This window comes from Pelecanus crispus, chromosome 18 (assembly GCF_030463565.1).
Source record: "Pelecanus crispus isolate bPelCri1 chromosome 18, bPelCri1.pri, whole genome shotgun sequence".
Taxonomy (NCBI): domain Eukaryota; kingdom Metazoa; phylum Chordata; class Aves; order Pelecaniformes; family Pelecanidae; genus Pelecanus; species Pelecanus crispus.
The window spans coordinates 1,771,331-1,909,781 of NC_134660.1; the positions used below are offsets into that span (position 1 = coordinate 1,771,331).

At 61.6% G+C, this 138,451-nt stretch overlaps 2 protein-coding genes across 2 annotated transcripts in view; one reads left to right on the forward strand and one right to left on the reverse strand.

The window, feature by feature from the left end:
- The window catches only part of ARHGAP23 (Rho GTPase activating protein 23), a 20,368-nt gene extending 3,146 nt beyond the window's left edge, over positions 1 to 17,222 (forward strand). The window contains exons 2-25 of the mRNA XM_075722738.1: positions 1 to 70; positions 543 to 545; positions 3,250 to 3,274; positions 4,177 to 4,272; positions 4,689 to 4,767; positions 4,952 to 5,006; positions 5,976 to 7,434; positions 8,218 to 8,373; positions 8,512 to 8,623; positions 8,714 to 8,771; positions 8,934 to 9,071; positions 9,173 to 9,472; positions 10,696 to 10,757; positions 11,102 to 11,229; positions 11,845 to 11,963; positions 12,045 to 12,200; positions 13,052 to 13,130; positions 13,553 to 13,626; positions 13,747 to 13,836; positions 14,036 to 14,161; positions 14,298 to 14,339; positions 14,455 to 14,548; positions 16,049 to 16,080; positions 16,194 to 17,222. The exon at positions 1 to 70 is cut by the window's left edge and continues 110 nt beyond it. Of these exons, the coding sequence (XP_075578853.1) occupies positions 1 to 70; positions 543 to 545; positions 3,250 to 3,274; positions 4,177 to 4,272; positions 4,689 to 4,767; positions 4,952 to 5,006; positions 5,976 to 7,434; positions 8,218 to 8,373; positions 8,512 to 8,623; positions 8,714 to 8,771; positions 8,934 to 9,071; positions 9,173 to 9,472; positions 10,696 to 10,757; positions 11,102 to 11,229; positions 11,845 to 11,963; positions 12,045 to 12,200; positions 13,052 to 13,130; positions 13,553 to 13,626; positions 13,747 to 13,836; positions 14,036 to 14,161; positions 14,298 to 14,339; positions 14,455 to 14,548; positions 16,049 to 16,080; positions 16,194 to 17,222 (4,582 nt within the window). The remainder of the gene's footprint in view (positions 71 to 542; positions 546 to 3,249; positions 3,275 to 4,176; positions 4,273 to 4,688; positions 4,768 to 4,951; positions 5,007 to 5,975; positions 7,435 to 8,217; positions 8,374 to 8,511; positions 8,624 to 8,713; positions 8,772 to 8,933; positions 9,072 to 9,172; positions 9,473 to 10,695; positions 10,758 to 11,101; positions 11,230 to 11,844; positions 11,964 to 12,044; positions 12,201 to 13,051; positions 13,131 to 13,552; positions 13,627 to 13,746; positions 13,837 to 14,035; positions 14,162 to 14,297; positions 14,340 to 14,454; positions 14,549 to 16,048; positions 16,081 to 16,193) is intronic.
- Positions 17,223 to 22,159: 4,937 nt separating this feature from the next.
- Positions 22,160 to 75,212, reverse strand: SRCIN1 (SRC kinase signaling inhibitor 1). The gene is given in 22 exon segments (XM_075722837.1): positions 22,160 to 22,285; positions 24,822 to 24,959; positions 26,939 to 28,213; positions 30,121 to 30,249; positions 30,992 to 31,057; positions 31,059 to 31,145; positions 31,262 to 31,416; positions 31,638 to 31,887; positions 32,250 to 32,562; positions 33,411 to 33,558; positions 34,545 to 34,675; positions 34,914 to 35,089; positions 35,890 to 36,068; positions 36,387 to 36,430; positions 36,630 to 36,722; positions 37,096 to 37,925; positions 38,297 to 38,390; positions 38,575 to 38,773; positions 39,154 to 39,346; positions 55,729 to 55,752; positions 71,342 to 71,625; positions 75,002 to 75,212. Coding segments are annotated over 22 exon segments (5,145 nt in total).
- Between the last annotated feature and the right edge of the window lie 63,239 nt (positions 75,213 to 138,451).

Here is a 138,451-nt window from a genome sequence, read left to right on the forward strand (position 1 = left end):
GGGGTTCGGCTTCACCCTCCGCCACTTCATTGTCTACCCCCCGGAGTCGGCGGTGCATTCCACTGCCAAGGTAGGGCTGGGACCGGGGGGCTGGGCTGGGGGGGGGCACGGGGACCCCCAGAGCGGGACTCTGAGGTGCCGTGGATGCAGGATGCTTGTGTATGGGCTGGGGGTGGGCAGGGGGAGTCTGGGGAACCATGGAGTGGACCATCTGTCGCCTGCCTTGTTGGGGGGCATGGGGCTGCCCCCACCCATGGGTGGCCCTGGGCTGGAGGAGCCTGTGGAGCTGCTGGGAGACGTGCTCTGAGCAAGCAGCGAGTCGGCAGCGTCTCCGGAGACGTCCCAGAGCCTTTCTGGTGGGGGTCACGGCTGTCTGTGGCGACGCGGAGAATCCCTCAGCTCCGACCGACGGCTCCGGCGTCCCCGGGAAGAGCAGAAAAAGCATTTCAGAGCCCCCGAGGCCAGGGAGAGGCTCGGCGCAGCGGGACGTGGCTTGAGCCAAAGTAAATCACACACGGCCACCGTGAAGCCACGCCTGGGAGCAGGTGCTTTGGAGGATGCTGTTTGAGCCCTTCGTCACATCCCTCCTCCTCCTCCTCCCTCGAGCACCGGGAAGTGCCAGCGGGTCCTCGCCCAGCGAGCGGCACGTGCCCAGCCCCGCCGGTGCTCGCCGCCTCTAGTGCAGCAGATTTTTAGCTCCCAATTTCCTGGCTGTCAGCGGGAGGCTTCAGGCTGGATCTGCCCTGGGACCCGGCGGCTGCCATCGTGTCTTGGCTCGGCTGCAGCCCGGACCCTTCCCAGGTGCTGCCTTTTGGGGGGAACCAGACCCTGGGGTGGCCATCGCCTCTTGCGCCCTCTGAGCCATTGAGAAGCCCCAATCCGGGCAGCACCTTTCCCCTCCGGGATGGAGGGAGCCTGTGAAACCACCCAGCAGCTTCCAGCATGGACCGTGGGTGATGAGCCAGCTCTCCTGCCACGCCAGCGCCAAGCCCCTGGGGTTTGAAATCCCCCTCTTGCGCCATTTTCTGCAGCGGCAGCTTCATGCAGGTGAAGGAAGAAGCGTCTGGGAGCTGCGTGGTCCGTCACAGCCCTTTTCCCACTCCGGCGTGGGCAGACCTGGATGCTCCCATCACCCTCAGAGCTTCGCAGCTGCCTGTAGCCCCACGGCTCCGGCAGCCCCACGGCTCTGGCAGCCCCACGGCTCCGGCAGCCCCATGGCCCTGTGCTCGCCGCCTCCTCCCCGCAGGCAGGGAACTGCAGTGGGAAGTGAGTCACAGGGTGGGGAGAAGCAACTCGCCGGAGTCCCCGCTCAGCGTCCTCCGTCACCGCGCTTTTCCCAGGCTTCTTATTCTGCTTCCCCAAATCCTTCCTGCCTGGGAACGCAGACCTGTCCCGTCTCCAGCAGCATGACTCTGCAAAGGAGCTTTCGTCATGGGGATGGCCCAAACCTGCTCCGAACCGACCTTCTCATTCCACCTCTCCGCCATCCTCCTAAGGCATCCTCCAAGAGCGAGGGACTGATCCTGCCCCGTGGCGCTGGGCACCAGGGCTGAGCCCCACCAGGGCAGGAGCACACAGGGCCGCGTGGGAAGGAGCCAGATCAGCGCCGGGAGGTGGAAATGCTCTCGGAAAGGGGCTGCGAATAGCTCCCGGCACCTGTCTGAGCCGAAGCCGGCGCTCCCGGGCCGGCGGGGCAGGGTGTGGCGCAGCTGGCTCAGCACCCGCGGGTGCCGGCGGGCGGCCAGGTCCGGGGGCTGAGTTTCGGTGGGGTTGACTCAGCGGGGAGAGTGACGGCAGAGCTGCATTCACCGCGCCGTGCTTCGGCACCGCCGCGCCCAGCCTCGGCCCCAGCCCTGGGAGCGGGGGCTGCTGGGCTGCCCCGGGGGCCGGGCAGGGCTCCGGGGTGCCGCAGGGTGAGGAGGGGTGGGGAGAGGGCTGAGTCTGTGCCTCCAAGGGCCCTCGGTGTCCCCACGCTCCTGCCGTGGCACCGCGGCAGCCGCTCGGTGCACGGACAATGGTGCCGGCTGTGTGCCGAGGCCGCGGGACGTGGCTTTTCCTTCCCGCCATGCAATGGACACCATGGGGAGATGCCTCCAGCCCCCTCCTCCTCCTCACCAGAATGTCCCCCTGCCACACTGGGGTGGAGACCGGTCCCTCCCCAGCGCCCCGGAGGGACCTGCCCTCCCGGGGGACATCGGGGCTGTGTCCCCACTGCCTGCACTGGCTGGGGGCCGGGGAGGGAGCTGTGGCTGGTGACAGCTCTTGGCTGGAGCCGAACTCTTGCATTCCCTGGAGATGGCAGGATCCGGCACTGGCGGAGTGAGAAATCCCCTTCCAGGTGCCTGGGTCCCTCCATGGGACCCGCGCACGGGGCTGAGCAGCCTGGGGTGTAGCTGTCTCCGTGGCAGGGCTGGGGGCTTAGTGGCGTGGGTGCCGAGCCACGCGGGTGCCAGCTTGGGTGTCCCACGGGCAGCGTGGCTCTGCAGTGGGATCCCCACGGGAGGACGTGAGAGGCGAGCAGGAGCCCACGGACACGGTTCCCACCCCGAGGGACAGAGCCCCGCGGCTCCCGCGGCTGTCCCCTGCCCGTGGCTGGGGAGGGGGTGCCGGGAGCCCTCCGCCATCCCCTCTGCAGCATCCGCCGCAGCCCCGGCAGCCCGCTCCGCGCAGCGGGAATCTGCAGACGTGGTCCCTGCCTCGCAGGGACGCGCTCCCCCTGCCAAATAATTGCGGGGCTAAATATAGCCCCGCTGGCGGCTGGTGCCCCTCCGAGGACGCCTGCGCAAAGCCGCCCCCTTCCCGGGGGTCCCTGTCGCTGGGACCCGCTGCCCGGGCGCTGTGGTGGCCTGTGTGCCAGTGGGCACCCTGTCCCTTCCCCGGGACCCCGCTGCGGGGGCTCGGGCTCTCCCCGGCCAGGCTCAGTGGCCCAAGAGAAGGGCGAGATGCCACTGCCTGGGCTCGCTGGGCCCCTTCCCGCTCCCCTGCCCCAAAACCGGCCCCTTCCCCAGCAGCTGGGTACTGGGGGCTGCGGCGGGTCCCGCTCCCTGCCCACCAGCAAGGCTGCGCGGGTGGCCCGGCCGGATCCAGTGTCAGGAGGTAATTTTAGCCAGGGGCAGCGGAGGGCAGAGGGACACGCAGGTCCTGCAAGGGGCTTCGTGGGGCTGACACCCCTCCAGTCCCCTCCCGGTCCCCCTGCCGCGGCTGCCCTTGTCCGGCCACCAAATAAGTGTTTTTCTCTTCTTTTGGCAGGAGGAGGAGAACGGGAACCGAGCAGGTGAGCACCGGCGCTGCGCCGCCACGGGGACCCCCCGTGCAGGGGGATGTCACCGCCCGCATCGGTGGGCGCAGGGGTCCGGGTGCTGTCACGGGTCGCAGCGGGTGTTGCGGCCAGGGGACACAGCCCGCCATCTCTGCTGGCCGGCACCGCGGCCCTAAATATAGGCTGGTGGTGAAGCGGTGCGGTGCTTCGGCGGCAGCTCGGTGGCACTTGGCACAGGCGCGGTGTCCCCAAAGCCCTTGGGAGGTTCGCTGGCCCTCGCGCCCAAGGGGGTCCGTCCTGAAGCCGGAGGGGATGCGGCACGGCCAGCGCCGGTCCCCGCGGCGGGCGGCTCGGCCGAGCGCGGGGCGTTTGGGGACAGGGACGCGACCCCACTGTCCTCCCAGAGGCTGACGGTGACGTGAGCGAATGTGAAGGCGTCAGAACAGATCGGCACGCCGGCGGCGTGACGAGGCACCGGGGCTGCGGTCCCCGGGGGCCGGGCTGGGTGCCGGCGGCAGCAGCCAGACCTGGCACCCGGTGCCCGCCGGGGCTGGGGGGACACCGGCCTCGCTCCAGGCGGTCCCCAGGGGATTCGGCATCCCTTGTCGGCACCATCCCTCTGCCATCCTTCCGCCGGCCCACCTGCCCTCCGGCTTCTTGCAGCACCCGATGGCTTTTTGCTCTTGCAAAGGCCGGGGATCAGCCACGGCTGGGGGAGACGGGTGCCGGGGGGCTGCGCCGAGAAGGGGGCTTTGCCCAGGGCTGGACCCGTGGTCCGCAGGTCCCAGGCGCAGGGAGGGCTGCCATGCGTGGGCTTGGCAGGATGGGGAGGGTACCGCGAGGGGCCAAGAGTGCTTCTTGTCGTTGGGACGGGCCCAGCCGCGCTGGCGGCTCCCTGACACTGTGTCCCCGGGGAGCAGGTCCCCCCCGGAGCCGCCTGGAGCCCATGGACACCATCTTCGTCAAGAACGTGCGGGAGGACGGGCCGGCGCACCAGGCCGGGCTGCGCACCGGTGAGCGGGGCACGGGGGGTGGCCGGGCCGGCAGGGTCTCGGAGCCGGAGACGGCTCCAGGCTGCTCGCGGGATGCGTGTGGTGCTCTCCCTCCTCTGCCAGGGACTTTCTTGCTTCTTTTGCTCTTTTTCTTGCATTCCTTCTTTTCTCCCCCGGCTTCGCTCTGCTCTCTGGTGCTGTGGGGCTCTGCTCTCTCATCCCCGGGCTGGGATGCCCAGAGCATCATCAGGGTCCCCATGGGTTAGGCTGGCTGTGGGGGGCTCCCACGGCTCCCCTTGTCACACGGGACCTGGCTCTGCCCCTGGCAAAAGCCCTGTCCCTGTTCAAACCCTGCTGTGAGCAAGCGTGGGGACCGCCACGCGCCACCACCTCCCCACTGACTTGCGGTGACACCGTCTTCTCGCCCCGCTCCGCAGGGGACCGGCTGGTCAAGGTGAACGGGGAGAGCATCATCGGGAAAACCTACTCGCAGGTCATCGCGCTGATCCAGAACAGGTGGGTCCCCTTCCCCCTCGCTGCAGGGCACCAGGGACAGGCAGCGGCGTGCTGTGACCATCATGTGGGGATGGGGACGTTTGTCCCTCTGGGGGGGATCCAGCCGAGCATGAGATTGGCCTCCGTGGGGGCAGGCGGGGACTGATCCCGGCCGCCCTGACCCCTCGGTCCCCTCTCCCCACAGTGACGATGTGCTGGAGCTCTCCATCATGCCCAAGGACGAGGACATCCTCCAGCTGGTGAGTTTGCCGGGCGGGTGCCAGGGACCGGGCTGGTTCCAGGGCTCAGGCTCCCCGGCGTGGCTTTCCCGGGCTGTGCCGGCGTTCCTGCCCCACCAAACCTGAGGGGCTGGTCTGTCCCTGCCCACGCTCCTCCCGCGCCTTGGGTGGCCAAGTGCCCCTAAATGCTGGGGACACTTGGGGACAGGGCCCCACCAGCATCCCTGGAGCAGCAGTGGGCACAGGCGCTCCAGGGCAGGAAGGATGGGGGACGTGGCCCCTGTTTTTTTTGGGGGGGCATCCTCGGGCGAAGCTGGAGGGTGAGTTGCTCTAGGTCTCAAGGTCTGGCTTATCCTTGGAGCACCCCGAGCAGCTCTGCTGTCGGTGAGCTAGGGTCCGGGCGCAGCGCTGGCCCCAGCTGGGGTGGCCCGAGCCGATGGGTGTGCGTGGGGCTTCGCCTGGTGCTCCTCGGGTCCTGGCTGCTTCCCGGGGCTCTCCCGGCAGTGCTGCCACCAACGCTGCCAGCACCCACCCCAGGCTTGGCTATTAGGTGGCCCTGGGGGACCAGCTCCCATTGGGCTCTGGGGGTCTCGCAGCCCTGGCAAGGGGGGGTCTCACGTCTGTGCCCACCCCAGGCTCTGAGGAGCCCCCGGGCGTGAAGTCGGAGGCGCCTGTGAAAAGTGAGAAGGGAGAGCCGTGCCCGGCCTGCCGTGCCGGGGTATTTTAGGAAGGAGGGGAGGGGAAGGGAGGGCGGCCAGGCAGCGGAGAGAGCGGAAGGGCTGGTGGTGGTGGTTGCTCAGTGCCGGGGGGACCCCGTCAGAAAGCAGGACTGGGGGGCTGCAGCCAGCCCTGCCCAGCTTGCCCCAGCGGGGTGGTTCGCTCGCAGGTTGGGGAGGAGCGGAGAGCATCCCCGTGGCACCCTGCCAGCGGTGGGAGCGGGGTGTTGCGGCCCCGGACCCCCCCCACCCTGACCCCCCCATCCCCCCGCAGGCGTATTCGCAGGATGCCTACCTGAAGGGCAACGAGCCGTATTCTGGCGGGGCGCAGAGCATCCCCGAGCCCCCTCCCATCTGCTACCCACGGAAGACGTACCCCTTCCAGGCGCGGGGCACCGAGCCCCCGCCGGGCCAGCCGCCGGACACCCGCGCCCACCGCCCCGCCGCCGTGGGCCCCTCGTCCCCGCTCGGCACGGCCACGCTCGCCGGCGCCCGCAGCGAGGTGGCTGGCAGCCCTGCGCACCGCCCCGACGAGCCGCAGCCCGGGGGTCCCCCCCCGCGCCCCACTGCACCCCACGGGCACCCCGGCTCCTTCTCCCACGCCGGCTGCCCCAGCAACGTCGCATCCTCTCTGCCCGACCGCTACGGGATCTCCCCCGCCGCCCCGTCCTGCTACGGGGTCCCCAAGCACCTCCCGGAGCACCGGACTCACTGCAGCTTCAAGGAGGGCGTCGGGGGGCTGGTGGGCGCTGGGCGGCCCCCCCGGGAGGCAGCGGGCAGCCAGCGGGCGCCCGGCCGTCAGGAATGCCAGCAGGCTCTGTCCCGCTGGTTTTGCAGCCAGGAGACGCGGCGGAGCGCCTCGGAGGAGCGGCGGCAGGCCATGCCGCCCCGCTACCGCAGCGTGTCCCAGGACAGGTTGGGGGGCTCGGCGGCGGCCCCCCGGGGCTGGCCCCACAGCGCCTCGCACGACACCCTGCTGCAGGCCTCCCGCGAGGGCTGGGCGCCCCGCGCCCGCTCCGACCACTACCTGGGCAGGTACGGGCGCTCCATGGAGGCACTGGAGCCCGGCGCCCTGCTCTCCCCTCACCTCGATCGCTCCGCCTGGCCACCTGAGAGGGTCTGCCGGGCCACCGTCGCCGCCGTCGGGCAGCCCATCCCGCACAGCTCCTTCGCACCTTCCTCCTCCTCCTCCTCCTCGCGGGAGCCGGCGCCCGTGCAGAAGCACCCGTCGCAGCCCAACCTGCAGAGCGCAGATGATTCAGGCTACATCGGCTACCGGAGCTACAGCCCGTCCTTCCAGCGCCGCACCGGGCTGCTGCACGCCCTCTCCTTCCGTGACCCGGCTTTCGGTGGCCTGCCCACCTTCAGCATCTCGCAGCGGCCGGCCGCCCCGCTCCCGGAGAGGGTGGTTCCCACCGTCCCACCGCCCGCCGGTCCCTCGCCGGTCCCTACCGCACCCAGGGAGCAACGACCGGAGAGCAGCCGGGTGCCCGAGCAGCCGGAGGAGCGGAGGGAAGAGGTGGTTTTGCGGCAGAAGCCGCCCACGGGCCGCAAGATGCCACCCCCGCTGCGGCAGATGAACTTTGTCTTTCCCGAGGGGGTGAAGGAAACGGACATTTGCAACGCCCCGCCGGCCGGCAGCAAAGGGGAGAGGCCGGCAGCCGAGTGGCAAGGCCGGCGTGTGGCTCCCTTGGCGGCCCCCGAGGACTCACTGGCATCCATCCCCTTCATCGGTGAGTTGGGGCGGCTCGTCGGCGGAGGGGCGGCTGCCTCCAGGAGCAGGGCGTTAGCCAGTCCCGTGCCAGGGAGGGCATGTTTAGGGGACAGGCTGCGTTGCACAATTTCAGAGCATCCATCCACGGCTGGCGTGGAGATGGAAAGGGTCCGCGCCAGCAGCACGCGTGGTGCCCAGCACCCTGCTGCGCCCCGTATCCCGCAGCCCTCTGGGCATCCTGTCCCCGAGCAGGGCTGCGAGGGGGTGCCAGGATTTGGGCTTGGGCAGCCTCATCCCTCTCTGTTGTCTTGCACCCCCTGCCCAGCCCCTGGTACCTCTTACTGGGCACGGCTGGGTGTGAACTGGAGCCCTGCACGCTCCTGCCCTGCTCTGAAGTGGGGACAGGGACGTGCCCGGGAGGACCCGCTCCCTGTCTCGCTTGGCACCTCCCTGCCCGTCCCCCTCTGCCCCTGGGGACCCAAATGGGGGTGGGGGGAGCCTCCAGCTCGGCCCCCTCCTGCACTGCAGCCTGCCCCGTGCCTGCTCCCAGGGAGGGACCCGGGGCCGGGCGGGGAGGGAGGGGATGGGGTGGGGATGGGGGGGCCACAGGGTTGCTCTGTGCGAGGGTCCGAGTGCACCGGCGGCTCCTGGCTTTGCTGGGGGTGGGAGCGTGTCCCCCAGCCCAGCCCGGGCACCTGCAAACCCACCACCTGCCAGAAGAGCCGGGGGGGGGCCCGGCAGGGACTTCCCCTGCCCCGTCCTGCCCCAGCCCCTCCTGCAACACTGCCCACCCCTCTCACAGACGAACCCACCAGCCCCAGCATCGACCTGAAGGCCAAACACGTCCCCGCCTCCTCGGTGGTCTCCAGCGCCATGAACTCGGCGCCCGCCGTCGCCACCAGCCCCTCCTCGCCCACCTTCGCCTTTGCCCTGAGCCGGCACTACTCCCAGGACTGCAGTAAGTGCTGGGGGGAGCGGAATCGTCCCGGGGGCTACGGTGGGGGGCAGGACGGGGAGGAGCAGCCCCCTGCCCTGGAGCTCTGCCCCGTGCCTGCTGGGCTGAGCAGCGTGTGCTTTGCCCTTCTCCCCCTCGCAGGCAGCATCAAGGCCGGCCGCCGCTCGTCCTACCTCCTGGCCATCACCACCGAGCGCTCCAAGTCCTGCGACGATGGTCTGAACGCATTTCGGGATGAGGGGAAGATCCTAAGGTAGGGCTGGACACCCCCTCCCAGTCCCGCCGCCGCATGGCTCCTGTCCCCTCCCCACCGTCCCGCTCACGGGGGCTGCTCTCCCCCCAGGAGGATGCCCAGCCGGGTCCCCAGCCTCCGCATGCTGAGGAGCTTCTTCACCGATGGGGTGAGTGTTGTGCGACGGTGAGGGTTGGGGGTCCCGGGGGTGCCCCCCGCCAGGGTGCCTCTATAGGAGGGTAGCCCGGGGTTGCTCCGCCTGGCTGGGGCACCGGTGGAGCAGGGGGTGCCGATGGCATCGTCCCAACGGTGCCCTCCGGTCCCCCCGCAGTCTCTGGACAGCCTCGGCACGTCCGAAGATGCCCGCTCCAAAAGACACTCAACCTCCGACCTCTCGGACGTCCCGTTCAGCGCCGTGAGGAAGGAGGGCTGGCTCCACTGCAAGCAGATCCTCACCAAAAAGGGGAAGGTAGGCGGGTGCGCCCCTGAGCCCGGCCGGCCACGCAGGGAGGGGGATGCTCCCCGCCGCGAGCATCCCTGAGGTCCGTGCCCCATCCCTTCTCCCCGCAGAAGGTCGGTGGAGGCATCCGGCAGTGGAAGCGCGTCTTCGCCGTGCTGCGCACCCACTCGCTGTACCTGTGCAAAGACAGGCGGGAGGCGGTGACCTGCGCCCCGGCCCCAGGTGAGGAGGAGCCGCCGATCAGCATCCGAGCGTGCCTGGTGGACATCTCCTACAGCGAGACCAAGAGGAAGCACGTCTTCCGGCTGACGACCGCTGACTTCTGTGAATATCTCTTTCAGGCAGAGGATCGGGAAGACATGCTGGCCTGGATCAAAGTCATCAGGGAGAACAGCAAGGCCGAGGGCGAGGTGAGAGCCACATGGGGCTCCCGGCTGCCTCTGGCTCTCCCGGCACTAACTGCCTCGGCTCTCTCCGGCTCTTTGCCTTGTGCTGCTTCCCCAGGCCACGGCCGGCCCCGGCGCGGTCGGCCGGTGTGGGGCTCGCCCATCCCGTGCCGTGCTCCCAGGGGTGCACGGGGGCTCGCGGGCGCCGCGGCGTCCAAGAAAAGCGCGGCTCCGCCGGCCTCGGCCAGGGCAGGGTGCGCCGGGGCGCTCGGCGGCGGCGGCGTGGCTCTCCGCGCGCTGCAGCGGCGCTTCCAGGCAGGGTCGGCGCCGGATGCGCCGGTGGCGTTTGGTCGTGCGGTAGTAGAGGAGCGTGCATGGCTCTGCCGTGGTGCGTTGTGTCTCCTTCGGTGGAGAGAGATCTGGCAGGGAGCTCCCTGCCTGCGCTGGGCATGGTGCCTGCATGGTGCTGCCGGCTGCCGGGGCTGGCGCCGGGTCGGGGCTGAGCCCTCGATGGGCAGCCGTGGTCTGTGCAATGGGTCGCTCGGGTGTGAGATGGGGAGAGCTGCTCCCCGGGGCCGTGGGCTCCAGTGGAGAATCCGCAGGGCTTGGATGTGCCAGCGCCGGGCTGGCCGCACGCCGTCTCCCCGTGGTGCCGGGATGGCCTCGTTTGGTTGCAGCGTTCGTGCCGGGGTGATGGCAGGCTCCGGCCCTGGAAGGGTGCGTTGAGCTTGGAGCGGTCTCTGGTTTTCTGCGGCACAGCCCCGCTCCAGAGGGCACAGGGGGCTCAGCGGGGCTGGCAGCGCCGGCACAGGGAAGGTGCTGCTGGATCGGAGCACGTGGAGCCATCTGGGCACCCGCTGGGGCTGTGTTGCCCGCCGGGTGGGCAGCATCCCGCAGGGATGGGCACGTGTCTTTGGAAGCTGTGGGATGCAGCGGGTGCGCCTGGTGCGGGCAGACGGAGGTGCGTGTGCTGCCGAGGAACGCGCCTGTCCCCGCGCCTCTGCGCCCGGCTTGGAGCGCGCGTGCCGCCCCGCACCGCGGCAAGGAGCGCCGCAGAACGCAGCGGGGCGGCGAGCGCTGGCGGGCGCCGGCTGTTTCGGCTATTTCGGGGCAGCGGGGACCGGGTCCTGCCCTCGCCTGGTCCTGCCTGGCCCCGCACGGTGCCCGGCAGAGCATGGACTTGCCCGGGGCCTCCGGCGGACGCGCTGCTCAAGCTCTCCCTTCCCCTCTTCTCTCTGCCTCCCCAGGACCCCGGTTTTGCCAGCCAAGCGCTTATCAACAAGAAGTTAAACGACTACCGGAAAGTGAGGTATGGACCCAGGGGCGGTGGGCACCGAGACCCCCGAGCGCTTTATTCACCTCAATTTTAAAGTGATGGAGCAAAGCCAGTGCATCCCTTGATGGGGCAGCGCCGAAGGTGCCGGCTGCACCCGTCTTCGCTCGGGGTGCCAGCGGGGTCCGGTTCAGCCAAACTGGCACCAAGCAAAGGGTTAAAGCGGCTCAGTGCTCCCCGTTACCTGGTGTGGGGTGCAGCCCCGTGGGCACGGGTAGGATGCCGGGCAGGCCAGGAGAGATGCCGGCGTTTGCCGGGAGGTTTCGCGTTGGGCCGGTGCCCCCGGCCGTGCCCCGCCTGAGCCCCCGCTCTCCCCACAGCCCTGCGGGCGCCAAGCCTGACTCCTCGCCCAAGGGCTCTCGTGGGCTGGGGATCCGAGCCGAGTTCCTGAAGCAGACGGGAACCAGCGCGCCCCGGTCCCCCAGGCAGGATGCGGCCATCACGAAAGGTAGGTCCCACCCCTGCGGCGCGGGGCACCCCGGCACGGCAAACCCAGGGGCTTTGCAAGGAGGGGGGCCTCGCCCCAGGGCTGCCATCGTGCTCATCCCTGTAGGGCAGCAGGGATGCTCTTCCCATTTGTCCCAGCTCATTAGAATCATGGAATCATGGAATCATTTGGGTTGGAAATGACCTTGAAGATCATCCAGTCCAACCAGTAACCTAACACTACCAAGTCCACCACTAAACCAATTAAGGGGAGAGTCATAATTTCATGTTTCCTGGCTTGGTGGCTGGATTATTTTGTAATGAAAGTAAAAACTGGGAATCATTAAGGTTGTAAAGGACCTCTAAGATCATCAGTCCAACATCAACCCAACACCCCCATGCCCACTAAACCATGTCCCCAAGTGCCACCTCTGCCCGTTTTTGAACCCCTCCAGGGCTGGGGACCCCACCACCTCTCTGGGCAGCCTGTTCCAACGCTTGACCGCTCTTTCCGTGAAGAAATTTTTCTTAATATCCAATCTAAACCTCCCCTGACGCAGTTTGAGGCCATTTCCTCTTGTCCTATTGCTTGTTACTTGGGAGAAGAGACCAACACCCTGTGGGTTTTTCCCCCCAGATGAGAGCAGCTCCCAGAAAGCCCCATGGGGCATCAACATCATGAAGAAGAACAAGAAATCTGCCCCCCGGACCTTCGGTGTGAGGCTGGAGGACTGCCAGCCTGCCCCGGACAACAAGGTACGGCCGCGCAGGTGGTGCCAGCCCTCGGGGACCCCGCACGGCCCCAGCACCTCCGTCACCCCCTCCCTGTCCCTGCAGAATGTCCCCCTGATCGTTGAAGCCTGCTGCAAGGTGGTGGAGGACCGAGGGCTGGAGTACATGGGCATCTACCGCGTGCCCGGGAACAACGCGGTGGTGTCCAGCCTGCAGGAGCAGCTCAACAAGGGAGCCACCGAGATCAACCTGCAGGACGAGGTGAGGGCAGGGTGGGCTGCGTGTCCCTGTCCCCATCCCTGTCCCCATCCCTGTCCCCATCCCTGTCCCCATGCCTCTGGGATGCTTTTGGGGCTGTTGTCCTGGTCCATGACTGTCGCCATCCCTGTCCCCATGCCTCTGGGATGCTCTTGGGGCTGTTGTCCTGGTCCATGACTGTCGCCATCCCTGTCCCCATGCCTCTGGGATGCTCTTGGGGCTGTTGTCCTGGTCCATGACTGTCGCCATCCCTGTCCCCATGCCTCTGGGATGCTTTTGGGGCTGTTGTCCTGGTCCATGACTGTCGCCATCCCTGTCCCCATGCCTCTGGGATGCTCTTGGGGCTGTTGTCCTGGTCCATGACTGTCGCCATCCCTGTCCCCATGCCTCTGGGATGCTCTTGGGGCTGTTGTCCTGGTCCATGACTGTCGCCATCCCTGTCCCCATGCCTCTGGGATGCTCTTGGGGCTGTTGTCCTGGTCCATGACTCTGTCGCTATCCCTGTCTCTATCGTCATCCCTGTCTCCAACACGATCCTCATCCCCGTCTCCGTCACCGTGACCTTCCCTGGAGTGGCAGGGCCGCCTAGCGGCCGGTGACCGCAGCGTAGGTGGCAGCTTGGGGACACATTTGTCCCCTTGCATCTCGCCACATTGCTGCAGCAGCACGGAGCTTTCCCTGCCAGATGCAGGGTGGGGACAGCCGTCCTGCCCTCCTCACAGCCGCGGTGGTGCTGGCTGCTGTCCCCCTCGGTGTCGGTGGCCTCGGACTCCCCTGGCTTGGGGACTTTCTCCCGCTGGCGCCGGGGTTGGCCCGGTGTGGTCCCTCTGAGCAGCTGCTTCTCTCCCCCGCAGCGATGGCAGGATCTGAACGTCATTAGCAGCCTGTTGAAATCCTTCTTCCGAAAGCTGCCCGAGCCCCTCTTCACTGACGGTGAGTTGCTGCGCCCCGGCCGTGCGCTTCCCCCGGGGCCGTCGGGGCCCCCGAAGTGGCCACAGATGACCCTGTGCTGATGGCCGCGTGTCGATGGCTGATACCGGGCTGAGTGGCAGCCCCGGAGCCCATCCCCGCCGTCCCCGTGTTGGGGACAGGTCCCCAGACCCTGTGACAGAATGAGCCAGCGCCCATGCAAGGCGAGGGGCTCTGTAGACCCCCTCCTTACTGTCCCCTGGGCCAACCCTTGTCCTTGTCCCTGTCCCTCCCTGTCCTTCTGTGCCCTGTCCCAGTGGGACCCGAGCAGCACCCCCAGCCCCCTCCCCAGCATCTCTGGCCGGTGCATCTGGGGGTCCCTGGCCCTGGGGGGGTGCCCTCTCCCCTCCACCCAGCTCTGACCACCCCCCATGTCTCTCTTTCAGATAAATACAACGACTTCATCGAGGCCAACCGGATCGAGGACGCCAGCGAGAGGATGAGGACACTGCGGAAGCTGGTAGGGAGAGGGGGCAGGGGCTGGGGCGGGGGGCACAGCCCTGGAGCCCCACCTGGGTGCTGCTGTGGGTGCGAAAGGCAGCGGGGGTGAGCAGAGAGGTGACCCCCTGCCTCCCCGCAGATCCGGGACCTGCCAGGTCACTACTACGAGACACTCAAGTTCCTGGTGGGCCACCTGAAGACCATCGCTGACCACTCGGAAAAGAACAAGGTACTGTCCACCCGCCCCAGGCATCCAGCCCCATGCGCTGTCCTGGTGCCGGGGAGGCTTTCCCGGACCCCTGCCCCACCTCGAGCCCCCCCAGCTTGGGCTGAGCTCCTGGCGGGGTGGGAAGGGAGACGGTGCCTGATGGAGCGGCGAGCGCTGAGGGGTGGCCACGGGCAGGCACTAACCCCAGCTCCGGTTGCAGATGGAGCCACGAAACCTGGCCCTGGTGTTCGGCCCCACGCTGGTGCGGACATCCGAGGACAACATGACCGACATGGTGACACACATGCCCGACCGCTACAAAATTGTGGAGACCCTCATCCAGCACGTAAGTGGCACCGGCGGGCATCGGCGTGGCGGGGGGACGGGGCTGATCTGCACCACGGGGGATGGTGCTCCCCGGCCACGCCGAGCTCCCATCGCTCCTTGCCGGTCCCTAACCCCTCTCCCGTCTCCCCCCACAGTCAGACTGGTTCTTCAGCGACAAGGAGGACAAGGGCGAGAAGGTGAGTCCCACCCCCCCGGGGGGTCTCGCTATGGGGCAGAGGGGGTGCAGAGCCCCAGTTGGGAGCTGGGGGGCCGTTGGCAGCCGCCTGACCGCCGCGTGCCCTCCCCTTGCAGACCCCCGTGGATGAGAAGGAGGTTCAGTCCGTGCCCAACATCGAGTACCTGCTCCCCAACATCGGCAGGACCGCGGCGCCTGGCGATGCCGCAGGTGAGGAGCGGTGCCCGCGGCACCGGCCCCTCCGGTCCTGGCACCGGGGCACCCCAGGGCGCCTCTGCAGCCGTTCCATCTCCCCCCGCTCACACCGCTGCGGACAGCCAGCCCCGCTTGCCGTGGCCGTGGCACACCCGCGCGTGCCAGAGCGGGACATCCTGGCACCTTCCTCACTGGAAAGCGGGGACGGCCCCCCCGGGGGTGCCAGCAGAGCCCCCTCCCCGCCCTCTCCCGTCACCCTCCTCTCCGGTGGCTGCTCCTCGTCCCTCTGCAAACCCGGCTGGCCGCGGCACCCCGGCAGCCCGCGGGACCCCTGCCCGCGCCCGCTCGCCCCTGGCCCACGCTGCCAACCCGGAGACCGGGAGACTTTGATGTTCGACTGATTTCTTACGTTCTTTCCTTGAACTTCTCTGTGCTGTCCTCTTCCTCCTCCTCCTCCTCTTCCTCCTCCAGCGGACCTCCTCGAGAGCTAGAGCGGGTACAGTGTTGATGCTGGGTGCATTGCTCACGCACTAACTCCTCCGGGTGACCACGAGAGAGCGGGAGCAGGGGGATGCAGCGGGAGGGGAGGGGGCCCTGTCCTGCCCGGCCACTGTCCCCAGGGTCCCCAGCATCAGGAGGGGCGGCTGAGCCCCTGGGGAGCCCCAAATCCTTTAACCCTGCTTCTCCCACATTGCTGGCCGGTGCCTGCGGTGGCACTGGGGCTGCTGTTGGCATCCCCTGGCAGGGATGGGTGCCGTGTCCTGGGACCGGCGTACCCAAACACTGGGGTATGGGGGTCCTGATGCCCCGGGGAGGGTCAGCACCCCCTTTCTGCCTCCCCCTCTCTCGTCGTCAGCAGCTGCTAACCCCATTGTGGGGCGTGCGGGGTGGGAGAGGGTGTCTGTCATCTTGTCCTTGTCCTTCACGGCAGCAGGGCTAGGGCTGCCAGTCCCCCCCATGTCCCCACTTGTCCCCTAACCCCCCCGCGGAGCCGGGGCAGCCCCACGGCCTGTCCCAGCCCCCTCCGGCACAGCCCGTCCCAGATCCCGCTCCGGGGCTGGATGTGGTGGTGGCTGTCCCCATGCCCCGTCCCGGTGATGTGGTGGTGGCAGCACCGTGCCCAGCCCTGGTCCCCGCTGTGCCCCGTGGCCATGGGAGGGTTGGGGACCTGCCGCCGGGGTCCTGGCTGTGTTTCCCGGCTGTGTGTGCCTGCGTGTCCCCCCCCCTTATCCCCACTCCTCACCTTGCGGCTCTGCAGTGGGCGAGCGGTGCCGGGGACCCCCGTGCACCACCAGACCCCCCCCAGCTTTCCGGCATCTCCATCTGCTGGCACACAAACCCACGCGGCGCTGGCATCCCTGCCAGGGGCCAGCCGATCCAACGGCCCTGGCATGTCCCCATCCCGGTTTGGGGGAACGGAGCAGCATCCCCCAGCTCTACCCACCGCACCCCGCTCCCCAGGACGTGGCCACCTCTGGGGCCTGGCTAACCCCCCCTCTCCGCTCTGCTTTACAGGCTCAACCCGCAGCGGCTCCGCCAAACCGAAGGTAAGAGGGTCCTGGGCCGGGGGCTGGCAGGGAGGGACGCGATAGCTGGGGCATGGAGCCCATCCCTAACCCCGGCACCGCCATCCCTAACCGCGGCGTGACCGTCTTCCCAGGGCACGTGGCCATCGCGGAAGGCGCCGCCGCACCGGGAGCTCCTCGCCATCCCCTTCGTCTCGGCCGCCGCCCGCAAGAGGAAGAAGAGGAGAGAGGCTGAGGGCATCGGGAGCAGCACCGAAGATGACGCGGAGCACAGGGACGCCCCGGGCCGGGAGCAGGAGGTTGAGGGGGCTGCGACCACCCCTCCAGGACCCGGCAAAGCCCCCCGCGGCACCAGCGCCGAGCCGGCAGCCCCCAGCCCAGCTGGGATGGAGCAGGAGAGCTCCCTGGAGCCCGGGGGTGCCGGGGCTGAGCCAGCGCCGGACGCCCGCTCCATCGTGTCGGGCTACTCCACCCTGTCCACCATGGACCGCAGCCTGTGCTCCGAGGTGCAGTCGGTGGCCGGGAGCCGCGGGGAGGAGGCGGACGACGAGCGCAGCGAGCTCAGCCACATGGAGACGGACACGGAGAGCCGGGAGGGCGCCCGGCCCCGGCCGGGGCAGGTGGACGGGGGGACCAGGGACGAGGACAAGGGGTCCCCCGGCCGCCCCTCCTTCAACTCCCACCGCCTGATCCAGTGCGACACGCTGGCCCGCAGGAAGCTGGGGCGGCCCCGGCCGGCCGGCGAGACCCCGGCACCCACCGGGGAGGACCAGAGCTGGGTCCCCCCTGGGCGGCCCTCGCTGCGGGAGCAGCTCCGGCAGCGCCTGCGAGCCTCTGCCGACGACATGGGGGTCCGCCTGCGCCGAGCCCACTCCCCCGAAACCCGCCGCAGGAAGAGCAGCTGGCGCCGGCACACCGTGGTGGTGCCCGGCGGCCTCAAGGACCTCAACTTCAACGAGTGGAAGGAGCCGCGGGGGCTGGAGATGGCCCCGGGACCCTGCCATGACAAGGACTCGGGGCTCAGCAGCCTGGAGTCCACCAAAGCCCGGCCACCGGCACCCGCCCCGGCACAGCCGGGCGCTGCCAGCGAGGGGCCGGGCACCAAGACCCCCCCGGGCAGCCCCGGCCCCTTGGCCCCCCTGCGCTTCCCCCAGTGTCTCTGACCTCCCGAGGTGCCCCCCGCCGCGACTCCCCACCCCAGCCGGTGTTTAATTTAAGGACTCACCTTCGTTCTTGTATTTAATTGTGCTCTGGACAAGCTGCTGTTATTTAACGAGGCTCCGGGGCCCCCGCGCCGCGGGTGGGACAAAGCCACCTCGTCCCCCCCTTGCTTTGGGGAGCAGCAGGGTCCCTTGGTGGTCCCACGCTGCAGCCTGGCCTCGTCCCACGGTGCCCCCGCCCCATGCCATGGTGCCCCGGCCCCCCGGGCAGTGCCAGGAGGGTTGCAGGGTGGGGGGGGCTCATGGGGACGGTCCCCACCCCGGGCGGTGGCGGCCCTGCTGTCCCTGGCCATGGCGGCGCGAAGTGCGGGCGCTTCTCTGGGTGCTGCCGCCCAGGCTGCCCTTGCTGGGGACCCTCCCCACGCCCGAGGACCCTGGGGACCGCGGTGCCATCACCCTGACCCGGGCGCGCTCCGTGCCGCGGGGGTCTGGGGTCCGCGCCGGGGCGCGGCTGAGCTGGGGGGTGTCCCTTGGTGCGACGGACGGGGACCCCTTGGGCTGGGTGTTTGCGTGGGAGCGGGTGTGACGGGAGGGGCACCCTGCGGCGGGGGGGGGGCCGCTGCCGTCCCCTGCAACGCCACGAGCCGCAGCCACGAGCCGGCAGCAGCTGGGGGCTTGGCACGGCACGGCACGGCCCCCTCCCCAGCCCCGCTCCCCTTCCTGCCCCCCCCAGGCCAGAAGCACTTTAGGAAGGGGAGCGCCCGGGGGGGTCACGGCTGGCGGGGGCGCGGGGACCCCCAGCCTCGCCGCGGTGGCACGCACGTGCCGTGGGCTCGGGCGGCCACTGCCGGGCCCGTGTGTCGGGGGTGTCAAGTCACGTCACTGTTTCTCCGTGTCATTCTCATACGTTATGCAAATATTTGCTGTAAAGTTGTTTTTTTCTTTTTTTTTTTCTTTTTTTTTTTTTTGTAAATATTGTCTTTGACTGTGTAACATATTACAAAGGATTTATAAGGATTTTTTAAGAAGTTTTGCTCAGCTGAAAGGCCAACCCCGACCAGGGGAGGTGCTGGACCAGTGTTGACTTTTTAAACCCTCCTGCATGTGCCCCCCTCCCCGGTGTGTGTACGAGTCGGCCGCCGAGCCGCTATATGCAAAACTGCAAAAAAAAAAAGAAAAAAAAAAAAACAAAACCCAACCAGACCGAAACAAAACCACCCCGCTTCGGACGCTGCCCCCCGCTCCCAGTCTATATATTGGAAATAAACTGGTTATTCGAGGAGGTGGTTTCCTGCCGTTATTGCTTCCCCTGCTCGGGGGGGCTCGCACATGGCCCCCATTTTCCCGAGCTGCACAGCCCGGTCCTGGAGCACCGGCAGCATCCAGGGAAGGATTGATCCCGGCTTTTCTATGAGGCTGGGGGGGAAGGAGCCGGACCCCCACCCCATGCCCCGAGCGTCCCCGGGGGATGTGGGACCGGGGTGGGCTTGAGGCCAGGGATGTCCCACCCCAGCCCAGCCCAGCGACACAACAAGAGACCAGACCTGGGGGGAAAAAAGTGCCATAGAGGAGAGGAAAAAAAAAAAAGTAATTTTATTAAAGCCAGACACTCTGATAGAAAAGAAAAAAAAAAAAAAAAAAAAAAAAAGGGCAAGGAAAAATAAAAAGCAACCCTTTGTCATCGGAGTTTGCAAGTTACAATGGTCACGTTGCGCACAGAACTACCCATGGCATCCACAGCGACACAGGGACAGCGATGGGCACAGGGCAGGGGTGGCGGGGGGCCAGCCCCCCCCCGGCCCCCGCCTCCGCCCTGTGCAAGGCCTTTTTTTTTTTTTTTTAAAACTCTATTTTTTTTCTTTTAAAACGATTCACAAGAAAAGTCATGCTAAGAGACACACAACGTTGTAGAAACCCCAAAACAGCCTCTAAAGAGTATTAGGAATCTTTTTTTTTTCTTTTTTTTTTTTTTTTTTTGTCCTTTTAAAAGTCGTAGCCTTTTTTAAACAACATCCAGACAAGTAAAGCAGGGTGCGCATGCAGCGGGCGCCTCCGACACATGCATGATGCAAGCAGCATTTTTTTTTTTTTTTAAATTATTTTTGCAACATTTTCCTTTTTTTTTTTTTTTTGGTCCTTTTTTGTCGTCCCCCCCCCCCCCCCGGTTTAAACCAGAATCAAGTGGTTTTCTTTTTTTTTCTTTTTTTTTTTCCTTTTTTTTTTTTTTCTTTTTTGTCCTTTTGCTTCAGCAAAGGCACCGGGGTTGGTGCTCACGGACGGATTGCATGATGCCATGAAAGGACGGACGCACACGCACGCAGAGACACACGCTCACGGAGAAACCAGCCTGATGGGCAGCGGGGTGGGGGGGGTGGTGGGGAGAAATAGGTGCAAGCCAGCGCCGTGCACCCCTCACCCAGCGCCGTGCACCCCTCACCCAGCGCCGCCCTCCTGGTCCGGAGGCGGGGGTCCCACAGCGCGGGTGATGCCTGCGAGGGGGCTCCCGGGACAAAGCCGGGGTGCAGCAAAGGGGATGGGACCCCCCCCCAAACAGCCGGAGCTTGCTCCCAGCGGGATGGGTGTCCCAGCACACCCGTGGGTGCCACCGGGATGGGGCTGCACCAACTACAGCCCCCCCCTGCCGACCCCTTTGCCCCCGCCTGTCCGTGTCCCGGGGGGCTGGGGGTCCTTGTCCCCTCACACCCCCCGGACAGCGAGGTGGCGGGGGGTGGGGGGTGGCTGCAGGGCCCCTCCGTGGGTGCTGGCAGGACGGAGGGTGCCACGTCCAGCCCCGCGGGAGCACCGGGACGGGCGTGGGTCGGGGGCTGTGGAGGGGGGGGGGACGGGACTGGGGGAGAGTGGGGGGAACCCCCCCATCCTGGCCATAAGAAGCTGCGGCTTTGCTACAGTGTTTCACTTTGGTACCAAGAAAAATAATTAAAAATTAAATAAAACGCATCAAGTGACTGCTATTGCTGCCGGGAGGGAAGTGGGTGCTGTCCCGGCCCCGGGGCTGTCACCCATGGGTGTCAGCATCCCCAGGGCACCCGGCCCCTTCCACCCCCTGCTCCGGCGCAGGACGGGGACGGGACAAGGAAGGTGCTGGACGGGGGATGCGAGCTCAGCACGAGGGCTGAGAAGCCGCTAAGAACCAACCCTCTCAAAATCACAAGGAGCTGTAGGCTAACCAGGGAAGAAAATCCACCCCCTAATATACCAGACGTGAAGAGATTTATTTCTTTTCTTTTCTTTTTAAATATTTATATATATATATTTATATTACGTATATTATATATATATAATATGTAAATATATTTTTTAAAACAATATAAAATGTTAAGACACTTCACTTAAATGTAAAGAGTTGCTTTTTGCAATCCAAAGAAATTGCATCATGATTTTTTTTGTTTGTTTTTTTTGTTTTTTTTCTCTTTCTTATTCAAAAAAGGCTCGTTCTTCTGTACAAAAATGATTGATATACAAAAAAAGAGAGGGGAGAAAAGAAGAAAAATAATAATTAAAAAAAAAAAAAAAAAACCAACCCAAGGACGAACTAGCCAACGAAAGGAGTGATTGGATCGTGTGTTGCACTGCGGCTGGGCTGCGCTGGCGGCAGCGCTGGGTACCGGCGCACGCAGCGCACACGCACACGCACACGCACGCCCGGCTCGGCTGTGCCGACGGGTGCTGGACACGGGCGGGCATCGCCCGGCCACGCACCCTGGGGACCCCCCGGCTCCCCCAGGTTTGGCAGGGCTGGGGCTGCTCCCCGGGGAAGGACGGCGGGGTCACCGGCTGCGGCGTGGGGTCCCCGCCCGGCCCCTCTGCCGGAGCAGGGGGCTCCGGGGACCTGTCCTGCCTGCCTGTCCCCAAGGGCGTTCGGCGCTCGGGAAGGGGACAGGGGTCCGGCGGGGTGGCCCGGTGCGGTCAGAGCCCCCCCCCCAGCATCACAGCATCCCTGTGCCTTGGCCACCGCGCCCACCCAGGCCACCATTTAAAGTGCTACGTTCCGACCCGAGGGTGACGGGCAGCCCGACTCGGCCCGTTTCTGCCCCCTCCCCATTTTACATCCTCAGCCTTCGGCCCCTCCGGCACGCCCGGGCGCCCTGCGGCACCTCTCCCGCCTCCCTCCTCCCCAGCCCTCGCACCGCGCCCCGTCCCCGGGGGGAGCCGGGGCTGGCGCCTGGGGGGCAGCCGGCGGCAGCGCCATCCCCTCGGGACGGCACCGAGCCCTCGGCCGGCGAAGGACGCGGCCCGGCCGCGGTGCCGCCTGCCACCCACCGCCGAGACCTGGCTGCGGCGCCGAGCATCGTCTCCTCCGGGCGGGGCGGTGTCGCGGGTGCCGGGATGCTCGGCAGCGGCGGGGGGGCGAGCGGTCGGGTCGGGGGGCGGCGGGGGCGTCTTCGGCAGCCGCTGTTTCCCACCTTTCCGCGGTGGGACGGGCGCTGCCCGCGCGGGCAGCGGGGTCGGGCGCTGCCCGGCGTCCTCCTTGCTTGAAGCTGGTGAAACTGGTGGAGTGAAGCTCTGAGAGCTCTTAAATAAACAGAAAACGGCAGGGTGGGAGAGGGAGGGAGGGAGAAAAAAACCAAACCAACAGCAACCCAAATGAACCGAAATGAAAAGGAAAAAGAAAAGCAAAAGGGAGGAGAAAGAGAGAGAGAAACAGAAAGTGGCTGGTTGGCCATTGCGGAGCGAGATGGGAGACAGAAGTCGGGCCGTGGCGGAGCAGAGGCGAGACACAAGTCGGGCCGTGGCGGAGCAGAGGCGGGACACGAGGTCGGCCACATTGGAGCAAGACATTGAAAAAACAGAAAGAGAGGGACGGGTGGCGATCCCTCCAGATGCCTCAAGAAGACAAGTCCCAGGGAGGAGGAGCCCAAGGAAGAGAGAAGCCCGGCCCCAGGAGCAGGAGAGCGGTTGGGTGGAGCTGGCAAGGATGCTCAGAATGAGATGGAGGAGTTCCTTGCCCCAAAGGAAGTCAATACGGGGATGGATGTTCTGCCAGATGCGGGTTTTTCTGAGACCGCGGGGGAAGTCTCACTAGCCTCTTTAGATGGTCTAGCGGCCTAGAAAGAAAAGCAAGATTCAAGGAGGAGGAGGAGGAGGAGAAAGGGGAGGAAAGTCAAACAGTTTCTTAAAAAAAAGGCAAAAGAAAGGAAAAAAGAAAAAAAAAAAGGAAAGGAAAGGAAAAAAAAAAAAACAAAAAAAACCACCAAGAACCAAACAGGAGTTTGTTCAGAAGCAGCATTGAGTTAGGCCTGAGGTCAAGCAGCTGGAAAAGGTCCACCACAAACAGAGCACGAGATGAGCCGGTCCCACGCGTTACTGGATGGGAAGGGGATGTCCCCGAGAGGAGGGGGAGAGAGACAGGAGAGAGAGACAGACGGACATGTGGACAGACAGGCACACACAGAGGCGGGTGGGCAGAGGGGAGAGGGCAGAAAGGCGGGGAGGGGGGACAAGAAGGGCAGCGTTAGACCGGGCGCGCACGCCGCGCGGCACAGCGCCCAGCTCAGCCGGTGCCGGGGCTGCCGCGGAGGCGCCGTTCAGCCGAGCAGGGCAGAGCCTCGGCAGCCCCACACGCCAACCCCGGCTCCTCCGAGAGGTGACGGTGCCCACCCCGGCCCCCTGCGCCCACCGCGCTGGTGGGACCACCGCCAGCGGTGACGCGGCCCAACCCTACTCGTACAAAAGCTGGTCCAAAGGCAGCCGGGGCGCCGGGGAGGAGGGATGCTCACAAACCCTCCCGGAACGCGGAGAGGGCTCGTCCAGCCCCGCCTCGCCCCCGCCGCAGAGGGGTGGGCTGCTGGGCAGGGTGACGGCCAAATCCTGCCCAGGGAGAGCAGCGAGGACAAAAGAGCCGTGGAAAACGTCCGCGCCGGCCACCGCAGCGAGGGCACCGGTGGGTGCCAGGGGCCGGGTGACCCATGCTGCCACGGCACGCCCTGAGGTGGGGGCAAGGGGGACTACGGTGACGCTGGACAGCGGGGGGCCGTGCTGGTGTGTGGCCTCCGGGGAAGGGGACTTGGTGGCCTCCCTGGGGTGCCTGGGGCCAGGAGATGCTTCCCAGCCCCTCGGGGCTCCCGGCACAGCCCTTTCGGCTGGCGTTTCTCTGCTCCCCAGCCCGCAGGGCAGCCCTGGAGCGGGGGGCAGAGGGAAACCCCCCCGGCTCTCCCTGATGCTGCAGGGATGTGAAAACCCACGTGCACCCGCGTATGCGGGGAGCCTGGCAGGGAGACCCCGACCTCGAGGACCGCCCCTGCCCGGGGACGTGCCGCCACCAACCCGGGACCATCTTGGCTGTGGTCACGCCAAACAGCACCTGCGTGGCTCCGACCCGGCACCGGAGCCGCTGGGGGGGGACAGGGAGGCTGAGCCCTCTTGCTGGAGCACGGGGAGCGAGGTGCCCATTTTGCTCATGCGACATTTGCCCAGATTGCATGAAATCACCCCCCAACCCAGCTACAGCTCCAGGGAACTGGGAAAAACCTCCGCTTTGTCCGACAGGGTTTATGGATGCAACAGAATGAGCAAAATCGGGTTTATTGGGTGGTTTGCTAACGCCAGGCCCAGGGAAGGGGATCGAGACACAGAGCGGGGAGGACAGGATGGGGTGAGCCCGCCCGAGGTGCTGCTGCCCACCGCGGGGGCAGGAGGTTGGAGGGGAGGGCTGGGGGGAGAGGAGAGGCGAGGGCGGGCGGAGGGCAGCGAACTGGCTGGGGTTACCTTGCCGGTGGCCTGAGCCAGCTGCAGAGCCACCGCCAGCACTGGGGTGTCAGCAAGAACAGAGGGGAGTGAGCCCCGCAGCCCGCCGCAGGAGCGGTCCCCGGGGGCGGGAGAGGGGTGGGTGCTGGGCTGGCAGGGGATGCACCATCCCATCCCAAAGCGCTCCTCTTCCAGCTGCTGTGCCCGCCCCGCCATGCTGCCAGGTACCCTGGTACCGTCACCCTGCCCACGACACCCCCCCACCCGGGACGAGCTGCTTCTGCCAACACGGCGTCGCGGTGCATGGAGGGTCCTGGGCTCCCCAAAACCTCCCGGGACGGGTTGGGCAGCCCCAGCCCCGGGTAAGTGAAGCCCCTTGGAGCCGCTGTGCCAAGCACAGGGCTCTGCAACGCTCATTACCGTGGCCAAAATGTTCTGCAAGGAGGTCGCAGGGTCCCTCAGGGTGAGGGGACCAAAGCTGGGGCTCAGTCCTGTCCATCAGGGCAGTGGTGGCACACAGGGCTGGGGGACAAGTGACTCCGGCTTCAGCCTCACAGCACGCTTGTAACGAGTTTGCCACTCTCAGCACAAAGTCGTGTCCCCATCCCCAGCAGCCAGCTATGGACACCACCATGCCAGGCCAGGACGGGGGGCGAGAGCCCCTCCTGCACCCGACAGCCGGGTCCCTGCGTCCCCAGCACCACCAGGCTCAGCCAAGAAGAAGGGAGATGCCGAGAGAGACCCGTCCCCCAAAGCAGCACCCGCAGGGTCTCCCCTGCCCACCACCCACACCCTCGCCCCGTACAAGACAGCGAGGGAGATGCCGGGGCCGTGGGCAGCCTGCGGCTCGCCCTGCTGCCGGGAGAGCCGGCCGGGTCAGCGCTAGAGATAGTCTACCTGCTGCTGGCCCTGGATCCGCATGTACTCCATCCGCTGCTTTATGTGCTTGCCTTTGTCGGGGCTGCCCTGCTGGCTGGGCTTCAGCCGGGATGCTGGGTTCACCACCTTCATGGCCGGGATGGAAACGCCACCGCTCTGTCGGGACAGAGAATTTGGGGAGGGAGATTAAAACCGGCAGGCGAAAGCCCACACCAGTACCGCTGGCAGCTGGGCACTGCCAGCGCTGGGCTTCGGATGCCTGGAGCTGTGCCGAGCCCCTGCGGCACCACCGTGCCGTCCCTGCCCGGACAGCCCACGGTGGCAAACCCAGGCAAGGGCGAAGTCACCGGCTCCGCATGCCACCGGAGCCCTCACCGGGCAGCGCTCTGGCGAGCTCAGAAACCAGCCAGGACTTACCAACAGCCACCGCTGCAACGCAAAGAGGGAGTTAGGGGCAGACACGGCAAACACCGGGAGACCCAGGGCAGGAGGAGAGCATTCCTGCTGGGGCAGGAGCGCACGGCCAAGAGAAAGGAAAAGAGGCGACGGCAGGCAAAAGCAGATTCCAGGTGGAAACGGCGGCAGTGGGAATACAGAAGTTTTTATTAACTAGCTGTGCACAGATGGCGATACAAAGACTTGCAAGAGCAGCAGCGAGGGAAGCGGTGCCTGTACGCATGTGCCCTGGCACTGCATGTCCCTAAAGCGGTGCCCGCACGGGAGCCTGGGCGATGCCACACGCCGCAGGCTCCCCACGCGTCCCCCCGCTGCCCTGGGCACCCCAGACCCTCTCCCTGCCATCCCTGCTGCCTCCTGCCTGCCCCGTGCCGCGCCTGGACCAGCTGCCGCAGGCAGCAAAACTGGCAGTGCCGATGCTGTCCCAGAGATGTGTGGTTGCTGCCCAGATCACACCTCTGATGGGAGAGGGCCCACAGGTTATCGTGGCGGGACCAGGTTAATAAATCAGTGCAGGCGCGGCTCTCCGCGCTGCCTGTCCTGCCTGCCCTGCTCTGTGACCCTCAGTGGTCCCGTGGATGGGACACGGGGACCCCCGTACCCCACAGCACAAGGAAATCCAGCTCCTGCCTGCACCGCGCCTTCCCCAGTGCCCCAGCATCCTGGGCACAAGCAGGCACCAGATCTCGGCGTTCACAACCAACTCGCAGCATCCTTGGAAAGGCGGTGCGAGACCTGCCCTCTCCCGCTCTGCTTTCGAGACCGACTAAGCCGGCCCCGGCTGCGCAGCCTCTCCTGCCGAACCCTGAGCTGAGCTTTGCTTTCTGCGTACCCACGCACGTGCCAGCCACAGCCATAAATCCATCCCGCAGCTCCGCTTCTAGTTTGCCGGGCTCCGGCGGTGCAGCGGGAGCTGACAACAGGAGGAATTGCAGCTACACCCACTCGATGGCCCATTCACCCAGCGAGAGCACCGCAACGGGGCCGCGGCGGCGCTGAGAACTGGGGCTGAGATAATTGCCGCAAATGAAAAAGGAGATTTATTCCCCAGTGCTGACTGTTAATAAAGGAGCAGGCTGATGTCGGAGCGGCTGAGGGTGTTTTCCCCCTCTTTTCTCAGCTATTCAGCCAGCCGCGGATTCCAGCAGAAACCAATTTGGATGGCTTCAGGGAGCCCGTGCTGTGATTTAATTAGGAGAAACAGCTGCCACGCTCAAACTGCAGTTCATTAGAAAAGCGCTTATGCAAAATGGCAAAACGAGGGACGCTGCTTTGTCACCCAGTGCACCCAGCCCTCGCTGGCCCCGTGGGATGCTCATCGGCAGCCCCGTGCTCACCACCAGCAGCGTTCTCAGCCCCAAAACCTGCCGGGGCAGACGATACCAGATAGCCGGGGTCTAATGCGGTGTACGCACAGCAAGAGACGGGCACACGGTGGCACCGGCAGCACTGCCTGGCACCACCTGCCTTCACGCTGCTGACTGCTGCCTGCGGTCTCGCTCCTGCTTGCCTGCACTTCCCAAAGCTGTTCAAGTGACAGGGAGAAAAGGAGATTTGTTTTCCACCTTGGCTCTGCCTGGAGGTAGAGTCACAGAGAGGGAGCAGGTAGAGGTGGAGGAAGAGAGACATCAGAGTGAGTCCGGGGCAGAGCACAGCAAGAGGGATAACAGAAAATAAACCTGCGGCGTGCCGAGAGGGAGCTGCGGCTTGGGTAGCAGAGGTGGCTTGGTCTTGCTTGGAGAGGGACTCTCGGGAGCATCGTCTTCAGCCTGACTGAGGTCCAGGGCAGTCGTACCGTCACAGCTACTGCGTTTGAGATCCCCCAGACCTTCCTTGGTCTCCTCGCCGGCATCCTTGGATCCTGTTTGTCCTAGCAGTTCTTTAGGGAATACAAATTCAACCAAGGGGTGGCTGCTGATCTCGCTGATGGTTATTTCCAGCTCACGGATAGTTTCTTCCAGGCTATCCAGTCTCTGGTACGTGCCTTCACAAATCTTGCTGCACGGAGTCATGGAGCAGCGAGGGGACGACTGCTCTTTGCAGACCCCCTTCGCCGCCTTCCCCCCTGCCCCGGTGTCCTCCGTGCCACCTTCTCCCCCGGCAGCCGGAGCCGCGCCGCCCCGGCCCGGCGACGCTGTGCAATGGCTGGGCCTTGAGAAATCGGTGACCTGCTCCCGGGGATGCTCAGCCCGGGACTGTCCGCTTCCCCGCGGGGCTGGATCCCTGCCCGAGAAAGCTCCTGGATTTGGCACTGGGCAGGCCGGGGCTGGCAAGCCATCCTCCCTCTGCGTTGGTTTGCACGCCCCAGCAGAGTCTCCAGGAGGGAGCGGTGCCTCCCGCACACTCTGCCTGGCTCCTCCTTGGGGGTCCCCATCACCGGGAAGCCGGGGGACGGTGCCGGGCCCTCGGCTGCCTGCACCGGTGGAAGGGAGCGCTGCCTCTCCAGCTCTGGGACCTGCGGCTTCTCCCCGGGGACGAGGAGGCTGTGCAGCCAAGGGACCTTGGTGAGAAGTCTTGCTGCTGCCTTCTTGCCTGCCGGCAGCGTTCAGAGCAGCGTCCCCTCCTTCTCCCGCCGTGGGACAGCTCGTTTTATGCTTCGAGAGAGACGGGACCTTGCTGGCTGCTGGAGGGAACCTCCAAGGCTCTGCTGCTGCATGGCCACGGCCCCGGGCTGGGCTGCTCGGGGGCTGCGGGGCTGAGACTGGGGGGTACCCAGGTGCGGATGGAGACTTTTCAGAGATGCCAGGAGACACACGGCATTTCCTTCCCCCCTCGGGTGCAAGCTCCCCTCCTGCTCCTCCGCTGCCGGCCGGGTCCCCGTGCTCCGAGCAGCCCTTTTCCACCCACACCTCCGGTTCGGCTTCGGGGGACGGCGGTTCAGACACCCACTCGGTGAGCACAATCTGTGGGAGGGAGAAAGCCCTGCTCCCCGGGGCTGCCAGGGCCAACGGCTCCTAGGTAGAGAATTCAGACAGATTAAGAGCCGGGGCACAGTGGTGGGAGGAAGCGGGGAGCTGCCGGGGAGCACTACGTCTCCGCACGCGCTACCTGGGTCCCCCATTGCTGGTGCCTGCAGGCATGGCAGTGCCGCAGGGAGGTGGGCAGCCAGGGAGGGAGATGCTCGGCTCCTCCTGCCCAGCCCTGACGTCCCGTCGGTACCCGCTGGCACGGACAGGGACTGGCTTTCTACTGTGCTTAAGGCAACCTGGGTCTGTGAGATTTGGGCAATAACTTGCCTGGAGTTTTTAGCAAAAACGAGTCGGTGTTGCTGCACCTCTCGGACACCTTTGGAAACCCGACTGCCACAGTCTGGCTCAGATTTCTCCCATGCTGGTATAAACTGGCACGACACTGGTGCAAGAGCAGAGCCCAGCCCTCGCGGGCGGCTCGGCCCCGCAGGACACCGCTGCTCCCAGCGGAGCTGAAGGCAGGGAACAAGCCAGCACCAAGGAGCTGCCAAGGGGCACCAGACCTTTAAAACCCTGAGCAGCAAGAAGCCAGTGCCTTCCTCCCACCACCTCTCCGCTCCTGTCCCAAGGGAGATGCAAGTTCCTGTCCCAAGGGAGATGCAACGAGCCGTGCAATGCCCGGGGGAGCAGAGCCGGCCGGGCCCCCCGCGGAGGCGAGCTGGAGGGATGCTCTGGCAGAAGAGGTGCCCCCCTGCAGCCGCTGGGCCTCTGCCCCGCGCCCCAGCCCTGCCCTGGCCGGGGGGCTGCCGCCTCCGCAGGGGCTCCACACGCTGCCAGCACCGGCACCGCAGCCTCATGGCAGAGCTGGGCAATCCGGCGGTTACGCCACGCTGCCAGGCGGCACAGGATGCGTAGCAGGGACACGTTGCACTGGTGTGGCGTGTCTTGCTCGTGTCCCAGCCCTGGGGGTCCGAGCAGCACCCGGGGCAGAGAGGGAAGGAGATGCGAGTGCTGGGATGGCTACGGAGCTCTGGGGCTGGAGCTGGACCCATCCGAGCTCTGGGGAGAGGGGTCCTTGCCCGCAGGGACAGGAGGTGCTGCTCTGGGACAGGAGATGCTGCTCTGGGGCAGCCGTGTTCGCTTCAGCCCTGGTGCTGGGTGTCCCAGGGGAGGGGAGGGACCCAGCGGGACCCCTGCAACGCAGCCAGCCCCCAGCAGCTGAGCTGCCCTGGGTGAGGCAGTGCTCCCCTCACTAGCTGCTTTCCGGCCAGGGGCTCAGTGGCACCCCCTGCCCTGCTCTCTGCCCCTTTGCTCCCTCACCCCAGGCATCCCCTGCTCCGTCTCATCCCCTCTCCAGGCGCCCTCCTTCCCTCCTGCTCTCTCCACCCCGGAGCCCAGGGCAGGAGGGCCAGCAGGGAGCCGGGCTGCGCTTGCCCCGGCAGCCCAGCAGCCAGGAGGGGTGATGGGGCCAAGCCCAAGCAGGTCCCAGCAGCCACCGGCCTCCGGCCCAGCCCTTCCCCTTCTGCTTGCACCATGCACGTGGAGCGGGGTCTCCCTGCCCGGGGCACGACATGCATCGCCCGCCACGGCCCCCTTCCAGCGACACCCTCCCCGGGCACCCAGCGTGGCGTGAGAGTGGCGAGCCCTCCCCGCGCCCTGCCCGGTGCGGTGCTGGCGTGGCCCTTTCCTTCCTCCCATCGGCGTGGCTGCAGGATCTGGCCCTCACGGGAGGCTGCAGCAGCCCCATGCTGCTGTCGCATGTGTTAGTGCTTGGTCCTGTGCCATGTCAGTGCCGTACACGCAGTGGTGGTGAGCGAGGGAGTGGAGAGAAGCCATTAGTTTGTTAAATCAGAGAAAGAAGCAGAAGTGAGTTAAAAAGAGGCGGGAGAGGAGGTGGTTAAAGTGCAGCCCGGCAGCAGGAGAAGGGATCGTCGCTCGGAGTGAGCTGTTACCTTCCATCCTTCGGCTGCAACGGAGGCTCCGTTGGGCCACAACTCTGCGTGCCCAGGGGAGACGGCAGCCGCGAGCACCTCGTAACGGAGCTTGGGAAGAAAAGGGGAGGCAGAGCTTCTCTGAAACACCTGGGGAGTCAAACACGGGGGGTTGGAGGAGGGAGGCTTGGGGGGTAACGACGACGCAGCCCATGCCTGCGGGGATGCTTGCCAAGGTCAGCCAGGAGCGGGGCTCAGCAGCTGTTGGCCGCGAGCGAGACAGCGGCTGTTCTCATCAGCTGCGGAGGCATCCCCGTCCCTCTGCTGCCTGCAGCATCGCCAGTCCCCTTGCCTCCTGGGGGAAAACCAGGGGGAAAAACCATCCACGACCCACTTGGGCACCTTGACCGCAGCAAATCGGGGGGGGGACACGGGGCACAGCCAGCTTGGTGGGGTTCAGAGCCTCAGGACGGTGTCTCGGGAGGGATCTCTGCAGGGTGCCCTCTGCACAAAACCCAGCGAGCCTCCAGCTGAAGCTGCGTAGCATTAAAATACAAATGAGTTTGGCTTAAAGCCCAAGACCGGGTGGAAGTGCTGAAGAGAGACGGTGAACCAGGCACGCAGCACCTGGACCCGGTGAGGGGTCCGGCAGGGTGCAACTGCTCCGTGCTGCCCATCCCCGCGGCACCGTGCTCCTGCTGGGAGACAGGCGAGGAGGGGGAAGCCCGCTGCTGTGCCGATGCTTGGGATGTCGTTCCCTGGACCCGATCCCAAGGTGTTCCCCGTAGGTGCCGGGAGCCGGGCGCAGCCACACGTGAGCGGACAGGGCAGGGTGGGCATCGCCTCCTGTGCGGGTAAGCTGGGGCATCCTGCAGCCCCCTCCCAGGCTCACCTCCAGCTCCGCAATGATGCGATCCTCGTCGTCGTCGTCTTTGATGGCAGAGGCGATGATGGGAGGGGGTGGACGCCGGCCTGACCACCTCCGACACCGTCCGTCTCAGCTTCACCTGGGGCTTCTGGGTCTCTAGCTCCTCTGACTCGGCCTTCTGCAAGGGGGGAGCAGGGCGGTGAGGGGTGGGGGGCACTGGGAGCCGGGGCTGGTCTTGCCGATGGCGACCCACTCAGTCCAGCCCAGCAGTCATCCCATGGCCCCGCTCCCTACCTTCATAAAACCGGGCTCCTTCTTGCTGGTGACGATGACTTCGCCACTGCGGGTTGTGGTCAGCCCGTGGGACGAGGGGAAGCTCCGGCGCGGAGGAGGAGGTGGCGGCGATTTGGAGGGTTTCTCGGTCCGGTACCGCGGCACTGTCAGTTCGTCTGGGCACAAACGATGCTGTGAGGGCACGAGACCTTTCCCTGCCCCTCTAATACAACACCCGAGGCTCTCCCGCTGCCTCCCCGGGCATAAACCTCCTGTCAGGGCAGCACTGCTCAGCCCAGGCAAACCCACCGGCGACGGCATGGCCAGGGCACGCGCAGGATCGGGCACTCCCAGCCCCGGGATCCGGAGGTGGACCCCTGCCCTCCCCACGCCGTACCTGAGCCCCTGCGGCCATTGGGGTCCCCCTTGCCCCCCGACTTCGGTGCGTGCTGCGGCTTGGAGGGCTTGTGCTCGGGTGTGGAGGCGGCGCTGCCGCTGCCCGTGCCTTGCTTGTGCTTGGCAGCGAACTCCAGGTCGGGGATGGCCTTCATCAGCTCGGCTTGCGTCTCTTCCAGGAGGCGGTTGATGTCCTTGGCACTGTACTGGGTCAGCGCTGCCCGCTTCTCCTCCCAGTCGCGCTCGGCAGCCTGCGGATGGCAGGCAGAGCCCGCTGCAGCCCCCATCCACGCAGCAGCTTCTCCTGCCCTTGCAGGCAGGAGGGCACCCGCGGTCCTGCTGCTCCCCCCAACCTGCTGCCAAGCCTGGGAGGAGTCGGGGGGCTGGCGCTGCCCGCTCCCCCAAGCTGCACACCCCGCAATGTGCAATTGGGGGTGCTCCCAAGGCTGCCGGCATCACCTGGGGCTCCCCACCCTCCAGACATCGGCTACGAACCCAGCAAGGAGGAGGATGGACCCAACTCCCCTCCCCAGTTTCAGCCGGCAGACACAGGGATAGACCCCCTAGAACAGCCCCCCCGCCCCCAGCTGAGGAACCCATCCCAGGCTCTCACCTCCACGGATACGGCTTTGTCCGCACTCTTCTTGCTGGGGGTCTCTGGGCCCGTCTGGGTCTTGGCAGGTACCATCTCCGGAGCTCGGGAAGGGTTATTGCTCTTGGAGGGGTGGGTCTGGGTTTGGGGGGGGCTGTGCCCAAAGCTGGGCATGCCCAGGGTCTCGGTGACAGCCGTCAGGTGGTGGAGGCTCACTGGGGGGCTGGTGGGCATCTCCAGATCCAGCCCTTTGTTGAACTCTGTGTCAGGGGCCACCTTCTTGGGGGACTGGCTGAGGTTGCCAGGGGAGCTCCACACACCCTCGTCCACTTGCCTGCCAGGGACAGAGCGAAAAGTGCTGCGTGGCTGCACGGCACCGGGGGTTACTGCATCCTCTCCAAGCCACGCCACAAAAAACTTGCTCTCCTGCAACCGTGCATTATATGGCTGAGGGTTTAGGTTCTCTGATGTCTAGGAAGGGGTTGGAGTTGATGCTACAGCCTCTCTTGGGGGAGCACACGAACGAGCTCCCCTACCTGGCTGTCCATTTTCATGAACCTTGTAGGAAATTGGATCTATCCAAATCCTGCCCCTCTGTCAGATCTGGCTGAAATTACCCTTTGGATTCAGGAGTTATTGGGGCCGGGGAATGACATGCTAGGCAGATTCAGACACTGCGTGATCATACAAGATCATTTCCATAGAAAACCAGGCTAGCAATGAGCCCGAGGCGAGCCCGGAGCCGGAGCTGTAAGCCATCCTGCAAGGTCTCGTAATGGGAAGAGGCAGGTGGGCTCAGCCACGGTGCACAGCCCAGCCTGCCGCTACTGTTAGAACTGGAAGATGATTTTTCTCCAGCAGAACGTTTTTCTGCTCCTCAGGAAAGAGATTTCTGATCATGTCAAGGGTCACCTTTCTATCTGGATGTACGACCATGCTTTTTCAAGGTGATAAGGAAAAGTCAGTTTAGAAAAAACGGTTCCCACGTACACACTGGAGGGGACCGAGGGCATTTTTTAGCTCCTTAGCAGAAAAATGAGCCTTTTTTTCAACAGCCCTTGGGATTTGCATCCATAACGCAGAGAGGACACCGGCACACACGTGGGGGCACAGGGACAACTGAAGGGACCGGCTGTGTCCTCCAAGGTGCTCAAGGGGCCGGGGTCAGGGCTTGGTGCTCACCTACGGATCTGGGCGAGGGTGTCCGTCACCGTCTTGCAGCGCTTGAGCAGACCATCAAGGCGGTTTGGCTCTTCCTTGAGGAACTTGACGGCTTCCACCTCCACCCGCAGCACCACCCGCATCTTGCTCTGCAGGCTGGGGAACTGGGCTGGGGTGGGAGAGCAGGGGGGTCACCAGGGCCCCGCTGTGCCAGGGAGCCCCTCCCGGTGCCCAGAACCACCATGGCCATCATACCCATGGCAAGGGCACCCTGCCAGACAGGGCGGGATGAATCCTGGGGAATTTGGGCTGGTGTCTCTCCTGCTCCCCATGCCCATCATCCCTCCTCCATCCACCGGCAGGCACCAGTCTTAGCCCCTGATGGTGCCCGCTCCACAGCCATGGGCACCAAACGCTGCCCTGGAGCTGGGGGCTTGGCAGCCAGGACCCTGGGGACTCGGTGGCAGGGGATGACATGGAGCAGGTTGCTCCCGGCTCCCTGCCCCGTGCTCTGCTCATCCTTGCTGCTCAGCATCAGCCCGACTTTACGTAAAGGCTGCAGGAAAGCGGAGATGCTCCTACCTCTTCCCTGTGCCCCCCAGCCCTCCCCCCGGTCCCCCTTCTTGCAATCTCAGCGACTGCTGCCAAATCATCGTTTACTGTCTGCCTTGGCTGTGGCAGGGAGGAGCTCTGCCACTTTGAATCGAGGTGCAAGGCGTCTGTTTGTGAAAGGCAGGACGGGGACAGCCTGGGGACAGGAGGCTGCAGGAGCAGCAAAATGAAGGGCAGCGTGCAAGTGCAAGGTCCGGCAGGACAGGGGCAGGCAGCAGCTTTGAGCAACCGTGAGCTGGCGGGGGGACTCGGGCAGAGTCCGCAGGACTGACTGGGACAGCTAGCAGAGCAACCAGGGCCAGGCAGCAGGAGCGTGGGGTGCAGCCCTCACCCCTGCAGCAGCCCAAAGCCTGCAGGACACGCACAAAGCCGATGGGCACCGGGGGAACCTGCCCTGGGGATGCAGGCGAACACACCGGCAGCTGCAAACACGCAAACCCAGAGGCAACGGGCAACCTGGAGCATCCCGCGCGCCAGGATGGAGCAGGGAGATGCAGGCAGGCTCCATTTGCCACCCAGCCCCGGACACGGCCGCCTCCTCACCCTTGAGGTCTGTCAGTGTCTCCCCCAGCTGCTTGAGCACCACCGCCTTCTCCTCCAGCTCCTGCACAGGGATGAGCCGGTGGTTGTGGGCCAAATCCTTCTGGATCTTCTCCACCGACTTCTCCAGGTCACTGTGAGCACAGATGCAGGGCAGGGGTATCACTGGAGAGCCCCAGGGGCGGCCAGCCCGGCAGGTCCCCATGCAGCAGAGGGGAGAGGACAGCTGGGCTGGGGACCCCTCCCCATGCCGGACACGCGGTCAAGGACATGACCTGGTGCCGTGCAGAGCTGCTGATCTACACCCATGAAGGGTCCGGCCCACGGAGGTCAGCATGCAAAGACCCCCTCCCCATGCCGACGCCGGCTCACTTGAGCTGCTGGGTGATCAGCTCCTCCTCGTTGAGGTAGCGGAGCCGCTCCTCTTCCACCAAGCTGCGCTGGCGCTGCAGGGGGTCCTCGTGCTTGCGCATGGTGTCCGTCACCCGCACGCTGATCTCCGTCTCCGTCCGCCGCAGCATCGTCTTCACCGTCTCCTGGTTCTGCAGCTGCGGGGATGAGGAGGGGGGGGATTCAGGCTGGGCAAGACCCCCCCACGTTGGGGACTGGTGTGGGTGCAGGGCTGGCCACTTGTAGGGACAGCTCTGAGCCCGGCGTGGAGAGGGATCCCCTCGCTCTCCCACTCCCATGCAAAGTCACCAGGAAAGGGGGATTTTCCTGCTCCGGGGCTGGTGCCACCCCAGTGTCCTGGTTTTGGCTGGGATAGAGTTAATTTTCTTCCCTGGCACAGTGCTGTGGTTTGGATTTAGCATGAGAATAATGCTGATAACATGCTAATGTTTGAGTTGTTGCTGGGTAGTGCTTATGCCAGTCAAGGACTTTGCAGCTTCCCATGCTCTGCCAGGGGCACAAGAAACTGGGAGGGGGCACAGCCGGAATAGTTGATCCAAACTGCCCAAAGGGCCATTCCATACCATACGGCGTCATGGGCAGTATAGAAACTGGGGGGGTTGGCCGGAGGGGCAGCGATCGCTGCTGGGAACTGGCTGGGCATCGGTCGGCGGGTGGTGAGCAATTGCATTGTGCATCACTTGCTTTGGATATTATTATTGCTATTATTATTTTGTTATTATTACTACTACTATTTTAATTTATTTTATTTCCATTATTAAACTGTTCTTATCCCAATCCAGAAGTTTTCTCACTCTTACTCCTCCGATTCTCTCCCTGATCCCACCGGGGCAGGGGCAGCAAGCGAGCGGCTGCGTGGTGCTGAGCTGCTGGCTGGGGCTGAACCACGACACCCAGTAAGAGCTGGGCCGGGTTGGGGTCCCCCCCTGGTACCCACCTGCAGTTTCTTGAGCTGCTGCAGCTGGTTGCGGAGGTCGCTGGCGTTCTGCTGCAGGTCGTGGAGGTGCAGCTGCATGTGCAAGCGGGTGATGGCAGTGGGCTGCCCCGCCGGTGTGCTGGTGGCGGAGGGAGGCGGGGGCGCGGGCACCGGTGTCCCCATGCCGCTGCGGCTGGTCGCTGCAGGGAGGGCAAGCAGAGGCTGCTGAGGGAAGATACCCCACCCCGGGGGAAGCTGCGGACTCCGCTTCGCTGCTTTCCTGGGAAAAAACCTCTCTTTTCCCACCCCGTGCTTCGGTCCAGCAGTTCTGGGTGGGCTACCCAGCACTCCCACGCTGGCTGCAGGGAGAGGCCACCCCGGAGACGGGACAGGGGGGTCCCCACTGGTTGCCAGCGTGTGGTGGGGGCTGCAGAGCCCCCGCTCCTGCGCCCACCCTGGGACCCCCGGCAGACGGAGCGGGTGCTGGAGGGTGAGGGGCTGGCTCTCCAGTCACTTACATGCCGACGGGGGGGTCCCGCCGTTGGTGGCTTCTGTCTTCTCGCTGCAATAAAAGAGAGGAGGGGAGCGAGCGTGGACCAGGCACCTCCATCCTCGCCAGCTCAGGGGGCCGCAGGGGCATGGCGGGGGCTGGCATCCCCCGGGAGCGGGGCAGGAGCCCCCAGCCTCGGCAGCAAACAGCCCAGGCATCCCCCTCCCTGCAGCAGACCCCGGGGTCCCGCGCCTGCGCTCCCACTCCTTACCTGGGGGTCTCGGCCTCGGAGCCGCGGAGCAGCGCGCTCTGCACCAGTCCCGTCAGGCTGGCGATCTGCTTCTCCATCGCCTCCATCCGCTCCCTGCCATGGGGGAAGGGAGAGGGTGAGGAGCTGGCTCTGGCACCACGGGCACCCTCCGGCTTGTCCTGGCCTCGCCTGCACCCACCCGCTGGGTCCCTGCACGTCCCAGGAGGGACATCGGGGAGGTGGCAGCGCTGCTGTCCCCAGTACATCCACCCGCTTCATTCCCTCTCTCTTCTCGCCTCCAGCTACCCCTAACCGCTCCCCTCAGCCCCGCACAACTCGGTGCTTCATTACCCACCCTGGCGCCTCTGCTGCGGTGGTGACGGGGCAAAGCCTTCCTCCGCTCTTCCTCCACCTTCCCAGCTGCACCCACGGACGACCACCCGAGCAGCAAAGCTCACGTCCGCGGCAGGGGCGTTTCCTTTCTCACCTTGTTTCTGTGTCCTTGGCTGGTCCAGGGGAGCCGAACCCCGACAGCGGGCGATCGCCAGGGCCGGGAAACAGCTCGGGCGGGCCGGAGGAGCTGGGGTTGCGTGGCTTGTTGACGGGGCTCTCCATGAAGACGGAGGAGCAGGAGTCCTTGCGGAAGGACTGACGGACGGGCGAGGAGCGGCTGGGGGGTCCCGAGTAGGGGCTGTGCGGGCTCTGCCCTGGCTGCACGTCCACCAGCCGGCCATCGGCCATCTTCTGCGGGGACGAGGGGGGCATGCGGAAACCTAAGCCAGGTCCGTACGTGTCGCTGTAAATGGGCGCATTGGGCTTGTACAGGCTGTCCTCCAGCTCCGTCTGCAAGGCGGCCGCTGAGTAGGTGCTGAGGGAGCGAACGGAGCCCCGCTTGTACAGCCCCCCCGAGTAGCCGAAAGGGTCTCCCATGCCAGCCAGGGACTGGGTGGAGGTGATGCTGAGCCGGCCCTCGTGCACCATGCCGTAGGGATCGGCATACAGCCCCTCGTTCTTCACCAGCACCACGTTCTTCCCGGCCAGGTCCTCATCCGGCTTCACGTCCCGGCGCTCCAGGATGGCGCTGGGGCTGGGCGAGACGCCCTGGGCAGGCGGCAGGTTGGAGAGACGCTCGCTGTGATGGACGGGGCTGCCGGCGTAGGAGGGCGGGCGGCCCCCGCTGTAGGACATGCGGGAGCGGGATGGGGAGGAGGACTGGAGCACTGGCGGAGGGGAGCCGGAGGCGAGGTGGGAAGCTGGGGACATGTTGTTCAGCCGGCGGGTGGGAGACGACTCCCTGGAGGTGTACACCATCTCCCTCTGCGGAAAGGGGCGGCGGGGGTCAGCACCGCGTCCCTGCGGGCCGGCCCCCTGCCCGTGCCCTGCCTGGCTGGGACCCTGCCTCGCCGCACCCCTCCAAGGACCAAGATCCCGTCCAGGAGCGGGATGATTTATTCTGATGAATCCCCTAATTATCATGTTTATTACCCTGCTGTCAGGCCCCAAACATCCATTCTCTTAAAGTAACACTTAACACTGGAACCGGGCAAGACGAATCGCGGTCGTTGCTCCTTCCTCAAACACACGCAATTACCAGCCCCCGTCGCCATCGCTTTCTCCCTTTAGTGGTCCCAGCCCGCTGGGTGCCCCGAAACCGCGGGCTCTCCCCGTCGCACCCCGGCCCCTCTTACCCTCAGGTCGCCATTGGTGATGTGCGAGGCTGGGAACGAGGCGTAGAGCGGCTCTTTCCGGTAGATTTTAATGATGCTTCTGTCCTGGATATCGCTGAAAGGAGAGGCAGAGCCGTGAGCATCCCGGACAGGCAGCCGCCGAGCCCCCAGCGAGTCCCAGCCACAGGACTGCACCCACAGCCACCCTTCTGCTTTCATCCCGCTAATTCCCTTGCTTGTGATGCCCTTAAAGAAAGGCAAATCAATCTGCGGCGGATTTCTGAGCCCCCCACCCTCACCGGACATCCTCCAGCTCGTAGAAGACGTTGCGCGACTCGTCCTTGATGAGGATGGCAGTGTTGGGAGACTTCAGCATCCCCATGGTGAGCTTCTGGGGGAACATGTGGACAATGAGGGCGTGCAGGGTGTCCATGCTGCTGATCTCGTGGGTGATGTGGACGCGCCTCGTCTCGTCCCCAAACTGCAGGAAAAGGACCCCTGGAAGCAGAGGGAGCAGAAAGCGGTGAGGTGTGCCTGCACCCCTTCTGCACGCAACGCCGAAGAGGTGCCGAGGCCAGCGATGCGGGTTTGCCCACCTGCTTGCAGGTCTCTGCGCACGCCCGACTGAAGGCTCGGGCACCTCGGTGCCACCCAACCTCACCCTGGAGCAGCGAGGCTTAAGGCAGCTCATCCCCCTCAGCCCCCCGACACAGCGTGTGATGCCCCCCCCGCTCCTCCTGGGGTTATTTGGGCAGCTACAAACCCATCCCACACGCGGCACACGCCGGCATCTGCCGGCAGAGGCGGGCAGAGATGGTTGGTGGTGGCCGGGCAGGTACGCGCTGCCCGTCCCGGGGGATGCCGAGCCCCCAGGGTACCTGGCGATCGCAGCTTCGTCTGGCTGGTGGACCGGGACAAGGGCAAGCTCTGCCGGAACCGGTTCATCCTGTTGAACCCCAGGGGCAGCTCCGCTTCCGACATGGTTTCCAGGGATTCAGCCGAGGCGAAGGAGAGTTTGGCTTGATCGGCCAAGCCGGGCTGGGAGCCCTGGGAGTGCCGGGAGCTCCTCGTCTGGAAGGGAAGAGGGGAGAGGTCAGAGGAGAGCTGCGCTGGGTTCCCCAGCCCCGGTCTGCTCCCCTGGACACAGCAGCGTGCTGCTCCCACATTTCCTCCGGAGCCCGGCGCCGGGATGGAGAGGCTTAGGTGAGGCTGAGCCGCATCCAGGGATGCTCAGTCCTGGATCCCCGGCTGAGTCAGCACGCCGACGTGGTCCGGATGCGGTGCCAGCTCGAGGCCTCCTCCATCTCCTGCTCTAAGCATGTACAACCATTTACCGTCCCCTTGTCTCCCGCAATCGTCGCTCACGTTTTCTGCTTCAGGCTGGCAGCGCTCTGCATTTCAAAGCCTCCCGGTGCCGTTCCAGGCGCCTTTGAGTTCCCCCACCGGCAACCCACTCGAAATAAAACCAGCGCTAGCTAGCTGGTGACAGAGCCAGGGCTCGCATGCAAGCACTGGAATAACCTTAGCAATTACAGGAGGTTACACATCCATTACGCCAATGAACCAGCTCCCGGGAAACATAAATGCCTGGCTTATTCTGGAAGCAAAGCAGCGGCAAGGTTTATGGCTGCCTGAGCTGGGGGAAAGTAATGGGTTTGGGTTCATAGCGGTAAAAATTTAATATGCCGGGAGTCCAATTTCACACGGCCAAGCGTATATCCACTGCATAAAAGTTTAGGCTTACGGACATGGGCTTTCTGCACAAACATCTCCAAACACGCAGCCGGGTCCCCGTGCCACAGGTACCCGCCCGGCAGCGGAGCGAACGCCGCCTGTCAATACCCTAAAATACAAGGCTTGATTTTCCAGACACATGTTTAACGTTGGCAAATCGAACGGAGAGAACAAACAGCTCCTGGGGTGTGGAAAAGGCGGCATGGAAGGGACAACAGCTCTATTTTAAGACCAAAAAGAAAAATCAATATGAAATGATAACAGCCATCATCATCATTTAAATTAGACATTAATTGGAAGATTTAATTAATCCTGCGGGGCGGAGTTTTCTAGGACTTGAAATGTTCTCGCTGTAGCTAATTGCTGGAAAATTGACTGCTTAGTTTTGTTGTTGTTGTTTTAGCACAAAGCATGCTGGCAGCGCAGATGCTTAAAGTCTTACATCAAGAAACGCAAGCGGGGCTGGACTGAGCCTGGGCCAGCGCATCCCCCAGCACCATCCCCGGGGGGCTTCGCGGCGGGCAAGGAAGCTGCAGTGAGCTCTCCTCTCCCCCGTGTTCACGGCGTGCGGGTTTTTGGGGTGTAGCAGCTGGGTTTTGGGGCTCCCCGCCCTTGTACAGCCCCGGGAAACCTTGAGGGCTCTGGTCTCCCATCTTTGCCTTGCTCCGGGTCGGCGGTGCCGTCCCCCAGCTCCCGACCCAGGATGGATCCTTGGCCGCAGGGACAGGGCAGGCAGCACCCGGCCAGGATGCGACCCACGCTGCCAGGGCTGCACCCCAGCCTGGCGTTGCCCTCCTGGCTTTGCCCTCCTGGCAGCCCCTTCCTCTCCGCTCCTTGTGCTGCTCCGTGCCAGCAGGGCTCGCCCTGCCCCATCTCCCCCCACCCAAACACCCCCCAAGCAGAGCCCACGTCCAGACTGGGCTTTAAAAGCTGTCGAGCTTTCACAGGAGATGACAGAAGGCCGTTGGCTCACGCCCCCCCTCCCCAGGATGTGTTTCGCCTGGAGAAAATAATCATAAGAAAAAATTGATTTTGCCCAGGGGGGGATTGCTGCCTCCCCCTCCCCGTGGCACGACGGGACGGCTGAGACCGCGTTGCCATGTAGCATCCTTGTTGCTAAGGGCTGTCGCGGTGTGCGTGCCTTGGCACATCACCCCAGCGCACCGCGGTCCCTACAGCCCCTATAGCTCAGCACCCCAGCGCACCACGGTCCCTACAGCCCCTATAGCACAGCACCCCAGCGCACCGCGGTCCCTACGGCCCCTATGGCACAGCACCCCAACGCACCGCGGTCCTTACAGCCCCCATAGCACAGCACCCCAACGCACCGCGGTCCCTACGGCCCCCATAGCACAGCACCCCAATGCACCTCGGTCCCTACGGCCCCTAGAGCACAGCACCCCAACGCACCATGGTCCCTACAGCCCCTATAGCACAGCACCCCAACGCACCGCGGTCCCTACGGCCCCCAGAGCACAGCACCCCAATGCACCGCGGTCCCTACGGCCCCTATGGCACAGCACCCCAACGCACCGCGGTCCCTACAGCCCCTATAGCACAGCACCCCAACGCACCGCGGTCCCTACAGCCCCTATAGCTCAGCACCCCAACGCACCGCAGTCCCTGTAGCCCCTATAGCACAGCACCCCAACGCACCGCGGTCCCTACGGCCCCCAGAGCACAGCACCCCAACGCACTGTGGTCCCTATAGCACAGCACCCCAACGCACCGCGGTCCCTACGGCCCCCAGAGCACAGCACCCCAACGCACTGTGGTCCCTATAGCACAGCACCCCAACGCACCGCGGTCCCTACAGCACAGCACCCCAACGCACCGCAGTCCCTACAGCCCCTATAGCACAGCACCCCAACGCACCGCAGTCCCTACAGCCCCTATAGCTCAGCACCCCAACGCACCGCAGTCCCTGTAGCCCCTATAGCACAGCACCCCAACGCACCGCGGTCCCTACTGCCCCCATAGCACAGCACCCCAACGCACCGCGGTCCCTACGGCCCCCATAGCACAGCACCCCAACGCACCGCGGTCCCTATGGCCCCCATAGCACAGCACCCCAACACACCATGGTCCCTACAGCCCCTATAGCACAGCACCCCAACGCACCGCAGTCCCTACGGCCCCTATAGCACAGCACCCCAACACACCACAGTCCCTATGGCCCCTATAGCACAGCACCCCAACGCACTGTGGTCCCTATAGCACAGCACCCCAACGCACCGCGGTCCCTACGGCCCCCAGAGCACAGCACCCCAACGCACCGCGGTCCCTATGGCCCCCATAGCACAGCACCCCAACACACCATGGTCCCTACAGCCCCTATAGCACAGCACCCCAACGCACCGCAGTCCCTACGGCCCCTATAGCACAGCACCCCAACACACCACAGTCCCTATGGCCCCTATAGCACAGCACCCCAACGCACTGTGGTCCCTATAGCACAGCACCCCAACGCACCGCGGTCCCTACGGCCCCCAGAGCACAGCACCCCAACGCACCGCGGTCCCTATGGCCCCCATAGCACAGCACCCCAACACACCATGGTCCCTACAGCCCCTATAGCACAGCACCCCAACGCACCGCAGTCCCTACGGCCCCTATAGCACAGCACCCCAACACACCACAGTCCCTATGGCCCCTATAGCACAGCACCCCAACGCACTGTGGTCCCTATAGCACAGCACCCCAACGCACCGCGGTCCCTACGGCCCCCAGAGCACAGCACCCCAACGCACCGCGGTCCCTGTAGCCCCTAGAGCACAGCACCCCAATGCACCGCGGTCCCTACGGCCCCCATAGCACAGCACCCCAACACACCACAGTCCCTACGGCCCCTATAGCACAGCACCCCAACGCACTGTGGTCCCTATAGCACAGCACCCCAACACACCGTGGTCCCTATGGCCCCCATAGCACAGCACCCCAACACACCATGGTCCCTACAGCCCCTATAGCACAGCACCCCAATGCACCGCGGTCCCTATAGCACAGCACCCCAACGCACCGCAGTCCCTACGGCCCCTATAGCACAGCACCCCAACACACCACAGTCCCTACGGCCCCTATAGCACAGCACCCCAACACACCACAGTCCCTACGGCCCCTATAGCACAGCACCCCAACGCACTGTGGTCCCTATAGCACAGCACCCCAACGCACCGCGGTCCCTATGGCCCCCATAGCACAGCACCCCAACGCACCGCGGTCCCTACGGCCCCTATAGCACAGCACCCCAACACACTACAGTCCCTACGGCCCCTATAGCACAGCACCCCAACGCACCGCGGTCCCTATAGCACAGCACCCCAACGCACCGCGGTCCCTGTTGCCTGCGGGGCGGCTGCGGGAGCAGGGCGGCGGGCAGAGCTGCCTTGCTCCAGGTGAGCCTGGACCTCTCCTGCCTTCTGCCTCTGCCCCAGGGTCGCAGCTGACCTCAAGTAATTAAGCTCATCTGATGAAGCTAATTATGGCATCAGTCAAAGAAAAAAAAAAAAAAAAAAAGGAAAAAAAGGGCAAGATGGAAATTAATGGATTTTTAGCCTGGAAGGGACCGTTCTGGCCTGATGCTCGGCACAGCGTGCTCAGGGAACGGCTCTCCCGGCGCGAGCAGGGACCCAGCGGCCCCGCACAGCCCTCGCTGGCACCAAGGCAAGAGCTGCACCCCCCTCCCCGGCCCCCCTCGCTGCAGGGCACCTCCGCGGGCACGGGACCCTCCGCTGCTGGCAACACGAGCCCCGGGCCCACGCAGGATGCCGGCGAGCTGGAAAGGACAGAGGCTGCGGCGTGAGGGGGGGTCTCCAAGTGCTGTTGGGGGGAGGGGGTCTCTGCCATTTCTTGCCTGCGGCCATTTCGGCCACACCGACTTTGCCGGGGGCACGGCCGCGGGACCCCGGTGCCCGCGGAGCCTTGCAGCAGCGGCGGGGAGCCGAGGTGCCCGGCGAGGGGGGAGCACAGCGGCCGCTCCGTCCTTGGCCTCCAGCAGACCATTAACGAGGCAACTCCGAGGGAATTGGGTTTTATTGCTCTGCCTTGCTAATGACTTATGCTGCTATAAGATAATACGTAACTGACAACTCAGCCCCCGCACATCCTGCCTCCCGCCCCTGCCACCGGCCGCTGCCGACGTGGCACGGCAGCCCCCGGCAGCCCCCGGGGCGGCTCCGCTTCCCCCCCAGCCCCATCCACCGCGCTCGCAGCCCTCCCGGAGTAGGTGGCACCTGAGCACAGTCACCGAGGCCGTGGCGCACCCCGAGCACGTCGCGACCTGACACTTTCAAGCAGCTTCATCCATCACCGTGGAGTCTAAAATGGGTGCCCAGGTCCCTGCTTGGCTGGAGATGCTTTGGGAGGGGCCCAATCCTGCCTTGCTGGTGCCACCCTGGGATGAACAGTGCCTGGACATGTCCATGCCAGTGTCTGCACCCGCAGGATGGATGTCCCCTGCTGTCACGGGGGAACGTGTCACCCCGCCGAGCGCTGCCCCGCTGTCCGTCCGGAGGAGCGGGAGATGCGGGGCTGCGGGTGCTGCTCCGGTCCTGGGGGCACGCAAGGCTCCGGCTCCCCGGGTGCCTGCCGGGGCCTGTGCTTGGTGTGCGTGGGCTGAGCCTTCAATCCGATGCAGGATGAAAATAAACATCAACCCCTTGCCACCGTCTCCGGAAGGGAAAGGGTATTCTCTGCCTGGCCCGGACCGTATCACGCACCCCAGCCAAGGGGGAGGTAGCAAAGGCTGCAACAGTCCAGTACCGAGCACGCAGTAACGATCCTAATATCCCGCTTCGGGAGCACCTTCCATCCCAAAGGCCTCGCCTTCCCGCCTGCCTGCTGCCTACGGAATCCCCACGGCCAGACCACGGCGAGGATCGGTGCTGGCACCCACCCAGGGCACTGCTCCGCACGTTGCCGGCTGCGGCCACGCAGGATCCCACCCCACGCAGCTCCCAGCCGGCGAAGGCTCTAGGGGTGCAGGATAAATCCCAGCTGCTGCAGCAGCGCTTTGCAGGGAGGTGACCAAAACCCAGCCTGGACCCCCAGCCTGGGAGCAAAGGCGTTTTCGCCCCCTGCTTCTCAGTTATGCCCCCCCAAGGGGTTGTGCCTGAGCCCAGACCCCCCCACGAAGGACTCGGTCTCCCGCGGCTTCAGAAGAGCCTGAGGTCCCCCGTGGGCACCGAGATCTTTCCCCGCGGTGTCTGAAACCCACCCGCGGTGGCAGCGAGGGGCTGGAGGCGAGAGGACGCAGCTCTCCCGCTCGCTGTCCCTGCGCCGCGGCGATGCCACGCTGGGAGATGACCCATTTCTTGCTGAACCAGCGTCGCAGCGCAGGGTTAATCCGGGGCTGGGCTGATTTCTGTCCAGGCAGCTCGTGCTGGGAGCTGGTGGGGCTGGGCTGGCTCAGCCCCCAGCTCAGGGGCAGCAGCAGCAGCATCTCCCCCGATCCCAGGATCCCGGCGCCTGCCCCGCACCACGGCTCGGAGCGTGGGAAGCAGCGGGTTCACGGCCAGGGAGCGAAGGGAAAGGCGAAGGAGCGCAGCTGCCCAAAAGCAAAACAAAAGCCGCCCAAGGCCGTGGGGCAGCGGTGCGGGAGCTCCGGCTCCAGCTGGCACGGCGGGTGGGAATGGTGGCAGCTCGCTTTTGGGAGGGCAGAGTGCCGGTGGCCACCAAGGTCAGGGCGACGGCAGCCCCTCCTGGGGAAGAAACCTGCCCTTTGCCAGGCAGCGGTTTAAAGCCCCTGGGAGCCTCCTGCGTGCCAGAGCAGAGGAAATCGTGCTGGTGCGGAAGCGTCAGCAAAGCTTTGCACCCTGGGAGCGCTCCATGGGTGCTATTTTGGTGGTTCTCCCAGCAAAAACCCACTCGCAAAGCACCTGCCCACCCCCTCCAGGCCCCTCCTGCGAAAGGCAGCGGGAGGACCCCCCCCACGCCGGCGGGGACAGGAGCATCCCCGGCCCCTCCACGCCTCCCTGGGAGTCTTATATAAAAGAGGTGGGATGGGGAACGGGGGGAGACTTGGGGGCTTTTGTCTTTTATCTCCCCAGAGCTAAAAAAAGATACAATTAAGCGATTCTTTTAGCTCCTAAAACTCCCAACAATCCCTTTACTGTCAGCACAGAAGCAGCTTCATTATATCTGCCTGGCTAGATAAGGATGATCCTCTCCTTCTCCCCCCTCCCTTCTTCTTGTCCCCATCCCTCCCTCCCTTCTTCCACACCCCTCTCCAATATTTCCTTCCCCAGCTTTGCGGGCTGAGTGCTCAGGGCTGGAGGGAGCGGGGGAAGGAGCCGAGGTGCCAGCGGTGTTTGGGGGACCTGGGCGAGGAGCGGGGCTGTCCCTCTGGACCCGGTGGGGATGGGCACCGCGGTTATCCCGCTGGAGCAGGGGCAAGCAGCGGAGCTGCTGGGTCTCGGATGGAGAGCAGAGATGGCTGCAGGGAAGGGGGGGAGAGTTTAGGAGAGGAGCAGGGGGACCAGGGGCACAGAGGAAGGTGGCAGGAGTTTGGAGGGAGCAGAGCTAGGGCAGAGGAGCAGCTCTGGACCTCCTGCAGGGCACTTAAAAGAAGATAGGAGGGGGAGGGGGGGGGAAATTAAAAAAAAAAAAGCGTGGGGATAGGATCCTGCCCTGGGACTGAGCCGGGCACTGCGCAGCTGTTCCTGTGCAAAAGTCAAAGCCACCGGAGCTGGTCGCGCTCATTAATATTTCCACTCACTTCCTCAGGCAGGCAGCAAGCCTGACCTGCAAAGGGACCCTCGGGGACGGAGCAGAGGGTTTGTCTCGGGGACGGAGCAGAGGGTTTGTCTCGGGGACGGAGCAGAGGGTTTGTCACAGCCCAGGCAGCCGAGCCCCCGCCAGCGCCTTGCTCCGACCCACGCCGGGCTGCGAGGGCGGTGTCGGACCCCACCTGAGAAGAAAGCAGCCATTTCAGGCCCGTTTCTGCCTGACCCCGCTGTACCCCACACGCACGCCGGCACGCAGCGACCTGCAGTGCTCAGGGGTGTTTCAGCCATGGTAAGAATATTATTTGCAACACGGAGGCCGGGCAGTAGAAGGGGGGTCCCCGAGCACCCTGCTGAGACATGCGCAGGGCTCCTCTCCCCTCGACCTAGCACCCAGCCCAGCTCAGCCGTGCTCTGCAGTCTGGCATAGAGGCCAGCCCCTCTCTCCCCAAAAAAAACCAGCCGGGACAGCCAGAACGCAGCCCGCAAGCACCAATACAGACCTGTACTCACAGCTGGGATGGATAAGCCCTCGCTGTGCCAATGTCACAGGCAGCGCCGGACCCCGAGCTCAGCGTCTCTCCAGGACCCCATCGTCACCAGGCGAAGCAGCCCGGGCTGCGCTGGGCGGCTGCTGCGGGGCTGGGTCCGGCGGCAGCCCCCAGACCCCCCCAGCTCATGCTCCATCCTGCCCCGTTGGCACGGACGATGCGCTGGAGCGCGGTGGGGCCGGCCGGGCATCGCCCTTGCACGGGCAGACAGAGCCCTGCAAAGGTCCCGGGCAGCCGCGCTGCTCAGCCACGCTGCCACCTTCCCAGCTCCCCACTGTTTGCAGCTCCTCTGCCGTGCCACATGATGGGATAAAGGCAAGGGCTCCCTAAAATCCGCTCGGGCCAGCTTGGGAAACAGCTGGCATGGAGCTGGCAAGCCCAGCCCTGGGCAAAGCAACGCAACCGGTTATTTACCGCGTACATAAACCGTACATAAACCCCCGGCTCCAGCCCCCGGTTGGACACTGATCTAGATTAATTCCTCATAATCCCGCTCTCATTTAATCCAGCATCTGACTACAGGTCCCATCTGGTGGTGTGCTGAGCGACCGGGATGGGCGCTGGAGCTCGGCACGCCGATGGTCCGGGCTGTGCTGGGGATGAGGAGACCCCACCAGCCTCCAGCTGCAATGCTGGGAGCGGGGAAGGATGTTCTGGCATCGCTGCTGCGCGATGCTCGAGCCATCGCTGAGCTGTGCCGGGAGTCACCCTGGGCTCTCGCTGCGGGACCAGGGTGAGCCGCTGCACCTTTCCGTGCCATCTCCTGGCACAGCATCCCTCGGAGCCGGCACTGGGAAGAGCCATGGGAGAGGGTAACAGGACCCCTCAGCGGGGTCCCGCCTGATGCTTCTTGGACCTTTGCTCTCCATCACTCTTCTCCATCCCTGCCTATCTCCGTATATATAAAAAAATAATAAAAATAGCTATAAAAAAAAAAAATCTATTTCTCTCAGGCATTACCTGCATCCCTACCCCTGCCTGCGTGCGCATCCTCTCGCGCCGGTGCTCACGGCCTCCTGCCCTGAATTCCCAGACTTTGGCTCACTGGAGCTAGAGGGGACCATCCTTCCCGGCAGTGCGGGGCCCGTGACGCCGCAGCGCACCCTGCGCAGCGCAGAGCCAGCGTGCCAGCAGCTGGACGGGACGGTCCATATTTGCAAGCTAGAGCCGAAGGGGAGCATCTCTGAAAGCCTGGCCCAGAGCACTGCTCCCAGCCCGCGCCGTTCCCTGGGGAAATGGATCTCAGAAACAAAGGGATGGGGAAAAAACAACAGACACAGTCCCTTCGCCTTCCCCACACCTGGAAAAGCCTTTCCATGGGCATCGCAGGTGTAACCCCCATCCCCAAACACACGGGCTCAGTGCTGCTTCACCGGGCTGCTCCAGAACAGAGCCGAGCCTCCTCCATCCCATCCTTTAGAAAAATGTGTCTGTGCTAGGGCACCGGGAAAGCCTCTCCCTGCGGAGCGGGGAGATGCTCTCAATGCCCAGAGGAGGGGGCTGGGGACCCTGGCCCCGCTGGGAGCCCACCTGGGCGAGCAGACCCTTAGGGTGGGCTGGGAAGCGGAGCCGGAGCCTTGGCTGCTCTGCGCTGCCAGCGAAGGTCAGCAGCGAATCAAGCTGTTAGCAAAGCTGGGAGAAAAACAACATCTGTCCCTCCCGCAGCTCTGCTTCTGTCAACATTTCCAAGGAAAATTTTAAATGCAATTTGAAACTTTTTTTTGTGAAGCAGCTCTGAGAGCTGTTAAAGAAACAGAGGCAGGGGAGGGAGGGAGGGATTTCCAGGAACCTGTCCTGCAACGTTCCCCCCGCCCCGGCACTTCTCTGCCTGCCTGACGCCATCACATCACGGGGGGTTTCAGCCAGGCCAGCCTGGTCCCACTGGTTTGCTCAGGGACAATTCAGCCCAGGTCTCAGCAAAGCGGTACCTGCCCTTCCCTCCCTCCAAGATGCTGGGATGAGAGCCCGGCACCTCGGTCCCCTCCTGAGCCCCAGTAATGGCTGGAGGGGGGCTGGGGGGGCTGTGCCGTGAGTGCCCCGGGGTGTGGGACAGCGGCGCTTTGCAAAAACGAACTCCAGCTGCTGTCTGGAGAACTCCCTTGAGGTTCCCCAGCCTGCCCACCTCTCACCATCAGGAGCCTGGCCACCACCCAACGCGGCGCTGACCCCTCTGCAAACAAACCGACGCCAGCGCATCACAAACCGCTCCATTCACTCCTTCCTTCATTCATTCCTAACGAACTCTGCTCATCCTTAATTATTGATGCTCCCAGAGAGTGAGTCAGCAAAGAGCCGCCGGCTATTTTGTAAGAGGAGCAGAGCCCAGGTAACGGGACACTTCCCCAGCAACCACCTCACCTCCAGCCTGGCTGCAAATCCCTCCTGGGGAGCATTCCCGACCAGCACGCAGCATCCCCAGCTGGGATGCAGCATCCCTGGCACCTGCGCATCACCTTGCCGCTGCCTCCCCAGCCCAGGCATCAGCTTCCCAGTTTCAAACCAGTCTCAGCCAGGGCAGCCCAGCTGCCCCAGTACAGCCTGCCCGGGGCCGTGGTGCCACCCTCCTCCCGCACGTCCCAGCTCCGGCGCTTGATCCCAGCGAGCTGGGTGCAACTGAACCCCTCGGCATCCCTGTGCAGCGTTCCACACCAGCTCCACCAGCCAGGAGCGCTGAACTTCCGCAAAGCCTCCGTGCAGGGAGGGAATTCCAGCAGCCCAGCTCCTGCCTCCCGAGACGGAGGAGCCAGGAGATGCCCAGCTGGGAAGAAAAGGAGGAAAAACTGGAGGTAACTGGGGCTGCAGCAGCAAAGGTGGAAGAAATGAGAGGCCCAGGGTGCTCTGAGCATCGTACAAGGGATATACTGGGAGCCTCCCCCATCCAAGGGGCTTCTCTGTCCCCCTCCCCTCTCGCCCCGCCAGGGTCTCGCCACCAAATTAAAAGCGTACCGCTCACATCAGCAATAATTCATCCAACGTCTAATGCTCAACATTTTGTCAGGATTATCCCGATTAACCCAGAATTAATCCTGATCTCAACGTTAACAGGATTAGCGTTAAAATCGGATTAGTTTTTTAAACCGGACCCCTTGACTGAAGAAAGGGGCCTTCCCCACCAGATGTGCACAGCCTGCTACCAGCAGCCAGATGTGAGCGGGAGCCGGGCAGGAGCTTGCTGCCCTGCGATGGGCCCCACACAGGGGTGAAACGGGGTACCCCTACAGCAAGCAGCTCCGCGGCACCGGCATCTGTCGCCCCTGCCCTGCAAAACACGGGAGCTGCCCGGCCCTCCGAGGGCGAGGAGCAGGAGCCCGACACTCGGATGTCGTGTTTCCAAGCAGAAAACACCCTTTTGCCCTCGGACACGGGCCGGCCGGCTCCACGGGGGACACGGGTGGCTGCTCTGCATTTTTTCCCCTTCTGGCTGCCACCAAGAGCCTCCCACCTTCGCCTGCCCGATGAATATTTAAAAGCCTGGATCCTCTGCAGCCTCATGAATATTGACGGCTGCTGCTTGCCCGCCACGGCGGCAGGCGCTCTCGGTCCCTCTCCGGGCACGGGCACGGGCACGGCGGCGGCTCAGCATCAGCGGGGCTGCCGGCACCACCTGCCCGGCAGGAGGGATCGGGATGTCTGCACAGGAGACGGCAGCTCCAAGGGCCATCCCTGCCGCACCGCACCGTGCATCCAGCCACGCTGAGGACTCAGGCCCCCAAACTCTGGTTTTCTTCCCAAAAGCGCAGCGGGGGAGCAGTCTTGCCGCTAGCAGTGGGGCAGCAGAAGGTCCTGGCACCCAGGGCAGGGCTGGAGCTGGGACCACCCGTGGGCGAGGGGACGCGCCGTGCCCACTCATCCTCATCTCCCGGCGCTGGGTGCAACCTTGGCTCCCGCGGGGAGGGTAATCATTAACCTCCCAGCAAAGGCAGCCGTGCTTTTGTTCCCGGAGCTGTTTTTCCCGTGCCTCAAACAGGCATGTCCCGCCTGGCATCCGTGGGGAGCGGAGCATCCCTGCCTGAGACCCTGGGCAGATGGGCAGGGGGGTCCAGAAATAGGCCTGATCCAGCACCTCCCCTGAGGCTGAGGCGGTCCCAGGAGACGGATTATGGAGGGGTATGCGGGAGGAGATGCTTGTGGGGGTGAGGGTGCCAGTCCTGCCTCCATCCCTGCTACCCCGGCCCCGCGTGGCCGTTCACCCCAGCCATCCCCTTCCTCGCACGCGGCCGCATTCAATCCCCACTCTCTGGCAACGCTGCCTTGTGTGACAGCATCTTCCAAAAATAAGCAAATTACTGCATCCTTCAGGGACACTGGTGGATGGGAAGCAAAGCCAAGTGTGAGAAAGCAGCAGAAAGGGGATGGGGAGGGGGAGAAGGGACAAGCCCTTGCTGGGGATCGCAGGGCTGCAGCCAGCGAGGGAGGGCAGCCGGTGCAGGCTGTAAAGCAGCGGGGACGCTTGGGTTAGCAGCGCTAGCGACAGGGACGTCACGGTGACAGGTGACAAGGCTCAGCGCTTTGGCATCTGAGGCATGATTTGCTTTAACAGCTGTATACAGGGAGGCCAGGCTCTGGTTAACATGTGCGGGTGCCTCTCGGGAAACAGGCTCAGAGGAGCTGGTTTGAAGTGAAAAAAAGGAACCAACGCAACAAAAAAAAAAAAAAACAAAAAACAACTTCAGCAGCAACAGCTGTAGGTAAAGAGAGCCCCAGATCTGGGACGCCGGCCCAGACGCCGCTGCAGGTCGTGCCGCTGCAGCTCCCCCGGGTACTCTCAGGCAAGTCACCCAGTCCCGCCGCACCTCAGTTTCCCCATTCCTACGCTAAAGGCGCTACGCTCATCCCTGCCGCGATAATAAATAGTGACAACGTCCAGGATCACCAGATAACCGAGCGCTTGGAGAGCAGCTCCCGGGGACGGGTCAGCAAAGCAGCGAGTGCCCCAAAAGCTGAGAGCAAGGAGGAGGTGGGAGCAGGCGCTCAGCAGCTGCGGAGTACACCCCAATGCCCTCCTCCTGCGAGAAAGAAAATATTACGCAGTAAACACGGGTCCCCGCGGAGCACGGCGGGCGCCAAGGCCACTGGGAGGGCGCGGGGAGGAGGTGCAGGAGCGGCAGGATTACAGGAGCTAAGCCTGCCTGGTATTTGTTCGTCTCCTGCAAGTAAATACCACTGCCTGCCTATAATACCGGCTCAGCAAACGCCTCGAGCCCCCGGCCTGCCGGGGAGATGGAAATGGCTTCCTGCTAACCAGGCGAGGCGATCCTGGGAAGCCCGGTGCCCTGGCCGTGCCGGAGGAAGCGGAGCCGCAGCCCAGAGCACCGAGCAAGCCACCGACCGCTGCGGGAGCAGCAACCGTGCCGTCACAGCACGAAGCGGGCGACGCAGCCCTGGACGCTTATTTTTAAGACAAAAGTGTCCCGTCCCCCCGCCTTTCTCCCTTCCACATCCTAGCCATTTTTTTCCTACAAGCTTTTGCTTTAGTCCCTTTGATGTTCTTTTAAAGTCCTGGCACCAAAGGAGCCCTTCCGAGGCTCTGCCTTCGGTTCTTCCCGTTCCTCCGCCAGCCCACAAGTGACAGCAAGGAGCCAGCCCACCCCCTGCGCTAGCGCAGCGGGAGCCCCCAGCCCCCCCCGTACTGCCTCGCCGCTCTCCGTGGCAGAGCCCCCTCCCCACTGCGTCTCCGCAGAGGGATTTGCCCCCCGGCCAGGTCCAGCAACGGGTCCCTGGAGCCCCCGAGCCCTGCAAACCATGGGGCTGAGACGCTCCTGCCCCGGAGAGGCTGACACCCAGATCATGGGTTTGAGTCACCCCAAAATGGCAGGGACGGTGGCTGTGAGCGGGGATGCGGTTTAGGTGATGGGAAGGCGGGCGGGTACCAGGCTGCCCGGGCCGAGGGGCTCCGAGCATCTGCCTGGGGACTTGGGGACCGGCAGCAGCGTGACAGTGGCCAAAGAGCGGCTGGGTCAAGGGCTCCGTGTGAGCACACAGCCCGACCCAGCCGGCAGGAAGGGGCATTCGTGAGCCGAGCGGGGCTGGCTCGACTTAGAAGCGAGCGCAGAAACCCCAGGGACGCGCTGGGGCACGGGGCAGGAGGAGGGAGCAGGGCAGAGGGCAGCGGCAGGACCTGCAGACGCGACGGGATGCAGAGGAGGAATCGGCTGGGGACGGCGGAATCTCCTGGGCCCCTCTCCGCAATGATGGCACCGCCACCGACATACCAGAGCATCTGCTCATCTCCAGCACCGAGACTGACAAACGCAGCAACGCAGGGCCCCCCTTCTCCCCAAGCCCACGCGGGGACAGCCCCAAATTTCAGCCAGCACCTGCCATTGCCCGTCCCCAGGCGGATGGGGGATGCCAGCGCAGGACGAGAGCAGGCAGCAGCAGCAGCAAACCACATCCCTGGGTATCCCTGGGAATTTGGCGCAGCCCTTCCCACCATCCGATCCCCTCTGTCCCCCATCAGTTGGGGCTCTGGCCGCAGCCCCCCCTCTTTGGCCGAGGGATGGAGAAGCGCTGGCTCTGCTGGGTCACGAACGCTTTAATTTGGGGCGAGAGCGGGGAGGGGGGAGGCAGCTCTCCCAGCTGAAGGCCAAGCCTGCAGCTACGGAAGACCCCAGGGGCTGCAGGTGGCTGCGGTGGCCTCGAGGAAGCCCCCAGCACCTGCTTGCCGGGATCAGGCTCCCCGCAGGGCTCTCCCCGCAGCGAGCCGTCCCCAGCTGGTAGTGGGGTCAGGCAGCCGGAGGCCTCCCTCAGCCGGGACGCAGAGGGCGATTTAACCCGTAACGCATTTCCACGGCAGATAACAGCCGGGAAGGATGCTCCGCTTGCAATTGCAAAGTACTTCCAGGCTCAGGTGGAAAAATATGTGGTTAGAGGAAACGCACCCTCTATGGCTGCAAACCCCCAGCTGCGGCCCAGGAGGAACCTTCTGGGGTGGGTGGACCCCTAAAGTTTGTCCCTGTTTTATTTCTTACTCACAAAAAATGGAAAAAAAAAAAATTGAGGCTTTTGCGCCTTCCCCCCCCCAGTCCCAGGAATGTCCCCAAGAGCACGTGCTGAAAGCAGCCGGTGAGAACCTGGACAGCTGAATATTCGGGGAGCCGCTGCTCACACGTGTTTTCCGCTGCAAGTACTTCAAGAATGAAAACTCGGAACAAGTGCACATATTATGCATTTTATGACTCCTCTGCTCTCCGCTGCCAGCCGAGCAAAGTGCCTGTTTTTTCCACAGGAAGAGCAAACCCACTGGGGACAACACGCCAAGGTCATCCAGCAACACGCCTGACCTTGAAGTGTTGCCACCGCATCCCTGGGCGAGGAGGAGGAGGGAGGAAGGGGAGTTGCGATGACATGCGTACTTCACCCTGCCAGACAATAGGGCAACTGTTTGCAAGGTGCTGGCAGAAATCGCCGGGCAGGGCCAGACCCTCGGCGCTGCCAGGAGGCTCCCGTCAGGGTCCCCTTTGTGCAGCCTGGAAGCGGTGGGTTTAGGCACAAAGCTCCCGGTGCAATAAAGCAAACACTGACGCTTTCTCCGTTCTGCCGCTTCTGCGGCAGCCTCCTGACGAGCCGCCTGGCACCGTAACGCCCAAGCGAACAGAGCAGAGGACGGAGACAGAGGTGCGATGGCCAACGCGGGACGGAGCTGCCCCTCGCCCTCCCGCAGGGCTCAACACAACCAGCCGAACAAATAGAATCACAGAATCGTTTCGGTTGGAAAAAAATAACTTGGCTGTCTGGTCTAGAGGTCCCTCGACACGCCAAACACGAGCCGGTCTCTGGGAGCCGGCATGCATTTGTGTTGGAAAGCCCGTTCCTCTCCGCCAACCTCCTGCAAGGTGCAGGCACAGCCCAGCTCTAGGGAGCAGCACGCCGGCACCCCCCGTCCCGAGACCCCCGAGTCCCCTGCCCTCGCACACCCGGGATCAGCCTGGGCTCTCCGGGGAATTGGGAGAGGGAGATGAGGAGCCCGGAGCGGGAGGCGGTGCTGGCCGAGCGCAGGTAAGCGACCGACGCTCCGTGCGATGGCAGAGCAGAGCAGCCCTTGTATCCCTGCCTGGGAGCAGGCACCTGGATGGAGTGGTGGCTTTCCGAGCCCATCTGGAACAGACTCTTTTCTGTCCTTTTCCCAGAATTAAGGTCTCTGCCGCAATGAAATAACTCTAAAGCAGCAGGATTTGACTATGGGGTGATAGTGAACTAAACGAGGGCAGGACACAGATTCATCCCTCTCCAAGAACAGGTTTATATCCGCACAACAACTCAACCCCAAAGCGTAAGATCCTTCTCACGAGCTTAAACTGCTGCTGAGCCGAGAACAAACTACTTTGGCACAGGAATCCTCAACAAAAAACCCGAGCTCCCCCCACCCACACAGACACAGAGATGAGGCAAGGGTGGAAAAGTGCATGCATTTCAAACAGAAGCATGAAAAATCAGAAATACTGACCTTAAAGCTCCAGTAGTTGGGTTGCTAACAAAAAATAAAACAACAAAACAAAAGAAAACAAAAAAAATACCATTAAGATTCTGGTTTGACTTTTGTTTTCCTTTTGAAAATTGTTCACTTTAAGCTGTGACATTAAACCTGCTCTCGTTTCTGCTCCAAGTCCCCTCCCAACGGGTTGCTTAGGTTTCATGCTGCTAAGGGCTGGCAAAGGGGAAGCAGGATCATGCAAGCAGGTGGGGACCGCAATGGGTATCGAATGCAGGCTGGGGTGCAAGGTAACCAAAGCAGAGCAAAGCGGGGAGCAGGACGGCAGCCCAGCATCGCTACCGGAGTCACCGGTACGCCCGCACCGTCCTGGCACGTGCTGGTCAGGCTGCTGCCCTGGGAGGCGGTGCTGGAAGCCAGAATAATTTTCATTTTTAAAGGGATGTTCCGAGCCCCCCTCTTTGCCCCTGCTACCTCCCTCCGTTGCTTCTTCGCAGCGTTTCCACCGGTGTCAAGCCAATGCGCTGCAGCGAATGACAGGAGCTGGCATCGCTTACAGCCCAGCAAGCGGGAGAGCTTGGGAGCTTTCCTCTCCCAAGCCTCCCACTGGTAATCACTGGTAATCACTGGTAATCACCAGTGGGAGATTGCACCGAAAGTCCCCAGGACGCGTGGAGCTGCGGCTCGCTGCGATACCCACCGTCGGGCAGCGGAGCGGCGCGTGGGTTAGAGACTCGCGCCCCCCTCCCCGGGCAGCCCCGGGCTCGCACGCCCGGGACGGGGCTGCAGGAGCCCAGCGAGAGCTCGGAGGACGAGGCGGGGACTGAGAGCATCCCCAGCACGCCGCGCCGCCGGGACGGGCGAGCTCCCCGCTGCTGCGGGCGACGCAAAGCGCTTCGGAGCGGGGCACGCGCTTGGCACAGCAGCATCGCGAGCAGCTTCATCCTCCCGCCCCGGGGCTGGTCCCCTAACGCCTGCGCAGCCCGGGACGGGCAGCAGCACCCCGGCTCCAGCGGTGCCCTCAGCCGCGTTTGAGGAGGCAGCGTACCCAACCAGGAGGGAAGTCAGATCTGGTGACAAGAAGCGTGATCCACCGAGACGTGCGGCTGAGGAGTGGGGTGGGAGAAATGGGTGCAGAGCAGCTTTTGTCCCAACAGTCTTTTTATTGGGATCAAAGTTCTTGACTGCTCTTTTCTCCCCTTTCACACCCACCTATCACCTTGCTTTTTTACAGCATTTATTTCCCCACCGCAATCACCACGGCTGCAAACCTAGTTTGTTACTTAGAGGATGATTTTTTTTTTTTTTTTTTTTTTTTTAAATAGGAAGCGAGCTCCCGCACAAAGCTCCCCGTCCTCATCAGTCCCTGCAACGCCCTGATGGCTGCCAAGGAGTCTCCTATCGCAGTGCTCTGGGAGCAGAGAAAGAAGTTGCAATAGCATCAGACCATCACAGCGTATTTATCCAAGGACTTTAACAATCCACTAGCGGATTTGCTGCTGGGGTATTAACCCTTCTGCTGACAAGGTAAATAGAGGTCTAGTCTATGTGTATAAACACAAATTCACTCGCTAGACTCATCCCAAGCAGCAGCAGGATGCTCTTATTCCAATTCAAGATGCAGTTCCCATTAATACTCCACAAGACATCAGTGGACCCAGACCAAGTTCTGCCTCAACCAAACCAAAACTGTTTTAAAAGTGATTTAAGTCAAACGAGCGCAGCGTTTGCATGCAGGCAAGCCTCAAGGCACAAAGGTCTTTTCCAAGGGCACACCGTGACTCAGAAGCAGAACCAGAAATAGAAGTCCAGAGCCGTGATTACCAGGCACTATTAGATAACAACCAGCAGGATCCAAGCCTATCCCGGGCACGTATAGCTTTTCCAAAACACCGGGAGCTTGAAAGCGAGAAACTGCCTCAGAATGCCTTTCGGTACTGAACGAAGCCATCCATCGTATCTGGCAATTAAGGTGCCAGCTGCACCAGCAGCTCTTTGCAGCCTGAGCTCCTGGTGCAAGATGCCGGGCGCACGGTGCCGGGGGCAAGGCAAGGCTGGCAGCGCTGGTACCTGCCCGGCCGTGCAGAGCCCAAATTGCAGCGTTGCCATGTGTCAAGCCAAAGCATCTGACCCCCGGTAGAAGCTCAGGCTGCTGCAGCCGCGCGCCCGGGGAAACAACAGCCCATCGCACCGTCTCCGAGAGGCGAGCAGGATTGCATCAGCTCCTGAAGGGTTTGACGTGCCGTGCCTGGATTCGGAAACGTCTCGAGTTCAGCTGCGCAGGGCAGCAGTTTTGTAACCGTGCTTCTGCTCGGCAGCCCTCACCCAAACTCCCCAAGGCCAGGCTCGGATGCCGCCTCCCAGGAGAGGCTGCGTGAGGGACCCTTAATAAATCACAGCCCATTTCAAATGGAGAGCAGTAAATCCTTCATCCCCTTCCCTTGCCAGATTCGCCCCCTCCAGCAGCTGGTTGTCCCCACCTCCCCAGGAGCACACCCAGGCAAGGAAGGGGGGCAGAGACCCCCGCCCGGGCAGGGCAGTGCCAGAGATGCCTGGTCCCTGGAGGCATGGATGTGCTGCCTTCACACGAGGGGATGCTCGCCCCGCTCTTGACTCCTCTGTGCTTTGCATGGCTGCAATGGGCCTCCACAACAGGATTGCATATTTTGGCCAAATCACCCAAGCACTGCCCGAAGAGCTGTGGCCAAACCAGTCTGTCCCAGTCCCCGAAGGGCTCTGACCCAGTCTGTGGTAGAAGACAACACTCCTGACTTTTCCCTTCTGTGACTCCACGCTCTTTATTTTGCTGTTGAAGAGTCAGTAATTTTCCTCAGACCCTGATATTACTGATCCTATCTCGTGCCAGCCCTTGGTATGTATTTTACTTATTATTTTAGGATGACTGGACAGGCTTATCACCAAGTCCATAAATTACATCCCCACCGCACACAACCACTCCACATCCAACCAGCGATGAGCTTGTCCGAACCCCAAGTGCCGTGGGAGGGAATCAGGAATATTCTGGAAGAGATTTGGGCTGCTTAGCATGTCCCAGAGCACGTGCCAGGACGGCACAGCATGGCACCCACCCTCTCCCAGCTCCCTGGATCCGGCCGCAGAGAAGCCCCTTGGCCGGCAGCCCCGGGAGCGGTGCGGGACCCCCGAGCAGAGCTCTGCCTGCAGCGGGGCTGGTGCTGCCGGCTGCGCTCCGGGCTGGGTGGGGGCTAGGGGATGCGCTGCCTGCCCTGCCCGCACCCCGCCGAGAGGCAGGGCTGCCCAGGGCCAACAATCCGGCGCTGCCTGCCAGGGCCAAGCGGGCGATGGGCACCACCACGCAGAGCTTTCGGGGGCTCCATCTGTCCTCGCAGGCACTGCTGCCGCACGGGGCTTGGCAGGAGCAGGGCTCGGCACCGGCGCTTTGCCCAGCCCGTCCTGCCGTTCGCTCATCCTCCACCCGCCCCAGATCTCCCAAAGCAAAGAGGACGCGTTCCCCCCGGCACACGTACCCCGCTCCGGGCACAAGGAGATGGCAGTGATGGGCACCAGGGCAGCACAAGCAGCCACAGCCTTAAATGCATCCAGCTCCCACCAGCTCCCCAAAGCCGGGGGACAGAGCAGGGACAGCCCGAGCCCCGCGCCCAGCTCCCCTGCAAGCACCACGGCAGCCGGCCAGGCTGGCGAGGGTGGATTTGTACAAAGAGAAGGGAAGAGGAGAGGGCCAAGGTAGAATTAACATATCGCTGGCTCTTCAAAAGCATCAAAGGGAGATAATGGTCTGAGAGAGGATTTGAAGCGACAGCCTTGTTACAACCGATAAAACAGGCAGCTCGCTTGCAGCAGAGCTGTGCAGAAGGTATGAAGAATTACAAAGGCTGAGATTATAATTACAATGAAAGTCATGTCCATGATGCTGCAAAACGATGGACTAACTAGGACTGGGCCCCCCCGCCAAAGCACAGACATGTGCACACACGTTTGTGCTCAGGAGCTGGCGCACGCATGCAAGCGCAAAATGGGGGTTGAGATGCTCGCGAGCCCACGGCCATGAGGGAACCCGTGCACACACGAATGCTCAGAGGGATGCACCAGCATACACACACACACGCTGCAGAAGAGAGGAAAACCAGAGCTGGGGGAATGTAGAGAAGAACATTTTGTAGTTAAGTTAAAAAAAAAAAAAGTCTTTGTGATTGTCCCAGGAGAAGACCAGGAGGTAAATGAAATCCAAGTGAGTCACTGCCTTGACCAAGGCAGACTTCCCCTGGTTAGCAATTATAACACAAATCTGTTAGCGATTAACAAGGCAGGACAGAATGTGTCCCTCTAAAATGGACAGCAGCAGCCGTCCCAGCACGCTCCACCGAAGGGAGGGACAGAGGCAGTTTCGTTGGCTTTTTAATTAACTCATTTTCAGGAGTTCCAGTTTCTGATAGAGTCCCCCTCAGGCGCGATGCCTTGACGAACAAAAACCTCCTTGAAAAATAACAGTAAGGTGAATTTAATCCGTTTCTCCTTATTAAAGCTTTTTAATGCTTTTCAGCACAAAAGAAACTGAATTAAAGTGGAAATAGCAAAATGACAAGCCAGTCGAATGCAAACAGTAACCAGGTTGAAGAGCGGCACCGACGCCATGCGTTGCAGATACCGTCACCTGAAGTTTCGCAATTATTGCAAGAGGAGCCGTCAAACCCGCGCATCCCAGCGCGCGGGAGAGAGGCCAGCGCGAGACAAGGCGGGACGCAGGAGCGCGGGGTCTCCTTCCCATCGGACCTGGGCTCCTTCGGCGAGCCATCCAGCCCAGACCCCACCCGGAAAAGGGCACCGAGGCGCTCGCTTTGCCGCTTCTTCAGGCACAGGCGTCTTTAGGCAGGGGCTTGGCTTTAACTGCCCCTCTCTCCAGTCCCCAGGCCAAAGAGGCTCTGATGGCCGTCAAGAGATGCCGTCAGAGATGCCGTAGCAGGTTGTCACAGCGACCCGATGGCCGGCGTCACCGACAGGCCCCCGGCCCGGCTGCACTGCTCCAAGTTTGCCTGCAGGACCGCACCGTCCCGCCGCCTGCCCACGCGCCAGCCCTCTCCAAGGTTCGCCAGCTCTCCAGCAGCAATTACAGCCTTGACCTGCAAGGCAGCATCTCTGAGGCAGCCCAGGTGACGTGAGAGCACAAACGCCCTTGGACATGAGCGGGTTCGCACTCCTGACCCTTACTCAAGCCTCCTCCGTCCCTGATGCCGATACAAAGCGAATCAGCAACATCATCAATTGAGAGCAACGCACCCCGGAGTAGCGATGCATCAGGGCAAACGCTCTGCCAAGGATCAGCCATGCAACTGCCTGCTCGGGCTTTAAAATCTTCCTTCCGTGGCCTCCACGTCCAAGGTCAGGGACCCCCGCTTGTGCTGCAGGTTCCCTGCGGTCCGGGCTCGGGGCTCAGCACATCCTCAGCCTGCTCATGGCAGGGCAGGGGGGGGTCTCTGCCCCATCGCTGCCTGGCCCCCAACGCCGGCAGGAGCAGGCAGCGGCCGTGCACCCCGGCGCAGGGGCCAAGGTCTCCTCCATCCCGCTCCCGGGGTGTGGGGAGGGCGGCCAGGGAGCAGGGCCAAAGGTTTTGGGGGGGAAGGCAGGGAAACCAGGCAGAAGTTGGGCAGATCCGATTGCAGAGTCGCTATGGCAACGGCACGGCGTAGGTGGACCAACACAATAGGGACGCGCAAGGTAAACCCGACAGCGGGCAGGCAGCAAGCACCCACCCATCCGCTGCGCGCCGCCGGGGACCTGCCAGCGACAGCGCCAGGGTTCGACCCCCGGGAGCTTTGGGGTGACCTCCACCCGCCGTCAGGTGCCTCCAAACCCTGGGAAGCTCCTCCCTGCAGGCAAATCCCTGGGAAACCCCACGCCAAGGGCGAGCAGGGCTGGATCCTCCCCGGGGTCCCCTGGACCTCTAGGACCTGCAGATCCGTCAGCACTGCAACCATCTCCCCACGGGGCTACGGCAGCCGCATCCCCTCGTGACGCGAGCCCTGCCCACCGCAGGGTCCCTGGTGGGTACCAGCGCCGCGGGGTGCAGTGGAGGGTGCTGTCCCCACCCTGCCCAGCTGCTGCAAAGCTGGGGGGGGGCAGAGGGCAATGACACACGGCCGCTGATGGAGAGCAACCTGCTCTTCTCCGCTCCCTGCCTAACGCTGCCAGCGCCGCCGGAGCCAGGTCTGCATCAGCAGCGGTGACAGAAGAGCTGCCTTTCTGGCTGCTGCAGCTTTTTAGCGTTCTCGCTCCTAACCCTGCTCAGCGCCAGCCCAACGCCGTGACACCGGGGAAGGCAGCAGCCCGAGGCGGTCTCGCAAGGACCCCCAAGGCTGCTGGCAGAAGGAGCCAAATTTGGGTTGGGAACAGCAGGAAACTTTGGGTGGCGGGGTAGGGATGGATGCACGTGTTCACGTCATTGTGCCCGCGTGTGCCGGAGAGGCAGGAATGCGCACGCCCCTTCCAGGCTGGAGACCCCGATGGCAGCGCCGGCACCGTGCTCCCCGGAACCACGGTGAGGAACTGGGGAGCACTGGGAGCCCAAGCGCGTCAAGGGGAGCGCGCCAGGCGCATCCCACCTGCCGCTGGGATGGAGTCGGATCCAGTTCCTGATGGATGTCCACTTGGGCTCATGAATGCCCTCCCCAGGGCTGCCGTCGCCATCACCAGTGCGGCCGTATTTATTGCCCGCTTCTCAGGGACTTCAAGACCCGCTTCCTCGCTGCTCTGTGCATAAAGCCCAAGGAGAAGCGGGGTGACCCACAGACCTTTGCATGACTCCCAGCTCCCAGGGACCTGATTCCCAGCCAAACCGTGGGCCAGGTCTCTTTTAATCAGCCAGGAATTGCTCCCAGTAGGGGAAAAGTAAGAGAATCAATAGAGACAGCTCTGGCTGCAGCTGTAGGGACACACACACGCACACGCTCGTTCACGTTACTTCCGACAGCCACGCATGCTCCCCTCCACCATTACAGCAGTTTGCAGCGGTTCACGACGCGCTCCACCTCTGGAGACCAAGATCAGACCCCGGGAAGAGCAAGGAAGGGCCTCGCGCCTCTCTCCCAGTGAGCTCCCGCCAACCATTTCACTCCGGGCAGCGTTCGCAGCCCACCAGCACCGCTGGTTTTGCAAAAGCGGGGTGTCCGGGTCCCCCATGCCCTGCACAGGCACCCCGCGAGGACAAGACGATGCCAACCTCCTGCCAAGGCCGTGGGCACCTCTCCATGTGCCCAGCCCCAGCGCCTCCGCGGGGGCTGGAGCAAGATGCTGCCAAGCCGCTCCCCCCACGGCGGAGGTCCCGGGGTACGCGCCCAGGGGGGTCCTCGTGGTGCCGGCAGGTCCCCTGCGGGGAAGGATGCTCGGCCAAGCGAGCTGGAGGCCGGACAAGCCCCCGCACGGTGCGGGGATGCTGCGCGCCCTGGCCACCATCTGCCCCTCTCTGGCTGCCCGCACTGCAGCCCAAAAAGGGGAGAGGGGATCGGTGTCCCCTGCAAAGGGACGGGGACACGGGTGACAGCGTGGGGCGGCCCTGGGAAGGTGGGGGCTGCGCCAGCGGGGCTGGCAGGGGCACCCCCGGGGGCTTTGCACAGCCCCATGTGCACCCGGGGGGGAGCAGGGTGAGCCCCCCCCGCAGCTGCTGCACCGAAGGACAACGCAGGGACGGCGGCACCCGCAAACAGCCACCCCCTCCCCGCCGCGAGCCAGGGAGTGGGGGACCCCCAGGAAAGGGGAACATAGCGGGAGCTGGAGGGAAAGGGGGGGCCCCCGCCCTGGGGCTGAGCCCTGCGGCCAGGGGAAGGGCACGATCGGGGGCATCGGTTGGTGATGGGGGTGGGAGAGGGGGCCCGGGATCTCGGGGTGGGGGACCGGGACATTTGGGAAGGGGGATGCTGGGTGGGGGGGGGATGCCACCAGGATACCTGGGGAAGGGGAGGTAGGGGCACTGCAGTGGGGGGGGGGGTGGACAGCGGGCTGGGGGAGGCAATCGCGACACCGGACCCGCACCCCCCAAGGGATGTGCCCCGCTCTGCTGCCCCCCCCCAGCACCCCTCATGCCCCATTGCACCCCCAGCAGCCCCCTGTCCCACTGCGCCCCCAATTCCCCAGCACCCCCCTGCCCCCTCGCACCCCCAATTCCCCAGCACCCCTCATGCCCCATTGCACGCCTAGCACCTCCCTGCCGCCTTGCACCCCCAATTCCCCCCAGCACCCCTCATGCCCCAATTGCACCCCCAGCAGCCCCCTGTCCCACTGCGCCCCCAATTCCCCAGCATCCCCCTGCCCCCTTGCACCCCCAATTCCCCAGCACCCCCCCGCCCCATTGCGCCCCTGCCCCCTTGCACCCCCAATTCCCCAGCACCCCCCTGCCCCCTTGCACGCCCAATTCCCCCAGCATCCCCCTTGCACCCCCAATTCCCCAGCACCCCCCCGCCCCATTGCACCCCCAATGGGGTACCTGCGGCAGGTGAGCGCGGCCCGGGATGCGCAGCGCCGGCGGGGGGGGCGGGCTCGGCTCGGGTGGGCTCGGCTCGGCCCCGGGGCTCGGCTCGGGGGGGCTCGGGCGGGGCCGGGGCTCGCGGCGCGGCGCGGAGCGGAGCCGCCACCTCCCGCCGCTGCGGCCGCCGCCGGCCCCGCGCGCCCGCCCTTATAGGGGCGCGGTCGTCATGGCAACCGCGACTCCACCTGCCGCCGCGCGGCGCCAGGCCGCCAGCAGGGGGCGCGCGCTCCCGGCGGGGGCGGGGCGGGGGTGACGGAGGGGATTGGGGGGGGCCAGGGGGGTGCTGGGGGTGCAATGGGGCATGAGGGGTGCTGGGGGGAATTGGGGGTGCAAGGGGGCAGGGGGGTGCTGGGGGTGCAATGGGGCATGAGGGGTGCTGGGGGGAATTGGGGGTGCAAGGGAACTGGGGTGGGGGCTGGGGGTGCAATGGGGCATGAGGGGTGCTGGGGGGAATTGGGGGTGCAAGGGGGCGGGGGGGTGCTGGGGGTGCAATGAGGCATGAGGGGTGCTGGGGGGAATTGGGGGTGCAAGGGGGCTGGGGTGGGGGCTGGGGGTGCAATGGGGCATGAGGGGTGCTGGGGGGAATTGGGGGTGCAAGGGGGCTGGGGTGGGGGCTGGGGGTGCAATGGGGCATGAGGGGTGCTGGGGGGAATTGGGGGTGCAAGGGAACTGGGGTGGGGGCTGGGGGTGCAATGGGGCGGGGGGGTGCTGGGGAATTGGGGGTGCAAGGGGGCAGGGGGGTACTGGGGAATTGGGGGTGCAAGGGGGCAGGGAGGTTCTGGGGGTGCAATGGGGCATGAGGGGTGCTGGAAGGAATTGGGGGTGCAAGGGGGCTGGGGTGGGGGCTGGGGGTGCAATGGGGCATGAGGGGTGCTGGGGGGAATTGGGGGTGCAAGGGGGCTGGGGTGGGGGCTGGGGGTGCAATGGGGCATGAGGGGTGCTGGGGGGAATTGGGGGTGCAAGGGGGCTGGGGTGGGGGCTGGGGGTGCAATGGGGCATGAGGGGTGCTGGGGGGAATTGGGGGTGCAAGGGAACTGGGGTGGGGGCTGGGGGTGCAATGGGGCGGGGGGGTGCTGGGGAATTGGGGGTGCAAGGGGGCAGGGGGGTACTGGGGAATTGGGGGTGCAAGGGGGCAGGGGGGTTCTGGGGGTGCAATGGGGCATGAGGGGTGCTGGGGGGAATTGGGGGTGCAAGGGGGCTGGGGTGGGGGCTGGGGGTGCAATGGGGCGGGGGGGTGCTGGGGAATTGGGGGTGCAAGGGGGCAGGGGGGTACTGGGGAATTGGGGGTGCAAGGGGGCAGGGGGCTGCTGGGGGTGCAATGGGGCATGAGGGGTGCTGGAGGAATTGGGGGTGCAAGGGGGCAGGGGGGTGCTGGGGAATTGGGGGCGCAGTAGGACAGGGGGCTGCTGGGGGTGCAATGGGGCATGAGGGGTGCTGGGGGGAATTGGGGGTGCAAGGGGGCAGGGGGGTGCTGGGCGTGCAATGAGGCATGAGGGGTGCTGGGGGAATTGGGGGTGCAAGGGGGCAGGGGGGTGCTGGGGGGAATTGGGGGTGCAAGGGGGCGGGGGGCTGCTGGGGGTGCAATGGGGCATGAGGGGTGCTGGGGGAATTGGGGGTGCAGTAGGACAGGGGGGTGCTGGGGGGAATTGGGGGTGCAAGGGGGCAGGGGGGTTCTGGGGGTGCAATGGGGCATGAGGGGTGCTGGGGGGAATTGGGGGTACAAGGGGGCTGGGGGGTGCTGGGGGAATTGGGGGTGCAAGGGAGCTGGGGTGGAGGCTGGGGGTGCAATGGGGCATGAGGGGTGCTGGGGGAATTGGGGGTGCAAGGGGGCGGGGGTGCTGGGGGGAATTGAGGGTGCAAGGGGGCTGGGTGGGTGGGTGCTGGGGAATTGGGGGCGCAGTGGGACAGGGGGGTGCTGGAAGGAATTGGGGGTGCAATGGGGCAAGGGTGGGTGCTGGGGAAATTGGGGGGGCAAGGGGGAGAGGGGTACTGGGGGTGTAATAGTGCAGGGGGGGGTGCCGGGGAATTGGAGGTGCAAGGGGCAGGGGTGTGTGCTGGGGGTGCGATGGAGCAGGGGCCAGGGGCTGCAGGGGTGGGCCAGGGGCTGCAGGGGTGGGCCAGCGGCTGCAGGGGTGGGCTAGGGGCTGCAGGGGTGGGCCAGGCAGCCCAGCCCTCCAGGCCCAGCAGCTTTGCAGCGTTTGCCCCCCATGCACCCTGTCAGGACCACAGAAGGTGGGCGCAGGACAGGCTGGGGGGTGGGCACAGGCAGCGTGGTGCACGCACACACCTGTGCACGCACAGACGCATGCGTGCACGCACGCACACAGTGCATGCATGCACGCGCACCCCCCCATAAGACGCTGCTGCAGCACAGGGTGCTGCTGGGCTCTCCCCACCCCACCCCAGCACCCCCAGGGGCTTTGCAGCCCACGCAGGAGCTGCGCAAACCCCGGTGCCCCCCCGCACGCTGCACCCAGGCTGCCCACCCGTGAGGGCTTGGCATGGCTTTCATCACCCCCCGGCTCCCCGGGACCCCAAATTCCCCAGGAGTTTTTCCTTCCTACAATTACGCAGAAATGCATCAGCACACGCTCCCCGAAAGGCTCGACAACTGCAAGTTCCGTAAAAATAACTGGGATTTTTTTTTTAATATCCTTTTTAATGCGTGGGAGCTGGGTCCGAGCATCTGCGGGCAGGAGCTGGGGGCTGCAGCAGCCCCGTGGTGCTGGCCCCAGGCCCCCGGCCCCCACTGCGCCCCCAGCCCAAACCACGGGCGCAAGCGGCGCTTGTGGACCCCGGGAGCTGCTGCGCCGACAGCGCTGTAGAGACGGGCAAAGCGCGGTTGAGAATAACCGGTGCAAAAAATTGCTGCCAGCTGGGAGAGCAGAATCGCCGCTCCCCTGCCCTGCCCGCCAGCCCCAGCCGCACGCACCCCCAGCCCCGAATTTCAGCCCCCCCACGCCCCTGACGTGGCAGCACACCCCGCTGCGGAGCAGGGAAGCAGCCAAGAGCCCCGCTTGATTTGGGGAAACTGAGGCACAAAGCCAGCTGCAGCAACCCAGCACCTCCCCAGCCTGCCGCCCCTGCCTGCGGGGGTGCTCCCGCCCGACCCCACGCCAACGCACCCCACGGCCGGGCAGAGCACGGCGCTGCTGGCGAGGCACGAGGCTTCGTGGCTACGTACAGCTGCGCCCGCTGCTATTTATTTATTCCAAAGTCGGATTTATTCTGGGCAGCTGCAAATCTGCTGCTGTCAGGCAGCCACCGACACGTTAACGCTCAGCTCCAGCCTTTTCCCTTTTTTTTTTTTTTTTTTTTTCTCTCCCTTCCTTTCCCTGCAGCAGAACTGGACAAGCTTAAATCCCAGCTTTTATATACTTTCATTTAGACCTGAAAGAGGCATGTTTCTGCTCCAGCTCCGCTGCGGTATTTAACCCCACGCTGCAGCTTACGAGCTGCAAGGCGCCGGAGTAGACGGGGCTTAATGGCGATACAGCTGGCATGCGTGCATTTAACTGGCTACGGGCAAGGGAGGGTTTGTAATCCCTTATTTTCCGGGGTTTACAATTTGTCTGCGTAAAACCGTGCGTTCCCGGTCGGTAGGCACCCTCTGAGCCCCCTGCAGAAAAGCACATCCAAAATCAACATGGATATCAGTGAGGAACAGGGAGGGGCAAAGGGGTCACCCCCTTTAAACCACTATATTCTTATTTTTCTAAACGTTCCTAACTTTCTAAATGTTTGATAGCGGGCACCGGGGGCACGGTCCCGGCCAAATCACACATCCCAGAGCATCGATGCACGGAGGGACAAGAAACCCGGCCGTGCCAGCCCTCTCCCGCTGGATTTACCCCACCCTGGGGCAGGATTTATCCCCAAGGCAGACCCAAAGCCCAGCAGCCGACGCGCTCCGTCAGCCATCTCGTCCCGATTCCCATTCCTCTCTTTATTGTTAACATGCCCGTTTAAAGCGTTCTCCCATCTGGCTTTTAAATTAGCTAGCTGCCACCTTGGACTTCTCCGCAGATTTGCTAGCGGTCTGTTGGGTGTTGGTACAATTATTTGCCTGAGTTTTTTCTGCTCTGTTATATATACATGTGATTAAAATTAATATTGCACTCGCTTTCCAATTCCTATGCATGAGTACAATGGCGTTTTGCTGCAGGCTTTGCCACGCTGAAAGGGATGTTGACATTTATGAAATGTTTCTATTCACCTCTGATTTTGTAAACTCTCTCGTATGTAATTTAAAAAAAAAAAAAAAAACAAACCCAAAATAGCAAAGCCTGTGATCTGAAATACCTGCCAGGCTCCCCTAGAATAGCAAAGCAAGTTTCAAACGTTTCAGGCAGGCCCAGAGTGTTGTATCCCAATGTCATTTAAAGGTTGGCACCGGGGGTTTCCAGTGTTTCTAGTTTCATTTTCTCCCCATTATTATTTACCGCCTGCAGGGAAAATGAAGAAAAAAAGAAAAAAAAAGAAAAAAAAAGAAGAGAAAAAATAGGATTTGTGTTTTTTTTCTTTTTTCCCATGCCAGTGGCAAGCAGGTGATGCCTGTGGATGGAGCGGTGCCCCTGCCCAGCACCCAGCACCCAGCCCGGGGCCACGCAGGGGAGCCTGCACCCCTCTGTTTTAGCGTTAATTTAGCATTAATCATTGCTAATCATGAGTTAATCATGAGCCCCAAAAAGCCAGGCTGGGTTTGACCGGTGCCAAGAGATTCCCTGACATCCCCCCAGTGCCACTGGGCACCCATGGCCCCGAGCGAGGGCATTCAGAAACAAAGAAGATAATTCCAGAATCCAGATCCTCTTTCTTTCACCTTATTAAAAAATCCTCCAAAGCTTATCAGACCCCGAGTCAACATGAGCTGGATTTTTTTTATACCTACTGCTTAGAAAAAAAAAAAAGTCTTTAAATCATTGTAATAATAAGGGAAAGATTCCTACTTATTTACTGAGAAATACCACTCCGCGGCGAGAAATGTCACCGCGCCGTCGCGCAAGCGGCAGCGCAGGTACGGAGCGTGCACCGTGCGCGGCACCCGGCCCCGCTCGGGCTGATGGCGATGGCAAAGCCACCACCGATAATCAGCCCCCAGCCAAAATCTGGACGCTCGGCTGGTGCAAACCACCGCAGCCCCCCAGCAGCTGCGCAGGATTTGGCCGCTGCCCTTTGCATCCAGCTGGGAGCTTTTTGCAAGGAGAGGGGCCGCAAAGCGGGGACCCCCCGGTGCTCCCCGAAGCAGCCCCGCCGGGCGAGGGAGGGTGCAAGGCGGGCGGCAGCTCGGGCGAGGCAGCGATGCTGCTGCCGCCGCCGCCTCAGCACGCCGGGGCCCCGCCGGTTTTCCTTACAAAGCTGGATTTCTTTCCGCCGCGCTAGGTCTGGGAGCCGTCGCCTCCGTCCCTCGGGTAGGCGTCTAGTTGGAGATGATATAAGATTTCTTTCCAGCCGCTTCCTCCGGCTGCTCTGCGCTCACCCTCCCCTGTGCCTTTTTCTAAAAGTCCTCGTTTAGGTGGGGATTTATCGCTGCCCCGACAGCATCACTGGGGCATCCCTGTTACCCAGACAAGGAGCGGTCCAGGCTCCCCAGCACCCTGGGGTGCTGCCTGGCCCTGGGGGGCACCCCCAGGCACGGGGGATGGATCATGGAATCATCGAGTCGCTTAGGTGGGAAAAGACCTTGAAGATCATCCAGTCCAACCAGTAACCCAACGCTACCAAGTCCACCACTAAACCAGTTAAGGGTAGAGCAGCAATTTCATGTTTCCTGGCTTGGTGGCTGGGTTATTTTTTAATGAAAGTAAAAACTAGGAATCATTAAGGTTGGAAAGGATCTCTAAGATTATCAGCCCAACCATCAACCCGACATCGCCATACCCACGAAACCATGGCCCAAAGTGCCGCGTCTACACATTTTTTGAACACTAAATATCGGCCCCGGGAACCGTCCAGCCCTTGGGCTCTGCTGCTTTCAGCAAGGGTGCCCAGATGCGTCACCCACTGTCCTGCTCCGAGGACCGGCCGGTCCCGGGGTGAGGATCAAGTCCCCGGGGCACAGGCAACCAAGGGCCACCCCCGAGTTGGTACCAAACCCCGGGCAGCCCTTGCCCGCCCGCATCCCGTCCCGCGCAGCGCAGCGGCACGTGCTGGGGCAGAGCCGCAGCCCCTCGCTGCCTCTGCTCGTCCTGCCTCGCAGTCCCCCGAGCTCACCAGCCGCCCTGGCACCTCGCCGGGCAGCCGGGGGGAGATACCTGCCCCGGGAGCTGCACCCAACCACCCTGGCTCAGAGAGCATCCCCGTCCTGGCGCTTGTGCCGCTCGGGTCGGGGCTGGCCACGGTTTTGCACCCAACTGGGGCGGTCCGTAACACAGCGAGAGCGCTGGGGCTCAGTGGCCAGGCTGGGATTTAAGCCCGTGCTCACAGCAACAGCCTGCCCGAGCAATGATTAACGCTAAATGCTCACCTCCAGCGCTACTGCGCAGGCGCCCGGGGACTGGCTGTGCCAGGGCACCGCGGGCTGGCACAGGGACGTGCCGCAGAGCTGCAGCCAGGCTGGCGGCGAGGGCTGGGGCGAAGCTTTGCCCGGGCAAACTATTCCTTTAGGCCTTTTGTACCATGCAAGCTATGGCGGGGAGCAACTGCTGCAGAGCTGGGGGGCTGCAGAGACGTGGGGAGCCCGGGCAGGGCTTGCAAGGCCGTGCGGTGCCAGGCACGCAGCAGGGTTTGCAGAGAGAGGTTGGGGTTTGCAGCCCCGCGGAAACCCGGGCTGGGTGTCACCCTTCTGCGGGTCAAATCCAGGTGCCAGCTGCCCCTCATGGCCATCACACCCACCCTTCTGCACGTCCTCCGCGTGGAGAAACGTCCCTCTCCTCCCCATGGCTGCCGACAACCAGCAGGATCGAATCGTCCCATGTGGCAGGGTAAATCCACCTGGGACCCCCCCCCAGCCCTGCGTGCTCCCTCCCCAGGGTTGGAGGATGCTCCTCCCCAATGCTCCTGCAAGCAGCCACCCATTTCGTGCACCGTCCAAGCCCCCAGTGAGCCTCTCCTCCTCCGGACAGCCCCAGAGGGCGAGATGGGGTCCCCATCCCCCCAGAAGACGCCCCTTACCTGGTCCCGCATGCGCTCCTGCTGCCCCCGGAGCGCCAGCGCGTGCTGCGGGTACTTGTTCTTCAGGTGGTCCATGAAGGCGTCCCGCTTGCGCTCCATCTCCGACTTCTGGAGGCCGGTGAGGGCCTCCAGGCTCTGGGCGGCGATGACGGTGTGCCGGCGCTCCGAGGTGTGCACCAGCCCTACGTTGGAGAAGCGCCGGGTGCCGTTGCCCAAGGTCCGGTATTCCCGTGGGTACTCGGCATCGTCCGCCGAGATCATGTGGGTGCTCGTCCTCTCGGGATCTGCACGGGGGGGAGAGCAGAGCGGGGTCAGGGCCGGCCCCGGGGTGGCCCCGCTGCTATGGGGCAGGGGTGGGGTGCTAAGATTTGGGGACGGGGAGGGGGTTTTAAGCTGGAAGTGATAGCTGAGCCTAGCTGGGAGGGGGTCATCCCTCAGTGGGGTACAGCCGGGGGTTGGTGGGTGCAGGGTTTGTCCCCCTGCGATGGCAGCGGTGTCCCTGTGCCCGGGCACGGGGCTGGTGCTGGCAGGAGATGGATGGGGCAGGGGGCAGCCGGAAGGATGGAGGGGCTGGGATCCCACCGACACCGCAATGTTCAGATCAAAACATGAATAAAACAGCGTTGGGTCATTAAAACGGCACAGACAAGACACAGGAACCGGGCACCGCTCCGGAGCACAGACAGACAAGCGGACACGGACACATGGACAAAGCAAAAAGAAAATGAAATGCGGGCCAGGGCGGAGGAAGGCTCGTGTCTGCCCGTCGGCGCCTGCGCTGCGCTGCTGCCCGCGGGGGCGGGCAGGACCTCCAGGCCCTGCCTGCCAGAGACCCCCGCCGGCGGGTCAGCCCCCCGTCCTGCAGCCGCTGCCCCTCGGGCACCAAACCCGGCCCCGCCGCCGCGCGTGGCGGGGATGCTCTGCCCCGTCCCAGCCCTCTCGCAGAGCTCACCCACCCCGGGCGGGCAGAGCGGGCGGCGGGGCAGGCAGGAGGTCACGCGTGCAGCGAGGCAAAAGGGACTCGTCCCTTCGCTAATAATTCATTAGCTGCACGTTGCGATTTTAATGTCCAGGGACGTCGTGCCGAGCGCGCACAGTGTGAGCGGTAACGAATGCCTGGAAGTCCCCGCGCGCTGCCAGCGCCTGGCACCTCCTCGGTGGCTGCAGGACGAGGCCACCCACGGCCCCCAGCCCCTGCCCAGCCCCACACCCGCTGCAGAGCGGCCCCGGGGCACCGACCCCCACCCCAAGAAGCCACCTCTGAGGGTCTCACGCCATCTGAGCCCGTGTCACACAGCCCTGGGCTGGTCCCGGCCGCAGCCACCGTGCCCGCGCCGAGGCCACGAGCTGTCTTTGCCACCACCAACTAGTTTGGCAACCTGCAGCATGTGCCTTGCAGGGATTCACCGCGTTGAGGCTTTCCTTTTTTGCTCGTCATTTAACCTTGATTCATTATTCATCTCCCTCCTTGTCCTTTTTTCCCCCTCCCTTCCTTCCCAAGCTCCTGTTAAGCAAATCATAGAGAGTTTTTCCTCTTCCTTTAATTATTTATCAGCGCAACATATTAGCTTTGTATCAACTGATTGCGTTATTAATGTGGGACAGGACTCCAGCGTGTGCTACAGACAGAATTCCTCTGCTCAAGGTCATACGAGGGGTTTGCTGCGAGCCAGGCGGGGACACAACGCTCTCAGCAAATGCCACGGGGACATCCTGACCCCCGCCAAAGCTTGATCCTCCCTTTCCTCCTCTGAAAAACAACCGGCCCAGCTCTCTTCCCCCACGGCTCCATCACCAAGCATGACCTCGGGACCGTCAGCCCCGTACCCAGAAGACAGTGGCAGAATTTGTGCGGGAGCTGAAGCTCCTGGTCCCTTCCCACTTTTCCTCTTTGCTCAGCCAGGTCCCCGCTGCACAGGGGAGGTCGTGGCGGCACATCGGTCGCGTGCAAAATGCCCCGAGATCCCCCAGGGAAACGGGACAGGAGAGATGTCAGAGGGGACACCTCAGTCCTTCTGCTGGCAGAGGAGAAGGCAGCGCAGTGTGGGGCTGAGAGCATCGTCCCGGGGTCCCCGGGCACCCCGGGCTGAGGAGCCTCTGCTAAGCTCCAGCACTGATGGGAAACGCAGACGGAGCAATTTCTCCCGTACCACCCTGCTGAGCCCCGGGAGCTGCCTTCCCACCTCTCCTTTCACATAACAGCCCCCCACAACACACGCTTCTCACCGAGGGTTTGCTGCTACCGGGCAGAAAACTCCTTCCTGCCCTCGGCCGGTCGCTCAAGCGCTTGCTCTACGACGGCAAAGCAGCGGAGACATGCTGGGGGGCCACATCCAGCACCCATCCCAGCCCCAGCATTGGGTGCCCGTTGGCAGTGCCCTGGAGCATCCTCGGCAGCAGCCAGGGAGCTCTCAGCTGCGGGGGGAGAGGGGGAGCGGGACCCCGGGCATCCCCCCGGCGCAGGCAACGTGCCCAGCTTGGCTCCACCAAACCAGCCCCTCTGCAGTGCCCGACCCCAAGTGCCACGGGGACTCCCAGCCTTGTCACATCCCATGGGAACGGCATGTCCGGGAAGGCTATGAAAGAGGGATGAAGGGGCACCCTGAAAGCCCCCAGCTGCAGGAGCGACAGGTCTGGGAGGAAGGAGCTGCAGCTCCTCTCCCTCGCTGGGGAGAGCGGCAGCGTGGAGGCCTCGCGCCGGAGGAAGGCGCAGGGATGGGGGCTTGGGGGATGCGATCGGGGCTGGTTCCCTGCAGCCACCTCCCCAGGGCCTCCGCCAGCGCCGGGTTTAGCAGCCCTAGGGTGAGGCCGTGTTCCAGCTCCTTCCCACCCTTCTCCTCCTCCTCCTCGTCTCGCTGCCAAGCCACACATCAGCATGCAGCTCCCTGCTCCCTAATTACATGCTCTGAGAGTGGAACGCGCCAGCTCGCTGTCTCTCTGCCGACTACTAAAAAGGATGATTTGAAAAGCCCTGCACAATCTGCACAGGGGTCAGGGGAAAGCTGGATGCCGTCAGGCGTTCTTCCACCCCCGGCTGCGCCGCATCCGCTCCCGCGTCCCTTGTCGGGCTCCAGAGCAAGCCGGAGGGAGGCAGCCCCAGCACCACGAACCCCGTGACCCACAAACCCCCCGAAGGAGGAAAAGCCACCGCAGACACACGTGTACCTGTCCCCACATCAGCCACCTTTCCCCTCCAGATATCCCAGCTCGGAGCGGGCAGAGACCAGGATAAGGGACCAGCCAACGACTCGGTACCGGGGCTCCTTTGGGAAGGGACCTTAAACCACCCACGGTCATGCTTCCCCGGCACTATGCATGAGAAAAGGGTGTTAATCCTTCCCTCCTGGCCTCATCCCAAGGGAATAATTACATCCTGCCACCCGAACTCCCCCCACCAAGTTGTTTCTCTTCCTCCCATGCAGGGACCGTGCGCGGATGCTGGCGCAGCGGTACCCACGCAGGGGCTGCCCCGCTGCCAGTGACGGCAGCATCAGATCCCTGGAAAGTGCTTCCCAGGACGGCTTCCAAGTAGGTCACTGGGGTGGGAGAGCCGGTGGCCGGAGCCTGCCCAGGGTCCCCATCTCGGCACTGCCCCAGCCCAGCCAAGCAGGATGCCCCTCCGGGACGTGTCCCCTGCACAGGGACCATGCCATCGCTTACCCGCGGGCGCAGGACAGCTTCCACGGCGGCCGGCAAACTGCTTCGGCGGGACGGGGGAGGCAGCCCCCAGGTCTCCGGGGGCCGAAGGCGGCTCCTTGGCCGGGCGCAGGGCTCCCACGACAGCCAAAATCCCACGGTAAATCCTGGCAAGCCGCTCTCCGAGCAGCGGGGGGTTAAGGGAGCGCGGCGGTGGCTCTCTTTGCCGATTCATCCATCCATCTTCCTTACCTGCCAGCCGAGGTGTCACCTGTGCCGGGGCCTCAGCCCGGGCTCCTAGCAGGATGTGGCCATCGCCTCCTTCCCGGGACAGCAGAGGCACCGGAGCGGAGCCCGACCGTGCCTTGGGTGATGCTCTTCAGGACTGGTGCTTTGCAGCCCGAGTAGCAGCTCTCCACCGGCTCCCTGCTCCCTCGCCGGGAGACGGGGGTGGGAGAGGGCCCCCAAATCCTTCCCCGTGCTGCGGGCGCTGCCCCGCGAGAGCCACGCCAGGTCAGAGTGGCTGCAGGGTCAGCGGCACGGTCTGCTCGGATCCCCCCACCAGCGGCGTGGCAGGGCTTTATCATAAAGAGGATCTTTCAAACACAGTTTATTACTGCAGTTTCATAAATCTTCATGAGGCAGCAAAGCTCACGCGAGCCGTGAAAGCAATGGCAGTTAGCGGAGCATGAAAAATAGTCCAAGAAAGCAATAGTACAAAAAGGGGCGAGGGGAGGGGAAGGAGAGAGTGCATTTGGGGAGAAAGGGAGGCGAAAGAATAGAAGCCCCTCGGAGCGATGCGGCTCCCCCGCACCCAGCCATTAAGGCAGCGGGAAGAGCGGGATGCACTCGCCTTCCTCCCAACGGCTGCGGCTGCCGCACTGCCAGCCCGCTGCCTGCACAGCACCCGAGGAGGCTGCCCAGCACCCAGAGCCCCGCTCAGCGCTAACCCCTTCCCTGCCGCGCTGCTGCCAGGCCCCGGAGAACGGGAGCGATGGCTGGGAAGGGCAGGGAGAGCCTGCACGGCTCCTGCTCCGGCTGCGCTTAACTCCTGTTGTGCTGCACAGCCGACCCCGGGGGGGACCCCAGAAATACCCCGCAGCCTGAGCCAGGACCGGCTGGGCTAAAGGAACCTTCAGAGGCATTGCTGCCCCATGGGGTCCCTGCCCCTGGCTCAGCCACGCTCTATTTGAACTCATTTTGGGATGGGGCACAGTGGTCCAGTGCCCTCCGGGACCAGCCCCAGGCTCCCATCTCATCCCCGCGATGGGGCCAGCAAACACAGCCAAAAAGTGCTGGGAGCCGCACAGCTGCCGGCGTTCTCCTACCGAAGCCGTGCCCAGCCGACACGGACGCAAGCGCCCTTCGCCCACACCACTGCCACGTGCCGGACGGGTCCAACCGTCGCCGGTGCTTTACGCAGCCAGAGCTGTTTAAAATCAGCCTGCGGAGAAGCGCATCCCTGTTTCGGGCCGAGCCCGTGGGCTGCGGATGCCCCCATCCCGTGGGGATGCCAGGAGCAGGACAGACCCGGGGTCCATCCCAGCACGCGAGTGTGGAGGTGAGAGCGCCTGCACGCCCTCCCCATGCCTCACACGGTGCCGGGCGAGCGATACGGGGAGCGAAAGCCAACGGGGGGCTGGGCTGAAGCTTCCCTGCCATCCTCTTGCTCCCAGGCTGATGGAGACGTGGCACCAAACTGCTTGGGAAAAGGCAGGCGATGCCAAGGCCACCCACGAGGGAGCATTAACCTCTGTCCCGGGACAAACCTCCCCCGTGCCCGTGCTATGGCAGGCAGCCCCCCAGGAGGTGGGGGATGCAGCTCTCCCACCTCCTACCCCCATTCCCAAGGGTCCCTCCCCACAGCACCGAGCTGCGGCTCAGCCCAGGCTCAGCAGCAGGCAGCGGGCTCCCCGCCGTGCCTTTCACTCCCAAATTCAAGTGGAACCAAGGAAAATAAAACACCACCCGCCAACCGTTTCATCGGAAACTTCCCAGACAGGTTAGCGCAGAGCCCACGGCCCCGCTCTGCCGGCGCCGCGGCCACGACACTGCTTGGCTCCTCGAAGGCAGGCAGGGGCACGGTGCCCGCGCACGGTGGTGGTCCGGATGCGACCCTGCAGACCCGGCCCCGCCTGTCCCCAGCCGCTACGTGCCGCGGACGCTGCCCGCACCCTGCCAGCACCAGCCCGGCTGATGCCGCTGGAGCTGCGCGGCGAGGAGGAGCCAGCCCGGAGCCACGCGCTGCGCTGGTGCACGCTGGTTGCTCCCGGGCTGGAGCTCGGGGCGGTCCAGCTGGCATCTCTCTGCGACGCTGCCCTGACAAGCAGCTCCTTTACTTTGGAAGCAGAGAAACAACCGGACAAATTCCCATGTCGTTGTCAAACCCAAACTGAAGGAGAAATCCCATCTGGCCAGCCCTGTAAAAAGCAGCAGCTACTTCCCACCTCACCGGGTGTTATCACACCCACGCGTGCACATGGAAATGGGAGTTCACCTCCTAACTCCCATGGACGGCAGCGCCAAGCGCAGGGCCAGCACGCCCGGCTGCTCACTTTGTGCTCAGGATCAGGACCAGCACCCGCCCGCCCGGAGCCCCATCCCCACGTCCCTCCTTTGAGACGGGGCGCACGAGCCAGGCTGGTCCCCGTGCTCTCACGCAGGGACGGGGGCCCCGCCAGCCCGAGGGGCTCCTCCAGCCTTGCCCACCTCAGCCCGCCGCTCCCCTGCGGGTTGCTTTTGCAGGCAGGGCTCCCTGCCGCCACGCTGCCTGTCCCCTGCCCGCTCACGCTGCGGGCAGCCCACTGAAGCAGCAGCAGCCGAAATGCACGAACTGGCCCCTGTCCTTCCTCCTCCTCACAACCTCCTTGGCTCAGCAGCATCCCGGGATCTCCCGCCAGCTCCAAGCTGGGAGCCATCCCCACCCTCGCAGGAGGGCAGGGACCGGAGGGGACAGCACCAAGGCAGCCCTGTCCCTGCTCTCGCGCGCAGCGGCTGCCTGGCAGACGGCCACGCAGGTCGAGAGGCGACTGCGATGCTGAAGAGCGAGAGCCGGGTGGGCCGGGCTCTGCTGACAAGGCGCCCGGGGGGGTCTGTAAGTGGATAAGCCTTGTGTGACTGATCATACGGCAGCTAAGCGGCTCCGCTTTCACCTTGCAGCATTGAGCTCAGCAGCTGGGCGAGCTGCAAATGCCAGGGCGAGCTCCGGGGCTCCCGGATGGAGTAGACCCCCCTCCTCCGGTGGCAGGGTCGCTCTGGATGCCTGCGGCAGCGCAGGCGTGACCTGACCGGTGCCACGGGCCCGGTATGCAGACCTGGGTAGCGTCAGGGGATGCTCCGGAGGCAGCCGGTGGGCAGCAATGCCCCTGTCATCCTGCGGGAAGGGCAGCATCCGAGCAAGGGTTTCACCCAACCTGTCCCGGCCACCTCGGACACCGCAGCGGTGGGAAGCATCGATCCCCGCTGCAGTGGGAGGCAGAAAGGAGCTGCCCTCACTCAGGCAAGGGGAAACAAGACGGACAGAGGGTGAGCTCGTGGAGGGCGAGGGGGCGCGGGAAGGATGGCTCGCAGCTGGGAGAGCCGGAGCAAATCTTGCCCCGCCGTCAGCTTCCTCTCCGCCCTTTGGCAGGAGGCCGAAGCTGGTGGCATCCTCAATGCATGGAGAGCATCCCTGCCCGGGGCAGAGCCGGGCAGAGCTTTCCCCGCCGGGGACCGGAGCAGAAAGGAGCCTTGCGTGCCCTGGCAAGAGGCCGCATCCTCAGCTGGCGGGGATGGCACAGTGGCTGGGGAGATGCCAGCAGCGCGGGGACACCGGATAAAAAATAAAGAGGAGAGGATGGAAGGGGCCAGGCTCTTCACAGCATAAACACAAGCCACATTGTGGTCTCGTCTCCCACCCACGCGGCGGCAGCGATTCGAGGCGGCGCAGCCAGTGGCCTGGCGATGGGATGGGATTAGCCCGGGCGATGCCAGCCAGGTCTGAGCCTTGGGATCCCCCTTGGACCCGGACGGGAGAGGGAAACTGAGGCACGGGGCTGGGGGAGGAAAGGGCCTGCCCCAGAGCGCATGAGTCTGGCTGCAGGTGGGGATGCTGAGAGGCGAGGGGGTTGAACCCCGTGTCGGAACAGGGGGAAAGCACAGGCAGAGCCACATGCTGCCTTTGTGCCCAGCGTGGTGCCCTCGCGGGATCAGTATTTAGCATCTCCCGAAAGGACCCGGAGTTTTTCCCAGCATCTTGGCAGTGCCCGCTGACTCCCACCACCACGCCGAGACAGGCGAGCGCGGTGTCTGCCTCCGTGCAGGGTGTGCATGGATGCGGGGCAGTGACTCGCCCGCAGGCGTGCGGCGAAGCGGAGCCGAGTCTCCCTGCGAATCCAGGACCCGCCTCGTGCTCGGCCTCAGGGGAGAAGCCTTCGGGATGAGCCCAGGACGGCAGCGGGACCTGAGCCCCCAGAGCCCCCATCACCTGCAAAGCCGCCGTCTCCAGCCCCCTTCCCCTGCAGGCAGGTGAATTTGGGCTGCTCCCAGCACCCACCCTGCCCTGCGGGTCTCCCTGAAGCATCCCCAGCACCGACCAGTGCCGCAATTCAGGAACAGCCCCAGAGACGCAGCCGCCCCACCGCGCTCCCGCAAAACCGGGGCGCAGTATGAGTCCCGGGTGCTCCCGCCTTGAGCTGCTCAGGCAAATTGCTCTGGAAATCAATTCCAATCTATCAGGCATCAGGAAAGCGATAAACTGCCTCTCAAGACGCCAAATCGATGGTTCCCCTCGCAGGGGGAGGGAGGTGGGGAAAGACGTGGGGGGTGATGGTGGGGGGCCAGGGTCCTGCTGCAGGCGAGAGCTGGGTCCAGCTGGAAGGAAACAGCCCCAAAACCAGCTCTCAGTGCAGCAGAGGGCAGGGAATACGTGTGTCCGCATGCTGTGCAAAACTGCTCCGGGGATGGATGGACAGGGAAAGCTCGGGAGAGCGGCTGCCAGCCCCCGGGGAGCGGGCAGCTCAGGCTCCAGCCTTCACCGATAACCTGCGGCTGCACGTATTCGCTCGGTTGGAGGCAGGACCTCATCTGAGCCCGCGATCAGGGCTTTGGATTCGTTTCTTATTCTCATCTCTCTGCAAGCAGAGCAAGAGGGCAGAGGCGTGGGGAGGCTGCGGAGCCAGCCGGGGGACGAGGGGGGGCCAGCAGAGAGGAGGAAGAGGAGGAGGAGGGTGGGCTGGAAGTGACACACATAGAGATCAAAAATTAATTCCCGACAGGACCATTTCTTCCTCTAATGAGACACGGAGGGAAGTGACTACACAGAGCGAGGCCACCGCCATCGCTTCCATGAGAGGAGAAATGCGAAGGAGCAGCGCGGTCCGGCAGCGGGGCGGGGGCTTTGTCAGCAGGAGCCTCCAGCCTGGCCCACGGCCACCGGCAACGGCGAGATGAGAGCCGCGAGCCGGCACGAGGCCGCTTGCAGCTGCATCCCGCTCCTGGGGACAGCCACGAGGGATGCACGCCGGCAGCCCAGGCGTTACCGCACCAGCTTGGAAGCGCAGGCGAGCTTTGCTTCGGAGAGCTCGCAATCAAAGGCGGAGACAAAATGCAACAAGTCGGTGGAGAGGAAGGCGAAAGGATGAAACAAAAAGCTCCCACGCAGGGGAAAGCATGCGGGCAGAGCGGCTCCAGGGCAGGCTGGCAGAGCGGGCGATGCCCCTGCCCGGCACGTAGCAATGCACCGCGCCAGCACTGCGGTTCTGCTAAATGCACTTGGTGCAATTTTTCAAGCAAGCTAATCACTTCCTCTCATCTCCTGCCATTAGTGCAGTCATGCTAACCGCTCGCTTGCCGGCGGGAGGCCGAAGCCGCCTGACAGGAGCTTCGACTCTGCTCTGCACCCCATCAAAAGCAAATTCACCCGAAAGAGCATGGCAGGGCTGAGGGAAGGAACCACCCCTCCAGCATCCCTGTGGGGAGGGGGGCTCACAAGAAAGCCACAAAGGGAAGAATTCAAGCCAAACCCATGGCTTTTCCAGCCCTTGCCCTACAGCCTGGGATCAGAGTCTCCGGCTGGAGTCACCAAAGAGCTCAGCTCCATGAGAAAGCGCCCGCGAGAGGGATTTTCCCCAGCTTGGCATGTGGGGGACCGCGGCGACGCTGGCTGCTGCCGGGAGAGCCGCGCCGTGCTCAGCCCGACACAACACTTGGCCCGTCTCTGCCTTGGCACGGGGGGGATCCAACTCTTTCGAAGACTTGGCTCCCGCTGCCATCGCGACGTGCTTGGACGCGCAGCCCGGAGCTGAGCGGGTCCAGCCGCAGCACCGAGCCCTGCTCCCGCAGCCTCCGGGCAGGAACTGGGAGGGCACCGCCTTTTTGGATGACTCCTGCAAGGAGATGGGGTGATGCTGTGCTCCAGCAGCTGCGGGGGAGAGGCTGGAAGAAGCAGTTTCAGCGTTATGGAGGGGCTCAGGAGCCCAGGAACGTTCCAAATGGGGTGTGGAGAACAGACCCTATTTATAAGCGCACAGGTAGCACGTAGGTGGTTGGTCACAGCCTGCTGTGCCAGCCTGGTTAGTCACAGCTAGTTAAAAAACAAAAATGCTGAAAAAAATTGCTCAGATCCACGTCTCAAGCCTCTTAGATGCAGGAAAGCGCACTCAGAATTTGAAAACATGGGGTAAGATCCAACCGGGCTTTGCTGTCAGCCCAGACTCTGGCGCACAGCCCACGGCACAGGGATGCTGCTGGGATGCGTCCCCTCCCCATCCGCAGGGCACCAAGGTGCCCAGTCCACCGCGCCCCCCGATACATCCCACCTCGGAGGGGCCCCGTGTCCTGCTGCGGGTGGCACCGGGACAAGGCCACTGCACGGTCCCCGGAGGCAGATGCCCTCCCTCCCGTCGCCGCCGGCGCTGAGCAAACCCTGGTGCTGCCTCCCGCCCTTCCTAACCCCCGCCGGGTTGGAGGGCGAGCCACAGCCCCTCCGCCCCGCAGCTCTTCCACCAGCATCCGTCAGAAGCTGTCCAGGCAGCGAGGTTTATTCAAGCAAAAGGAGGGCAGCAGCAGCTGCCTGCAGCCCTGCCTGCCTCCTCCCACCAGCGCCGGGCATCCAGCCCAGCCTGCGCCATCGCCTCCCGGGGCAGAGCCCACCTGCGTGGGGCTGGGACCGTCCCCGAGGGGCCAGCATCGCCCGGTGCCTCCGGAACCCACGTTCCCCCGCCACGTCCCCCGCCCCGAGTCCATACCCACGAGCAACGGAGTCAGGCTGTAGTCCCCGGGCTCGGCGGGTCTCTCCGGCTCCCGCAGCCTCGGCACGGCTCTGGGGGAAGCGCCAAAGGGATGCTTTGCCCAGCGAGGAAGCATGGTCGCACCCAGGCAGCCGAGAGGAACCAGGAGAAGGCTCGGAGCACGGCTCCAAAATCTGTGCGACAAACACATGCATCTTATCGCATATGTTTAAAGCAAATTAAATATGGTTTTACTAATCACTTGGCATTTAAAGCAACATGCCGTCTCTGTCAAGTTAAATCTAAGGAGACGTATCGAGTTGCATTAGCTGTTTATGTTAATTAAATACAGAATCGGTTCATTATTAAACATGTATGCAGCAAAAGTGAGCAGCTAGGTGGATTGTTACCAACCTTATTACACGGCACTGACCTCGAGGAAGCCTGCGCGCAGCAATCAGTCAGCGCTCAACCGTGCGGCGACCGTCGCCTTACATCCAGAGCCGAATCCTCCGCACGGGGAAGCGGAGCTGGAGCGGTGCCGGTGCACGGGATGGATGGATGCAGGAGCTCCCGAGCCGGCGGTCCGCTGCCACCCGTCACCCGTCGGTCCCCGCTCCCGTCCCCGAGCTAGCGAGGGGCACACGGCCGGCAAGCAGGCGGTGGGGCCGTCTCCATGGCTGACAGTCGCTGCCCCAGTTTCTCTGCCAGTGGCCATCGCATCCTCCCGGCTCCAAGCCAGCGTTTTGCTCACATCCTTTCCCTACCCCGGCAACTTTTCCCCCCTGCCCGGCTTTATTCCTCTCCTCCGTGCGGACGTCTGTCTCTCTTGCTCTCTTTTCTGGCTCAGGCGTTTCAGAGCTCCCCGTGGGTCTGTGGGTATTTTTTTTTTTTTTTTTTCTTCCTCTTGAAATGTCAGTGTGCCCCCTCAAACACATCACATGGGCTGGCAGCCAGGAGCCAGTGCACAGCCATGCACAGCCGTCAGCGCCGGCAGATTGCCGCGCTGCCCCCTCCCTGCCCTGCCAAAGCAAGGGCCCACCGGTGGCGTGCCGTGGGCTGCCGGCGTGCCGTGGGCTGCCGGCACCGCTCACGGAGCCCTTCCCATGCTCCCACCCTCCCCGGGTGCAAGCCTGGAGGATGCACATGTACAGGGACCGGGGCTGTTTGGTGCTGGGGACACGAGAGCCCGTTTGCCTCCCCAGTGCCACGGAGCTGCCCAGCCCCGGGCACGGCCACCCCAGGTCCTGCACTGTCTGCAAGGGCTGGCCCACAGCAGCTCCCGCGCCGGCCCCGGGGGAGCTCGGGTGAAGGAAAACCCACAGCTGCCTCCCAGGGCTCGCAGGAGAGCCCCTCCGCAAAGGTCTTGCCCTCAGGACACGACGCTGGATCTGGCCCTTGACCGTGCTGAGCCAAGTCAGGTCACAACCTGTGCTGGATGGGGCTTGTACAGGTTGGAGCGACCCTTCCCAAAGCTGCCCAGAAACTTCCCCGGCCCAGCTGACCCTGGCAGGGGCCGACGAGGTTATCCCGAAGGAAGGAGGAACAGGCAGCAAAGACCTGAGAGATGGCAGAGGTATAAGCCAGCGCCTCTTGGTCCATCCAAGCTAATCAAGACCATGGCTGTGCCTGCATTTCAGGGCGTGTTTGCGTGCCTCTTCCCCCACGGTCCTGGGGGAGATGCTGACCCAGCCACAGGTACCCCAAAACTCAGTCTTACCCCAATCCAAGACAGTCCTGCAGGACCATGACCCCCCAGCACAGCCCTGAGCTGTCCTGCAAGGATCCCCTTCAGCTGAGCTGCCACCGAGCAGCACCCAAATGCCAATGAAATGCATTTAAGAGCAAAGCCCAGCAGCCCCCCAGGCAGTAGCAATGCCAGCAGCACCCTGAAACCACCCAGACACGCACTTATGGGGACACTTGCACCCTGGTCCCCAGTCACAGTCATGGGAGAGCCAAGAGCTGCATTTCAACCTGCCAAAAGTATTAAATATCCGGCTGGAACCACCGTGGCCTCAGCATTGCTCTGAGAAACCTGATTTGCACAGATTTAAAAACCCACCAAAGGGCACTTTGCTGATCAACTAGATGGAAGGCAATTAAACCACCTCGCTTGGAGAAAAAGGGCTCACCTGCTCAGGAGACGGCTCTCTGCTGCCTGCACGCTGCCGGTCTTGCAAGGGGAGATTCTCCCGACATCTGTGCCAGAGCAATCCCAGCTCAGGGCTGATGACGGCGCGTGCTCTGCCCAGCTCCGGTCTCTCGTGCCGTAGAGCCCCACCTGCCTCAGCCCTTCCCACCTTTCCAGGTCTCTCCCCTCTTTTCCAGTGCTGGGAAGAGGCTTTGCAAACTCACCCCTTTTTCCTCCGTCCCCCATTCCCGCTGTTTCTCCCCAGCCAGCCTGCCCTACTGCACCAGCTCATTTTGGCATCCTAAAAGCTATCTCATGGACTTCCAACCACTCAAGCCTTGAAACCACAGCCCAGACAGCCCCGGGTGGGAAGGGCTGTAAAGCCCAGGAAACCTCACACCACAGATCTGCAGGTAGGCTTTATCCCCATTTTGCAGATGGGAAAACTGAGGCATAGATGGAGGGAGGACAGGAGCGCTCCTGGCTCGGAGCCCAGCGGTGGCAGGGCAAGAAGGGAGAAACTCGGGAGCGCTGAGCTCCTGGCTGGAGCCCCGCCAGGCTCTCGAACAGCCGCAGCCATGAGTCACGGCTGGCACAGGCAGGCAGGATTCATCGCACGCTCTGCCATGACGACCCCCCCCCCCAAAAAAATCCTGCTCCTCTTCGCCGAGCACTTCTGGAGAGTGCCGAGCAAAGAGGCTGGGCTGGCTCCCCGCACACCACACGCACAGGGTGGGCTTCTTCCCCTCCCTCCCTTAGTTTGGGACCAAGGGCATCTCTCCCTCCGCATGTATATTGTGCCTATATTAGCTGCAGCCTGTGTGTTATTTGCATTGGCGCACCGGCCGTGCTTACTGCGCTTGGCCAAGGCCGTGGGGAAGAGGTAGGACATGCTCCAAAGAGCTTTGAGTCAACACAGGCAACGCGGACGGGAGGCGAGGAGATGTGACCAAGGGCAAACAGCAGGCCAGTGCGGGGCTGGGACGCTTGCCCAGCCCTCCCGCATGCCAGGCCCCGGAGCAGCAGGGAAGATGCGCTCTCCTCCCTGCCACAGGGACAGGACGGGGATGCTAGAGCTGAAGCTGGAGGTTTGAGGGCAAGAAGAGAGTGTAGTGATGGGAGGATGCTACGCTGGAAAAGCAAACATGATTACTGCTGGCAGCAAGGATTAATTGTCCTTCCTGCCGATCCCTGAAACCTGGCTCACTCCCGCAGTCCCGCTGCAGGGAGGGCCAGAGGATGGGGTGACCTTTTAATTCTAATTGCGCTGCCGATGAGAAGTAAATAAGCGTTATGGCTGTTTGAGAAGCCACTCGGAAGGGCCTGCCTGCAGATCTATTGCTGTCTCGCATCCATCGCGCTGACGGTCCCCACACTCCTGGGGGACAGAGCAGCACCCGTCCCCATGTCACAGGCAGGGAGTGGAGCTGCCGCAGGCTGGGGCAGGAGCCCAGGGCAGCACCAAGCACCCAGGTTTACTCCAGGACCTTTCCAGCACCTCCCTCACCGCAGGGACGCTGAGTGCCAGGCACCATCCCGGGTCCCACCAGCGTTGCTGGCGCCTGGCGCTGCCGCACCAACGCCAAGGGGACGGTCCCCAGGAGGGTCCTGCCATCACCGTGGGAAGGGGCACCGTTACCTGTACCCTGAAAGCCCAGCTAGACTTGCTCAGTAACGGAGGCAAACGCCTCTCTACATCCAAAGGTAGATCTTCCCACTTGAAGGCTTTCAAAGGCTATGAGCTCTCCTGCAGCGCAAGCCTGAGCTGGTAGCGTGGTGGCAAGAGCCCCTCGTGCTCGCAAAGAGCCCATGGCTAGATGACACCTCGCCCTCACCGGGGCCAGGATCGGCCGGGCAGAGCCGCTGCGTGTCAGCGAGGCAATTCCCAGCAAGAGGCTGGTAAAAGCCGCTAACGTGTCAGGGTAGGACGTCTGCATTTACACCTGCAATGCCAGACAGGGTTTTGCTCTCAGCAGCTACCCCAGGAGCCGTTTCCAGACAGCACCAGCACCTAACGTGCCTGCGGGGGGGGAAGGATGCCCAATGCCTGACTCCGTGCCCCCTCTCCGGTCACTGGTGCCAGCTCCGGGGAGGAGCGCGGTGTCTGCGCCGGGCGGTGCTCTCCCCTCCACACACCAGCCAGTTCCTCCATGCTACCTCTCTCCGTGCTCCTATTTAATCTGTAAGCTCTTCAGAAACACGACTGCTTCTCACAATGCCTGCGTACAGCCCCGAGCACAATGAAGCCCAGCTCTGCCCTGGCGCCGCTCACTGCGGTTGCAATCCGAACAGTGGGACAGTCATGGGGTGGGAATACAGCCGCCTTCCCCCCGAGCCAGGACGGACAGCGCGGCTTTGTGTCTGCTCACAACCAGGCTCAGCACACGCAGTCTATACAGCAATATTCAGGCATGCGGTGCCCTAATGCGCCGCACACAGTAGGTCTATTGTACATCATTCAAACGACAAGATATCAGGGACTAACCGAGTGCTCCGCTCCCGGGGTGGGCGAAGCTGCTCGGGATCAGGCAGCGATGCCGAATTCCAGCACTGGAGGAGGAGCGGGACCTGCCATGCCAAGCAGCCAAGGATGCTCAGAGCGGCAAAGAAGAGTTAACCAGGAGTGGAGTCACGCTGAAGATCTTGCAAAAAAACCCAACCACGCTGCAGGCAGACAATGCTCAGTGTCACCTGCGTGCTCTGTGCTGGGCTGCTGGACCCAGGTCCGCCCTGTGTGAAGGGACATGCCCCGTTCCCCATGGCTGCGGCGAACAAGATGCCAGATTTAAGCTTTTCCTGCAGCAGCCAGTCTGCCCGTCCCCCATGGCAGATGGACAGACAGCTTTTCCCTGCTCACACCCAGGTGTTCGAAGCATCAGATGGCCGGAGAAGGAGCCTCCGCTAACAGCACCCACCCAAGCGCGACACTGAGCTGCTGAGCCGGGTGGTGGAGATCTGATGGGAAGTCGGCGTCTCACCGGGAAACCCTTTCCCATGCTTGAATTCCCCTCCTCGCACAACAAGGCCCATTACTGGGCAAGAAAACGCCAGGACACGAGCTCTGCCTCAAACCGGAGGGGTCGCAGGGCCGGTGGCTCTGGGGTCCGTGACTGCAGGTCTCTTTAGAGCACACCTCGTCCCAGTCCTCGGGGTGTCACAAGCAGGAGAAGGAGCCTCGCCCAGGCACGACGGAGCACCGGCCTCGGGCAGCTTAGACCCCAGTGGACAGAAAGGCCTTTTCCATTTCAGGGGCCAGTGATTACACCGTACCATGAGACGTATCGTATCTGCTACTATCAGAAACAGGAGGAAGCCAGATTAAGGGGGGGGGAAAAAAAAAAAAAAAAAAATCCATTGGAGACCTTTTGACATCACACAGCTAAACACATTTCGCAGTTGAAGGGCCAGGGAGTGTAATTTCTTATTAAACTCAGCCAACTGATGGTTGATAAGTTCTCGAGTAATAAAAACTCCTTAAACCCCAGCAAGAACCCGGAGGTGTCAAGGCAGCTCTGAAGAGGGCTCAGCCTCCTCGGAGGAGCGAAGGGAATGGATCTGCGGGAGAGAAACCAGGGCCACGTGGCTGCTTCGCCTGCCGAGGCTGCAGGCAACATCTGCCGAGGCTGGCATCGCCCGGGAGCGCTGGCAGGACCCGTCGCAGATCCGCCGGGATCTGCCAAGTGGTGGCAGGTGGAGCCAAGGGGAGGACTTGGCACCGGGAGGGCCCCGCCACACGCTCCCCTCCCCATCCCCGCCAGCCTCCCACGGGGACTGGTGCCACCGCGCATCGGGGCTCGGCTCCGCTCGCAGCCCAAGCTGTTCCCGCGACCGCCCCGGCACCCACTCAGCAAGCCCATGGGGCTGGGGCTTTGCTCCCCAGCTGGCGAAGAAGCCAAAACCCGCCTGGAGAAGCGGCAAGCGAGAATTTGTTCCCCAAACGGCACAACCCGAGCGATGCCTGGCAGCGCAGCCCGGCCCCGAGCTGCTGCAGCAACACCTCCCGGGCCAGGCTGGCGCCCGCAGCACCCGGCTCCCACCCGGCGCTGTGGCACAGTACCAAGTCCTTCGGCGCTCGCGGTACTTCAGCGCCCTTCTCCCTTCGCTCACTTGCGCTGCGCAGATGCAGCAAATCCCGCTCCCCACGACAGGATTCGGAGCTGAGCCTTGTCCCATCCCAGGTTGGGGGGGCGGGGAGGGTTAGAGGAGACGTGCCCTGTTCTGCACTAAAATAGCTGCCACCCCGAAACATGAAATATGAAGGAACATACGCCAGGACCAGCTGCAGCAGCAGTTTATGCAGGTCCAGGTCCCTGTAAGGAGCTTGCAATTTTAGCTCTGCAGAGAGAAAGCAACCTCCCACGCGGCGAAAGCCTCAGCAAGGGCAGCGCTGGGTTTTGGGGGGCCACAAGCTCCCTCCTCCCCAGTGCTTTAGGGGGGGCAGGTGTCCCATGTGCCATGGATGAAGTTCATAACTCCTAAAGCTTTTCAGCATTGACAAGCTGTGCCACGGCCAAACCATTCATGTCTTGTGTTTTGAGGGCCTGGGGGCAAATAAATCTGCAGGACGGGGTAGATCAGGGTGGTCACGCCAACCCCTGGGAGCTGCACCCATCCAGACCGGCCACTGCTGCTGACCCTCCTGGAGAGCCAAGCCTCTCCGACAGCCGTGCCAGAGGGCAAGCAGTCGCCTGGCTTAAACCCGGAGGAAAGATACAGGGGTTTTTTTTAACAATTACTTTGTAAAGTATAGAAAAAACACAAGTGAGCATCCCTGGCACGGGGGCTCAGTGATCCCAGGGCTGCCCAGGCATTTTGGCAACCCCTGGCTCCTCATCCCACGGCAGCATCACATCAACTCCGCCGTGCTGGGTCCCCCATCGCCTGGGGACCGCTGCTCCCCGCTTGATCCTCCTTTAAAGGAGGCCCTGGTTTACTCTGATTTAAATCAAAGCGCTGTTAGCTACAGTGCTATTACCACTGCTGAAAACGGTAACTAAATGGCATTTCCCCACCGCTCCATTTATATTTCTGTGCTCTTTACCCGTTTGTAAACTGCAGGAGGGAACAATTTAAGGCATCTGAGTGAAATGCTTAAATTAACAATTTACAAATAGCTTAATTGAGGTCCTGGTCTCTCTCTTCCTGAGCAGAAGCTGCTAAATGATTCTGAATCATTCCCATTTATTGGTTCTTGTGCTGTGAATTACAAGCCCTGGACTACGATAAAGGCTTTAATACCTTGGCGCAGGCTGGGGGTACCTGTCACTTACGCCGAGCGCGGCTGGCGACAGACGGCCAGGGCTACGGACGGGAGCTGAGAAATCAGAAACTGCGGCGAGAAACGGGCGAGCGATGCAGGAGCCGAGGGTGGTCGATAGAGCTGCCTCGAGCCGAGCGATGCTACAGGGCGTGCAGCCATCCCGGGGGCTTTCCGTAGCTCTGAGGAAGGGGCCGAGGCTCAGCCAGCCTCCGTCACCCAGCACGGTGGGGAGCTGGGGTTTTGTGCACCACCCGATGAAAGAGCTGGCTGAACGCAACAGCCCATTCCCCAGCAGCAGCCTCAAGCCCTCCTGCCAACACCACAAGCCCCGGCTTGGGGGTTGCACCCCGCTCCTCACCCGTCCTTCCCAAAAGTTGGTTCCCAGCAGGGGAGGAGAGCAGACACGGGCAGCCGTGCCCAGGGAGGGACAAGGGGATCTGCTCTGCCCGCTGCCTCGCACTTGTTAACCCCCTTGCTAGCAGCCAAGGACACTCACGTCTGCATCAAACTACTCAGCTCCCAGTCTAATTCTGGCACATCAGACAGTAATTATAGGTACATCACTCGCACTGACAAGTCTGGAGCTCGTCAGCCCGGCACCTGTCAGCACGGCGCTGCAGACACCCCGCGGGGAGCCCAGCGGGGCCGCGTCCTCTCCCACCCGCTCCCGGCTCTATTTTGGGGATTGCTCTGCACTGCCCAGCCCCCAGACACCCCCCATTACACTGGGGCTCATCCCACCACCACCAGCCCCATCCCTCTCCAGACATGGTTCGGAAAGTGGGCTCCATCACCCGTGGGTTTCCACAGCCCCAGACCACGCTCAGGAGGTTGCTCTTGCATCTGCCGGGTTTGACGCCGGGATTTCACCGGCACTGGGTGAAGAACGGGCATCTGCTCCCTGCCTCTGGCATCTGGGAGAAGGCTGCCCATGGTCCATGCACCGATCCTGGCAGCGCCGCCCAACCACAGGTGCAACGAGCCAGACCTTGCCTGGTATAAATCACCGTGGCTCTGCTTATTGCAGTAGATCAGCCCTGATTTACATCAGGGAAGGGTACTGGTGCATCTATTTCCATCACTTTTTTTTTTTTTTAATGGAGAAGGCAGGAAAGCAGAGGTGAGAACATCCCCAGCTGCCAGCGAGCCCGAGCTGTGGCCGTGCAGCAATGAGGGGCAAGAGCCCATAAGGCTCCAGCCCAGGAGCAGCCTGCGGTTGGGAAGCTCAGACAGCACCAGCGAGGAGGAGGAGTGGGAGGCAGGCTGGCTGTTTGTTGATTTTAAAAGGGGGGAGGAAGATGCATGTGCGGAGAGAAGCAATAATTTTAATTAAAAGGCAAATGACTGCACTGAAAATTGACTTGAAGCAGAGAGATATTAAAAAGCCGTTGACACTGTGAATTATTCCTCCCTGGGTTGCTTGACAGAGAACAGTATTTAGACAGCACGGGCTGGTTTAGCGTCCTGACTTGGGGAGCCCTGGCAGGGGGAGAGGTGAGTGGGAACCGCCGGGCAGCAGCAGGGGACAGCCCCTTCCCCTGTCCCGGGGGACACCACGGCAGCCGGGAGCCCCTGCCCTCTGGTCTGTATGAGCCAGCATCGTCCCCGCCCGGGGCTACTGCCCCTTCACCTGGGCAAGCAACAAGGGGAGCATCCCCACCGTGCGGGCTGCACGGACCGTCCCGCCTCAGCCCCATCACAGATGATCCCTCGCTTCTCCCCGCTCGGTCGTGGGGCTCGGCTCCATCTAACGAGTCCCCGTTGCATCCTGTTGGCTCGCAACGAGACTCGGGAAGCAAAAGGCAAACCTCCACGCTGCCGAGACACCTCGAAAACCTCCCTGGCTGCCTCCGGGGTTACCCCAGCCACAGCGCTGCTGGAACCCGAGACGGGATAAAAGAGCGGTGCCGATTTCCGCTGCCGCGCCGCAGGTCTGTCAGCCTAGGCAGGTACTAGCAACCTTTCAGAAGGGGTCAAAACCACCTTTTTTCCATGGGAGGAAGGCTCATTAACTGGCATCGTTACATGGCTGCAGGATGACCTTATAACTGTCTATATGTTCACATCCGCAAGGATGCAGCTTCTGAGCACGGGGGCTCTTTAATCTTGTTCAGACAAAGGCAGAACAAGATCTGATAGCTGGAAGCTGAAGCGTCAGAAACTCAGACAAGAGAGAAGGCAAATGTGGCGAACGGGGCCGGGGAGAGCCTGCGCCGAGCAGGGTGGCTTCTCCGTCTTTTCCCACCTTTGAACCAAGGCAGGGCATCCTGAAAGACAACCGCCCGCTCAGCCCGAAGTTACGGTCTTGATGCAGCAGTTACTGCCGAGACTTTGTGGCCCCCGACACGCAGCTGGGGTCAAACTGGGTGACCAGAAGGGTCTTTTCTGGGCTTGAAAATATCCCACGAACCCAACAAACCCCACAAATCCTACCCATTACCTTCAGCCTTCCTTGTTGTGCTGGTTTTAACACCTCCAGGCTCTGCCCGACCCATTCAAGAGCATGAATGCCAAAAAAGCATCACCATTACGCTACTTTCCCCCTGCAACGTGTTGAGGTTCAGCATAACCAGGACCTGCAGCCCCCCCGGGGGGAAACCACAAACACCAGCGATGAAACTACCAGGGCTGGCTGTGCCTCCGGTCCGAAGAGCCAACTCCCAGCTCCTGCAAAGAGCGACAGAAGCCATCACCACGAGCACAGCCTCCAAGCCTTCCTTCCCGCGCGCCCCAAGGAAGCAGCCGTGCAATCTGCTCTCCAGCTGAGGGGCAAGCGTGCACACCGTTTAGAGCCAGGAACTTAATTGCATGTGTAATTCTGGGACAGCAAACGAGCTGGAACAGCGTTCAGTGCCCGGGGCAGATCCCCATATGGATGCGTGGCCCGGCCGTGGGCTGCTGTCTTCATCCTGCTTCCCCACTCCCATCTCGGGATAATGTGTTCATTACAACTCAACAAGGCGTTTGCAGGAAATGCAATTAAATTACAGCGCACTGTTCCAGCGCCTTGGTTTTACACCGAGAAGGCTCTCGTGTCGGGAGGCCTGGCACACCCCACGTATTACAAGCTTGATTTCCTCCACATCCAGGCTCTCCTCCCCGGCACAGCCCTGCCTGTGCTGGGATGCCGGCTGCCTGACAGCCACGCACATCCCTTCAGACAGACAGACATGCCGGTGCAGCTCCCCTCACCTTCAAGCTGGCACCAGCACGGAAAAGCCACCTGCTCCAGGGCAGGAGGCCACCGAAGCTCCAGATAAATAAGCCTAAAGCAGAAGGAAATAGGGACCCCCCGGGGATGTCACGCAGCGCCTGCAGCTCTCAGCCCAGGGGAATGGCTACGGGACAGGCTCTCAAAGAGCTCAGATGTTGCTGGAAGAAAAGGTGGTTTTCTGAAGGCAGGTGGTTTCCTGATCACCTGAACCAGGACTGACCGGCGCTGCTGCTGCTGCTGCTCTTGGAATTATTTTAGCTCAGAGCTGCTGCCCTGATTGACAGGGCTCTGGTGCTCTTCTCAGCCTCCCCAAGAAGAAACGCTACAATCTTTGCCGAGATGCTGGAACCATCTCTGGCAACGTGAACACCCAGCCCATCAGAGGCCGACAGATGCCACAGAAATGAAATCTATTATTATGACAGACCCAGCAGGGGTTGCTACTGAACAGATTCCACCACATTTCCCCTCTTACCGCTTTTCTAAACCAGCCACACTTCCACAGCCAGCTCCTAGATAGGCACCTGCCTCTCCACCTAACCCAGAGAGCCAGCATCTTCCTCTCATTCTCCTTTGAAAGCTTTCCCTTCCCGTTCCCAACAAGGAAAACCCCAAACCTTGCAAACCTTGGTGGAGAGAGAGCCGGCCCCTCCAGGAGCAACAGTGATGCCTCCAGCTGCAAACACCATCCCCAGCTTCAAAACCCCTCCCTCCCCTGCAAAGAGGGTGGGAGCTGATGCCTTAATCATCGATGCAAACCAGAAACCAGGCAGCACCCTCCTATAAACACCCAGGAAAATGAGCTACAGGTGCTGCCCTCACCCACCACGGCCCCCGGAGAGCAGCGGGCAGAGCACGGCCCCCGCACCCAGGAGAGGGTCAGGGAAGGAGCGAACATTGAACATGAAACAAGCAGGGTGGGGAGGAGCACGCTGCTGGCCCCCGGGCCCCGGTACTGACCTGGAGACTTTAAACAAAGGGAACAGAGTCCTGGCTTCTTCCCTCCTGCAATTCGATCGAGCCCTGGTCAGGGACAGGAAAGGAGGAGATTCATGAATGAACGCGATCCAGGCGGGAAAGTTTGCCGGGGATGGAGGGGAATAAACAAATAAATCAGAGCAAGCAAACACATAATAAATCTGAAACAAAAGAGCAGCAGCAGAAAGCATCGGAGAATGAAACACAGCGTGGAGAGCGATGGGGAGCCAGGCTGTGCCCCACCGCGGGGGCACGAGAGCCGCAGCCCCCTTCTGCCCCACGCCCACGGTGCTGGACATGGCCCGCCCTGTGCACGGGGGGTTTGCTCCCACGGGTGGGGAGGCAAACGCAGACGCACGGGCTGCAAATGGACCCCGAAACCCCCGGCTCTGCAGCTGCTGCGGGGTCTCGCCAAGGGGACCCTGCCCGGCTCAGCCTCCCAGCCCAAGCACTGGGCATTTTGGGAAGACGAGTTATGGGCATGGAAGAGCAAGGGAGAATCAGAGTAGATGGGCTTATTGTGGGGTTTTTTCTGGCAAATACTCAGGTTGGACCTTTCTCTTGCAAGTGAAGTTGTACAACATTGTTGTGCCTTGATCTGTGGAGCGGCACAGCCTCTCCTGGGAACCTGCCAGCTCCCCGCCCGGGCAACGCTGGCTCCAAAATCCCAGCACCCAAAAGCACCTTCCCAGCCCCGGCTCTGTGGGGCTTGAACCTGCTTGCGGGTACAGGCTGGCATCACGCTGCCGTGCTCCCTGCAAGCGAGCACGACACCGATAACTGAGATGGGTGAGTTTGGGGAGGGGAAGGGCACTGTGCAGGGCTCCCCCACCCTCTGCCCCACGGGTCCGGACCCCCCCAGCATCCTACCCGCAGGCGGCTGAGTCTGGGCAGTGCCTGGCTCCCAGCAAAACAGCCCAGAGCTGCTTTGAGCCTTTGTTTTTAGGGACATGGCGGGGTTTTCTCCTCCCCCCTGCAAGCCCGTGTGCCTGGAGGAGCGGGGTGACAAGGGCAGGGGCGGGCAGGGGACAGCCGAGCCGGCGAGACCTCGGCGCCTACAAGGATCTCTTTCTTTGCCGGAGAGTGGGCAAAGCTGCACCCAGCGCCGGGAGGATCCATCACGCCCACAGCTGCGGGACATCTGTCCCTCGCCCCAAGCCCAGCTCTGCTCCGTGTGTCCTCGCTCGGGTGTCAGTCCTTCCGTTGCTGCCCTCTGGGTTCAGCCGCAGGGCGAGACCAGGCGGCTCGGGGGGGCTCTGTGGGGCCCCCCTTGAGCAGGAAGGAGGAGGAGGAGGCGGGTAGCAGGGTGATGAATGCCATTTCTAACCCCTCAATGGCTGCAACCCCAATAAATGGCGCTGAAGGACTCAGCAACCCTGCGAACGCTGCTGAAGCTCTGCCGGGCCGTGCTCGGGATGCTCCCAGGGCAGCCTGGGGCTCAGCCAAGCCCCGTCATCCCTGGCTTTGCGGTGGGTTTTCACCCTCAGACGCAAGCGGGGGGATTTCGGTTGCGATGCTCAGCTCCCCCCTGCCGCCGGGACTGGCAGCGGCCGCGTGCATCCCCGCAGATCAGTGTGCGGATTCAAAGGCTCGTGGCTCAGCAATGAATTTCACGCCCAGAGTGAGTAAATAATCTTAAAGGCATAATGGGAGAGAAACAAGAAGCACGAAATAAAAGTGGAAAATCCTTCCTAAACACACTTTATTCATTTGTTTTGATAATTGCAGTTCAGGTTTAATTATTTATGCCATGTTTTGTAATATGCCAGGAAACGCTCCGGAGCGAATTTGTTGCTGTTGGTGGCTGCGGTACCCAGCAGCCCTCAGCGAGGGCAGGGTGCTTGGCCACAGGTGCCCGGAGGGACCCAGGGACCCCAGGCAGCCCTGCCAGCCCGCCTGCACACGGGCAGCAGAGCCCGCAGGCAGGAGATGACCTGCACATGGCACAAGGGGCCGTGCTCCCGCTGCCAAAGGTAGACCTTACCTGCAAGAACGTCCTGCCTCTCCCTGGCTTGCAATGAGACCCGAGTGACAAAATACGGCTTTTCTAGTGGAAATTAGAAAAAAGCAGGGGGGCAAACGTGGCTCCTCTTACACAACATCTTCCATGGAGAAAGGCCGAGCTCTCCAACCTCATCCTCAGGATTTTCTTGCTGTCGGGGGGAGGAAAAGGCTGGGGGTGTTTCCAGTGGGCAGCGCTGGACCTGCTGCTGAGCCGCCCAAGCCAAGACCCCCGCAGTGGGTCCCGGCTCCTGGTTTCCGTCTCCGCTTCACCCTACGTGACCTTGGGCCAAGGACTTGCCCTACGAGCACCTTGGCTTCCCCACGTGTGGAAGGGAGATAACAGATTTGCTTTTATGAAGAGCTGGGACTGACAGCTGAAAAGAGCTAATTATTATCTGTGGAGCACCACAACCTCTCCGGAGTTATTTTGGCTGAGATACCGAGTCACGGGGCAGCCGAGCGATTCGCTCAAGGTCCTGCTGCATCCTGGGGATGGAGACCCCAGCAGCGCCCAGACCGAAGCCATCCTCCCCCAAGCCGCCCGTGTGTGCTCATTCCCCGGGGCTCAGCAGGAGCAGGGGCCCTTATTTGCTTTTGCACCCTCGTCCATGCCTCGAGGGAGCAGCACGGGTCCCTCTCCAAGAGCTCTAGCGGCCACCCAGCCCTGAGGGACCTTGTGCATGGAGAAGATGCTGCTTCACGCCGCTGAGCGCGGGCAGCTCATGCGGGGTCATCAAAAACAGAGGCACGGATGGAGCTGGGAGCCGCGGCGGAGCAGCCTGGCCAAGCCCTGGCAGCGCCATGGGCCGTTCCCCGGGGCAGGTGCAGCGGGGCAGGAGCGGGGTGTTGCTTTCTGCAGGGGAGGAAGAGGAGGAGGGCAGGGAGAGGAGTGGGGAAGGTGCCATCACAGTGTCCTTGAGCGTCCTTTAGAGGCTTTGCTTTTCACGCAGTGCAGCAGATGAGGAAGGACTGAAAATCCCAAACTGCTCTCCTCTTTGATTCCCCCCACCACAGAGAGAGTTGAAAGGAAGCAGCGAAGGCGAAAGCAAGGAGCAAGCGTGCAGGAAGGGAGGAGGCAGAAACCGAGTGCTGCCAGTCCCCTTCACCCTGCAAATCAGGTCCCCTTCGAGGGGATAAGGGTCCCCAGGAGCCTCCTGTGCTCACCCAGGCCTTGGCAGCTCCATGTGCCACAGAGGAGGGGCGAGGGCAGAGGATGCTCCGAACAGCCATGCACCGACGTCTTTTCCCCAGAGCACACCCACACCTCGGCATCACCAAAAAATCCCAAGGGGACGCGGTGCCCGAGCTCTCTGGCTACCCCCGAGTGCTCCCAGAAGCAGCTGGAGGAGCAAGGAAAGGCGGACGGCCGCCCCGCACACACCCAGCCAGGCACGCTCCGCATGCGGCGAGCGCAGCCTTCGGCCTCGCCATCATCCCCTGCAGCCCAGCGGGAAGAGGGTGATGCCTCGGGCTGGCATGGGGAGGTGAGCTGGCAGGGCTGGAAACACGCAACCACTCTGTGTTTGGTCTGGGCAATGTGTTTTTAATGAGCCATATAATGTTTTTCAAATTATGCTGGAATCATTAATCCTCCCGAAATGAGACAGATTCTGCAGCCTGCAGGCAGCGCCGGGGCTGCCTGTTGCACGGCTGAGCAGGCGGGCGCTGCCTCTGCTCCACTGCTTTCTGGCGGCAGCGGGGCCGTCGAGACGTCACCCCCATAGCCCTGTCCCCCACTTCTACAAGGGACCCAGCGCGGGGCTGGCCGGACCCCCGTGCCGCAGGCGCTCGGCTGCGGTCGGCCAGGGGAGGACCACGGCTCTCTGCAGCGCTTGCTGCACCTCCTCTCCGCTTCACACTCCTCGGTGTTACCCGCTGATCCGAGCTGGATCCGGCCAGCGCCAGGCTCGTGCTCGTCCTCGCACCCCCACGCACCCACCGCCCCTTGCAGACGTGGGCTGCCGGTCCCCGGTGCTCCCGGGGCTGCCAGGCGCTGGAGGTCCCTCCCTACTGGAGATGCTCCGCAGGGGCAAAAATGAGCTGGGAAGCAAAAAATGAGCTGGGAAGCCAAAAATGATCAGAAAAAGCCCCGCAGCACCTGGGAGGAGGCTGTGTCATCCAAAAGCACCCTGCCCTCCTCTCTCTTGAAAGCACCATGGTCTCCCGTGGCCGGGAGCTGCCAGGATCCCGCACTGCCCTTCCAGCCCTCCCGGGAGGCAGAGTGCCTCAGGATGGGCTCATTCCTGGGATGGGGAAAGAGGAGCGAACGTGGGCTCTTTGGGCCTCCTCCCGGCGTGGGTCTAACAGGTCGCTACAAATGGGATGCTGAAGCCAGAAAAAGGCACGAGCTGGCCAAAGCCGGGCAGGAGACGGCCGCAGCGGGCTCAGCTGGCGGCTGCCTCGGTGGAGGTGGACACCCGTGCCTCCAGCCCTCCCTGCCTCCCAGCGCCTTCCCGGAGATCCATCTAATTGCGGGAGGGAGGTGCTGTATTTTTCCATGCATGAAGATCCAAAGTGACACTTTTTCCCTTCTCTTTTCGGAGCGCGAGAGAGCTGGTTCATTAACATAAAACCACCGAGCCAAACAAAAACCCTGAGTGCCGTGACAGCATCCCTCCAAATAACACGGGAGAGGAGAGTTTATTCAGCTCCAGCTCTGCCCTTGCCAAGTGCCATGGCAGCCGCAGAAGGAAAGTCAACTGACAGGTGGTTGTTTCACACCCTATTACTGTGCCACTCAGCTCGGCCGAGCCGCCTCCGAGCCGCTGACAGATGGATGGGGTTTTGAGCCCCGGCTCCAGCCCGTGGAGCCGGCAGCGGGCGAGGGGACGCTTGGGAAGAGCAGCGTGACTCGACCCCCTTGGTAAAGCTGGGAGAGGGGTCGCCAAGCCCAGATGTTGGGCAGCTGGAGCGGGGGTTTCTCTCTAAGGCAGCCTTGTCTCCAGGTACCCAAAAATATCGGGGCCCTGGTCCACGCAGGGTCACTGAGGAGCTTCCAGGCAGAGCAGGGCAAGACAGTTCCACGAGGCTGACTACAGGCTTGCAAAACGCGTGTGCTTTATGCACACCAGTTCTGTAGGAATTTGCCTTCCGAAACATGACAGCGCTTTAGAGACACGCGTGGCCTGCGGTGCCGTGCCTGGTATCCAGCTGGAGATCCGTGTCAGAGCAAGAGACCGAACCCAGGGCACCCCGGCTGCCCCGGGCACCCGGTGCTGCAGCCCCCAGGCCAGGTCCCTGCGCAGCCCTTGCATCCCTGCATGTTGTTGGGTTCCCCTCCCACCTCCCCTGCCTGCACCACAGGGCTTGTAAAGGAGCAGGGGATCCTACACTGGGCAATGCATCCCCCAAAACCCCATCCCAGTGCTCCATCCCTCCCACAGCGAGCTGCCAGCTCCCTCCGAGCTCAGCCGGGTACAGGATCCGAGCCTCCGTCGTTCCGCACTTGGTCCCATTTCAGCTCAAAATACCCCGTTAAAAAGAAAACCGCAGAAACCAGACCAGATGCCACAACCACTTTTCAAAAACATCTCTCTGGGAGTCAAGCTACTGGGCTGGGAGTTACAGCATCCCTTCCCTGCCGTGGGTATCCCTGCCTCCCATGGGCAATTAAGCCAATTAATGAGAGCCACTGACCATAAAATTTTGATGCCCATAATCCCAGGGTGCTCACAAGGAAAACGCCAGGCACTTTGGGAAAGGGGAGACAGGGGGAAACGCTGGCAGCTCAGGAGCCAAACGCTGTTTCCCATCTCTGTGGCTGCAGGGAGGTGGGCGAGAGCTCGCGGGGCAGCGAGAGCCAGGCAGGGAGCAGAGGGCTGACCCACGGCGCTCCGGAGCGAGAGCTGCAGCTCAGGGAAAGGCAGGAGGAGGCTCGGGCTGGCCACGGGACAGGAGCTGTAAATCTGGGCAGCTCCTGAAACATGGAGGCTTTTAACAGGCTGTAATTGAAATATATAAACTTGAGGTGGAGGAGATCCGACAGCACCAGCCAAAGCGGCCGCGTGCAGGCTTGGCCGGGGCAGAGACGCACCCGCGGGCGAGGAGGAGCGGTGCCGGCAGCTGAACCCCGGGGAGCCCTCGCCTCCACCCACGGCCCATCCCTTTCGGCTGTCCCTTTCCAAGGGCTGAGCACTGAGACAGTGTGGGGTGACCTGAGCAAGGGGCTACAGGGCTGGGGCTGGAAGAGAAGCTGCTCTTTAACGGCTCTCTTTCCCCAGTTACGCTGGCACACTGGTTCCCAGTTTGGGGCTGGCGTGCAGATGTTGCATTTACTAGCCTGGAGCTATTAGCTGTGCTAGAAGCCCAAATGCATCATCTTCCTTCACCCTCCTCCCTTCGCAATCAGAACATTTCAGCATAGGAGGGGGAAAAAAAACAAACAAACCATAAGTGCTTGGTCCCCCTCCTTCCTTTTCCTCCCGCCCCCACCCAACCCTCTCCATCAGTCCTTCTGTTGGAGATGAATTTTTTAAAAAAAAAAATTCATTTGCATTTATTCTGAAAGTGGAAACCATGCAGGGGGAGGGAAAAAATAAAAAGAGCTGACAGCAAAGTTTTATTATCCCCATTGGGCGGCGAGGAGCAAATCAGTAATTTTTTAACAAGCATTTGAGCTCCTTTGCCGAGTGCCTCTTTGAGCCTTGGTGCACCTGCAGCCTGGCACAGCCAGGAGGGGGGTTAATGAGGACCTTTGATGGGGAGCAAGCACAGCTGATGGGTAACAGCACGCACTCTCCCATCTCGAGCTGAAGATCCTCGCGGTGATGAGCTGGGACCTCCCCAGATGCACACGCGTTGCTGCGGCTGCTGGAGATGGAGCCTGTCTGGTGGGCGAGACCCGCTCGCGTGGACCCATCGCGGGTTCCAGACCTCCCCACATGACGCTAGCGGGGTTGCTCGCTGCTTTTCGAATCCAATAATTCTGCAAAGCTTGGCCAAGTAGCTTCTACACTCCACCCCGGGCACCTCAGACCGGGCATCTCTCACCTCACCCACCTAGAGGTGTTTTAATAATAATAATAAATAATTGTCACAAAACTTGACCACAGCTGCTGGGAAAGAGCCAACTGAGCAAAGCGCTGGCGAGGAAAGAACTTCACAGCCACAGAGCTGGCACAAAAGGGAATCTCTGTCCTTCTCACAGCTCCCGTCCAGCCCCACACCAGTGCCGCCCCTTCCCAAGTGCAGCCCCCCAGTACCGTGGGTACCGGCCCCCATCGCGCTGCTTTGCTGGAGCTCCAGCACCTCCAAGCCAAGAGCTGCAGGGCTGGAGCAAGCGGCAATTCGTGCTTCACAGATTACAAGTGGTAGCAAGCTGGGGATGCTACCCCAGCGCTGGGGGCAGAGCAAAATGCTGGAGGAGCGACTCCCCGCAGAAGCGGGGACCACGGCACAGCACCCTTCCTCCTCCCCATTTGTACCCCTCAGGTTCCCAATGCCCAGCCCAAACCCCACTCCGCTGCACCCTCAAGTCTCTCCAAAAGACCCCCCCAGCCTGCAGCCTCCCTCTGTTTCCTCCCCAACATGCTTGGAAATAAAATATTAACAGCAGGAGCCTCAATGGACTCGTCCGTGCATGCAGCACCCTGGGGACACCCGCACCCACTCGCCTCCTCTCCTGACCCCGAGCCGGCCCGCCCGCAGCCCGACCCCTCCCCGGGCACCGAGCCCCAGCTGCGTGGGGACGCTCCCCGCAGCCCCGGGCTGTGCTCCACGCCGTGGGACATCGCTCACACGTGTCCCTGCACGCCAGGCGCGTCCCTGGGGCACGGGGGCAGCCACCGTGCACCCCGGCTGGGATCGATGCATGGCAACAAGGAGAATCAATTGCTATAATTAAACCCTGCACTGCTGGGCTGTATCCCTCCCACCCTGCTCCCCCCAGCAGACACAGCAGCGGGGTCTTTCAGCCCCACAGCGGTGGCCCGTGGGGACCGGCTGCTCCCGGCTGGTGCCAAGGCAGCGCCCACCTGGGTCCCCGCAGCAGCGAAGGGCACCCAGGGCCTCCCTGCTCCCACGGCAAGGCTTCGGCACGGAGAATTTCTTAGTGGAAAAGGAAGCCGAAGCAGGCACGGGTGGGTGTTTCCCACCAGGCTGGGCCTTTGCCGTGAGCACCAGGGGAAGGGAGGCCAGCGTGGGGGGCTGGCCGTGCCCTTCCTGCTGGGATGGAGGTGTCCAGCCCGGATGGAGCAGGGCCATGCCCCGGGCTCACGCCCACCCCAACACAGCAGAGAGGTGCCTTTATCCCCCTTTCCCTAAAGGGAAAACCCGCATTTTGGGAGAGCTATGCGGCTTTCCTGCATGGGGAACCAGGACCGAGCCAGGCACCAAGGCTAACACCCCCACCAGTGCCAGCCCACCGCCTCCCAGTCCGGTGCGATCGCCACGCCGGTTCTCAGCATCGCCCCCCTGGCCAGGGCCACCCAGGCTGCCCCCACCCTCTCCCGTTCCAGCCCACTTCCCCAGGAGGGGGACGAGCATCTCCCAGACCACAAGCAGGACATTGCAGAAAAAACAAACGGGGCGAGCATCCCTCCCTGCCCATCCTGCTGGGAGGGGAGGGATGGCTCCTGACAAAGCCTAAAGCTCCCTTTGCACAGACACCAGCCCTTTGGCAGCCCTGCCAGGGCCTGTGGCTCCTCGCTCGCTCCCCCCCAACCCCCAGCCCCCCTTGGGGGGGTCGCAGCCCCCCAGCAGCTCCCGGGGGGAACGGGGCACCTGGCAGAAGGAGCACAGAGCCATTTCCACAGGCGTGTGAACGCTGGCAGCTTCGGGGGCAGTCTGGTGGGAAATAATTAGCACATTGGAAATGTATTCCTCATTAAAATGAGGGAAGAGCCACCGCTGGGGCTGGAGCGGCCATGTGGCTTCAGGCAGCTTCGGTGGGGGGCACTGCCCTGAGCCCCGGGCTGGGTTTGCTGTGGGTGGGGGATTCTGCACAGCAGCCCCCACACCAGCAGCGGTGTGAAAGCCACGGAGCAACCAGAAGGACCAAAATGCATCTTGCACCCCCGCGGATCCGGGTGCTGGCAGACCTTGAGCAAGTTCGGGGTCCCTGGGACTGACCCAGCTATCGGGAAGGGCTGAATTCCCTGCCTGATGTCAGGGTGGGGGATACCCCCCCTGCATGGACCGGCTGAGCAGAGGGACCCCTTCCATCGCCATCCTTAAGCGAGAGCTGGCTGGATGTGACCCCCTGCCACCCCCGAGGCGCCAGCGAAGGGGCGCAGCTCCCAAGGGCCCCATGGCCGGTGCCAGGCGCGTTCCCAGGGCCAAGCGCAGCCAAAACCAACTTCCCCGGGAGTTGGGTGCCAGCACCCACGCAGCAGCGGGCGGGCGCGTGGGCCGAAGCATCGCCACTCCCCAGCCTGCGCTGCCACAACCAGGGCGAAAATGGAGAGAACAAAGAGGGGAGAGGCTGCGGGGCGAAGGCTGGGCGCTCCCCGCGGCACGGACGGACAAAGGGACCCCCACCCACGGGTGGCACAGCCCTGAAACACGTCCCCGGCACCCAGCGGGGGCTGGCATGGGGCAGGGCAGCGCCGGCGGCCGCAGCGCACCGTGCACACCCACACGCACACCCACCCAACCCCTGCTCCTGCGTGCACGCACGGCGGGGGGAGCGGACCCCACTGTTGCTCTCCTTTACCCCCAGAACACGCGGGGAGCAGCCGGCCGTGGCACAGGGCAGGGGGAGGGCAGGCAGCCTTTGGAGTTATTTTAAGTTTCTCTCCCTGCCACCTCCCCCCATGCCCAAGCCCAGCCCGGGATGCGCCAGATTCTTTTCCTCCCCCTGCAAGGATGCTGAAAATATCTCGCGAGGAGCAACCTGCAGCCCCATGGCTCGTCCTGCCCTTTGTGTCTCAGTAGCAGCCGGGGGGGGAAGGAAAAAGGGGAGAGGGCAGGTAGGAGAGCAGCCCGCAGCCTCCCTCCTCCTCACCCATCTGTCTCCCCAAGCTCGCAGAGAAAGAAAATCCAGAGCCTGGCAGCATCCAGCCCGGCTCAGTCAACAAAACATCATGTTTAATGCACAACGCCGCAACAACGGAGCTGAAACAGCCATAGGCACCATAACGGATTTCTTCGAGCATCCCCGCTGAGCCCCCGCCCCCAGACACCCAATCGCTCCAGCTCCCCACGCCGGTGTTTCTAGGACAGCGGCTCTCCAGCGACTTTAGCCCTTCGGAGCAAGGCGCCCCAGCAACAAACAACCCCGAGAAGCAGCAGCCCCGCCAGCGCCCGCTCAGCATCCCCCAGCCCCTTGGTCCCCTGTGCCGGGGGAGCGCCGCATCCCCGGCGCGGGCAGCCGAGCCCTGCGCGCACCCCTCCGGAGCACCGCAACCCCACGCACAGCCTTGTCAGTTCACAGCCAGCAAACTCCAGCGCCGGGAGCGGCAATTTTCCACACACACACACCCCCCCGCCCCGGACATCAGCACCACTGCCCTGGCAACGTGGAGGGAGGAGGAAAAAAAACCACACAAATAAAAAAAATACCTGCTACTTAAGAATGGATGCACATAGTGAGAGTGACATGCCTTGAGAGGGTGTATTCCCCATTTCTGCTCTGCTTGCTCGCTTTCTTTTCTTTCCTTTCTCTCCGCGAGGGGCTCAGGCCCAGCCAACCATGGGAGACGGCGGCAGGAGTGCGAGCGAGCGGGCGCGCGGGTGCGAGCGCGCGCCGGGGTGTGTGCGCGTGGGAGCGCGCAGCTCGGCGATGTACAAAGGAACAAATGGGAAAAACACATTAGCTCATGATAGATTAATGTGCGGGGAGACGGCTCCCCCTCTCCGCTCCCTCTTAAAGGCCCCTACGTTTTATTCGGCGATAGGTGGCTAGCCCAAATGCCAGGAGTAATCTGGGTGGCACGCAGTTGCCACCATGTGCCATCACCCGCTGACAGCGGCGGAGGCAGCCGGACCCATGGGGGATGCACGGGAGAGGCAGCCCCGGGTGATGCGCAGGAGGAGCGTTCATAAGACAGCATATACCTCGAAAGGAGACGGCAAAATAGCATTTGCACATCTCTTGGGAGAGGGGTGGGGTGGGTGGCATCCTGCCACGGTCCTGTACGGGCAGCGGCATCGCTTCTGCTGTAAGGGTGGGTCGGGGGAAACGAAGCAGAAAGGGTGGTGGAAACGCTGCCAGCGGAGCCGTGACCATACCTGGCCCTGCGGGACCAGCAGCTCCCAGCTAACGCGGCGACGTGGCTCGTCCGTCATTTGGCAACTGCAAATCCACTGCGCAAGCAACCAGCAAAGACCCTCTGTAGCTGAGCGCCGATGGCATCAGGGCACCCGCGCCGAGGCTCAGTCCCTGCCGGGCAGTGCCCACCATGGCGGGGACCCTGCCGCAGGCTCTGAGCGCTCGTGGTCCCCGGGAAGAGCAGCGTGATGGGCACGTGGAGGTGCCCCGCTGGCACCTCACCCGGCTGGCACCTCCTTGCCAAGGGAAACAAACCTAAGGTCCATCAGAGAGGAAGGGGAGAGATAGGGCACGAAAAAATAAATAAGCAGCCGCTTTGTTTTGCTGGGACCAGCAAGGAGGGCTTGCAGGCTTTCTCCCCTTCCCTCCGCACTGATGCTGTTCCCATCCCCGTGGGACGGGGGCTGTGGAGCCGACCAGCACCTCCCCAGCGAGGGGACGGGGAGGTGGAGGAGACGCCAGCTAACCCCGACGCCCCGCAGCGCTGCATTAGCCGGGGAGCCGCTGCCCAGCGGCACGGGGGAGCGCGGCAACGCCGGCTCCATTAGAGAACATCCGTGGGGCGAAAGCCTTTTCCAGTGCCCGCGAAGTGCATCTTGATGGGGCTGACGTGCTCCTGACAGCAGGACGCCCCAATATACGCAGCTGGGGGGGCTGGGGCATCCCAGGGCTGGCACGGGCTGTGCACCGGGACGGGGCCCGCTGCGACGTCGCCTGTCCCTGCTCGGTGATGAACCCCAGGGGCTCGTCCCATGCTCCCAGGCAGCCCCGTCATCTCCCAGTGCGCCCCATTGCCACCTTGCACCCCTGCAACCGCATCTTGCTGCGGCGGGAGAGGGGGAGAAGGGGAGCTCTGCCTGCTCGGGGGCACGGGATAGAGGGAGAAAAAAGATGAATGAAAAACAGGAGCGGAAAGAGTTGCTGTTAGACCTGGGAGCACTTCAGAGATGTAATAAGAGGTGAAGCGTTTGTAACATGGAGCAAAATCCTCCGGTCTGTCTCTCGCTGATGGGCAGATTAGAGGAGCTAACGTTCCCCCTGGCATTAAGAGTCCCTCATTTAGTACCAAATCCTAATCTGCCACTCCGAGAGATGCCACCGGGAAAGCCTGAACCATCCCACGCTGGAGAGGAGCGCGGCTGCCCCACGGGGCCACCCCAGAGCCAGGCACATCCCAAGCCAAGTGAGAAAACCTGCGTGGGACCGATCCTGCCCTGCCCGCAGGCTCTGGGGTTTCCCACGGCAGAGCCCGCAGCACCGCCTGGTGTGAACCCAGGGGAGACTTCATTTGTACGGAGCCCCAGCTGGAAAATTCAAGAAGAGAGGTGTAAACCTCTCCCTCCCAGCTGTGGGAGCCACCCAGGCCACCAAGGAGCAGATCAGAGACATTTTGGGGTATCTGTGATGGGCATAAAACTGCGCAGCCGGGAAGGGCCAAGGCGACCTGACGCAGACCCCGCGATGCTGTGACCGCTTACCCACGCCACCGGCAAACCCAGCCCTGGCACGGGGCTGCACCAGCGGGTGATGCCGGCTGACATCTCCCCAACTTCGCAGCTTGCGGCGAGGCAAGGGTTTTGATCACGGCAGATCCAAGTGAGGCGGTGAAATGTCTCTAAATGAGCTGAAACGCAGTCTAATCGGCACATCTATTTTCTAACAAGTTACATATTCCCTTCAGAGCTCCAGTCATTTCAAAAACACATTAAGGAGAAATATTTGAAAGCTAAAATGTATTAAACAAGCACTTCATCCTCATCAGCAGAGAGGTTATAGACCTTTGCTGGTCTCCTTCCAACAACCTTGCACGCAAGACACCACGAGGCAGTCTCCTGTTTTCAAAAACCCATTAAAAACACGTGCGCAAGAGGCCTGTCCCGGGGAGGCTTGGCTGACCCCCCCCGGGTGCCTTTGCGGGGGCTGGCAGGGCAGGACGGGGCGGTCACGGCCCCCGGGGGCTCCCCTACGGCGGCCAACTCTGCGGGCAGGGGGCACGAGCCAGCCCCCGCCCGAAATCACGGGAGCGACCTGAAAACATCCAAGGTTTCTTGGAAGAAAGCCGACAAGAGCGCAAGTCTATTTCTGTTTTCTGAGGCTTTGCAAAAGGAGAAGGGAGAGGGAAGGTCCTGCGGCCGCAAGAGAGAGGAATTTAATTTGAAAAGGAAAGCAGATCTCACGTATAACCACGCGACGCCGGGAGCTGGCACTTCAGCTCCTCAGATCCACGTGAGAGCTGCAGGAGTGGGATCCCACGGGGGCTGGCTCTCCCCAAAACACCCTCAAGACCAACCCCGCTGCACAGACCTGCAGCCTTTTTCCTTTCCAATAACAGAGGGAAAAGGAAGAAAAGAGGCTCCTAAACCATCTCCCGCTCTCCCCAGCTCAGCTGCAGCCTCGCAGCAGCACGGTTGCCATTTCACCCTCCCACTCCCAAACCCCCCCAGCCCTGCAGAAGGGGCTCAAGGTCCCTTTGCCTCTGGGCTGGACAGGAGGAACATGAAAGCTGAGCATTGGCTCTCAATTATTTATAACATGTTTCTTTTTTTGTCCGACTTGTCCTAAAAAGTCCTTTGAAGCACCCACCACAGGATGAGATTTGGGTGTTCCTTGCCTTTAATTAGCCCTCCCCAGGAACAAAGCCATCCTCATGCTCTCTCCTCGCCTGGCCAGGGCAGCTCACACCTCCAGCGGGTGAGAAAGGTTTTGGGGAGCAGGAGCTCCCCTCACCCAGCCCCTGCAAAGAGCCACAAATGCCACCCACAGATGGGTGGGGGTCAGCACCACAGCCTCCCCCTCACCCAGGCCAGATCAGACCACCCCTGAGGAGCCAGTGCCCCAAAAGTTTAATAGCACAATACTAATAGGATGCTCTTACCAGCCCTACAATATCCCTCCTCTTGGTCTCAGCAAACTCCCCCAGCAATGAGTTCCCAGTCTACACAGCCACCAAAAAGGGTTTTCCTCTTACCGGTCTGACTCTGCCACCCACTTCACTGGGCTGTCACACCCCCCATTAACAGGGTGCTTCACAGCAGGCAAAGCCAAACCTGCCCCTCTCTCGCAACATGGTCTCAGCAAAAAAAAAAAAACCAAAAAAAACCAAGCCCCAACTTGCCTGTGCCCCATCCTTAAATCCCAGCAGCTCCACCCAAGGGGAGGAACCGACTGCCTGGAAGAGCTGTAAATGGGAGCTTTGAGATAAGCATCACCTGGGCACCCTGAGCAACACCTGGGCACCCTGAGCCCTTGCCAGCCTGGGGGGGTTGCTCTGAGGCTGTCCCCCACATTAACAGTGGCTCTCACTCCTGTGCGTGTGGCAGCTCAGCCTCAGAAAACCACAGCTGTAAGCAGGGAGACGTCCAGGCTCTGTACGCACACATTTGGTGGGAGAAAGCCTGTCCCTCCCACGTGCAACCCCTGCTGACCCATCCCAAAAGCAGGAGGGGGGCAGAAGTCAAATGAGTTTGAGACGTTTCAGGCTCAGCCCTGCCCACCGGCACCGTCCCCCTCCCCTCGCCTGGGAGACTTTGAAGCAAAGCCTGAGCATCTGAAGCACCAGCGTCTGCCTTGCTCATATTTTTAATATAGCTTCACACGGAGCCATCCCACACACATCTGTCCCCCTCGGCACAGGCTCACATTCACCCGCGTGCCCAGCCCCTCGCCCACGCCGGCCGCGCAGCCACACGTTTCCATTTATAATGCACCCAGTCACGCACAAGCCCTCGCATCTTCATCCCGCCACACGCAGGCTTGGAGATGGGCCTTTTCCATCCCCCTTTCCAGGCGCACTCCATCTTCTTCCAAAATCCACCTGGAAAGCTGAAGAAAGCCTTTATGTTCCCTTCAAGCACCATTCGTATTGCCGCCACCCACCCCCTTTCCTCCTAAAAAACCGCTCTCCACAGGGTCCTACCTGCAACGCCCAGGTTTCCCACTCCCGAGCAGCCCCGTTATGGGCAAAGAATAGCAGAACCACCCCTATAATGCTACAGCCTCTAAAGAAGCTCTATATTGTTCCTCTCCCAAATGTAAAGCCAGGAAAAGGGGAAGGGGCTTTGCCAGGTCCCTCCGATGCTGGAGCCAGCCCAGGCTCCCTGCTCTGCCCCAGCTGCCTCAGCCCATGGAAATCTCCCTCCAGGAGTTCAGGGAAGAGGCTGCAGCACTCCAGAAATGAGTTGGACAAGCCAGAGAAGATACCTAGAAGAGGAGAAATACTGCAGAACCTGAATAAATTCCCCAGCCTGCCCCACATAGGGATAAAACTGGGAGGAGCTGGCTGCCCAATTTCACAGTGACTGGCGAGGGCTTAATAACAGTTAAATAATACATTTATTGGCAGATGTTTATAAGCAAAGCCACCACCATCAAATAGATTTTACTGTCTCAGAAAGGTACCCTTTGCTGCCTCCGTATCCCTTCCCATCTGGAGCGTGCGAGGAAGCTGACAGTCCCTCTCGGAGCCTGTCCGCACCTGATTTCCACTGGGAACGAGTCTGCAAAGCTCGCGTGTGCCCAGCAAGCGCTGAAGAACGAGCGATCCTCATCCCCCAGCCCTCCCGCAGCAAATCCAGGCGTGCAGAGGGAGGCAACCACCTCATCCTCCGCGGAGGCTGGTGGTAGAAGGAGGTGACAACCTTCAACCGTAGCGGCTTGAAGGGGAAGGGTTTGAAACGGTAGAAATTCAAATCCCGAAAGAGAAGAGGCACCTTGGTCAGTGAGCTTGGACCCTCAGCTTGTTTCTTAGGAAAGAAAAAAAATTTCAGCCCTGATGTGGAAACCCAAATCCCGAGGTCTGAGCCAGATCCTCGCCCACCCGTGGTCCCGTTAGGGTCGAGGCTCACCCGCAGCAGACACGGGTGTCATTCCCCAGCTGTGCCTATCGCTGCACATCTGGATGGTGTGTCTGAATCCACAGGGATTGACCCAGGTATAGCGACCGCCGTACGCCGATACCCAGCCCTGTCACGCTGTTCAAGCCAGCCGGCGGCTGGGAGCCGGCCCTGGGTGGCGGGGGGGACGCGGCATCCCACGTGCTCCGGGATGCCGGATGGCGGAGGCCATGCAGGCGCGAGGCTCCGGGGGTGACACGCTCCGGCAGCAGCTCCCTGTCGCTGCCATTATCCGCTGCTTTCCTCTGGGCAGCGGGAAGAGGAAAAGTCTCCATAGCAACCGAGGACAGATGTGACCACGACTTGTAATGGTGCTCCACAGCCAGCACATTTTGGGGCTGAACGAGGCACCCATGTACCAGACACGCTGCAAACCGTCTGCGAGGAGACCTGCCTTCTGCCACCCGTCCAAGGAGGGGTGACCTAAAATTGCCCAAATTTTACAGCAGGGAACCTGGGCAAGGTCAGACAGGGGAATTGGGGCTGGACCCCTGCTTCTAATCCCAGCCCGGTCTCTGCGGCTCAGCCGGGGTGCTGGGGCTGCCCTCTCCCCCACGGGTTTGACAGGCAGGCTGTGAGGAAGAGGGTGGGATGTGCTGTGAATTACGCCAAATTTTTGCAGGTGGCGGCCAGCTTCCTGGGCTAGCGTTAAAGAGGAGGTGCTATCTTTCATCAGCCGGTAGCCAGGTTTCTCTCCGCAAGTGCTGTGTGGGCAAAGAATTGTTGATGCATAATGTATGGACATCTGAGCAGGAGGGGGATGGAGGGGAGAGGGCAAACAAGAAAAGGAGAGGGGCGGAAAAGAGGTTGAGAGTCAGGTCTTCTCCCTCTTCACCCCCGATTTGGCATCTTTCTCTGCTATGCATGGACCCCAGATTTGGCATCTTTCTCTGCTATGCATGGACCCCAGATTTGGCATCTTTCTCTGCTATGCATGGACCCCAGATTTGGCATCTTTCTCTGCTATGCGTGGACCCTTTGCTCCCTAAAGCCTCGCAAAACTCCCTGCCCTCCTCGGCGCTGCTCCGTGGGACCTTCGGCCTCACCGAGGGCTGTCCCCAGAGTCTGGCTGTTAAATGGGGACAGAGCCCCAGCAGTGCTGCCCCTTGGGAGCTGAGCAGTTGTCAGCTGGTGGCACAGCAGCCCGTGGCCACAGGACAGACCTATGTACAGGACAGACAGCTCTGCATCCTCGCAAGAGACGTCCGAGCCTTCCCCTTTCCCACAGAGCCATCCCAGCAGCCACCTTACACAGTCGAAGAAAAGCCAGATGCTTTACGAGGTTTGATTTCTTCCTGCAGCTTTAAGAGGATTTTCTCGTTCTAACTTTGCTGATTGTGGAGGTGACCGATATTTCCATTAACCGGGCAAGAAATCCTGCGCTGACCCCCAGCCTGGGGGGAGGACGGGCTCGGGGCTCACCACGCTCGGCTGACTCGATCCACCCTTTAGTGCTCAGGATAGCACCAGCCCTGCCTTGAGCAGATGCCCCGGCAGATGCAGCTTAGGAGGCAATAGCAGGGTCTGCCACTGAACAGAGAAAGCCTCAAAGTCCCCTGTACCAAGCTGGCCACAGCCTTAAGATGATGATGGGGATGTAGCAGCAGGCAAGAGGTCAGCGCAGGCTGGAAAACCTGCCCAGGTGACGGTGCGGGACTTCCCCATGCCTGGGATCTGCTGGCAGAGCCACGCACGAGCCTTGTGCCAGCGAGGACAGCAAGAAGGACACGTTAGTATGGACGATGGAAATTTCTTTAGTTCACCAGTATCTTACTAGTCACCAGGGTTTAGTGAAGGTTGTGGGAAACGGGAGCCATCAGGGAAGCCCGTAGAAGGCTCCCTCCTGCTGCGGGCGTTTCTCCAAAAGCCTTGGGGCAGCTCAGGAGAAAGCCAAGGCGTTTGCTGGGAAGTTTAGCAATGGGACAGGAGAGACAAGTTATCACGGGCTGATCACAGGCAGACGCTGACGGTTAAAAGGGGCGAAGATGTGCTGAGGCAAGTGGGGAGAGGTTGTAGAAAGCCATGAGAGCAAAAAGCAGCAGCTGATTTTTTTTTTTTTTTTTTTTTTTTTTTTTTTTTTTGTGCTGAGAGGAGGAAAGGCAGCAGAGAGGAGCAAAGAGAGGAGCAAAGAGAAGAGCAACGCAGCAAAACCATCAGGCCTGAAGAGCCACCTCCCTCCGCAGCAGCGTCTGCTGTGGGTGTGCTTGGGGCAAAATGGTGTCTGTCAAGGTCAAGGGCAGCCCTGCACTGCTGGAGACAGAAGTGGAGGAGATCCCAGCAGTGGGCTTGAGGAGGGACAGGGAAGAGCGGTGTTCGGGCAATATTCTGTGCCCAAAAAAAAAAAAAAAAAGGGGGGGCTGTTAGGATTAAGACACTATGGAAGGGGAAAGGCAAGGAGCGAGCTGAGTCACGGCTAACACCTCACTCGCGGGTAAATGCCACAGCCTGAGCGGAGCAGCGGAGTCAGCGCTGTCTGCAGCAACCAGAAAAGAAAGGAAAAAGGCTAGGGTAGAGGGCTCGGAGGCAGGGATTAAATATTGTTTACCATGGCTGTGCTTGAGCTGATGGCTAGACAGCCACCAGGAGACAGCACAGAGGCAATCCTGAGTCATTAGCGGCGATGGAGCCAGCGCTCGCAGACCCTGCCTGCTCCTCCCAGTGCCCCGAAGTGAAAGCACGCAATGGAGAAAGAACCGCATCAGAGGCAGCAATAACTTGGCTTTCTCCAGGTCCTCGCTCTCCTGAAGCGGAATTTTCTCTGCTTCAAGCAAGAGGGTCCTCGGGCTGCCCGTGACATCCGCGGCACCAGCTCATTTGTGAGGAGGGGCTGCCCTGGGTGGGAGGACGCGGAGAGAGCCTGTGAATCACACGCTGCACAGGGCGGCCACGCTGGGAAAGCTCGGGAGGTGGAAATGTCTAAAAAGAGCTAGTTCGAAGGCTATTTCTGTAGCAGAAGGTACAAGAAATCTGGGTCAGAAGGGATAGGACACACGTCAGTGGTTTGCTGGATGAGAAGGACCTGTTTCTCCAAACTTGGAGGACGAGGTCCCCAATGCGGGTGCCCCGCTGCAGAACTCAGGGTCCCAGGGGTGCCCCCAGCCGGTGGTCAGGGACCCACCACCATCTCCAGCAACCCCCCGCAACTGCAAAGCACAAACAGACGAGTTAAGGAGGTTACAGGGGTCTGCCTTTTGCGTATGGGCTAACAGAGACAGGTCGATCCGGCCCAAAGCCGCACGGGCGGTCGATACCGAAGCATGCCTGAAGCCCGTTTTCCCCCGGCGCCGCGCTGTGCTCGCCCTGGGAGGGCGAGGCAACGGGCGGCAGTTTGGGATGACACACTCCACGGCGATCAATAAGCAACAGGAGCGTTGCGCGAGGTTTTCTTCTTGCTTCCCACTGACTCACTGATCTCGACTTGGCAATTCAAATATGGTTGATTATCTCTCCTGCCATACAAAACGAAGGGTTTTGGCAAAGATTTCTAGAAAGCTTGCGTTCATCCCAGTACAAATGAGGAAAACTTTTGAAAAGTCAAAAATGCATAGGATGGGAAAAATCTTTTCCTGAAAAGCTAAAGCCAGATGACTGTATCTCTCCTCTTCCCTACGAAGGCGGCAGCATCTTCCTGTGCTCATGGTACTTTCTCCGTTTGATTTATACAGTAAAATACCTTCCTTCCCAGCTTCTTTGCCCTGGTCTCCTTCAGCTGGAAAGAAACTGCCTTGAATTTGTAAGAGGACAGCAAGGCAAGCAAAGTCACCTGGATGGTGAAACCATTTCTAAGAGGAATTTGCAAGGAGCTGGTGAGCCCCAAGGGCTCCGATAGACTTTTTCCTCCCTTGTTTTCCTGAAATGCAGCAGCAGCAGCTGCCAGCAGACTGTGCCTTTAAATCAGAGACAGGCTGATCCCCAGGATAGCAACTGGAAAGGGCATATCCATAGCTCCGACAGGGATAGGAGCCTCTGCAGTGCCTGGGAATTAGCAAACACGGGCTGACAGAGTGAAGCCTGGAGCCTGCCCTGCTGCAGGTGGTTAAGAGGCTGCAAAGATGACGGTCAGCCCCACAAGCTGGAGGGGAAGCAGAATAGGAGGCAAACGCGTGATGCAGAGGGAGCTGCAGAGGACGGGCGAGCTCGGCTCACCCAGCACCAGGACCGATGCGACGGGACTCGGGCTTGGCTTGGACCATGACCAGGAGGGCGCAGCCTGCGCGGAGGGAAGGGCTCACTCCTCCCTCCTGCCAGAGCTCTGCGCCTTGCGCTGGGGAGCATCAGCTGCGAAGGAACAGAGCTAGAGAACTAAAGCAAAACACACCCCGAAAAAACACGGGAACGCCGCAGCAGGGCGGGAGTGCAGGCGCTCGCACGCTCCTGAACCTGCCCGCTCCCTGCTGCACCTGAGCCGCAAAGGCCTTCGTGACACGGTGCTGTTTAGGACAGAAACACCGATTGCATTTCCCTTCCACGTGATCTTATCAGGGCTGGGCTTGCCAGCCAGAGCTAATTAAACCCTGGATGCAGTCGCTGCTTCAATGAAAGTTTGTTTCCTGCCATAGCAAAGACGAGGATGGAGGCAGCCTGTGTTTTCTTGTATCTAGCAGGAACATCTGCCACAGCCAACTCACGTTGGTCCTACCTGCTCCACAGCTGTACGCGCAGGGCCAGAGGAGACCCCCCTTCCCCCGGGTCTGCCCGGGCTTAATACCCTCGGTGCCTGCAAGAGGGAGGTAACGTACGTGAAGGGCCACAGGCAGGACCCAGCTGCGATTCCAGAAAGACAATTGAAAGAAAGACAAGAAAGACATTGAGGTGCTGGAGCGTGTTCAGAGACGGGCAACAAGGCTGGTGAAGGGTCTGGAGCACAGGTCTTATGAGGAGCGGCTGAGGGAGCTGGGGTTGTTTAGCCTGGAGAAGAGGAGGCTGAGGGGAGACCTTATTGCTCTCTACAACTACCTGAAAGGAGGTTGTAGTGAGGTGGGTGTTGGTCTCTTCTCCCAAGTAGCTAGCAATAGGATGAGAGGAAATGGGCTCAAGCTGCGCCAGGGGAGGTTTAGGCTGGAAATTAGGAAAAATTTCTTTACGGAAAGGGTGGTCAAGCATTGGAACAGGCTGCCCAGAGAGGTGGTGGAGTCCCCATCCCTGGAAGTGTTCAAAAAACAGGTAGATGTGGCACTTGGGGACATGGTTTAGTCTAGTCTACCCTTGGCTGGTTTAGGTGGGCTTGGTAGTGTAGGTTAATGGTTGGACTGGATGATCTTAAAGGTCTTTTCCAACCTAAACGATTCTATGATTCTATGATTCCGGGGGTGGGAGGTGCTGCCTTTCTCCAGCATTGAGCCCTGCCTGGGGTCACAAGGTGCATGATGCTACCAGCGGGCACCAGCTCCATTGCGAGAGCTCAGGGGAGCCCCGGAGCTTTGCATTACATGTTGCGTTGCTATACCGATGCAGCACAAGGCATGGCAGAAAGGGCCTGGATTCCAAAAGCAACAGCTGGCTCAAGAGATTACAGTCCAGCCACAGCACAAAGCTACCTTGAAGACAGTAGGCTGTGCTTGCACAGCCGGGCACTCAGTTCGGAGCTGAAAAAAAAAAATCTTTACTTTGACTTCCAGTTCACAGGGGCTGACAGAAGGCAGCCGGGAAAGGCAGCTCTTCCCCTTAGCCTACCCCTGGCCAGGAGGCAAAGACATCAGTCCGACACCTTCCAGCAGCTGATGGACAAAGAAAAACAAGAAAGAAAAAGAGGGGATGGGGGAGCAGCAAAGGCCCCGGTGGTTCTGGCACACTGCTGCCCCGTGAAGGCTCGGCCGAGGAGCCCGCAGCGGCTGTGCGGCACAGGGGGTGTCCCCCGGCCGTGCGCCCGGGCAGCGCCCGGCCCAGTTTCCATGGCCCGTAAGCGACGGGAGGGAATCACACAGACTGTTGCAATGAGCGCTTGCTTAGGAGGATCTTTACCACAGGACAGGAATATTAAAGTGCCATTTGCTGTTTGAAATCCAGGGATGCCCTGGTGCAGCAATACGCTTTCTCTCTTCTGGCTTCCTCCAGCTAATCCCACCTGCTCCTCATGTGGCTTCTGCTTTAAGGAGACTTCAAAAGACATCACAGCTTTAAAATGTTGGGGAAACCTCCCTAATCTACCTTCCACATCACTAAGTCCTCGCAGTCCTAAGAAGCCCTCACAGGCATTAACCCAACAGCCAGAGTCTATCCCCTTGGTTCAGGGAATAGCACGATACTTTAAAGCTAAGGAGAGAGGATGATCGTACAGTTAAAGCACTGACAGAAAACCTGATAGCCGGGGATCTAGTCCCATCTGCCATATGCTTCCTCCGGGACTCTTCATCTCTATTTTTGGGCCATCCATACTTGCCTGCCTCTAAGGGAAGGTGGGTGGCGGGGAGGCTATCACAAGCTGTTGTGCTTTGCAGGACTTTTTTTAGTGTTCTTATGAAAGCTGGGTACCAATTTGCAGAGTAAATTGGATAGCCTCCTCATCCTCAGACATGTCCATTCAGTACAGGCTGCGTGAGCTCTGGCAGCCACCACCCAGTCTGCTCCGGAGCAGCAGGAACTGCTGGGGCCAAGGGCTGAGGAGCATCGTGGACACCCAGGGCTGGACATCAAGGGGTTCTGCCGGCCAGAGCGGTGTGTGATGCACAGGGCAGGGAGGGAAGAAACCAGGACCTGCCGGACCCTCACAGTTGGGCAGGTTTTGTCTGGCTCCATTCACAACGTCAGTCTCCGACACCAGGACCTGGCAAGTTGTCCCTAAAAAGCTCAGCGCAAGAAGGAGATGAAGGGAAAAAAAAAAGTGCTTACACGCTCCCACCCCTAATTCAACCTGTCTAGGAACCGGCTCTCCAATAAGCCCGTTCAATACCACTTGAGTCCAGAAGATGCAGCAAATAAATCATATTCCTGGGTGGAAGAGCCTACGGCCAGAGCCCGGCGGTGCGAGTGCAGGGGACGCGCGCCAGGCACGGAGGAGGTGGCGTGGAAAGCGTCTCACGGCAGGAGGTTTGCACACCCGTGGTCGGGTTTTTGGGCAACAACCTCACCCAGGCAGGCACCGCAGCCGGCAACCTGGCTGGCTGGTTGCTTCTCCCTTGTCCATCATCCCGCAGGGCTGAAGGCTGCCATTAGCCAAGGAGAAGGGAAAGAGCCAGAGCCATCCTTGCTCTCACGCATAGGTGCCTTTCTTTTCGCAAACGTTGCCAATCAGAGAAGAAAGTGGGATGAAAACAGCTCCCGAGGGAGAGCGGGCAGCTGGAGATGGCAGGAGAGGAGGGAGGAGGCAGGGGGAGGAATCCCGAGATGCCTCGCTACCGAGTTCACGCTGAGTGGAATTGCTGGCAATTTTGTAACAGAAAAACAATTTGTGTGAATCTTGGGGAAAGGAAAAAAATAAAAATATATATATATATAAAAAAAAAGAGCCTGTCAGCAGGGTTAGAGGCAGGAGGGGAGAAGCTGTGCCAGGGGCACCATGCACGGAGCGAGGGGCCCCACAGCGGTGCCCGCAGGCAGCAGAGGCGGTCGGGGCTGGGGGCCAAGCCTGCCCGAGCCCACCACGGTGCTCGGCAGCACCCTTCAGCTCCACAACCTGCCTGCATCTCAGCACCCATCAGGCCCCGCACAGCCAGCAGCCACCCAGCACACCCGAGCGCAAAGCGGCTCCGTGCCACTGTCGAAGGTGCTAATAGCTGCCGCAAGCGAGGCCAGATCCGGGGGTAATCGCAGACCTCATTACAGCCCAGGAGCCTGCCAAGTATTTTTTCAGGCTCAATGGAAGGAAAAATTAAACCCATTCACTATATAGAGCGGCTACGCACGACAGAAGTTACTGCCTAAACCTTTAGCTGGCAGAGCTGGAGGATTTCCCCCCGGAGCCAAAGAAGTCGTGAACGTGCTCGCAGAGCCCGGGACAAGGCTGGGTCGATGCCGCTCTCCCAGCCCGGCCGGGATTGCACGGAGTGGTGTTAACAATCACGCAACCAAGGTCTGCAAAGTAGAGATGGTGTTTATTGAGCCCAGAACTCACCGGAATGACGGATTTAGGGTATTCTGCACAGAAACCAGACCTGTTTGATGGTTGTTCCTGTTGCCCTGGAGACACAACAGGCTTCAGCATTATTTATGCTTTTTCAATGACCAAGACAGCACCAGGATGATATGGCTCATTGATTTCCCTAATGAAAATCTTGGTGAACCATAATGTCGGACCACAAAATAGTGGTGGATCACATGAGCCAAAGAAAAGTCAGTATGAACTGCTGTTACACTCAGATGGATCGAAACCAGGATCTTCCCCACCTGCACATGGAGCCAGGGAAATAACTGTGCAACCCACAGGAAGGAGCTTGTGTTCATCTCCGCCGGTGCCAGCACTCCTGGCATCTCCTAAGCCACGGTGCTTTCCTAAGTGATTTTTCCCATTAACGGACCGAGCTGCAGAAGAACCAGGAGTACGCATCCCTCCACCTGACGCTTTGATAAAATGCCTGAAGTACAGGGTATAAAGATCCCAAATCCCAGTAAACCAAGCTCATCACCGCAGGGATGCAGGGAGAAGGGGTGGGGATGCCAACCCTCTTAACCATCAGTAATTACTATGCCTGAAAAATACACACTTTATACATATATTTAAGAAACCTAGAAGAATAGAGGGGTGGGTGTGGAAAATCTCCAAATTTCTTCTCCCAAATTATCAGCAAACTGCCTCCTGCAAAGCTGACAGTCAGAAACAAAACAGTCATTACTACAAACCGGTGACGAGAGAGAAGGGATCTGTCAGGCAGGTTTGCAATTAGATATTAAACACGCAAATCGGCGCTGCAGCCTAACGAAGGGCAGACCAAGGGGTCAGCACTGGGAAGGAGGGCAGCAGGAGCTGGGCGGCTCCAGGGATGCCACAGCCCAGCCACAGGCAGAGAGATGAGATGGGACAGTAAAAGCAGGCAGAAAGGAGCTGAGAAGATGGGGGGAAATGGGCAGCTGGGGTGGGGGAGTTGCTGGGAATGGAGAAATTCTGTATAAAGCAGGTGGGGAACAAGGCAGCTGGTTTTCCTCAGGTTTTCCGAGGCTGAGTGCACAGCCAAGACACCAGCAAACCGCACGCCTGGCTGGGCAGGACCCGCTCTCCGTGCGGCTTTGAGCTGCTTTTTTGGGAGAGGGGCAGGGGCCGCAGCGGGCCAGGGCTGCAGGGAGGCAGCCCAGGACCCCGTCGTGTTTGGCAGCGGGGGAGGTGTTTGTCTGTCCCCATGAGGCATGTCCATCCCTGGCCAGCATCGGAAGTGCCACGGGGCTCGGTCCTGGGGGATGGCAGGGATTAGGGTGGCAGCAACCTGGCTGGCAAACCCTGCTCCCCTCACTGGGTGATCCTCTGCCAGGAGCCGCTACAAAACACCCCAGTGTGGCACATCCATGCGAGGATGCCACGGGAGCTTCGGCGCACGGGACCGGCCTCTTTGCCAGCGGCTCCTGAGCCTGCTTACAGGCAGATGTGGCACATCTGTCTGCAGCAGAGACCAGCCCTGCCTTCAGCAGCTCTGCAGTTTCCAGAGCTATTGCACGAAGGCACCACCACCTCCCCAAACCTCCCAGGCACCCCTGTGGGAAGCCTACACAGGTTACAGTGATGGCCACAGCCCCCAGACAAAAAAAAAAAAAAAAAAAATTATCCAAACTCTGCTTGCAAGCAGCCCCTCCCTGGCTTGGAGCGGGTGCTCTTGCAGCCTCACCCATTGAAGCTGCCTGAGCAAACCCCATCCCGCAGCGCTGGCACCCATCGAAGGTGGGGAGGCAGGGGGAGGCTGACGACGCCGGGGTTTGTTTAGTCCGAACAAGGGGAGACTGCGGAAGACGTGATGAAAGTCCTCAAAGACATAAAGGGCAGCAGCAGAGGACAGGAATAATCTGTTCTTTGTGTCTGCTGCGGAAAGGACGAGAAATAATGGGCTTAAACTGCAGCAAGGGAGATTTTGACTAGATGGTAAGAAAAACTTTCTAATAATAAGAACTATTAGAGCCCTGTGACAGACAGCCCAGGGAGGCAGTGGGATCTCCATCACTGGAGGCTTTTAAGAACAAGGCAGACAAATATCTGTCAGAAATTATATAGGAATAGTTGATCCTGCCTTGGGGCAGGGGATAAATTAAATTGCCTTTTAAGGTCCCCTCCAGCTCTCCCTTTCTGCGATTTCTTGTTAGATCTGTCACCAAAGGCTCTATGCCTTTAAGGAGAAAGCATCTCCCTAAGAAAACAAGCACATCTATCATCAGAAAAGTGCTGTCATTAGCAAAGCTAAGGAGGCCGGTGCACGGAGCTGTGCAGAGGTGAAGCCCCACCAACCCAGGCGCAAAGGCGCAGGATTGATTGGCTCCATGAGCGACCGGTCGCCCCGCGTGATGGGGCACCCGTTCCCTGCAGAGGTGTCTGCGAGGAGAAACCCTCGGCGCAGGCAAGGTCCTCAGGCAGCAAAGTGCAGAGGCAAAGGACTGTTAGATTAGCAAAGTATTTCAGACAGGGTGGAAAAAAACCAGCATAAGGCAAGACTATTTTTTTTTTTTGCATGACCACTCTTCAGCACATTTTGGGAGCGTTTGGTTCCCGCTGGCTTGAGTAATGCCGTTGCTGAGCTCTGCCCCAGCACGCCAGGAGTATCTAGAGCTACCGACAAGCTCTGCCTATCCCGAGAGATGTACCCACATGTGGGAAGAGGCTGCTTGGAAACTAGCAGGACTGATTTGCAGTTTAGAGCATCGAATCGTGCTAACAGTGACAGGATTTCCCTTCCCTTTCAAAGACGAGCTCTTTCTTCATGTCAGCTGTTTAGCATAAACCGAGCAAGCGAGCCAGACCAGCCTCCTACCTCCTGTAACCTTTATTCCCCACTGAGCCGCTTGTCAGCTGGTTGCCGGTCGGGCACATAACTCTATCCGGAGCGTTAGCTCATGCAGGGCTGAGGGAAGGGCTCCCTGACCCTCCCCGGGGGGGCACGCTCCCCACGCCAGGGTGGCACGGGATGTATCTGCGCGGGGTCCGGGTTGGCTGTTTGTTTGGGCATTTCGGAGTGGTTTATGGCCAGGCTGCAGACAGCGGGGCTGCAGCCGGCCCCTCTCGCCCGGCCGGCGGGGGGGGACCGTGTTGACGGGCTCAGCGCCTTGCTGATGCCGTCATACAATAAATCTGCAGCATTCTCTGGAGACAGCTGTCCAGACACGGGAGAGGTTGGGCACAGCTTCCTGGGAGACCTGCTGCCAAATCTGGAGCGTGATGAGACACCCAGGGAGCCTGGGAGGGAAGGGGGACGGTGACTTACCTGCAGCCCAGCAGCAAGCCCCCGGCAGAGCTAGCAAGGGACCACTAACTCGGGTACCTCTCTTGTCCCAGGCTAGCACACTGACCTTCTCCTGGGTCTGGGATGGGAGACAAAAACCAGCATTTAGCAGTGACCTCGAGGCTGGCCATGGAGGCTCCTGTGTGTCTGGGCCCTAACAAAAGTGGCTGTGTTTTTTCCGAGCACCTCCAGCCTCTATAAGGAGACACTGATGCCTCAGACCGGGTGGGATTCCAGATCCAGGGCAAAAGACAAACGTACCCGGGACCTTTATGGGTCTCACCAGCTTCTGCCTATTCCAGCAACCTGCAGGATTGGGGATACGCCTGTCCTTACACACGGGTGTTGCTGCAGGGAGAGCAGCATGTGCACTCCAAACGGGAGCGTGCAAGCACACTTGAGCGCTTCCAGCAAACAGCACGCAGACCCTTCGGCACCCACACACGCTCCCAGGTTGTGGGGCTGCTGCTGCTTCGGTCCCGCTGCCTCTGGAGGGTGATGCTGTGAATGAGAATCAGGTGCAGGCAGGGCCATGGGGAAAGGCAGGTACCCGGTCGCTATAGAAACCGGCTGCAGGAGGATGGAGAGAAGGAAGATGGGGTGCAGATCCCCACCACGCTGCTTCCCCAAGCAGCATCGGCCTCCCTTGGCCCCGAGCCGACAGCCCCCACCAGCCGTGCTGGTTTCGAATCCCACAGCTTGCTGGAACCAGCAATCCCTGCCCAGGGATGGGGACAGGGCTCAAGGGGTGGTGCAGGCTTTGCCGCTCCCCGGTGAGTTATTCAGCCTCTCCAAGCTTTGGGGCTTCATCTCTGTAGCAAAGAAAAATGGCCTTTCCCTGCCAGATCACTCAGAATACAAATCCATTGATAGCTGCTCGAGGTGGATATATGGCAGGGGGTGGTAGCACTGCCCGGGATGAGCCTTGCACGGCTTTGGGCAGTAAGCGGCGTAGGGGAGTACACAACCCACCAGCCCCAGCCTTTTCCTCCCCAGGTGTAGCCTGGGTTATATCCAGGAGGACACAAAACCTCCAGCCCGGGCTGGGGTCCGGAGCAGTTCAGCGAGCCTGGAGAGAGGGAATGCGATGAGCACAGCCCCAAGGCATCCAGAAAGCTCGGCGCGTTTCGCGAACCCTGCTGAGCAAAGCCAGGAGCGGTGAGATGGCATCAGCGCTGTTTTAAAGGAGGGAAGGGGGTGAGGGCCGGGGAAGGGAAGCTCATGGGGCAGGCGGCATATGGTACCCGACTCCCAGCCCATCGCCCCCCTCCCCTCGGCTGCCCAGTCTGGGGTGTTGCAGCCCTGCATATGCGATCAAATCACCGTGACCTACAAATTAGCTTCTAGACCTATTTTATGCTAAATGGCGTAGGAATACAACAGACTCTGGCAAGACTTCAAATTAAGACTGCCAATTAATGCTCCTCTTGGGGCTAATTAAATATTACTTTCCATAGCACTTTTCCCCTCCCCTAAATACTTTGCCAACTACTTCCAGACCCAGCGCAACGCAGCTGCCTGGGGCAGACGGCGGCAGCTGCAGCGCCGGGGGGGACCCTCCCTGGTACCCGGGTGGGCACCTCTGCACCCGCGCACCCTTTCGAGTTCCAGCGTGGGCTGAAGTGATTTGCTTTTGGAGTGATCAGTGGGTGAATTGGCCTTGCAGAGATTTCAATCAATGGTTCCCTGAAGTCAAGAGCTTGCAACCCCTTCTATTTTGACTGAAATGCCTTTAAGGATGTGAATTGTACAAGCAGAGAGATGACGGGGAGTGATGGGTGGCAGTTTCTCACCTGCCCAGATCAGCAGGTGACAACAGGTCCCTGTGCTACGGGCTGCTGCGACAAGGCAGCAATGCCTGCAGCTTTAACCCTGCCGCGAGCTGCATGACCAGCAACAGCTTTGCCCTCTCCCCAGAGTCTCTCTGACCCAGTTTTGGGGTCTCTGGAAGGCCACGGGCACGCACACACCATGCAGTAAGAGGAGACCTCGGGGGATTCATCCCACAGCAGCATCCGCAATTCCCCTTCACACCAGCCTCCTGTCAGGGAAGACAAGACTTGGGAAATCAGAGAAAAACAAAGCTTGGTGAGAACATGGCTGTCCAAACAGCCTTCCTCCTTGCTCCCAGTGAGATGCCAAGCGCTGCTGGCGACTCCCAAAACCAGGGAGCTGCAGCACCAGCACAGCAAGCTGCCAGGAGCAGCAGGCTTGCAGGAGGGTCGATAGCCACAAGTTCCTCAAAACATTTTGTAGCTAACAAAATGGAAGCTGACAGAGGAAAGGCTGCATCTCCAAGGATGCTCAGCTAGCTGAAAAACGCTGAAAGTTGGGTTTGCCAAAGACACTGCCATAGAAGTGCACGTGTGTGCAGACAGCCAAGGGCCGTCACCGGTCTGGTCCTGGAGTCACACCTACGGGCACGCAGAGTCACCCAGCCTCGCCCAAAACATGGGAGCTCCAGTGAAGCAGCAGTTTCCCCAGCTAAACATGCTCAACACACGCCTGAGTCTGCAGAAAGCGTGAAACCATCACTCCACGTAGAGAGAGAGGTTTGGGGGTTTGGTTTTTTTAAGCACATTTTGATTTCAAAAGCTGCAACAGCGGTAAAGAGCGGAGTTGCTGAAAGGAGGCAGAGCCAGAAGTGGGGCGTGCGGGTGCTTCCCCGAGCTCCTGCGTTCCCCAAATTCAGCTCGGGGAATGAAACAGCTCCCACAGCCTCCAGGCAGGCAGGAGATGGACATTGGCAGAGGGCAGCGTGTGCAGGAAGCCTCCCTGCCTGCAGCCCTGCGGGCAAATAGAGGGCACAGTCCCCTGAGCTGGCAGGCAGGGCTGCTGGCCAGTGCTAAGTCACTGAGACAAATTTCAGAAGTGTAGAAGGGGAAAAAAAACCAACCAACAAACAGGAAAAAAAAAGAAGAAAGAATGAGAGATGAGAAAACATCTCGGCTGGTACAGCCGGCCCCCGAGCCCCAGGAGAGCATCAGCTACTGGGCTTCTCCTCCCGTTTCCATAGCAACACAATTTGGTGCTCTTTAGAAGAGCTCGCTCCCCCCTCTCCCCCTAGTTAATTTTATTTCGTGTTTTGAAATAAAAGTGGTTGATATGGCTTTTGTCTCAGGATCTTCATGGAGGGGGGGAGGAAAAGGAGAATATCAGCAGATCTGGAGGGGCTGCAGAGGGGAAAGGGGGACCTGGACCCCCCCCACCCCCAAATCAGCCATCCTGGAAGAGCAGCTTTGATGGGTTCATCAAGTGCTCCTGGGCTAAGGCACCTTGGGGTGCTTCCCGGGAATCGCAGGGCGGTTTCTTCCCTTAGAGGCGATGGGCTGGAGACGGGTGCCAGCCCCATCACTCACTCCCTGACCTTGGGAAACATCCCAGGACCTCAGCTCCCCTCCCGCGAGCTGGATGCCGCCACCCTCCTTTCGCCCATCCCGTCCCTCCACGCAGGGCAGACCCCGCTTTGGCCGCGCAGCTGCGGTGCTCGCCCCCAGCACCCCCCACGCAAATACGAGCACCCACCCCCAAGGACCCAGCAGAATACCCCGAGTCCAGCCCCGATACATCGTGTGCAACGGAAGACCACAGTGGCTGCAACCCTGAGCCCTCCTGCTCCAAAAATCCTCCCTTTCCCAGACACGCCACCAGGATGGGAGCAGGGAAGGGGCTGGGAGACACAGAGCCAGCACAGCCGGGTGGGAACGGCACGGACCATCCCCTTCACCTGTACAACAACATTTCCTACACCAGAAACATGCATCGGAGCTGGCCTTCCCCAACACTCGCCCACAGGACTGGGACCTGCCAAAATCCATGAGCGCCGAGCCACGGCCGCTTCGCCTTGGAGCAGGGAAGCACACTCAGCCCAAGGCTGCCACTCAGCTCCTCGTGAGCATTCGGGCTAATGAACGCAGACACATCTGTTAGTTGCTAACAGTAGGGCTGTTTGAGACTGTTTTGATTAAATATTTTTCATAGAAAATTCCAACGGGTTGAGATTGAACTCGTTTGCCTGCAATAATCGGTGTAGAGAAGTTTCCCAGTTAAAGGAAAAGGACTGAGGAGAAATGTGTTGGGATTTTACTTCCTTTAAACTATAATACATTCTATTTCACAATTTAATTTATAGGGGAAGAACGTTAAGAGACATCAATTCAATGTTTTGAAGTGGTAGGAAGAAAAATGCTTCAGTAACCGGATAGCTCTGTGGAGCTAATTTTCCATTAGCTTTGAAAAAAAAAAGAAAAAAAAAAAAAAGAAAAAAGACTTTTCATCCCAACAGAGAATGGGAAAACACTCTGAAATCTCACTCCTCGTAGGGAGCAAGCTGCCACCTCCACAGAGCACCCTGGTGAGGGCCAGGCAGGGCAGGTCCCAGCGGGACCCCAGCCCAGGCTGGTCTGGGCCACGGAGCAGGGGCCGGCAGCTTCCCAGCCTCCCCCCAGCCCCAGGATGGGGAACAGGGCAGGAGAGACCTTGCCTCTGCCACCGTGGTCCTTGCTGCCGGGGGGCACAGCCACCCCCTCCCCTGGGACCAAAAAGCCCCCCGATTCCCTCGCCTCCAGCTCCATGACCCCATGCATCGCCCTGCGCGGGGAGAAGGCAGGAGCCTGCCCAGCCCACCTCCCTTCAGCACTGCAGCGCCAACGCCTCTCAGCCAAAGCACAGGGGAGAAAGCGAGGGGGAAAAAGCCAAAAAACCCTATTTCTGGGCAAGAACCCCCGTACCTGTGCAGGCACCGGCAGCACCGCCCTGCCTGCGCTCGCCGGGCAGATATTGCCACCGTGCGGGCAGGGCTCGCAAGCACCAGCTGCAGCCGCTCGGGAAAGCTGAACCCGCGTTAGTGTCCCGCTTTCGGCGGGGATGGAGTTCGTTCTCTTCCTAGTAGCAGGCACAGTGCTGTGGTTTGGATTTAGCATGAGAATAACGCTGATAACACGCTGATGGTTTAGTTGTTGCTCAGTGCTGCTTGCACCAGGCAAGGACTTTGCAGCTTCCCATGCTCTGCCAGGGGCACAAGAAACTGGGAGGGGGCACAGCCAGAAGAGTTGATCCAAACTGGCCCAAGGGCCATTCCATACCATACGGCGTCATGGGCAGTATAGAAACTGGGGGGGTTGGCCGGGGAGCAGCGATCGCTGCTCGGGAACTGTCTGGGTATCGGTCGGCGGGTGGTGAGCAATTGCATTGTGCATCACTTGCTTTGGATATTATTATTATTATCATTATTGTATTGTTATTATTATCATTATTATTTCACTTTATTTCAATTATTAAACTGTTCTTATCTCACCCCAGGAGTGTTTCTCACTCTTACTCCTCCAATTCTCTCGCCCATCCCATTGGGGCAGGGGGAGGGAGCAAGCGGCTGCGTGGTGCTGAGCTGCTGGCTGGGGCTAAACCACCACAATTAGGTTCCTCCCATGCCAAAAAATTGCCCCCCACTGGGATGAGCCCCCCGCCGGGAGGCCCGTGCTGTGCAGCCTCTGCAGAGGGCAGCACTGGTGCTGCGGGGCGAAGCAGGGGCCGGCGCAGCGAGGGCATCGCCGCCCATCGCCCGCGTGCCCCACGGGTTTGCAGCTGCTCCCAAGGCAGCCGTGGAGGGTGACCGAGGAACCAAGTCCATCGCCGGGCGGTTTAATTGCCCTGCGCGGGGTCCTCGGCTCCCCTGGGAAACCGTTCGTGGGTGGGGAGGGCAGCGGCCAGGTTGAGAACACCTGAGAGCAAAGGGGACAAAGGGCAAAGTGGAAAATAAAGACGGGCTCAAGGTCACGCAGAAGACCTTGAGGGGCAGCTCTGGCTGCTGCCTGACCCCGGGGCGAGTGCTTTCACCTCCGCTTGCCAGAGCTGGCGATTCACCCGCACCCACGGGGACCCCACGAGTGCCTGTGCTTGGGAAAGGGGTGAGACGCAGTGGGGAATGCTTTCGCATACAATAAAAGGCTGGCTGGCCTGCTGACAACACCCTGTAGCTCTGGGTGCTCGTAGCGTGCCGGTAGGTAGCGCCCAGGGAGGAGGGTGGATGTCTTTGGGCCAGAAACGCGGCAAAGCGAGGAGCAAAAGTCAGCCTGGGCATCAGGGAGCTCACGCTCAGACTCCTTCACCTCCGAGATCGCTGCGTGGGGTGGACCCATCCGGAAAGGAGAGGTGCTGGGTGACCCCTCTTCCCTCTCCCAGGGAAACGTTGCTTGCCAAGAAACATGGAAAACTGCGAGGCAGTCGGGCAGCCGTCGTCCGGCGAGGGCTGCCGCAGGGCGTGACGGCCGTCGTCCCTCCTGGCTTTAAAGCCTGTGGGAAAGCGTAAGCAGCAGGCAAAGAAAAAGCTGCTGCTACATCAGCAGATGGATTAAGCAGAGTTGGGGGAGGTGTATGTACCTGTACACACAAACCTGTGCGTACGCGGGGGTGCTCAGACGCGCAGTCCCCTCTAAAGCCCCCGGATTGCTCGCGGGACTGGGAAGGGACTTCGTGCTCCGGCTTCATCCGCCTTGGTGGTTGCCAGAAAACGCTCGGGGGATGTGACTGTGGGACTGGGGCTTTGGCGGATTGGGAAACAGTAATAATAGCTTATTCATTTGTTTTTATAGCTTTTTCATTTAATAGCTTGTTTGTTTTATTTTTAAACACAACAGCGCTGAAATGTGATTGGGGTGGGAGCAAGGTGCTGGCCGTCCCCGGAGGAGAAGCACATGCAGAGGAGGAAAAGGCACGGAGAGAGATGGAGAGGGAAGGGAGAGCGTGGGGAAGGGAAGGGGGAGCTGGGGACCTCCGGGATAAGGTGCAGAAGCAGTTTGGGGCTCCCTCCATCAGGGCAGAGCTTGCACCTGAAGCAAATGGCCACGAAACCTGTCCCTGGCAGTGATCGGGGGGACTGGATGTGTCCAAAAGCCACTGAGAGGGTGCTACAAAACCAGCCGATGGTGGGGTATCTGCATCTTCAGACCCAGCTGAAGAGCTGCACCACCCTCTCAAAAAAAAAAAAAAAAAAAAAAAAAAACCAAACTTGTGCATCCAAAGTGTTTTATAAGCATCATTTTCATATTGGTTTAATTACTTCAACAATAAATTTCCCACCAAAACGGCTGAAGCGATGCAAACACCAGTGTGGGCTTGCATAGGCAGAAATCAAAGCGCTGCAGTTTATTCCACTTCCCCGCGGCTGAAAGTCCCTCTGGAGGAGAAACCTCGCGGTGGCCTCCCGGTCCCAGGGGGTTTCTCCCCTGCGCTGTAGCTCCCGCTCGCACGCAGGGCTGTGGCAAAGGGAAATTCGGAGCGCGAGCAGCCCCGCGGGCTGGGACCGCGGCAGGCGCTGGGGTTCGCACCCTGCTCCCGCGTGCTGCCGGGCTGGGCTGAGCCTGCGGCCGGGCGTCCCCACCGATGGCTGCATGGGACCCAGCACCCCTCGCACGAGCTCCTCCGGCCCCTCCATCACCCTGCGCAGCGGCTTTGCCTTGAATTACCTGGCTGCTTTGCTCCAACACGGCCCGTTTTGCCGGCAGAGCGGCGGTGATGGCAAACTCTGGCAGGGAGGCTGGGAAGAGGAGCAAATTCAGCAACCTCCTCCAGCACCTCATGGGTGCCCAGGTTTGCAGCCGAAATCAAGGGTGCTATGAGGCAGGGGTCTGCTGCGAGCTCCCCCCGGCTCACAGCCCAGCCCGGCAAAGCGCTGCGGGGCTGCTGCAAATTGGCAAGAGGGACCGGTACAAAACGTCGGTGGGGAAATGTAAAACAGCCTTTGTGGGTCCAGGGGAAGTCCAGGCTCACAAGCACAACTCCACGCTAATGCTTTCGCAATAAATTCGACAGCAGCTTCTTTCTAGCAGGCTTTTGGTAGGCGTTTGACCCAACTCCAGTCAATCTAACATCGTTACACTGCAGTTAATGTCAGTTTGAAAGTGCTTTTATAGCTGAAACACTGCTGTACTTAATGTAAACACCGAGGTTATGAGGATTCTTGCATTGACACGGGGAGGTTGTACTGATTAGCTTAAATCACTGTCATGTGGTATTAGTTAAAAGGATGTAAAAAGCAGCATCTGAGGCCTTGTCTGTGCTGCAAAGCGGGGCTCATCGGGGAGGAAGGAAGCGACAGGGCTCCTGCCACGGCTATGCCCTCAGGGACCCGGGGGTGCGTGCACGTGCAGTGATAAATTGGGGTTTTTGCAGAGGGGACAGGGATGGTTCTGTTATCCCGTTGACAAAGAGCACACAGAGAGCAGCGCAGCCAACACACCCGTGCTGGGACCCCGGCACTCCTGCACGGGCACCCCAGCAGCTCCACACAGCAACGACCCCCTGCGCTAGGGAGGTCCCGCAGGTGATGCCGGCAAGTCCTGCAGCGCATCCTGGCCAGATCCTCATCTGGCAGCGCATCCCAGATGGGTCCTCATCCTGCAGCGCATCCCGGCCGGATCCTCGTCCTGCAGCGCATCCCAGATGGATCCCCGTCCTGCAGCGCATCCCGGCCGGATCCTTGCTCGTCCTGCAGCGCATCCCAGATGGATCCTTGCTCGTCCTGCAGCGCATCCCAGATGGATCCCCGTCCTGCAGCGCATCCCAGATGGATCCCCGTCCTGCAGCGCATCCCGGTCGGATCCCCGTCCTGCAGCGCATCCCGGTCGGATCCCTGTCCTGCAGCGCATCCCGGCCGGATCCTTGCTCGTCCTGCAGCGCATCCCGGCCGGATCCTTGCTCGTCCTGCAGCGCATCCCAGATGGATCCTTGCTCGTCCTGCAGCGCATCCCGGTCGGATCCCCGTCCTGCAGCGCATCCCGGTCGGATCCCCGTCCTGCAGCGCATCCCGGCAGGATCCTTGCTCGTCCTGCAGCACATCCCAGATGGATCCTTGCTCGTCCTGCAGCACATCCCGGTCGGATCCCCATCCTGCAGCGCATCCCGGTCGGATCCTTGCTCGTCCTGCAGCGCATCCTGGCCGGATCCTTGCTCGTCCTGCAGCGCATCCCAGATGGATCCTTGCTCGTCCTGCAGCGCATCCCGGCCGGATCCCCGTCCTGCAGCGCATCCCGGCCGGATCCCCGTCCTGCAGCGCACGCGCCTCCCCAGTCACCCCGCAGCAGGGGCCGTGGACGTGGCATCTGTCCAGGCACGGCTCGGGTCACCAAGAAAAGCCATCGCAAAGCAGAAGCACAGGCACGGTGCCCCCGCCGAGGGCCCGGCGGCCCATCCCTCCACCCAGGAGCGTTCTACATCGAAGGAAAAATCCTCCAGCACAAGCAGGGTCTTTGGGCCCCTCGGCTGGGCTTTGGCAGGCGACAGACGGTAGGAAATAGGGCCTTGGCGAAGTTTTCCAGTTGATCTGGATGGAGACGGGATCAGCCCGGCCGCAGGAATGATCTCCCGTAGGAAATCAGGTCATCGGAGCAACGGGAGGTCGCTGCTCTTCGCTGGCGGGTCCGTGCCTCGCCGGGCACCCTCCGAGGGCAGCGGAGCAGGGCGGGAGCGCTGGAAACCCGCCCCCCCCGCAGAAAATAAACCACCGAATTGCATCCTCACCCTCATGGCAAACATCATCTCACCCCTCCGCCTGCCGGCCCCCCCGGCCGGGGCATCGCCCTGACCCCCACCTTCGCCTTGTCCACTCGGGAAGCGCAGCAACGTCCTGCCACTGCTGGGGTTGGGGGCTGGGGGTTTTTTTTTTGAAAACATTTATAAAGATCTCATTGTTGAAAGGAAAAATGGGATCTCCTTTCCTTTTACCTTCCAGGGCAGCCCTAACCCCTCTCCCCTCGTACAAAAACACACAGGAAAGGGGTTTCTTTTCTGCTTGATTAGATTCAAAGGGATCTTTGTCTGGGGGTAGGTAGAGAAAAGCCCTCCCCCACCTCCCTTTTGACCCTCAAGACTCTGTCTGGTTTTGTTTTAAACCAAGAGAGACAGAGCTACACCCTTGGGATGTTATAAATATATATACCGGGAGGACGGGGGGGTGGCGTCATTCGATTTTCCTGGACGGCAGCTCCAATCCAGCCGACCCAGCGTTTCTCCCCCAATCTCCGGAGCGCAAGCCAGGGTTTGCTTCCAGATCCATGGGAGTTTCCCCCTCCCCGCTGCCTAAAAGCCTCTCCTCGCCTCCCGTTGCCACGTTATTTAATTATTCCAAAAGGCTCCTTCAAGAAGGAAAGCCGTCAGCAGGGCCGGAGCAGCGCCGGGGGGTTTGCAAGCCCCTTGCTCTGGGGGGGCACCGGGAGGGTCCTGCTGCCACCTGCCCGGGGGAGCTGCTCCCCCCATGGCCCCGGTACCCCTCGCCCATCCCGAAAGAGATCCCACGTCTCTGCGAAAGCACATTAAATTATGTACATATATGCACACGCGGACATATGTGCTCCACGCGAGTAGCTGAGCGCGTGTGCACACGCACGTGAACACCCGTGGAACACAGACGAATGCAGCCGTACACATGACTACCTACAAAAAGTTTGTGATGCGGAAAACACAGCCCGGACTCCCCAGTACCTTTTTTCCTGTCTCGATTTTTCTCACATTTCAAAAAAAAAAAAAAAAAATCTATTTTGAAAACCGCGTACCTCTCCTTATCTTTACTGGCAATTAATTTCAAGGAGGGGTGTTCAATTTTGACAAGGACTCTAAACATGTTAATATTTGAAGAGGGGAAAAAAAGTATGACATTAATTATTCAGGTATTAGTAGATACGCTGACAGCATAGCCCAAACGATTTTCTGTCACAAACTGCTATTAATGGATTTTTTTTTTTTTTTTTCCTCCTCCACGGAAGTATTTTACAAAGACTCGGTACCAGCGTTCTTCTTGAAAGAGTAAGTGCTGAAATGATCGTTATGACTGTAGGAGCAGCAAGGATTAATAATGAAAATAACGGGAACCAGAGCACACAACACACACAAATCTCCCCTGTAATCGCGCGATTAAAAACCAAACACACAATATTGCAAATGGTGGCGGTGAACTGAAACCACCCCTCTGGGGTTCTGAACTGCACCCCAGGGCCCTGCACCCCAGGGACCCACATCCCAACCTGCACCCTGTGCACTTGCACCCCAGCCATGCACCCTGACCTGTACCCCATGTGCTCACACCCCAGGGACCCACATCCCAACCTGCACCCTGTGTGCTCACACCCCAGCCATGCACCCTGACCTGCACCCCAGGGACCCACATCCCAACCTGCACCCCATGTGCTCGCACCCCAGCCATGCACCCTGACCTGCACCCCGGGGTCCTGCACCCCAGGGACCCACATCCCGTGTGCTCACACCCCAGCCATGCACCCTGACCTGCACCCCGTGTGCTCGCACCCCAGGGACCCACATCCCAACCTGCACCCTGTGCACTTGCACCCCAGCCGTGCACCCTGACCTGCACCCCATGTGCTCACACCCCAGCCATGCACCCTGACCTGCACCCGGGGGTCCTGCACCCCAGGGACCCACACCCCAACCTGCACCCCATGTGCTCGCACCCCAGCCATGCGCCCTGACCTGCACCCCGTGTGTTCACACCCCAGCCATGCACCCTGACCTGCACCCGGGGGTCCTGCACCCCAGGGACCCACATCCCAACCTGCACCCCATGTGCTCGCACCCCAGCCATGCACCCTGACCTGCACCCCGTGTGCTCACATCCCAGCCATGCACCCTGACCTGCACCCGGGGGTCCTGCACCCCAGGGACCCACACCCCAACCTGCACCCCATGTGCTCGCACCCCAGCCATGCACCCTGACCTGCACCCGGGGGTCCTGCACCCCAGGGACCCACATCCCAACCTGCACCCTGTGCACTTGCACCCCAGCCGTGCACCCTGACCTGCACCCCGTGTGCTCGCACCCCAGCCATGCACCCTGACCTGCACCCGGGGGTCCTGCACCCCAGGGACCCACATCCCAACCTGCACCCTGTGCACTTGCACCCCAGCCGTGCACCCTGACCTGCACCCCATGTGCTCGCACCCCAGCCATGCACCCTGACCTGCACCCGGGGGTCCTACACCCCAGGGACCCACATCCCAACCTGCACCCTGTGCACTTGCACCCCAGCCATGCACCCTGACCTGCACCCCGTGTGCTCGCACCCCAGCCATGCACCCTGACCTGCACCCGGGGGTCCTGCACCCCAGGGACCCACACCCCAACCTGCACCCCATGTGCTCGCACCCCAGCCATGCACCCTGACCTGCACCCCATGTGCTCGCACCCCAGCCATGCACCCTGACCTGCACCCAGGGGTCCTGCACCCCAGGGACCCACATCCCAACCTGCACCCTGTGCACTTGCACCCCAGCCATGCACCCTGACCTGTACCCCATGTGCTCACACCCCAGGGACCCACATCCCAACCTGCACCCTGTGTGCTCACACCCCAGGGACCCACATCCCAACCTGCACCCCATGTGCTCGCACCCCAGCCGTGCACCCTGGGGGTCACATCCAGCCCTGCACCCCACCCCGCACCGCAGGCAGGCCTGGCAGGGGAGGACACTGCTGGGCAACCCATTACCAACTGAAAGGGGCTTCTCCCCCGGCCCCCCCGGGCGACACAGCTGGGGGGAGCACAGCTGGGGGGAGCACAGCTGGTCCCACCCCGGGTTCACAGAGTTCACGCTGCCGAGATTTTAGGGCGAGATAACGAAAGCTGACACCCATGGACCCCCCCCGGCCGCGCCAACAGCCGGCCCTGCGGCCCCCGCCGCCTCCTTAGGGAGCCCCCGGAGGGGGGCCGGGGGTGACACCCCCCTCCCCGCCGACCCAGGGCCCCATCCTGCCCGGCCTCGCACCCCGAGGATGCCGCTCCCCAGCCAGCGCTCCCCGGTCACCTCCTCCTTCCCCAGCTCCCTCCGTGCCGTTTCCTCTTCTCGGTCCTAAAAAAAAAGAAGGGAAATAAGGAAGGAAATGGGGGTGTCGTGGCATCTTCCTGCCCCATCAGCCCCCAGCTCTGCCGGGCCCTGTCCCCACTCAGGACGCGTGACGGGTGCCCAGCGAGTGACGCGCGGCGTCCCTGCGTCCATCTGGCTGTGCAAGCAGCTTCCGTGGATATTTCCCTTGGGGCACCTTTCAGGGCAGGGAATCCCACCTGGATAAATGCAGGGAAAAATGGGAATTAGCAGGAAAACAAATTACAAATATGCAAGAATGGGAGTTATTTGCAGGGTGGCAGGGCGGGCAGGGATGCTCCGTTCCCGCAGGGCACCCCGGGTCCCGCAGGTGCCCGGAGCGATGCGGAGCGGGGCAGAAGCGGCCCCATCGCACGCCCGCGGCCCCAAAACCTCCCCACTCCCCCCACACCCTCCCTGCCCCATCGGAGCTTATTCACTTCCAGGTGTATTTCTGTATTTCTGCTCTTGGGAACCGATGGGAAGCACCCGAGCACCGGCCCAACAGGGAGAACGGCAGCAGAGGGGACAAATCCCCGGCACCCACAGCTCAGGATAACCCTGCTTCCCAGAAAACCGCCTTGGCTCAGGGTTTTCCAGCCTGGAAGCAGCTGGGGAGGGGCTGGGGAGGGGAGATGGCAGCACCCCGCATCTCTGGCCTCGCCGGGACCTGCCCGCTTCCCACCGGCTTCCAGGGGATGCTTTGAGTTTCCTGCTCCCGAAATCCAGACCTCAACAGCTTTGGATTCACGTTTCTCCCTCGTTACCGACGTTTCTGTTCACGCAGCACTGGGAAAAGTAACTCCAGCATCTGCAAATGAGATGCTAAGATACATAAAATTAGTTAGAGCTAAGAATATAAAATTATAAATCTAACGGCAGCATTGTAATTATTTCCCTTTTTGGTTTTTTTTTCCCCCAAAGTCATCTCTGATGAGAAGTCAAAGAACAACTCGAAAATAATCCTCAACTTAGACCTTTAGCGCCAGTCCAAGAGTTTTTCACCGTGTTAGAAACCACAGAGAGCGAAACGCGGGCCTCGACGCTTTGGACGCGGCACGCTGCTCCGGGAGGATTGATTTCGGAGCCCATCCCGATGGGTCACTTCTTTTTTATGACGTGCCGCTCGCATGCAGGATCCCGAGTTTCCTACGCAACGTCTTCGGTTATTTGGGGGGGGTTAACCACTGTAACGAATGCTTAATTACAAGCAGTCGCCCCGGCGGTTGCTGGTATTTCCAGCTGATTAAAAGGCTGGATGAGCCCAGCGTGTAAAATTGTAGGAAAAAATGGAATTTAAGGTAAACACCCTGAGCGTGCAGGGCCCCAGCGTGCAGAGGGGCCGGATCCTCCCGGGGAGAGGGAGCGGATCCGGGCACGCTGCGGGGAGGCCAAGGGGCGATTGGGGTGGAATGGGGGTGGAATGGGGGTGAAATGGGGGTGAAATGGGGGTGAAATGGGTCAGAGCACCAACACTGCCCTGACCACCCCCCCCCGCACACCTTCTGGGACCCCCAAATCCCTCCTGAGGGAGCAGCCCCCGAGGGGGGAGACCCCTGGGGTCCCCCCAGCGCTTTGGGGACCCCCTGACCCCCCGGACCGGTGCCAGGATTTAATGGCCCTTTCCTCGCCCCCCGGCCCGGGGAGAGGAGCGGAGCCCCAGCACCTCCTTTTTGTGACAAAGGCCAGGCGAAACCCTCCCCTGGTTTTGGGGAGGGGTGGAGGATGAGCACAGTTTCCCATATGGCCCCATTTAGGGTAATTTCTTTCAATTGCTAAAAGCATAAACTCCACCTATTGAACCCGTAGATTTATATGGAACAGCTGAAGGATTCTCCAAAGCGCTTTGTGGGCTGGCCGGGAGGGCCGGGCTCCCACCTTCCAGAAAGGTTGGCGGATAATTTTGGTTTTTTTTTTTTTTTTTAAAAAAAAAAGCCAACTGATTTTTTCCTTTTTTTTTTTCTTTTTTCTTGCCTTTTTTTTTTTTTTAAGAGGGAGATATTGATAACATGGGAGTTAGAAAGAGCCTCATAACTCACAATAAACCCTTGTCCATTCTCTTCTATTGACTACATGTAAACATGGTAAATGAAAGGCCTTTAGTGACACTTAATCCCTCACCCCCCTCCCCGCTCCCCCCTCCCTGCCCCCAGCCCAGCCTGCCCTGGGAGGGGGTTACACCGCTTTTTTTCTCACAGCTTGCTGTTTTACCGAGCCCCTCCTCTGCTATCTAATTTATCATTAACACCCTGACAAGAAACTAAATAAATGCAGCGGCTTCCCCCCACACCTTGCTGTGGGGCTGCGGATCCCCCCCTCCCTCGCCCCGCAGCTTTTGGGCACGAACCAGCCGCAAAGGTATGGGGTTGGGGGGCTCGGAGCCCCCTCCCCAGCAGGTCCCGTGCTGGTCCCTGCAGATAATTAACGTCATTACTAAATTACCTTCTTTAAAAGATAATAATAATAATAGCAGGGTCATTTGGCTGCGATTAGAGCCGGTGCGGTCTCGCCGGGGTCGCCGCCGCCTGCTCGGGCTGCTCCCAGGCTTTGCATCTCGAAATTTTAAATGTTTTTTAAATGGGAGTCATTTTGATTTGGATTCCTTTCCTTCCCCGCCAGGAAGGAGGAGGGGGGAAAAAAAAAAAAAAAGCTTCAAATAGGTTTCAAGGGCCGCGTTCCTGATTTGCAGATCGATATTCCTGTGTGATTTTGTAATTTGGGTTTCGGTGATTTTTAAGGGCGGAGGGGGGGGTTTTACCTGGCCTCCTGCAGAAGCGAGGTCATCAGATGATTTTGTGGCAATCGAATAATACCTAGTTATTAATCACAACTAATGAGGTCCTGACTGGGGGTGCGTTTCGTTTCTCTTTCCATTTTTCTCGGTTTGGAGAGGCAATCTTTCGGGCTGTGAAAGAGCCGGGCAAACGCTTCCCAGGTCAGAATTTCAACCTTCCCAACTTGGATCCGAAAGAAGAGGCTTTCGGCCCCTTTCAACGCATCGCACAGCTGAAAATCACCTCTAGTCTTTGGGGCACTCGCTCCGCTCTACGTTGGGGGTTTGCGTTTGGATCTGGCTCTACCGATGCTGCTCCAGCGGGATCTTCCAGTCTTTGGCCGCGTTTTCCTTTGGCAGAGATTTAAAAATATATCTGAAGTGCTCCTTCCATAAGGGGCACCAACTCCTGCGGCCCTCAAAATAGAAACACATGTTTGGGGAACAGTCTCTGGCCTACAAATTAGAGGGAAGGAGCTATTGATTTCCGATTAAATGTTGAGGAAAAAGGTTTCATTTGGGCGAAATTTGTCCGCAGAAACACTCACACGCGCATGCACACACACACACCCCCGCAAAGCAGCTGAGCACACGCGTGCGCAGCCGCTCACACGCGACGGACACACGCGCGTGGCTTCGCACAGCTGTACGGCACGGAAAGAAGCCACGGGGAGCCGAGGACGCGGCCGCCAACACGCGGGGACACGCTCGCGCACGCCAACACGCCCGGGAAGCAGGAGGGTGCCAGGCCCGCGGGCTGGGGGCGAGCGGAGGAGCGCCCTTGCCGCGCCGCGGCCATAAACGCGCGCGGCCAGATGTGCGCGGCCCCACGGCCACAGCTGGGCGTAGACCAGCGGCACGGGCTGACACGCGCTCCCTCCACGGCACGCAGGCACGCGCATGCCCCGGGTGTACAAATGCACACACACCCCCTCCCCCCCCCCCCCAAAAGCGAGCACCCCCGAGAGCACCCCCGCCTCCCACGCACACAGGTGCACACCGGCCGACGCCCCCCCCTCTCCCGGCACGCACCCACAAAAAGGGCCGAATATCAGCCAGTTCTGTAAAAAAAAAAAAAAAACGTATTTATTTCTCAGCCTAGATTCCATATTGCACGCAGGAATTAACACTTTCATCGTCATATACTTACAACAACTTCAAATAAATAAAGGTACAGTAAATCTAAACAGAAAGCCCAAAACATGGCTGGAAAAGGCTCTGTCCTCCCCTGGGCGGTTATTTTGAAACGCGTGTTTTAGGCCGGGGCGCGGGGGAAAGGCAGCATCGGCCGCTGGATGCGCCCAGCCCGGGGAAATAACTCCCCTCCCCATCAGCACCCCCCCAAAAAATAAATTATCCCTGGGCAGAAGCATCCCTGGATCCGGGGGTCCAGCAGAGAAGCACCCATGAAGTGACCGACATTTTTAAACCCACTGGATGGAAATTTTTAATCCAGCAACGCAAAGAGAGAGCAAAGGTCCCTGAAACCCCCAGCCCCAAAAGAAACCCTTACAAACCGTGATTACAAAGCACCACACCGTATCCAAGCTGAGATTTTTCCTGAGTCTAAAGCAGGCTGCATTTTTAA